This window comes from Lepidochelys olivacea (genome assembly GCF_965140295.1).
Source record: "Lepidochelys olivacea isolate rLepOli2 genome assembly, chromosome: 27".
NCBI lineage: Eukaryota > Metazoa > Chordata > Testudines > Cheloniidae > Lepidochelys > Lepidochelys olivacea.
In genome coordinates, this window is record NC_140437.1 from 12,376,952 (window position 1) to 12,496,450 (window position 119,499).

The 119,499-nt window shown below is 45.7% G+C and overlaps 3 protein-coding genes and 1 long non-coding RNA gene across 5 annotated transcripts; 3 read left to right on the forward strand and 1 right to left on the reverse strand.

Moving 5' to 3' along the window:
* Positions 1-20,660: 20,660 nt before the first annotated feature.
* Positions 20,661-37,681, reverse strand: KAT7 (lysine acetyltransferase 7; the record flags this gene model as incomplete). The annotated part of the gene is made up of 15 exons (XM_084615663.1): positions 20,661-22,507; positions 23,093-23,199; positions 24,102-24,248; positions 24,964-25,057; positions 26,323-26,463; positions 27,238-27,327; positions 27,701-27,892; positions 28,827-28,937; positions 29,113-29,211; positions 30,161-30,250; positions 30,484-30,566; positions 31,792-32,031; positions 32,249-32,425; positions 34,144-34,291; positions 37,292-37,681. 15 exons carry the CDS (start codon positions 37,679-37,681, stop codon positions 22,406-22,408), a joined length of 2,211 nt encoding a protein of 736 aa, XP_084471789.1. The 3' UTR covers positions 20,661-22,405.
* Positions 37,682-37,707: 26 nt separating this feature from the next.
* Positions 37,708-55,972, forward strand: LOC311513679. Its single transcript, XR_014709764.1, has 5 exons — positions 37,708-37,896; positions 44,140-44,227; positions 54,285-54,463; positions 55,429-55,566; positions 55,814-55,972. It is a non-coding gene; the product is annotated as an uncharacterized lncRNA (long non-coding RNA).
* Positions 55,973-60,107: 4,135 nt separating this feature from the next.
* On the forward strand, positions 60,108-92,099 carry FAM117A (family with sequence similarity 117 member A). Of its 2 annotated transcripts, XM_084615665.1 has the most exons (9): positions 60,108-60,267; positions 77,036-77,202; positions 81,563-81,658; positions 82,297-82,401; positions 82,784-82,918; positions 85,759-85,984; positions 86,368-86,521; positions 87,655-87,742; positions 88,558-92,099. In XM_084615665.1, exons 1-9 carry the CDS (start codon positions 60,138-60,140, stop codon positions 88,564-88,566), a joined length of 1,110 nt encoding a protein of 369 aa, XP_084471791.1. In that variant the 5' UTR covers positions 60,108-60,137; the 3' UTR covers positions 88,567-92,099. The 2 variants fall into 2 exon arrangements, with proteins under 2 accessions (XP_084471791.1, XP_084471790.1); XM_084615664.1 differs by having other exon boundaries at positions 87,655-91,788.
* Positions 92,100-96,126: 4,027 nt separating this feature from the next.
* On the forward strand, positions 96,127-107,560 carry SLC35B1 (solute carrier family 35 member B1). Its single transcript, XM_084615998.1, has 9 exons — positions 96,127-96,343; positions 100,178-100,281; positions 100,957-101,087; positions 101,846-101,876; positions 102,088-102,248; positions 103,673-103,799; positions 106,262-106,368; positions 106,686-106,839; positions 107,225-107,560. Exons 1-9 carry the CDS (start codon positions 96,135-96,137, stop codon positions 107,275-107,277), a joined length of 1,077 nt encoding a protein of 358 aa, XP_084472124.1. The 5' UTR covers positions 96,127-96,134; the 3' UTR covers positions 107,278-107,560.
* Positions 107,561-119,499: the final 11,939 nt, after the last annotated feature.

Genomic DNA, 119,499 nt, shown 5'->3' on the forward strand with positions numbered 1-119,499 from the left:
AGGTCCTCTGCTATCATCCCAGACTCGGGCTGGGTGTTTTCTTATGGTGCGTGGGCAGGAACGCAGGAGGGGGGTGGAAGGGGAAGCAGATTTAATTATAGGGGACGCTTTAATAAATAGAACTGAGTTTGCCCTCCCCTGTTTGAGCTGGTGGGAGATGCGGCTGTTCTTGTTCTTTCCATGGTATCGGAATAACACGGAGGAGGGATGGAGTCACTGGCAGATGGACTGTCCTATGTGGATTACAACTGAGCTCTGCCTTAAACTGCAATCACAATAGAAATGACCAAAATAATGTCACCTTCCTTCCTGCTTCTCTCTCCCTTTCTTTCTCCTCTCCCATGATTGATAGGAATATTAGCCACCTTGCAGAGCCTCACACGCGGATGCATCATTACCACATCCTGCCCCGGCCCCCCACGATTACATCCCAAAAGAAACGCCAGCAGGGATTTCAGTGCTCAGTGAGAGAAAAGAATCAGCAGCAGTCAAGGGCTGGATTCCTGGGGAGCTGCCTGCTGAGGAGTGTGTCATTGAAAAAAAAGGAACATAAGAACGGCCACACTGGGTCAGACCAATTGTCCGTCTAGCCCAGTGTCCTGTCTTCCGACAGTGGCCGGTGCCAGGTGCTTTAGAGAGAATGAACAGAACAGGAAATCATCAAGTGATCCATCCCATCACCCCTTCCCAGAGCAGAGGTGGGCAAACTACGGCCCGCGGGCCACATCCGGCCTGCGGGACCCTCCTGCCCGGCCCCTGAGCTCCTGGCCAGGGAGGCTAGCCGCCCGGCCCCTCCCCCACTGTCCCCCCTCCCCCACAGCCTCAGCTCACTGTGCCACCGGCACAATGCTCTGGGCAGCGGGGCTGCGAGCTCAGCCTCACCCAGTGCTCTGTGCTGCGCGGTGGCATGGCTGGCTCCAGCTGGGCCGCGTGGCTCTCGCTCAGCCAGCCACCGGTGCTCCAGGCAGCGCAGTAAGAGGGCAGGGAGCGGGGTGGGGGGTTGGATAGAGGGCAGGGGAGTTTGGGGGGGTGATCAGGGGGCAGGGGTGTGGATAGGGGTCAGAGCAGTCAGAGGGCGGGGAACAGGGGGGTTGAATGGGGGGCAGGGTTCCCAGCGGGGCAGTCAGAAAGGAGGGCGGTGGTTGGATGGGGCAGCCGGGGGCAGCTGGGGGCAGTCAGGGGCAGGGGTTCCAGGGGTGGTCAGGGGACAGGGAGGGGGGGTGGATGGGGCTGAGGTCCCAGGGGGGTTGTCAGGGAACAGGGCTGGATGGGGCAGGAATCATAGAATCATAGAATATCAGGGTTGGAAGGGACCCCAGGAGGTCATCTAGTCCAACCCCCTGCTCAAAGCAGGACCAATTCCCAGTTAAATCATCCCAGCCAGGGCTTTGTCAAGCCTGACCTTAAAAACCTCTAAGGAAGGAGATTCTACCACCTCCCTAGGTAACGCATTCCAGTGTTTCACCACCCTCTTAGTGAAAAAGTTTTTCCTAATATCCAATCTAAACCTCCCCCACTGCAACTTGAGACCATTACTCCTCGTTCTGTCATCTGCTACCATTGAGAACAGTCTAGAGCCATCCTCTTTGGAACCCCCTTTCAGGTAGTTGAAAGCAACTATCAAATCCCCCCTCATTCTTCTCTTCTGCAGGCTAAACAATCCCAGCTCCCTCAGCCTCTCCTCATAACTCATGTGTTCCAGTCCCCTAATCATTTTTGTTGCCCTTCGCTGGACTCTCTCCAATTTATCCACATCCTTCTTGAAGTGTGGGGCCCAAAACTGGACACAGTACTCCAGATGAGGCCTCACCAATGTCGAATAGAGGGGAACGATTACGTCCCTCGATCTGCTCGCTATGCCCCTACTTATACATCCCAAAATGCCATTGGCCTTCTTGGCAACAAGGGCACACTGCTGACTCATATCCAGCTTCTCGTCCACTGTCACCCCTAGGTCCTTTTCCGCAGAACTGCTGCCTAGCCATTCGGTCCCTAGTCTGTAGCTGTGCATTGGGTTCTTCCGTCCTAAGTGCAGGACCCTGCACTTATCCTTATTGAACCTCATCAGATTCCTTTTGGCCCAATCTTCCAATTGGTCTAGGTCCTTCTGTATCCTATCCCTCCCCTCCAGCGTATCTACCACTCCTCCCAGTTTAGTATCATCCGCAAATTTGCTGAGAGTGCAATCCACACCATCCTCCAGATCATTTATGAAGATATTGAATAAAACCGGCCCCAGGACCAACCCTTGGGGCACTCCACTTGATACCGGCTGCCAACTAGACATGGAGCCATTGATCCAGGAGTCCCAGGGGGAGGGCTGTCGGGGGGGGGGGGGCTGGGCCATACCTGGCTGTTTGGGGAGGCACAGCCTCCCCTAAACGGCCCTCCATACAATTTCCAAAACCCAATGCGGCCCTCGGGCCAAAAAGTTTACCCGCTCCTGCTTCAGAGTATGGTTTTGCATCCCTGCCCATCCTGGCTAATAGCTATTGATGGACCTATCCTCCATGAATTTATCTAGTTCTTTTTTGAACCCTGTTATAGTCTTGGCCTTCATAACATCCTCTGGCAAAGAGTTTCACAGGTTGACTGTGTGTTGTGTGAAGAAATACTCCGCCAGGCCCCACCGATCAGTGCCTTCCCCTCCCTCCCTGCGCCTTCCGCCTGACACGATCAGCTGTTTCACGGCGTGCAGGAGGTGCTAGGGGGGAGGGGGAGGAGCGAGGGAGCAGTACGCTCAGGGGAAGGGGTGGAGCAGGTTGACAAGAGGCAGGGTAGGTGTGGAGCAGGAGAGGTGGAGCCGGGTGGAAAGAAGTGGGGAAGGAGTGGGGCCTTTGGGGAAGGGGTGGAGTGGGGGGCAGGGCCTGGGGTAGAGCCGGGGATCAAGTACCCCCCAGGACCTTGGAAAGTCAACACCTGTGTACCAAACTGACTCACTTCTGGTGAGAAGCAAACTCTTGAGTGTGCAGCTAATCTAGGGGTCCAGAATAGATGAGAACCAGGGGACCTGAGGCAGTAGTGGTATTTCAAAATGATACTGAGAAAAGAAAGAAAGAAAGAAAAAGACAAGAACAACCTTAGACATGGTCCATTCTCTCCAGATCATGACAGCCCCAACGCTTTGTTTCTGACCTTAGGACCCAGCCTTTCAAGGTGCTCAGCGCTTCTCCATCCCTACTGGCTTCAGTGGGAGAGGAGGGTCCAGCACATTGCAGAATCAGGTCCTTACCTGGCTTGCTGCTGATCTACCCTTCACCCCCATATGCCCACTGCTATGGTCGTCAGCTGGAAGGGCTGCTCTCTGTCTGCTGCCCTTGCAAACCCCACGGTCATCCCCTAAAAAGCCCAGGGGCCTTATCATTACAAACAAAGTTATTGTTGTGGTGACGATGATGAAAATGCCAGTTGGAAGCTACAAAGGGAACAGTGCTTCCCCGCCTGTTTAGCTGCCCGTGTCAAGCTGAGCAGCCATCTGGCATGGAGCGTGCTTGTTACGCAGTATTTTGTCCCTTGGGTTCCCCACATATGCTCCCTCTGCCTCCTCATTAACCTTCCCTCAAGAGTCAAGAGTCTCCATTGTTTCTGGCCTGCTCCCCCTGAGAGCAAGCGGGGCTGGATTTGCATGACAAGGCTGAAGCACCCAGCTGTCCTGCGGGGTTTCATGATCACTGCGTCCAGCAGCACCTGCCATCTCATTACCACTACTTGCATCAGGGCTGTACACGTTTCACTGTGCTCTGGGAACGAGATAAGCTGTGTTTTGGAATGGCCATGGCTCTGAGCAGAGGATCTCTGGGGATCACTTCACTGCAGTTGGAAGTGTGATCTGCAGCTCAGGTAGGCATACTCACGTTTGCTTTAACCTAGCTAGCAGGGCTAAAAATAGCAGTAGAGACATGGTGGCCAAGACCCTGCTGCAGGCTAGCAACATGAACAAGTACAGTCCGCGCTGCTGCATCTTCTCTGCTATCTTTAGTTGCGCTAGCTAGATTAAAGCGAACGCCAGAGTGCCCACCTAAGCTGCAACCATACCTCCAAGTGCAGCGTAGACATACCGTCTAGGCTCAGGAAACCTTGCCAGGCCATTCCATCCCGCTCTAAAGCTTAGGCAATTTAAATGCACAGTCCATTCTCCAGTAACTGAACTACCCCTATATCCTCGCATTCAGTTGTCATTCTGTACCTGCCGAGCTGGTAGCTGAATCTTTCCTAGGTGCTGCTAAGGTGTCTAAAATACAGCTTCATGAGCCAGGGGAGCAAAGGGTAGGCGGGGTCCCCTAGGATCACCGTTGGCATGTTAATATTGCTGATGGTAATCTGCCGCTCGGGAAAGAAATTCCCTGCTCATAGCTTTCTGTACAGTCCTGTTTTCTTCTTGAGACGAGGGTCATGCATCTTCCCTGACCAGCCAACACTGATGTTGGTGAAGTGTCCCCAGTGATCGACCAACACTTGCATAGCCATAGAAAAGTAGCCCTTTCTGTTGATATGCTCTGTAGCAAGGTAGTCTGGTGCCAAAACAGGAATGTGTGCCATCTACCGCCCCACTGCCGTTCAGGAACCCCATTGCTGCAAATCCATCCAGTATGTCCTGCACATTGCTGAGAGTCACAGTCCTGCACAGCAAGAGACGATCAGTGGCCCTGCACACTTGTGTGACTTTGGTCTCTGCAATGGGGTTTCCAACCCCAAAATAATTTCCCACTGACCAGTAGCAATCTGGCGTTGCAAGTTTCCACAGCATGATTACCATTCACTTCTTCACTGTCGGTGCAGGTTTCATTTTGGTGTCCTTGCACTGGAGGGCTGGGGCAAGCTTGGCACACAGATCTAAAAATGTGGCCTTGCGCATCTGAAAGATCTGCAGCCACTGCTCATCATAAAGCTTGCATTACAATGCGATCCTACCTGTCAGTGCTCGTTTCTTGGGCCAGAAGTGGCGCTCCACCATCTGCAGCTGTTCTGCATACACCTTGAATTGGTTCTTGCTATGTCCCACAGCAATCTGACCTGAAGAAGAGCTCTGTGTAAGCTCAAAAGTTTCTCTCTCTCACCAACAGAAGTCAGTCCAATAAAATTATTATCTCACCCGCCTTGTCTCTCTAATATCCTGGGACCAACATGGCTTCAACAACACTGCATACTCCAAGAAATCATCATGTTCAGTGAGGACGGCCACTGAATTTTTCGGGTTCGTGGAATTTTTTTTTAAAGGTGCAAAAATTATGGGATACAGATGATAACATTATGGGATGGAGACAGTTGCACACTGGGCAGTTGACCCTTTGCTCCCAGTTAATTCTGCATGACTCATTTCTGCCCCACCATATATTACCAAAACTTCCCAAAAGATAGTGTGCTGGATGGTGGCAGGTTGAACACTGGGATACCAGTCTATGGTGCACCACACTGTGCATTGACACAAGCACTCCTGGTGAGTACATACAGCGCCAGTGCAAGGAACTGAGTATGCACGCACACATGCGATATATGAACTGCAGCGGCTTTACGCCTACATAAATTGTGTCTACAGAAGTTTGTAGTTTAGACGTGGCTTTGCTGTGAGTTTCCCCCCTCAGGAAGAAATCCCTGTATTCCAGGGATACAGACTTGGGAAAGATTCCAGAAATATCTTATTATTATTTATTATTTGTATTTCGGTAGTGCCTGGGTCTTCCAGTGCTGAACCAGGACACCCACTGGGCTAGATGCTGTGCAAGCTCAGAAGAAAAAGATGGTCCCTGTCCCAAAGAGGTTACAATGTAAGTATAAGAGAAAAGACAACTGAGAGATAGAGAGACATTTGGAGAAGAAAGAGTCCATACTTGTCACCATGATGGGCAGCAGTCACAGCACACCAGCTGCCTTTTGGTTATTAATTTTTTTGTAGGCATCATGGCAAAGGAGAGCTTTTAAAAAGGGATCCCTTCATCTCTCCCCAAAATGCCCTCTGTTCTGGGAGTTCCTTTTTCTAGGAGGACCTTAACTTTTCATTTCCTAATTTCTTTAGTGTTTAAATTCATAACCTTGATTTTGTATTATCTAATCTAATCTAACCTATTTTCACAATACACACTGCAATCTCTCTCCACACACATAGTATAATTTATCTCCACAAATAATTATCTGTTTATTTAATCTGCCTAGACACATCAGGCTAGATTCTTATCTCATTACACCAGTGTGATATCTGAGTAAGTGGGGTTACTTTTGGATTTGCACCGGGGTCATTAAGATCAGAGTCTGGACTAGTGCCACAAAAGTATTCATTGCAACAGAATGACTGGGAATAGAGTTACACGCTACCCTGTAACAGTGAGATTCCCCCTGCCACTAAGGGAACCTGAAACTGTGACTGGGGAATGTACGTTACATGATGATCTGTTAAGCACTATATAGCTATGCTAGGGGAAAACATAGACGGCTCCCCTAAGCGTTCCTGAGGGGACTAACTCCCAACCCTGCCTGTATGATGCCCAGATTTCTTTCTCCTTCTGGGGAATTAGTCTCAGTGGGGGGGTCCCCAACATTTTTTCCTTTGAGATTCCCAAATTACTAGTACTCAGATTTTCCCCAAACATCTTTGCATTCATATACCAGAATCCTTTGCAATTTATGCCACTACAATAATAATCATCAATCATCATCTCTTTCTCTAGAGGTTACAGCACAAGACTCGAAGCCAAGACTTCTGATGTCAATTGCTCGGCCACTGGGTTGCTATGTGAACTTGGGCAATTCACCTCATCTCTCTGTGCCTCAGTTTCCCCATCTGCAAAATGGAGATTAATAATATTTAACCTACGTACCTGTGAGATTTAATTCAAGCTGCTAGAGAAATACAAAGGATGTTACGCTGTGCAGCAGCATGGTGTCTTGATTCCAGTGACCTATGCAGAATTTAGCAGCCTTACTTCACAAATCCCCACCTGCACCAGGTCCCAGCAGAACTGACTCACTGAGGCATGATGATTCATTACGGAGCACTCTATGAGGATGAAGGATAAAGTCAGAGCTAAAAGCACAACATCCTATGTTAGGAAGGCTTCCTCCTCAGCTCCAAGCCCCTGTAGACCTGATAGAGTCTGGCATGAATAAATTAGGCTCTGGCTAGTCTGATCATTGACAGAGACTGGATCTCAGAGGCACAGACATGGAGGTAGTCATATGGAGCTGCTCTCTGTACAATGCTGGAGTTAACAGCCTGTCCTCATGTCTATTAGAAACCCCTTTTTTCAAAGTTTTCAGCTGTGAAAACTTGCCCTGGGCAGAAGCGCAGCCAGAATACTCTCTGTATAGGAACAGCATTTATTTCCTTCCATTTTTGACTAAATTCAGGGAGGAAATTAATTCAAGCATGTCCAAGTTCAAAGGGGAAAAATAATGAGCATTTGCCAGTCTGAGATTTGCTGTAAAAATCCCGGGTCTGATTTTTAGTTACACTCTGGCAAAAAGTGGCCTTAAAGTGGGTGGAAATTGCTCCTTGAGAATGCCCCCTCTACAGGGGATTCTCCGACCAAGATAAAATTACTGTAAAGTCTCTAGATCCACCCTGCTCCCAGCCTCTGGGGTTGGGAACATATTGGGGGTATGGTTGGAGTACTGCGTGCTATGACTGTCCTCTGTTTCCCTGGGCCAATGGAGGCCATGGGAAGCAGGGCATATGCTAGAGCAGCCACAAGGCTGCTACGACATACATGGGAGGGGGGGGGGGCGGCTAACAGGGTCCTGCACGGCTCCAGAATACAGTGAGCACAAACATGGCCTAAAGCCCTCTTTGCCCCCAAGTCCATTCCCATTGCTGCCCCAAACAGTATAAAAAAGCATTTCCTTTTATCAGTTTTGAATTTGCCACCTTTTAATTTAATCAAATGTCCTTTACTCTCATGTTATGAGACAGAGAGAACAGAAGTTCCAGTCTATCTTCTCTAGACCATTCATTATTTTACATAATTTTATCAGGTCTTATCTTATTCGTCTCCTTTCTAAAAGGTAAATTATCCCCATTTTTTCACTCTCTCTTCATATGAGTTTTTCCATGTCCCTCTGCCTGTGAGAAGATTAAATATCTAATGCAGGGCGGAATCTGTGTTGCCTTTAATAGCTAATACATGCTAGAGGCTGCAATTTCAATATTAATAATACTTTGAACTTCTCTAGCGTCTTTCATCTGAGGGCTTGTCTACATGGGAAAGTTTTACCAGTAATACTGGTATAATAATACTGGTACAGTTAAGCCAGTATAACTCCCCAGATGCACATTTTTATTGCAGGGACTTTTTTGGGTAAGTTTAAACGGCTTTCCCAGTGACATAAGATAAACTGAAAAAAGGCCCCGTTATACCAGCATATAGCTGCAGGGAGCTATACGGGTATAACTACACTGCTTTAAATTTGCCCCTTAGCTTATACTGGTAAAACATGCTCATGTAGACAAGCCCAGAGAAGCTCAAAGATCTCTGTAAGCAGTCATTAATGAAGCCTGTTTTACAGATGGGCAAACTGAGGCACCATGAATTGTCTACGGTTACACAGGAAAGTGATGAATCGAACCCAGGAGTCCTGACTTTCAGATCCCCAGCTAGACAGGCTCTTTTCTGCAGTAGAGAAGCTCTGCTAGAGTGTTTTATACAACAGATCACCAAGGGAAGTTGTAAGGAAGAAGAAATTTTCACTGAATATCAATCTAATTTTTCCTAATCTAAACTTCATTTCAAAGTGTCATTATTTCAAATGAGGGTTTAAAAAAATCCCTCCTACACAGTGTAAGCAGTCAGCCAAGGAGCATGCTGGGTAAAGGTCTGGCTTCTGCTGGCAAGGTATTTAGCGGCAGTGTCTATAAACAAAGCAGCAGTGAGAGCATACAGCTAGCAAAGCAGGATTGCAATGAGATTCCTGAAAACTAGAGTAAGATGGGGACGTTTTAATGAAGTCCTTGTTCCATTAGTAACTGTCCGTTCTAGGGTTTAACTATGCCAAGATGCTCTCAGAGTGGGTGCACAGAATGCACAGACTGAGTCAGACTCAGGTGAAATGTAGAAGCTATTCAATGGGTGAAAATGTACTGTTGATGTCATAGCCGTTAAATAAACTGATAAGGAAATACAGGATGAAAAGAAATGGATCAGAAAAGAGGTCCACCTTGCCCAGTACCCTGCTTTCAGCAGTGGCCAGTGCCTGATGCTTCAGAGGAAGGTGAAACCTTTCCCCCAGCATACACACATTTGCCTGGCCAGATATGTAATGCTGTATATGGGATGGATGAGTATTCCTTTTGGAGCCCTTCAGCTATCAGCTCATGTCTGCTTGGTTATCCCTGTATTTGTGAGCAGCTTTGAAAAAGCTTGTTGGGTTATGTTTTTAGAGGTGGTATAGCTGGAAGATCAATACTGTGTTATGGGGAGGGGAGTGGGGAGGAAATCACTGGCTGGAAACAATGTTTGACAGGTTTAATTGGATGCTTCTTTGTGGTTGAGCTGTGGAGTCAAATTGACTCTCTTAACACTGTGGCTGGTTGTGTTGTGTGTGATTTCAGAGTAGTGAGACTCAACATATCATTTCCTGGCTCAAAGGCGGGAGCTGTCTCTTCTGATGAGCATGAAATGGATGGCAGGAAGAGGGATAAAAAAAAAATGACACTTGGCAGTGGAAGATGAAGCCCTAAACTCCTGAATTCCTCAGGGTCAGAGGATCTGGCATCCCCCCTGAGCAGAGCACCCATTGGAATAAATTTCAGAGTGGCAGTCATGTTAGTCTGTATCAGCAAAAAGAACAAGGAGTACTTGTGGCACTTTCAAGACTAACAAATTTATTTGGGCATAAGCTTTTGTGGGCTAAAACCCACTTCATCGGATGCATGCAGTAGAAAATACAGTCGGAAGATATAGATACACAGAGACCATGAAAAAATGCGTGTTGCCATACCAACTCTAACGAGACTAATCAATTAAGGTGGGCTATTATCAGCAGGAGAAAAAAAACTTTTGTAATGGTAATCAGGATGGCCCATTTCAAACAGTTGCCAAGAAGGTGTGAGTAACAGTAGGGGGCAAAATTAGCATGGGGAAATAGTTTTTACTTTTTGTAATGACCCATCCACTCCCAGTCTTTATTCAAGCCTAATTTTATGGTGTCCAGTTTGCAAATTAATTCCAGTTCTGCAGTTTCTCGTTGGAGTCTGTTTTTGAAGTTTTTTTTGTTGAAGAATTGTGACTTTTAGGTCTGTAATTGAGTGACCAGGGAGGTTGAAGTGTTCTCCGTAGAGACAGGTTTCAGAGTAACAGCCGTGTTAGTCTGTATTCGCAAAAAGAAAAGGAGTACTTGTGGCACCTTACAGACTAACCAATTTATTTGAGCATAAGCTTTCGTGAGCTATAGCTCACTTCATCGGATGCATACTGTGGAAAGTTTAGAAGATCTTATTATATACACACAAAGCATGAAAAATAGCTCCTCCCACCCCACTCTCCTGCTGGTAATAGCTTATCTAAAGTGATCACTCTCCTTACAATATGTATGATAACCTGGATTTGTGCTGGAAATGGCCCAACTTGATTTTCTCCCCCCCCCCACACACAAACTCACTCTCCTGCTGGTAATAGCTTATTGTAAGATAAGCTATTACCAGCAGGAGAGTGAGTTTGTGGGGGGTGGTGGTGGTGAGAAAACCTGGATTTGTGCTGGAAATGGCCCAACTTGATTATCATACACATTGTAAGGAGAGTGATCACTTTAGATAAGCTATTACCAGCAGGAGAGTGGGGTGGGAGGAGGTATTGTTTCATGCTTTGTGTGTATATAATAAGATCTCCGTAGAGACAGTCCTGTTTGGCCAATGTGCATGGTAGAGTGAAGAAACAGATTGCCAGAGCCAGAAGAATACCCAGAAATCACCTACTCCAGGACAGGCCCAACAAAGAAAGTAACAGAACGCCACTAGCCGTCACCTTCAGCCCCCATCTAAAACCTCTCCAGCCCATCATCAAGGATCTACAACCTATCCTGAAGGACGACCCATCACTCTCACAAATCTTGGGAGACAGGCCAGTCCTTGCCTACAGACAGCCCCCCAACCTGAAGCAAATACTCACCAGCAACCACACACCACAGAACAAAAACACTAACCCAGGAACCTATCCTTGCAACAAAGCCCGATGCCAACTCTGTCCACATATTTATTCAAGGGGCACCATCATAGGACCTAATCACATTATCCATGCCATCAGGGGCTCGTTCACCTGCACATTTACCAATGTAATATATGCCATCATGTGCCAGCAATGCCCCTCTGCCATGTACATTGGCCAAACCGGACAGTCTCTACGCAAAAGAATAAATGGACACAAATCAGACATCAAGAATTATAACATTCAAAAACCAGTCGGAGAACACTTCAACCTCCCTGGTCACTCAATTACAGACCTAAAAGTCACAATTCTTCAACAAAAAAAACTTCAAAAACAGACTCCAACGAGAAACTGCAGAACTGGAATTAATTTGCAAACTGGACACCATAAAATTAGGCTTGAATAAAGACTGGGAGTGGATGGGTCATTACAAAAAGTAAAAACTATTTCCCCATGCTAATTTTGCCCCCTACTGTTACTCACACCTTCTTGGCAACTGTTTGAAATGGGCCATCCTGATTACCATTACAAAAGTTTTTTTTTCTCCTGCTGATAATAGCCCACCTTAATTGATTAGTCTCGTTAGAGTTGGTATGGCAACACGCATTTTTTCATGTTCTCTGTGTATATATATCTTCTGACTGTATTTTCCACTGCATGCATCTGATAAAGTGGGTTTTAGCCCAAGAAAGCTTATGCCCAAATAAATGTTAGTCTCGAAGGTGCCACAAGTACTCGTTCTTTTCATTGGAATGAATGTGTGTGTGTGTGTGCGCACACACAAAAGGAATGTTTCAAACATTAGGGAAAAGGAGAGCACCCATTGGAATAAGTGCGTGTGTGTCTGTTATCAGAAGCCTTTAGAAAGGCATAAGGATATAGCTTTGCCATGCAGCACAGTTAACCTGCCTTGAGGTTTGAGTGATGGAAAGAGGGAATCAATGACAGCAGGACAGGGGACCAGAGAGCATCCCTCCCTCTCCTGTACAAAGCCCTCCTCCTCAGAGATTTACCCTAGAATCATTGGGTACTTCGTTAGGTCATAGGTGTAGCTGCTCATTGATTGGACTGGGGAAGGTAAATCCCTTTGAGAAATCTGGATAAATAGAGGCAGCAGAGCTCAGATTTGCAGACTGGTAAAAGAAGAATCTAGGACTTTGACAAGACAGAGGAAGAACAGAAACAGGGGCTGAATTAGGGAATTGATGTCTTATGAAACTGATGTGCATAGCTCTTGCTCTTACCATCTTACAGTGCAGCTATAAGACAGAAACAAACAAAAAAGAGGGAGGAAAAAACCCAAGATCTCGCTTCTATACTCCCTCAGCAGAACACGAAAGAGCCCCGACTTTCTCACAGAGTTCTTTAAAACCCAACTATTTAAGCATTTGCCAGTAGAGGTTTAGACAAGGATCTTTGTCAAGAGCTATGGAAAGCTTTAGAGCTTTTTTCCTGCTGATTTTTCTGTGTTCACAGATTTTCTGTTTTGAGGAAGATATGCCCAGTTTGGAGGAAGACCCTTGGACAGCCCCGTCTCTGAAGGTAAATAGCTTATTCTTCCTTTCTTTGTCGATTTTTGAAGGCTGGGAGGGTGTTTGGAAGCCATTTATGGCATGGGGAATTCATTCTCTCAGTATCTTAGCACAGTCTGATTTAACTTTGTAGTCTCCTGCAAAGGAAGACCACTAAGGGCTAGTAGTGATGCTTTGCACTGAGGTAGGGACTTGATCTCTTCAAAGTCCTTTCCAAACAACAATACTCACAGCACCCCAGGAAGGTGTGGTGGGTAGGGAGGTATTTATTATCTTCACTTTACAAATCGGAAAACTGAGACCTAGACAGGTTAAGTGACGTCACCTCAAGCTTCTCTGGTTAAAAAGGAAAAGCGTGTAACATTTTTAAAGGAATGATTTCTAAGAAGTGAAAAAGATCCATCAGCAATCCCATTGGTGCTAGACACCACAGCAATGGGTCCATTAGAAATAAGGTACTTCGAAGCGTTACTACATAAGGCATGTTTCTAGTCAGCGTATCTGCTTTGAAGTGCAGTTGCATACAGACTAGGGGCTACGTTAAATATAGCACCTTCAAGTCCTATCTGCTCAGTTCTCTATCACTAGTAAGTGTTAGCCAAGGCAGCTAAGGGACAGCAAGTTAAAATATATTCTGCCCCATGTATCAGCAGCTAAATTGTCATGCAAGCTTCCACTAAGTAATATTTTCTACTGGTGAAAAAGGGAAAACACAACTATACTTACCTTGTACCCAGTGCTTTTCATTTGTAGTTCTCAAAGCACTGTACAGAAGAAGGTAATGATGTTCATCCCTACTTTACATATGGGGAAACTGAGTCACAGAGCGAGGCCATGATGTGCCCCAGATCATACAGCAAGTCAGTGGCAGAGCTGAAGCCAGAATACAGGAATCCTGACTCACAGTCTAGTGTCCTTGCCACTGAACCACACTACCATCCCAGTATGGCTTGGAGTTTCAGATCTCATGGTGAGTTGGCAGGCCTGGTAGTCTGAAAACTCCTCTTATGATTTGTAAACTACAAGCAAATTTGACTGGGAAATTGCTGAAAGCAAAAGGTGGAACCCTGTAATGTCTTAATGATACATAGGAAGTGCCAGACTGGATCAGATAAGTTCGCTGTCCTTTCCCTGACAGTGGCCAGTACCAGCTGCTTCAGAGGAAAATGCAAGAACCTAACAGCAGGTAGTTATGGGATAACCTGTCCATCAGGAAATTTTCCTTCTGACTCCCATCCATTAGAGGTTGGCTCGTGCCCTGAAGCAGGAAGGCTCATGGACCTTCAAAAATTCTGTGATTTTTTAATTTGAAACATTCTTTTTATTAACAGCACAGTATATTAAACAGGAACTAATTCCTACCCTCTATAAGAGTTCCAGGGCATGAGGAGGTTAGAGTTAAAAAAACCCACGTTCATGACATATATTAATGCATCTGAGAATCTTTACATTAAAAGTGGCAGAAACCACTTATATGCTAGATCTCAGTAAAGAGAGGAATTGTGAGTTTGTTTAAAACCAAACACTGAAACACACACGTCCCTGCAGTGCACACACTGAGCCTGATTCTCTATTGCAATGGAGAACGGGGCCCACACACACACACTGGAGTTTGTTTTACCTCTTCATTTGAAAAGTATATACAGCAAGGCTCCTGCTTTGCCTCCTGAGGATTAACAAGAGCCATGATCAAAATCACTCTTTGCCATTGCATGTTGTATTATCAATGTTCACAAGTGGTTAAAATTATCTGAGCTCTGAGCAGAAATTTCATAGCCTGGACTATCTAGCAACAGGGATTGGATCTCCTGGAGTCAGTTCAATGGAGGGATGAACTGAGGCAATGGCCTAAGCTAAGCAGTACTATGGCAATTAATGTCAAGCTGTGTTGAAATCCTATCAAATCTCTGTGGATATCAGTATCTGCATGTGTAGGAAGCTAACACATCTCTTAACTATTTCACCCTCAATGCTCCAAGCTGCTGCTTGAAGGGAAGTTTTCACTTCCAAACTCTCACCTCTTTGTTCATGACTAACAGTAGAGATGGGATTTCAGCTTCTGTCCTTGGCTCTCCCTTTTGCTTTCTAGGATGAGGGCTTGCAGAGCAGCTCACTCCAGCGCTTTGCACAGCTGGTGAAAAGGGAGAAATTCCAGCAGTTCTATGGCCTGATGGGAAAACGGGCTAGTGGTAAATTCAGTGCTTATCAGAAATTAAAACAGGCGTCCACCCTTGCTTAGCCCATCAGACCAATGCATGCAAACTGCCACTCAATGCAAGGACCTAGTACTTTCCCTCGTTCTACAAGAGAACGGTCAGGCTTTTCTTGTGGTGAAGGGGAGGTCAGTTGCTTTCATACTGCAGCCCTAATGGTCTTCTATTTTCCACTCACTTCTGTGATCCTTTGTGACAACCACTATTGTTCTGCCTGAAAGAGATTGAAGAGATTTCATTCAGAACGTATCAGTGGCACCCTGAAAGACAAAGGCAGGGCTGGCCTTACTATGAGGCGAACTGAGGCGACTGCCTCAGGTGCCAGACTGCGGGTGGGTGGGAAGGGGTGCCACTAGGTCCCAGAGTTTCTAAATTTTGGCCCAAGCGAAGGGGCATGGGAGTGTCATTTGAGCTCCCCGCCTCAGGTGCCAAAATGTTGTGGGCCAGCCCTGGACAAAGGGTCCATATTTTCACAATAAAACCACTTATCAGCGGAGCCAAAGGTTACCAACATTATCCCCATTTTAGAGATGGGGAAACTGAGGCTCAGAGAGGCAAAGTGACTTGACTCAGCTTACAGAGCGAGTTAGTAGCCGAGCTAGGAGCAGAACTTAGGTCTCCGTCCTCCCAATCCCTTGCTCAAATCACTAGACCAAATGGCCTCTCTGAGGAACAAGCCCTCCCTTGGCTCAGAGTGCTTCCTAAACAGAACAACTAGTCCCTGCTGGTCTCCACTCCACGAGGCTGAGACTACATCCGAGCACCGGGCAACACAGTATTAATCCATCGCCTCTTCCTCTCCTACATTAAATAATCACCCAAGAGGGAATCCCATTGCAATTATAGCATGTGACCTTGTACATCTCTCTTGAATGTGGGCAGAGTAATAAGCAAAATGCATCTCTGACTTTACACGGATCACTTTGGAGAGGTTCCGGGGAAAAGAACGAGGTGTTCACACCCAACCTTCATTTCTCTCTCTCTTTTTAAAAAGGGGTGCCACACATTTCACCAGCAGGGCATAAGAGCGTGTGTTTCTTTTACCCTGGTATTTCTGTTTGTAAAGCCTGTGATGCATGTTCACCCCTACCTACAGCCCAGAGAGGCAGCCACATTGATTTTGCTTAGAGTCACCTGCCTCTGTGTCCCTAAAAATGGTCGATGAGCTTTTTCACCACCCAGTCCTAACGGGAGTCTAAGCGGTACCTTGATCTGTTGCTAAGGGGAGGAGAAATGTTACTAATGAGATTGTTGTAACATGCTTCTGTATGAAAGGAAAGAGAGATGAGCACAAAACCCATCTTGAAACATACTCATGCTGCTTATCGCCCCCATAAAGGCAGATAAATACCAATCCTATTTTACAGATACAGAAACTAAGGCAGGAGGTGAAGTGACTTGTCCATGGCCACTGGAGGAGTCAGTGGGATTAGGAGTCAGGTGGCCCAGGGTCTCAGTCTCATAGTCACACCCTCAGGATACACCTTTCAAAACAATGAGGGGCAGGGGGAAGCTCCAATCCTCCATCCTGCCCTCAAAGGATTCTTATTTGCACAGGTCAACACAACACCTAGTTCCAGGCTTTCCTGGTCAGTCAGACAGACTAACTTTGTCCAAGCTTTTTTTTTTTTTTTCCCTCCTTCCTAGCTTTAAACCACAAAAAACTTTTGAAGCAAAGTCCCTTCTTAGTGACAATACTGTCCTCCTCGCTCAGCTCCAGAGTGGCTCTGGGCCTGCGGCAGAGGAAGAGACACAAGGCTCTTTGCACTTCTGGAGTATGGCCGTTCGGTGATGGACAGTGGCTCACAATACAGTAGTATAGGAGCAGGGGAATCTATGACAAACCCACAGAGTAAGGGCTTGTCTACACCCAGTCTGGTAGATATTGCTTTAGCTAGTATCTGTTTGAAATCCATATAGTTAAAGCTGTACAACCCTCCCCTAGTGTGGATGCAATAATGCCAGTATAAAGATGCCTTACATCAGTAAACTGCAGCCAGACGATGGGTTTTACTGCTTGAAACGATTTTGGTAGAAAAATAGTTTTACTGGTACAAAAACTGTGTGTAAACCAGGCCTAAAGGAAGCCGAAATGACCAATTCTCATTTCCACTGTAAATGTGCTATTGGTATGGGTCCCCGTCTACTTTTCCTGCCTGTAATAGGCTGCGTTTAACTTTTATAAAAGTCTCCTTGCCAACCTCTGCATCTCTTTGCCATGCTAGGGAACCAAGGAGAGACGTTCATGGGACGAAGATCCTCTAGTGGAGGTGGGTGAGCTCCCATGCCTGACGCTCCTTAGGAGATCAGTCTCTCTCCCCTGTCAGCTATTCTGACAGGGAGCTCTCAGCTCATTATTCACCTGTCCTCCTCCTCCGCCCACTTATTTATAGGAATCCTCTCTAGCTGCTGGAGTTTGCAAGAACCTTGCTTGATGCAGACAGACCCTCACTAGTTCAAGTCTCTCTGGTGGCATTTGCGCGTGCATAGTTGTGTCTTAGTCATGCAGCACAAGGGTTTTTTTTTACCCCCTCTCCCAATCCCTTTCACTAAGGAACTGCCCTCTTGCAATTTACCAGCATATAGACTGCATTCTGCTGATTTACTATTCCAGCTCCATCTCTTGAGAAGCAGCTGGCATTAACTAATTGGGAAATCTCATCCAACTTTCCTACCAAAATTAGTTTGTAGCACGTTTTTAAAAGAAAGATACTGATTCCCAAATACTGAGGTGTGGGGGTGGGGCATTTCCCACCTTTAAGTCCACACAAAACCACAGCCTAAAAGCTAGGAATAACTACTGCACATGATAGCATGACTTCATCCCCTCTCTGCAAAGTTATTCCAAGTCGCCATTTTTCTCTTCCATGAAATATTTTGTAGCTGCAGTTTATATGATTTTGAAGGAAGCTAAAACTTACTGGTCTCTTCTTACACCCACGCCCACTTGCATTTATTTTCTACTCCAGAATTATTATTTGTATTAGGGTAGCACTTAAGAGGCCCCAACCAAGATCTGGGCCCCAGTGTGCGAAGCTCTGTGCAGATACATAGTAAGAAAGAGTCCTTGACCGAAAGAGCTTACATTTTCAACAGACAAGATCAACAAGCAGTGGGAGAAATGATCCCCAGTTTGCAGATGGGAAACTGAGCCCCAGAGAGATTGAGTGACTTGCCCAAGGTCATACAGGAAGTCTGTGGCAGAGCCAAGAAAAGAAATCTGGGTTCAGGAGTCCCAGCCTTGTGCCTCAACCACAAGGCTACCCCTCCTATCAGGAATGAAGGTCTTCTCCCCTGCAGAAATTGGATTTCAGACCTGGTCCATACTAAAAAGTTAGGTGGACCCAGCTATGTGAAAAGTCCACCCCTGAGTGACATAGTTAAGCCAACCTAACACCTGGTGTAGACAGCGCTATGTTGACAGAAGAATTGTTCCGTCGACCCAGCTGCTGCCTCTGAGGGAGGTGGATTACCTACAGCGAGGGGAGAACCCCTCACTGGCACAGGTAGCATCTACATACACCGAAGTGCCTCAGTGGTATAACTGTGCTGCTATAGCACTTCAAGTGTAGACAAGCCCTCGCTACTCCAGAAACCAATGCAAACAGACTTCCCTCACGCAGGTATTTTTCTCTCCTCCTACAGATTCGACACAGGACTGGGACAACAGCCAGCCACTTCCTGCATGGCAGCCATAGCATGACACTCCATCAGTAACCAACAGCCGCTCCTTTCCTTCACAAGCACTAGATTAGGATAGCTACGCCGTCTGCTCACGTCTATTCACGCCCCAGGAACGGAGTAACACAGTGCTTTCTAGTACCGGATAAGCACGTTAGAGTCTTTTCTTTTGTCAAACTGCTGTGATGTATAAATGTATTGCTCTTGCTGGGAAGAGATGATGCTTTCTTTACATCACATTTGAGGAGCAGGGCACAGGGTTAGTACATCCCTTCCTTACTCCTGTAGACCGACAGATACACACTTTGATTTCCTTATTGCATTATTTCTGCTGAGGTGATAAAGCCTGAAATTCAAGTTCTTAAAAATCGAGAGAGGAAGAGAGCACTTATCTAGTATCCTTTCTTCAGTTTTTTAAAGTTAATAACCTGACTGCAGGGAGCTATTGGGAACATAAAAGTTGTGTAACTAAAGTACACAACTTATATGGCACGAAAGCTTTATTTTCTCTCCATCTCCCATTTCAATTCATTATCCAATAAGCACCCATTTTGGGGCAAGCACAAAAGTAGCACCTGAAAAGCTTCAGTCACCTCTTCTTGGGCAGGGATGGAGATATTTTTTGTTCTGTATTTGTACACAGAACAATTGCTCAGCAGTGTTATAATGGGGGTTAGGTGCATCACTCTGGTAGGTTAGGCCACAGTGTTCCGTAGTCTAAGGTGGAGAATGCAATTAGGTGGCTACTGCATTCAGCAAACTTTCAGCCATTAAGAGTATGAAGAATTTTCTAGTAATCAAGAGCAGCTTCAGCTCAAAGAGATTAGTGTGTCTCAGCACCATCTTCCTCTCAAGAGATACATACAGCTGCTGGTTGAGAGAGAAGAGACGCTCCCCTCTACACCCACACAAATATTGTGCAATCCATACAGAAGCCTTGAGCATCACATATTTCCTCCTGTCCCTGTAGTCTAATAAATGGGGCAGTGATCTATTGGTACAGCTACAAAGATCAATGGTTCTCTGCCAAATTCTCCACGATAGTCATTTTCTATGGCAAGAGTATCAGACAGGTGAGACATTCCCTTATTTCTAATCTCCAACCCTTCCACTATAGGAGAAGGGTGGGGAAATGATGCCAGCAGAGCTATTTGGCAATGCACTCATCATCATCATCAAGGTTTCATATATTCTCCTTGCTGATCAAAGGCTCTTCCTCTTCATGGAGTAACATAAGCAGATGGCAACACAGGGTAGGGTGCACAGATGCTCATCCCAACCAGAGTGTAAGAGAGGGAAGCAGAAAAAAGGGAAACCCAGGGTGATCTGCTTCCCACAGCAAACCTCTGGAGAGAGATGGGACCAGAGTGGTTTCATTAGCTTCCAATTTAAATCAGAAATTGTAGCAAAGGCTCAAAATCTTTGAGGTCTGCCTTGAACTTCAAACTTTTGATCTTCAAAAGACAGAGACTTAGCTCTTCAAAACTCTCCTGGGGGGAAGAAATAGGTCTGGTTTCAAAGTGTTTAAGGCCAGAAGGAACCATTAGATCACTGAATCTTACCTCCTCTATAGCACAGCCCATTAATTATCAACACCCAGATACCCCTATATTAAGCCTGAAGACTTCCCTTAGACTAAAGCATTTCAGTCCTCAGGAGGCTAAACTGTGTGCCACCAGCAGAGAACAGGAGACCAAAAGGTGCCATGGTCATGGAAGAACTGCTAGGGTAACCAACTAGGACCATCAGTCCTAGGAAGCTCCTCCCTTCTTACAACAACTTTGGGGGCCACTACAGTCAGACTTGGTATGAATGTTGGAAGTACGGTCTTAGAGCTATCGTACATTAGAGTTATACACTCCCAGCAGCACCATCCACCACAGAGAGGTATTTCTAAACAAAGCTAATACAGGATCTAGGACATTTTTAATGCAGCCAACCTGAAGTCTGCTTCAGTCACTATCCCCATTACAATGACAGCATAAAGGAAGGTTCAAAATTCAAGTATCTTACATGTTAGGAATGGAAAAAGCAGTCTCAACTCAACAGAAGAGCCACCTTAAATCCCCACTGCTCAGGAAAACTAAAAGGAAGGAATTGACGACTTGAGCAGAGAACATGCTTTATTGAGAAATAGATACAGGAATAGCACATTCTACCACATCAGGGGAACAGGGTTTAGCTTGTGTACATGACTGGCCTTCTTCCCCACTCCCCAGAGTTCCACCCTGCCAGATGGTTCCAAGAGTATGTCTTCAGCTAAAACGTAGGATCCAAGGGCACTTGACAGCAATCCTCAGTAATGCCCACAAGGATATAAATCCTGTGCCGAGATCTATTTATTTAGGGAGGCAAAGAAAAAGGCACAGCCCAACATGAAAGGGCCTGTAGAGAACTTATCCACACTGGGAACGGTCAGTGATTAACAAGAAATGGCCCTTACTTACCAGCACATGGTAAGTGCTTCATTTCAGACACCACAGAACAAGAGATCATAGGAAGGGTCTAAATGCAGCTATCACTCACCTCACACCTGTCCCCATGCAGGCAATAGATAGGAAACGCATGGAACAAGGACAGTGGTTATACTTGAAAGCCATTTTATGGAGGTTTCTTTTGGTGGTGCAGAGGGGTGTCTCTGTGTGTGTGTGTGTGTGTGGGGTTGTCACTGTTGTTCTACAAGAACAGACAGGATGTACTGTTAACAGAAAAGCAACCATCCATACAGATAGCCGGAGCCACTGTCGATGCACAGAATGTATGCTTTAGACAATCGAACAACTGATGATATTGCTTTATAGACTTGCTGTGGCTGTTTGGACAAGGTTATCAAAAATTCACCTGAAATTAATATTTTATTCCTTTAATATAGAGAGAGTCTTTTCAAAAAGCTACAATTCAAAGACTGTTTTAGGAGAACGACTAAGTTGAAATACACTAAACTTGTTTCTATACGTGTAAAGGAAACCACCAACTCCAGCAACAAGGAAACTAGTGATATCTGACCTCAGAGGCCTGTACTGCCATGATACTAAACTCAGGAGCGCCTGCCACACCCAAAAGGGCTACTCTCTAACAGTATGTCACATCACAGTGCTCTCACACTATTAATCTGGACTCTTCCAGTGTAACACCAATGATCACACCACTCAATGACAGGTGCAAGTTGTGCAAGCTTCAGAGTGTACAATATTAGCAGTCAGTTTTTGTTACATGAAGACCCGGTATATTATGTGGGGAAGCTCTCTTTAAAGAGGTGTCATGCTGTCTTACTGAAACTAATTGATACATGGGGTAAGGAAGTTCATCAGACAGGGTTGGTTATAACAATGCTAAAGTCAGTAAACTGGCAACATGTTGGGAACCTGCTCGGATGCAGATTTACAACCCTTTTCCCAAACAAAACTTTGATAGAATAATTTGGAGAACAGATTTGTAGACCTTGTTCAAAGGCCACAGAAGCTGTCCTGTCCGTTACTTAGAAAGCAGAGTGCCTGCAGGAAGGAACACAAACAGATTATAGGACACAACACAACCTCATTGGAATAAGAACATGAGGGCAGGACCAGTGACTGGACAGGTACAGTACCAGATATCAGAACTCCTTGGGCCAGTGCTTGGGTCCTATACAGATCCAATCCTTGCAACCTCATTGAGGCCGAAACATAAAGTTCCTCAGAACCAGCATCTGTGGTGTGCACAAAAGATCTGGGCCAGAACAGTACCAAGGGGAACTGATCTTCCTGGAGGGTACTGTACCAGCTAATCACAACAGCAACAGATACAACAGAGATCCCTAGGGTACTTCCTACTGCTGGGGTTCCTCACTGGCTTCTGGAGTGATGGCCAGTTAAGTTCCCTTGGGAGGGGTCCATTTCAAACAACTGGGATCCATTGTCTTATTGGTGTTTGATCTTTTTGCCTCTTTGGCTATCCATTCGTCAATCAGATCCTGAGAAAGAGAGCATGAAAGGGCAGGTTAAACAAAAGAGAATAACTGATGTGAATTATCCATTGGACAACCCACATGTGAGTCCAACACTTTGGAGATGACCTGCGCACCATCTGCTTGGTACCACAGAGATGACACATTGTGAATGGAGCAGCCCATATTACTCTCTAGCAACTCCACTGATAACATAGGTCGGGCTGTCTTCACCTGCAGGTGAGAGCCCCAGGAAGGGGAAATAAAAAAACAGTAAAGAAGGGAGCTGGGTTTGAGGATTTACTTGCTTAAGACTAGCAATGGAATTTCCCTATGTCAAAAACCACCACAGAAGGTGGTTAATAAGTAGAGGATTTCTACACTAGTCGGGGAGAGGAGGGAAAAATCAGACTGGGGACCCACCTGACACTTTATCAGATATTTTGTTTCGCTTTAAGATTAGAAAGTTCCCTCACCAGAATCAAAGTGCAAGAAAACCCAACACAATGCATAGGGAATGTAGACTAAGACAGGATATTATCCTATGGACCTAACACACAAAGCTGAACTGTAAGAAACTAAAAGTGCAGGTGCAGACACCAGAAGTCTTACCTGTCTCTTTAAGACCAGGTGTTTGCCCTTCCAGTACTTGAGCATCTGAAGTGCCTGCAGAGTACTAACGATGTCAACAGGGTTCACTGCAGTCTCCTGGCTGATTTCTAAAAAACAAGATCACAGTCCACAAGAGGATAGAAGGCAACAGGCCAGACCACCAAGGAATTCCCTCAAGACTGCAGCTGTCGTACTTGTTTAGTTCTCAAATACAACTTCATGTTATGCTGTCCCCACCCTTCATAATAATATCCACAAGATGCCTTGTGGATATTGAGATCTTTAACTTTAATGCCATTACTCATTCCTCTGCTTCAGCTTGCTCAATGATTAGGGAAGCAGTGTTATCTAGTGGTAAGAGCAGGTACTGGGAGCCCGGAGTCCATTCCCAGCTGTGTCACTGACTTGCCATGTGACCTTAGACAAGGCATCACCTCCGTGCTTCACTTTCCTCACCTGTGAAATGGGAATAATTGTTATCGCCCAAGGGGTGGCTGTGAGGGTTGATTTTTGAAAGCACAGACATGAGCTAAGCAGCAGTCCATGTGCCTACTGCATTCTTAATAACTAGATCTGCATAGCATCACAGGTGTAAAACATTACTCATTTGTACCTAGTTATTTACTTTTGCTTTTCTGGAGACTGAGCTGTGCAATGATGCTGACTTTCAAGCTGCTGTTTTGATCCCCATCACTCAGTGTTTTTCTTTTTATAAATAAAACATTTAATTAAGGGCATACAAGTGGGTGCGTTGTGTACCTTCAAAACCCAGCAACCTAGCTTAAATTTAAAAAATAGTGGTGTAAGACAGCAAGACAAAAACCCATCTAATTGCAGTCTAGAGGAGCCATGTCACTTCAAGACCCCAGTAAGAGAAAGCAACTCACCCATGAGGGTAAAATGGGCCAAACGTCAGTCACTACAGGTTTGGGGAAAGGGGTGACGAAAAAAGAGCACAGAAACATTCCTGAACAAATTCTCTACAAGCTCATTTAACACTAGAACACACCTTTGATAGAGATCTCTTTGCCTTGGAAATTATGCAGATAACGAAGAAGAACTTCCTTCCAGTAACTACGGTAGCTGATAAGGCCCAAGTCAGACAGCGGGCGTTCTGGAGAGCCAACCTTTTCTTCCACTTTGGAGAGTAAATAACCTGTGAGCAAGACAAGACATTTACTAACAGTATATCAGGCTCTCTCCTGACGGTCAGCTAACTACAGCTAACTGCAGAGACTTGTCATCATGGATGCCCAATGAGCAACATGTGTGTTGCACAAGTTCACCAAGAAACAGTTAATCGGGGGAAGTCAATGCCTCCTGGCTACCACCTTATGTATAGCACTGGAAATGCAGCTCAGAAGTCTTTTTCCATACAGACAGACCAACTATAGCCTGTTAAGTGGTGAGCGATTATAATTCAGTCCAGGAAATACTGCTGACTTGCATCAGTATGGTCTGAGACACATTTGGAAAGAACCACAAGAGACAACTGTGCAGGTTTTGTTAGCATAAGTTTCCCTAAAAGGGAGTAACAGTACCTGGATATGAACGATCTTAAAGCCTCTTCTTTTGATTGGCCACTTCTGCACCCACATATCTGTTACAATCCTGCCCTGAATGGCCCCACTGAAACACACATGCAAAAGCGTGTGCTCAACAGCTCTTCTGGGAGTCAAGGGCACTGATACAGTATGTACAAGCTTGGTTTGAAGGAACCTTATCTGACTCAGCTGTGCATTTCTCTGCTTCTCAAAGGTCAAGGAAGGAATACAGTATAGAGACAAAAGCTGAACTCTTGAAGATAGAGGGTTTGCCTCATTTCACAGACACTGCTGAAAGATTTTGCCATAACTTTTCCATATACTTACTGAAGTCGATGAGCATTTTGCCATAACCCTGCCTCATGTACTGAGGCATTGTCAGAATACAAGACACATTGTAGTTGAGAAAAGAATTCTTCTCCTGAAAGTGAGATGAGGGAGAAATGAGATCAGCAGGTCTCAATCTGCACAAACAGCAAGTACATCGCTATTGCGGTAGGCCAAACAAGGCAGCACAGCTGACGCAACAGAAGTTGAGTGAAACAGCAATGTAATAGCCAGCCTGACAATTAACTTTTGATATGAGCGTCCTCCACCCACCAAGCTGGCTTAGAGTTTATTACTGTATTAACCATTAAACTGGACCCCCACTCTCATGATTGCTGGGAGTAGGATGGAAGGCACACAGAGCCTTGTCATAAGAGATTGTTGATTTAAAACAACTGCCAGGTCATTAGCTGGCACAGCAATCTCTGTTCTGAATCCAACAACCTTCTTAATTGCACATGCAACATAAAGTTAACACTGCACAAGAATGATATACACTCTGCACTAGCAAAAAGTTTGATGAGGGAAGAGACCCATTAGGACAACGTAATCCGCAGGCCAACACAGGATATTTCTTTATGTTTCTTCAGTGCTTTATCCAGTCATAACTTAGGTGGTTTAAGAGATGGAGCTTCCAACACTCTCCTTGGGAGACTATTCTACTGTCTAATGGTTTTCATTTGCTGCAAATTTTTACTCTCTCAGGACAATTGCACCACAGAAACTGCATTTAAGTAAAGACCGCTAGGAAGTGTGCTTCATGAAGATGTAACAGGCATTAAGTAAAAAGCCTAGAGACACTTCTGTCTATTAAGGAGGCAACATGGGTGAGCAGACAAGACACAGGACTATGAGACAGGAGACCTGACTTTTACCCCAAGTTCTGCCACTGACATGTGGTGTGGCCGTGGGCAATTCACTTCACTTTATTCCTCAGTTCCCCATCTATAAAATGGATATATTTCCCCATCTCAAAGTGCTTTATAAAGCTCTAGGGATAAAAAGCATTAGAAGTGCTAACTACTATTAGAAAATGAATCTAAATTTATCACAAAGGAATTCATCTCCATTTGAGACAATAAGATCCTAGCTAACTTGTATACAAGTGGTTATGAATTACAGTTTAATATAACAATGTCTCTTTGCAAAAGTTTGATTTTGCTAGCAATTAGGAAAGCTAAACAGCAAAGCTTCTGAAAAAGCTTTTGTAGTTTAGCTTTGAAATTTTAGCTCTTCCTGGACACTTGGATGTTGGGACTTGTAGAAAACCAAGGAGTGACGGCCTACACAGATGACCTCTGTCTTAAGCTATGGCATTAATACAGGATTTACATATATTGGTGGTTGATTTCTACTGACCTTGGAGAAATACCCTATCAGGTGGCAGCCAGTGTTGTCAGCTTCTGTCATGACATAGAAGAGGAAGGGTTCAACATCATAATACAGAGTTTTATGATCCAAGAAAAGCTTCGCCAGCAGGCACAGGTTTTGGCAGTAGATCTGGAAGCAGAAGGAGAATCTGACACACCTGTTTGTCATGGTGTAGCATCTCTGAAAGAGAACCCCTTCCACTTTTGAAAGGATGGGAACTGTAACAAAATACAGATTAGAGTAGATCTATTCTTCCACCAAATGAGGGTCTTCTCAAAACAGCTTCATTCCTAGCCATGGCAACAAAACCCCTCAATATCCAGTTTCTAGCAGGGCTCAGAAGGGTTTTCCCACTTTAGCAATGGCTCTAGCCATTTGGAGGCAACTATACCACTTCACTAGACTAAGCCCTCAGTTGTACCTGCCAGTACACACTAGTCAACTGTGAATGCTCTAACCAGCAATGGAGCTGGGTTGCTCCACTGCAGTTTATAACATTCGTAACTGTATGGGAGACAGGTAGTGGTGGCAGGAGTCCAGGAACTGAGGGGCCTCATTAAGGTTCAGAAGGGGAACTGAACATACAGCTGACAGCGGCTACTGTACTTGTATGTAAACAAGTTGATGGAACCATGGATCTGCAGGAGGGCCAAATAACAGCCACAAGGAAGATGCAGAGAGACATTATTCAGGGGCACTGTTGCAAGAACCATCCAGCGCACTGACATAACGGCTAGCATTGCGAGAAGGGGCAGTGTAGGCACTAAAACCCCTTCTGGAATCAGAGGGAAAGAGGCCATCCCATCTCCTGCTTCTCTACAGCGTGAGGCAGGCGACATATAAAGTGCATTAGAAATGTGAACGTCAGAAGCAAGACTGTGCCGCCACTGCAATTCCAGTTACCTTGTTCTTTTTCCCATCCACTTCGAACACCGAAATCGAGCCTTTGCGGTAAATTTCATCCCCAGGTGGATGTTTCCAGACACATTTTGCCTGCAAGAAAAGGACAGTCAAAGTTAGGGTAACAATACTGATCTAGCAGCTGCTTTGAAAGCAGAAAGAGCCTCTTGGATATAAAATAAGTGTTCCTAACAGGGAAACGTTCATTCCTGTTGAGCTACAATGAGAAACTGGATTCCCAGCTCCGACTCCTACTCCACTGCGGTCCATCCAGCTGGCCCAGGGATTAAGGCAATCTGAGAAAACCTGTCTTCCTTTCAAAGCTGTGCAGAGCACTTAGCATTCTGGCAGGCAGGCTCCAAAATGGACTACTAGAGCCCAAAACAGCTCCTTTGTTTTGAGGTGTTTTCATTATACTTCCAATCTCTAAACCTAAGGAACTGGGCAACGACTACCAAGGATTTACCATGTGTCTGCGTAGTATTGTCTGACTCTTCATGTATTTGAGACAGAACTCGCACATGTAGAGGCGTCCCAACCGAGCATATTCTTCTGGATAGGGAGAATGATACCAGGTGTCCAGCTCATAGCGGCCAAAGGCGATTGTTTTAATCATGTTGCTGCCTTCTGTGATCTGGCCTTGAAGCCGCAACTTCTCCTATCAGCGGAAGGAATAGCGGAAATGTAATAAAAAAGGAAAGGGAAAAACAAACATTTATTTCCCTTCTGTGAGCTTCTTCCAGAACCATCTTACAAAATGCAAATCCCCAAGGAGCCCTTCCATGCTTCCCCTCTAGCCTGACACATAATAACAAGTTTCTTGTCATGCTGGTATGGCCTGTGATCTCCAGGACCTCACATCACTCAACCTTACCTTGTATTGTTAACTTGAAAGCAAATTTACCCTCCATGCCACTTTGTATTTTCTCCCTCCCACAAGGGAAAAAGGGCAATTGACCATTCTGGTCAAGGTGGCCCCAAGGTACCGCCAGAGACCATCAAAATTGTTTCTGGATCAGCTTTAAGGGGTGGGAAGTGGCATCTCAAGAAACCCTTATCAGTCTAGCTTAAGACACAGTTCTGAACTCCAGGATGGCAGCGGGCTGATAGGCTGGCCTCTTGCACAGCATTTTAAACTCTCAACTCAATCAATACTCAGCTATTGTTTCAATGTGTGAAGCTGTTGCCCATTCTGCCCAGGAACACATTGGTCTTCTCTCACAGGAGGAAAGCTGCAAATGAGCACTTGATAAATGGGACCGAATCACTCTCTTGCCATGTCCAAGACTGGAAATGCACAGCTCCAGCTCTGCCGTGGACAAATTCATGGCTGTCAGACACCTCTAGGCTCGTTATATTTTTAAGACCTAAATACAGGAAGACAGTCAGCCCTGGTGTAACTCCACTGACTTGGCTCTTATTTTGAAGATGTTTCACTCTGCATTCTATTGCCATTTACACTTTGCATGGTTCAGAGGCTCTTGTCACACACACTCACTTATCAGCATAAACACTGCAGATTCTGGGGACGTTCAGCTCTTGGAAAAGCAAAGGCTGCTGCTATCAGACATGATAAGGATTAGGAGTCTCACCAGGTCTTCAGACGCCCGTGCTTGTGCTCTTCGGAAAAGCTCCAGGTCATACTCGCTAGTCAGGTTTTCCAAGAGGGGTTCTCTGGTGTTGCCATAGGTTTGTCTGTGTTCCTGAAACAATTAAATATTAGGAGCTTTAAACCTCTGAATGATTTATGCCAACCCTGGGCTGCTGATCGCCACAGCCTTGTTAGCCCAGCATTTTGTAGAATGAGTGGAAAGCCAAGTCTCCATATGCTTGTGGCATACTATAGAAAGGAACTAAAGAAAAATATTACTGTCATACCATGTACTTTTCTTTTTGCTCCTTGGTTAGTCCCGCATTCCTTTTCTTCCTCAGCTCTGCTACTTTCTCTTTGTACCGCAGCTGTCTCTCTGTTGGTGCCTGAAAGAGAGAGACTAGGAATAGTCAATGCACTTAGCTAACTTCAGACGTTGCCCATATCCTTTCAGTTCTAAAGGACTCAACATTCCATGTGTTCCCCCTTTCATCAAGTCTTTCTCCCCTGAAGGGTAGGCTCAGTTGACTGCTTGCCACCAGTAGCTAGGAAGGGCAACATGAAATCACAAGGCAACATAAAAGAATATAGAGTATGTTACGTGAGCAATGGGTTGATAATGTGTGCTAGCTGCATCTTCCATAAAAAAATGTTTAAATGAGTTTTATGAATTTCAAAGCTCATGAGAGAACACAGATTAGAGTCAGGCAGAGCGCAGGCATGGAAAGGACAGAGTCCTCTTTTTTCCCCAGGCCCTGCACTTCTCTGCTAGTATGTCTCAATCCCAATGCACAGAACCATACTGTCTATGTGGGATTTTATCATGTGGACAAGTAATCCTTAGAAACAGACTCAGTTCAAACTTGTTACAAAGATAAACTCATCTGGATTTGAACCCACGTGTCCAAAATTTGAGAAGCACAAACCACTGAAGGCTTTCTCTTTGGTTTAGCAGAAGGTATACTGTCCAATGCGTTTCTGTAGAAACACATTTGCTCTGCATTTCAAAAAGCGCTAACGGAGAATAATCCCTCAGAACAGCCACAGCCTATTTCGTGCAACTATAATAGATTGCTGGATTATGATGTTTCCTATAGCAATCAGGGCCAGCCACATCCCATGCTCTCACCAGCAACCAGGGTTTGGGCTGCTCCAAACCCTCATCTCATGATTACAATAGAGAGGATAATGGTGCATGAGAGCCCAGGACAAAAGCCCATCTCAAAGATGAATCAGGGAGAGGAATGCAAGAGTTCTAGTCACAAAAGCCTGAAGGCCCGAATTGAGGTTTTGCACCTAGAATTGGGAAACACTGCTTATGCAGAGAATGCATACCTGATGTCTGGTGGCATGCCTGTTGTTGTCATCCTGTCTGTGGGACAGCATCCTCTCCTCGATCTGTTTATCTCGGCTCTGCGCTCTCACCTGGAAATCAGAACAAAGTCCTCAAAGCATGTTAGGAGTCTTTTCTAGTTCCCCTTTGAATTCCAGTATACAGAATGCATACTGTGACACAAATATGCATGGCTGTTTCATGCCTGAAGTGAGACTACACTTGGAGCATAACAACCATCAGTTTAACCCTAGGGTATTAATGACAGGCCTTGACATCTCATACTGTAAAAGCAGAATGAAAACAGAAGAGGAGAGAAAGTTACCTTGCACTCATCTGCTGAGAGGTTATGATACAGTGGGCATCCTGATATGGAAAAGTGTCTCTCATGCTTCCCTGTTAGGTGTCCTGTGGAGAACCAGAGAAAAAACACCTTACAGTCAGTAAGTAAAAAAGCCAATAATTAAAGCAACTTTAGATCAGGTAGTTAGACATGGTGGCCGGGTTTCAAAGAGGGGCCAAATAAGTTTATTCCCGTAAAACAGGACGAACAAATCTCATGATTCAAGAGATAAGCTGTAGGGGCCAAAAAGGAAACCCAAATATACACACTACCACCACATTATTATCAGGTTAGATCATCTTCCTTCCAAGTACCCCGCTTCTGGCAGTAACAAGGGTCTTACCTCCAGGAGCCTATATTTTCCCCAAGCCTTTATGTTGAAGACCCATCTTCTTTCTGACAGATCACTTTCCCTTCACATCACATCCATTCCCCTCCACTCTCACCCCTCCACTGCAGGATGCAAGAATTCCAAAAGGTTTACTAGGATTGGAACCAACAAATTTCACTGATGTTCCATCCAGAATACCGCAAGATATCAATATAAAACAAGGTTTTTCATTTTGCTTCAAAGTGAATTTAGTGCAGATTGCATTTGTTCACAGAACAGACAACGTTCAGACAGCAGCAGGGCAAGCTTCCTCTGCACTATCCTGTCACAGCACTGACATGCATTGACCACCTCAAGTGAGAAAGGGTATTTCAAACTCCATAGCCCATCCAGTTGCTCTCTTTGCTGAGAAACTATTAAAAAGGGGGCAACTGAAGTTTGTGTAGGAGGAAACTGAAACAAGATCAAAACTATTTCCACGTATGCCAAAGAGCCAACAGGTGGCATGGCAACTAGTCACTACTAACAGACGGACCTCAACTGCTGACCTAGAAGAATATTCCATTGACCTTCCAGGCCCAACTCTGCAGAGAATTTTGCAGTAAACGCAGAGCTTTTTGTACAAGTGATAGTGCATCATGAGAACGCCACTGATCTGGGTGCAGATAGAGAAACTTGAAAAGTCTGAGAATGGATGGTTAGAGTGCCAATTTTTTCCTTCTCCACACCACCCTCAACCATTTCTGGCCAAAAGACACCCTTGAAAAGTATGTACTGCTGGCATGTTCCATTCCCCCCAAGTGGTTTTCTATTTCAACAAATATCCTGATCCCAATAAAGTACATGCAGCGGAGACATGCAACTCCACCCAGTGGGGTTCTCAACTCTGTGAAATGTGGGCTACTGAGCCCAATGTCAGAAATGGAAGGGAGAGGAACTAATCTTGGAGCTGGCTTTACCTAGGGAGTTGCAACCAGGTGTGGGACACTTCATGTTGAAGTTGTAGCTTTCATGGAAGCGGCGGCGCTTGGGGCGGTGAGACAGGTCACTTCCAGAATCCTTCATGGACATGTCCTTGGCAATGCTCTCATCATGGGACACGTTTGGACTGGATATATCTATGTCAGACTCTGAAGAGGGGGCATTCCCAGTTGGGGTGCGCGGTGGAGACTCGTCATGATCCACTGCATTTTTGGTATCTGAATAAGAGTTGAGACGTTATAGATTTGCATGAAGGGAAGCTTACAAAGAAATGAATTACATGACTTCATACAACACACAGCCACCTGCTGCAAACCCTTATCCTTAGGGCCCTGTGTTAAACCCTCAGTCTCATCGGGCTCGTCTCTGAGGGAAAGCACACCACTCAGGTGACATCGTCCTGCAAGCATTCAAAGCCACACCTCGCTCCCGTACCTCTATCGGAGAAGTCGACCACTTGCTCTGTTTCCGATCCAGATGAGCGGGTCTGTCGGAGTGGGTATTTTTTTGGAGTCACAGGGGTGGGTTGTTGTTGACTGCGGGTCACCCTCCTAGTAGAATAGGCAGGCTCCTCTGCGCCAAAGGATGGCGGATTACGAACCGGGCTAGAATCTAGTTTAATAAAAAAAAACCCAAAAAAACCCCCAAATTTAATTGAGGGCAACTGCCTCCCCTCCTGACCCCCAAAGCCAGGGTCAAATTACCTCTGGTTCTGCTCCTATCAACAATCTAAACTACAGGTTCAACATCATCTGACAGCTTGACCCCAACAGCAAGGTCTCTCTTCCAACACCATTGATACATCTACTGGCATCGAGATCTGTTCTGTTTGTCTAAGCTGCCCTCTTTCCCAGTTTTAGAGACACTATGAGCCACCAACAATCTGAGGAATCAGGCACAAAGTCAACTTGCTCTGTATTCCATCATTTAGCCAATGGTTACAAACCACCTCCCACTGAGAAAGAGAAAAAGCTGCCTGTGAAGATGAGACTTATTACTAGTTAGATCAGCCCTCTGTATACCACAGCTGCTTTTGGTGCAAGGCAGTAGAATTGGGACCCTGCATGTAACCTTCCAGCGTTACCACCTTCTCATGCAGCAAATTCTCCGGCAAAAAAAATGTTTTTTTCCTTTTAATTACTGTCAGCCAAGAACAGCAGTCCTTAAATCAACTATGAGAAATTGGAAAAGTAAAACATACCCTCAGTCTAGATGCCAAAATGTAGAAACATGCAAAATATATCCCACTGACACAATATATTGATTACACTCCATTATACAAAAGGTTTTCAACTAATCAGAAAATAGACTCCTCCTCACAGCACTGAGCCTCAACTTCCATTTCTGAGCACCTCCAAGCAGCCTGAAGTCTCCAAATACCAACTTCCCTCTTTCTGTCTAGTTATTTATATGCTGTTCTCATCACCATGGTATCCAAGAGCTTAGTGATATTACTAAGCTAAAATTCAGGAGAAAAAGCCCTGAGGTCCAGTTTCAGGGATATGGTTACTATGAAGCCTTAACAGAACAGCGAATTCCAGGTGTGCCAGGCCTTTTTATGCAAAGGCATGTTTTGAACATTTCTTTTGATTACAATACAAACAACTGTTCCTTAAAATAACTCAAGCGACTTTGAAAGTTCCCAAGATTTCTTTCATGTGAATGATACTTAGCACTTTTATATAACTACATGCTTAAGAATCTTTAAGTGCACCAAAACCACTAAACTGAGCAACACAAACGTTTGTATTAGGTAGGTAGCATCCATTATACACATAAGAAAACTGAGTTAGAGAGGTCAAGTGACTTTCTAAAGGTCTCAGAAAATCAGTGGCAAAGCTAAGAATAGAACCTAAGGATTCCAACTGCCAGTGCCTTGAACTACTAGACAACACTACCTCTCAGATCAGGGAATAGACAGGAGGTCAGACTTCCAACCCCCTGGTTAATCATTAGATTGAACAGCCTCATTTAGAATAATTGAATATCAGGGTTGGAAGGGACCTCAGGAGGTCATCTAGTTCAACCCCTGTTCAAAGCAGGGCCAATCCCCAGTTTTTGCCCCAGATCCCTAAATGGCCCACTCAAGGATTGAACTCACAACCCTGGGTTTAGCAGGCCAATGCTCAAACCACGGAGCTATCCCTCCCCCTTGCAATGCCTTTGTTCCTTTCCCTGGCACACCTGTATTCAATGAGAAAAAATAATGAATGGGATTAACTAATGTGAAGGTACAGATTCACTAAAATTCCTTTAAGTAATACCAAGCCAAGAATACTGTGACTGCCCAGCCAGCTGCTTCTGGTGGGGCTCGGAAGAAAGGAATTTACCTTGAGAGCTCTGACTGAGCCTGGCTGAGGAGCGGGTCACACGGGCGGATCTTCGCGACGTGCCATCACTTTCAGAGCTGTCCGTGTGCTCAGGATCTGTAGAGAAATCGGAGTCTTCGGTTCCATCTGAACTACTGCCTGCATTCCTCTGTAACACCACAGACCCAGACATTAGCACAGGAGCACTTCTACTTGCATTAATACTAGAAATAAGATAATTTCAATACACAACAAAAACAAACTAATGGCATTCAGGTAGTTTGCTCTGGAGGAAAAGCATGCTTTAGTACTATAAACATGAGATATCAGACAGTACCATCCATAATACAAGATTTTTTGCAAACAGATCAGGTCCATAAAGCTACAGATGGCACCAATTTCATTTAAGAACATACTTGAAGTAGAGCCAAGGCCCAGTGCATCCTAGTGATGTGCAAGCACTGGCAAAGTTAGCAGTGGGGAAGACGGGACCCAAGACTACCTGTTCTGACCAAATGACCATTCACTTGCCCCACTGGAGCAGGGTTTGGGGTCCAGAGCGGGAGTGATGTGGAAGAAAGCCCAGGACTGAGTGAACATGCAGGGTTTCATGCCATGGCAGGTTGATGAATGCAGGTGCATCACCTTGAGTCTTCTAGATGCTCCTATATACAGGGAGTCCCAGCTACACAACCCTGGGATTTGGGAAGGAGCCCAGGAGAATCTGAGGGGGTAAAGAGGGGAGCATACGGGGTAGCTGATGAAGTCCATCAAGGGTGAGCTTTGGCAGTGCACAATGGCATAGTGTAGAGGGAGGTATGGGGGAGGGGTGAGATAAAAGCAGTCCTGTGGGAGTGGTACAGTATAGCAGGAATATCTAAAGCAGCACACATTGTGGGTGCATATATGACATACAGTGAAATATGGGGGAAGAAATAAGGCCAATTGTAGGAGGGTGGCATAGACACAAGAATGGGGAGAGCTAAGGCAATCGGCGTGGTACAGGAAAGTGCCTGGGGAGGGGAATTAATGCAGCCCAATGCAAAGGGATACTATAGAGGAGCGTATGGGGGAAGAGCAAGGCAGTACTGTGTGGGATGGTATAGAGGAGAGTATGGGGGAAGAGTAAGGCAATCCTGCGACGGGGGGTGCTCTAGAGCAGTGGTTCTCAACCAGGGGTACTGTACCCTTGAGAGGGAACAAAGAGGTCTTCCAAGGGGTACATCAACTCAGCCAGATATTTGCCTAGTTTTACAACAGGCTACATAAAAAGCACTAGCGAAGCCAGTACAAACTAACATTTCATACAATGACTTGTTTATACTGCTCTATAGACTATACATGGAAATGTAAGGACACTAGTTATATTCCAATTGATTTATATAATAATTATATGGTAAAAATGAAAGGCAGCAACTTTCCAGTACTAGTGGGGCTGTGACACTTTTGTGGTTTTAGGTCTGACTTTGTAAGCAAGTCGTTTTTAAGTGAGGCAAAACTTGGGGGTGCGCAAGACCAATCAGACTCCTGAAAGGGGGGGTCCAGTAGTCTGGAACGATGGAGAGCCACTGCTCTAGAGGACAGTAAGGCAACCCTAGGGTGGGGATGCTCTAGTGGGGAGTAAGGCAATCCTGGCCTGGGGGTGCCCTAGAGGAGCCTATGGCGGGGGGGGGGGGGGTGCGCAAGGCAATCCTGGCCTGGGAGTGCCCTAGAGGAGCCTATGGCGAGGGGGGGTGCGCAAGGCAATCCTGGCCTGGGGGTGCCCTAGAGGAGCCTATGGCGGGGGGGGGGCACGGCAATCCTGGCCTGGGGGTGCCCTAGAGGAGCCTATGGCGGGGGGGGGGGGCGCAAGGCAATCCTGGCCTGGGGGTGCCCTAGAGGAGCCCACGGGGGGGGGCGCAAGGCAATCCTGGCCTGGGGGTGCCCTAGAGGAGCCCACGGGGGGGGGGCGCAAGGCAATCCTGGCCTGGGGGTGCCCTAGAGGAGCCCACGGGGGGGGGCGCGCAAGGCAATCCTGGCCTGGGGGTGCCCTAGAGGAGCCTATGGCGGGGGGGGGGCGCAAGGCAATCCTGGCCTGGGGGTGCCCTAGAGGAGCCCACGGGGGGGGCGCAAGGCAATCCTGGCCTGGGGGTGCCCTAGAGGAGCCCACGGGGGGGGGCGCAAGGCAATCCTGGCCTGGGGGTGCCCTAGAGGAGCCCACGGGGGGGGGGCGCAAGGCAATCCTGGCCTGGGGGTGCCCTAGAGGAGCCCACGGGGGGGGGCGCAAGGCAATCCTGGCCTGGGGGTGCCCTAGAGGAGCCCACGGGGGGGGGGCGCAAGGCAATCCTGGCCTGGGGGTGCCCTAGAGGAGCCCACGGGGGGGGGCGCAAGGCAATCCTGGCCTGGGGGTGCCCTAGAGGAGCCCACGGGGGGGGGCGCAAGGCAGTCGGGGGGAGTAACGGAGACGGAATCCAGCGCTGCGCCCCTGTGCCTGGCTTGCGGGTGGGGTGCCCCTACCTACCCCTGCCGCAGCCGCTTTGTTTTGCCCCCGCTGCGTTACCGCTCGCTCGGGTGCGCTCCCCCGCCTCGTCCAACCAATCACGGCGGAAGAGGGGAGGGGCGGAGAGGAATCCTCTCCAATAGAAACATGAGTGAGAAAGCGGCGCGGCCCCCGGGCGTGACGGACGGGAAATTCCGGCCTATCCGCGTGCACCTCGCTGCCACAGACCCAGCCACTTAGGGAGGGCGGACTGAATGGGAGGGAAGGGAAAGCGAACGGGAGAAACAAGGCACGCGTGGGGAGAGGACGGTGGGAGGGAGAGACGGCCAGCAATGTCGTCCAATCAGCGTCCAGCAGTGCCGTAAGGCGGAGCCAATCAAGGACCAGGTCTCCAAGTAGGTGTCCAATCAGAAAGGCAAAAAGGCGGAATGTTCCCCAAGAGGGGGAAGGGGAAAAGATGACCGTTGGGGCGATGAGTGATAGCAGCGATGACCAATCAGTGCTCAGCAGGCCCTACTGGGGAGCCATTCAGGTTGCAAGAGGGGCGGGTGCCAGGGGCTGAAGGCCGCTATTTTCGCTCGGTTTTCATGCCTGTAGGGGGCTTTTCGTTGGGGGGCAAACGGGAGCAAACACGGTCTAACCCCTTTTCCCTCCCCAGGGCCTTTCCAGCCTGCCCGGCCCTGTACTCACCTTCCTGCGCGGCATCCTTGGTGGGGGCGGGGGCAGCGAAGGCGGTTGCTCTCCGGTGCCCCCGGCCCGGGAAGCGGCGGTAGCCGCCGCGTTAGCACCGGTGGGCTCCGTGGTGACAGCCGTGTCTCTCGTTCTATCCCGCTGACGGTCACTCCGCGCCAGGCCGCTCCTCCACCGCCAACAGTCCCCGTTTCCAGCTAGGTCCCTCACGCTTCCGCCGGGACACGGTCCACACCCCCCGTCACGTGACTCGCATCTAGCCTCACGCCAGCGGCCGCCGCCATCTTGGATTCGGACAGGTAGCGTCAGGCTCTGTTGACGATGACGCTGGTGGCAGCCATTTTGGATGTGGGCACTGATATTTCCAGGTTGGGGGGGGCAGCCCGCCATCTTGGTTTAGGGCATTAAGAAGGATTCGACCCCCTGTTGGCGCTCAAAGTTTGAAGGGACGCTGCGGACTCGGACACGATGTATTCCAAGGAGCCTGATGTCTGGGATGGATTGGGGCAGGCCCCGACTGCCTCTGAGGCCATGACCGGCTATCTTGGATGCTGTCACTAGAGCCCCTTGCTGGTTTCATTGATCGATTCGGTGGGAGTAGGTCGGTGAGTATCGACGATTTCCCTTTGGGAGGTGGGAGAGTGAGGTATTGTGGTCTCGGTACTGCACCTTGCCTTCCTCTCTTTCTGAACACTGGGGGCTTATGGGACTTCATCCCTGGGCTCTGTCTCCTCCAGACTGAGTCGGGTATCTGCTGCTGAGGCGGGGTAGGACAGGGGCTGTCAGGGGGAACTGGGAAACTGGCCTCCTGAGTTCTTTTTTACCCAGCTTGGGGTGGCACCGTGAGTTGGTGGATGGAGCACGTCACTAGGAGACCAGTGCTTATTGTAGGTTTGGGGCCTTAGGGTACTTTTCACATGAGAACTCACAAATTATAGCTCTTTCCTATTTCAGTGAGCCAACACAAAAAAGTCAAATTTCAGGGGCTTAAAAAAATGGCCCACGATTATATAGGCTACTATAGAAAGTCACTTACAGACATGAAAGTTGCTGTTTTACAACAAAGAAACTTCAAATCCAGACTCCAGGGAGAAACTGCTGAATTGGAATTCATTTGCAAATTGGATACAATTAACTTAGGCTTGAATAGAGACTGGGAGTGGCTTAGTCATTATGCAAGGTAGCCTATTTCCCCTTGTTTTTTCCTACCCCCCCCCCCCACATTCTTGTTAAACCCTGGATTTGTGCTGGAAATGGCCCACCTTGATTATGATACGCAATGTAAGGAGAGTGGTCACTTTGGATAAGCTATTACCAGCAGGAGAGTGAGTTTTGGGGGGGGGGGGGGTGAGAAAACCTGGATTTGTGCTGTAAATGGCCCACCTTGATTATCATACACAATGTAAGGAAAGTGGTCACTTTGGATAAGCTATTACCAGCATCCAATGAAGTGAGCTGTAGCTCACGAAAGCTCATGCTCAAATAAATTGGTTAGTCTCTAAGGTGCCACAAGTCCTCCTTTTCTTTCTACCAGCAGGAGAGTTAGTTTGTGTGTGTGGGGCGGGGGGGGGGGGTGAGAGAACCTGGATTTGTGCTGGAAATGGCCCAACTTGATTATCATACATATTGTAAGGAGAGTGATCACTTTAGATAAGCTATTACCAGCAGGAGAGTGGGGTGGGAGGAGGTATTTTTTCATGCTTTGTGTGTATATAATAAGATCTTCTAAACTTTCCAAAGTATGCATCCGATGAAGTGAGCTGTAGCTCACAAAAGCTTATGCTCAAATAAATTGGTTAGTCTCTAAGGTGCCACAAGTACTCCTTTTCTTCTTGCGAATACAGACTAACACGGCTGTTACTCTGAAACCTATAGAAAGTCACTTAGGCACTTTTGAAAATTTTGCCCATAGTGATGATTAGGGTGAAATTTTGCAAAAATAAACAAAAAAAACTCGGAACCCCAGTTCCCCCTTTACTATTTTCACACTTTGCTGTTCCTTAATCTGGCATTGAGATGCTGTGTGATAAAGTCACTTTACCTTTCCATGTCTCACTTTTCCCACCTTTCAAATAAGGATAATAATACTTCCTATAATGGATTGTAGGAATAACCCATTAATTTTTGCAATATGCCTAATAGATTAAGTAAAATCTACATTAATAATTATTTATTTATTATTTTGTTATGTTCTGCTGTTACAACCCTGAGAAGGAGAGAACTCTGTCAAATGGAACGTTTGTGTGCCAGTGACAAATAATGAAAAAGATTAAAAGAAATGGGGGAAATGTTATTAGATTTTTAAAATGGCAATTCCCACTAAATTATTATTGGTATGGGTAAACAGTTAATGAGCTAAAAGGTCATTGTGAGGTTTGTTTATCACTAAAATAATACTTGATGTTGTTTCTATTTCATTAGCACCATATGGCAGTAGGAAGATCTCTGAGTACTTTTTCAAAGAAACAAGCAAAAAAACCCCTCTCAACAGTCTTATGGGGTATTCTAGTTAAGGCCAGACCCACCCTAGAAACTTCTGCCATTATAGCATTTTTATACCAGCAAAAAGCCTTAGTGTAGACACAGTTATGTTGGCAAAAAAATCATATTTTTGGGGGGAAGCTGGGTAGGAGCTATCCATTGCACTTCTACTGCAGGGAGATGGGGCCTTGCTGGTATAGTTATACTAGAAAATCCTTTCTAGCATAGACAATGCTTAAATGTTATCCCTATTTCTAGAAATATAACAGAACGCCACTAGCTGTCACCTTCAGCCTCCAACTAAAATCTCTCCAGCGCATCATCAAAGATTTACAACCTATCCTGAAAAATGATCCCTCTCTCTCACAGATCTTGGGAGACAGACCAGTCCTCGCTTACAGACAGCCCCCTAACCTGAAGCAAATACTCACCAGCAACCACACACCACAGAACAAAAACACTAACCCAGGAACCTATCCTTGCAACAAAGCCCGATGCCAACTCTGTCCACATATTTATTCAAGGGGCACCATCATAGGACCTAATCACATTATCCATGCCATCAGGGGCTCGTTCACCTGCACATTTACCAATGTAATATATGCCATCATGTGCCAGCAATGCCCCTCTGCCATGTACATTGGCCAAACCGGACAGTCTCTATGCAAAAGAATAAATGGACACAAATCTGACATCAGGAATCATAACATTCAAAAACCGGTAGGAGAACACTTCAACCTCTGTGGCCACTCAGTAAAAGATTTAAGGGTGGCAATTTTGTAACAGAAAAGCTTCAAAAACGGACTCCAACAAGAAACTGCTGAGCTTGAATTAATATGCAAACTAGATACCATTAACTTGGGTTTGAATAGAGACTGGGAGTGGCTGGGTCACACACATTGAATGTATTTCCTTAAGTTAAGTATCCTCACACCTTCTTGTCAACTGTCTAAATGGGCCATCTTGATTATCACTGAAAGTTTTTTTTTTTCCTCCTGCTGATAATAGCTCATCTTAACTAATTAGCCTCTCATAGTTTGTATGGTAACTTCCAACTCGTCTGTGTGTGTGTATCTTACTATATGTTCCATTCTGTGCATCCGATGAAGTGAGCTGTAGCTCACGAAAGCTTATGCTCTAATAAATTTGTTAGTCTCTAAGGTGCCACAAGTACTCCTGTTCTATTTCTGCTGATGATGAGTGACCTATCTCCTCCAAATCCTAAACCTTACAAAAACAGGTTGTTTCCTTCCAACCCAAACAAATCATGATGTTTGGAGGACTTAAAAATTCTAAAAAGAACGGGAGCTGGATGTTCTTCTGTAATCTTGATATTTGATGCATTTGAAGACAGGTTATGGGATCTAAAAGAAAGGTCTTGATCATTTGTGGTCACCTTTTCATTTTTGCCAAAGTGTGAACTCTGGTGTTTTGGCCCAATTCTAATGTGGGCAGTTATATTCTGCCTCACTTAAATCCTCTTTCAGGTTCAATTGGATAAAGAAGCCTTTGCTAAACTGTTGTATAGTGTTCCTGCACATTACTAAACACTGCCACATCCCACTCCAGCAGTTGCTGTATTTCAGTGTTGGGTGAATGATTTCTCTGTACAGCTTGTACATCAGTTATAGTTTGTAAAGTGTTTTGAGATCAGTCTGGCTGAAAACTTCTGTAGAACTGAAGCTCTGTTAAATGTGCATCTGACACCTGTGACTTATGATTTTTGTGGAATGTTGCTTAAGTTAACTTCTTGCAAATGTGCACATCCTGTCACGTTACATACTTCTCTGGAAGTGTCTGTGCTGACAGGAAACTATTGGCTAAATGGGACAGACAATCCTGCTGTGACAAGACTAGATTCAAGTTTCTTTGCAGAAATTAATAACCAGTGAAGCTAAACAGCATTTTGCAAATTGCTTAGAAAATTGCTGTATGATCCTGATATTATAATTGTCTGTCTGCTCCCAAGGGACAAGAAATGTAGAATTGAGAACAAAGGTCATTTTGTGGCCAAAGAGACATTAATTTCCATATTTAACATGGCCAGGGCTTTATTATAGTTATAGTTGCATCTTGTTGTTATGGCAGCAGAGCTCTCTAAGCAACATACAGTGTATATAACCATGATTAGAGTTGGTTTATTAGGCTGTTCCTGCTCTGTATCTCCAGAGTCAATATTCACTTAGAAGTAAGAGTCAGGATCCTGTGACTGGCTGTGCTCTAAGTGAATGGAAAGTCTATTTCTGAGAGTCTTTATTTGCAGTTCTCCAATGTGTAATATTCTGCACTTAGCCATAATGTTTCAGTTGGGAATCTCAAAGCATTTCACAAAAGGGGGTAGGTATTTGACTACATTATAGAGATGGTGAAACTGAGACGCTGAAGTTCAGCAATTTGCTCAGATACTACAGAACTTGGAATCTAGGCCTCCAATCTCCTAACAGCAACACTGGCTCACTTCAATAGTTCTTAAAATAATTAGTCCTGGGGGAATTCTGTGCCAAAAAATTCTGTGCATGATATTTTCAAATTCTGCATATTTTATTTGTCAAAATAACACAAATATAATCATGCCAGTTTCAATTATTTTGATAATTTATTTCAAAATACCTGTCTATAACAGTACAGACAACGAAAAAGATTCAGGAAATGTTTTTTGACAAATAGATTCCTTACTAGGCATATTAATACAGAACTTTGAGTAATAATTTATTTAAAATACAATACAGAAAAGTATTTCCTGCACCCCTCAGAAGCCGTGCAAAGGCTTGGGGGAATCAGGGGTAATGGGGGAGATGAGGGAGAGGGAAGTAATTGCTGGGAAGGAGCCTGGGAGTGAAATTGAAGGGTTGTTTGGATTTGGATGGGAGAAGTTTTTTGGGAGGGGGATTGTTAGAGGGTTGGGGAGCCTCCCCCTTACAGACCCTGTCTGACCTCTAGCCTCTCCCATAGGGGCAGATGTGCCTGAATCAATTCCTGTGTGTCCCACCACCCTTCCTCCCCCATCCCTCAAGGAATCAGTTCTGAAGCACTTAGAGGAGAGGAATGTGATCAGGAACAGTCAGCATGGATTCACCAAGGGCAAGTCATGCCTGACTAATCTAATTGCCTTCTATGACGGGATAACTGGCTCTGTGGATGAGGGGAAAGCAGTGGACGTGTTGTTCCTTGACTTTAGCAAAGTTTTTGACATGGTCTCCCACAGTATTCTTGCCAGCAAGTTAGAGAACTATGGGCTGGATGAATGGACTATAAGGTGGATAGAAAGTTGGCTAGATTGTCGGGCTCAACGGGTAGTCATCAACGGCTCCATGTCTAGTTGGCAGCCGGTATCAAGTGGAGTGCCCCAAGGGTCAGTCCTCGGGCCAGTTTTGTTCAATATCTTCATAAATGATCTGGAGGATGGTGTGGATTGCACCCTCCGCAAATTTGCGGATGACACTAAACTGGGAGGCGAGGTAGATGCACTGGAGGGTAGGGATAGGATACAGAGGGCCCTAGACAAATTAGAGGATTGGGCCAAAAGAAATCTGCTGAGGTTCAACAAGGACAAGTGCAGAGTCCTGCACTTAGGATGGAAGAAACCCATACACCGTTACAGACTAGGGCTTGGCAGCAGTTCTGCACAAAAGGACCTAGGGGTTACAGTGGACGAGAAGCTGGATATGAGTCAACAGTGTGCCCTTGTTGCCAAGAAGGCCAATGGCATTTTGGGATGTATAAGTAGGGGCATTGCCAGCAGATCGAGGGACGTGATCGTTCCCCTCTATTCGACATTGGTGAGGCCTCATCTGGAGTACTGTGTCCAGTTTTGGGCCCCACACTACAAGAAGGATGTGGAAAAATTGGAAAGAGTCCAGTAGAGGGCAACAAAAATGATTAGGGGTCTGGAACACATGACTTATGAGGAGAGGCGGAGGGAACTGGATTGTTTAGTCTGCGGAAGAGAAGAATGAGGGGGGATTTGATAGCTGCTTTCAACTACCTGAAAGGGGGTTCCAAAGAGGATGGATCTAGACTGTTCTCGGTGGTAGCAGATGACAGAACAAGGAGTAATGGTCTCAAGTTGACCTCCTAAGGTCCCTTTCAACCCTGATATTCTATGATCCCCATGTTTCCTTGCATCCCCTGCCCATCATGTGTCAATGCATCCCACAGCCACCCCTCCCCTCCTTCCTTCTGTCCCCATGTGTCTCTGTACCTCCACTCATCCACCCCTCCTCCCTCATTCCCATGTGTCCCTGCACCTCCTATTCCCCCTCCCCGCCCCCAGTAGCAAATAGTATGAGGATGATTGACAATACCCCTATTTTTACAAAGTATGTGTGAATGGAAAAAACACATTTTCTTTCTGTAAATTGTTATAGGTTATGTTCAGGTGCCTGATGAGAAAGGAAGATAGAGGCCTTCATTGCTGAGTTTTTCCATCCTCTGTTGGAAGGAGGAAGGGACCAGGTAATGATTGTTATGCTGCAGCTTACCAGAACTTTTCTCACACAGATAAATCTATGATGGAGCTAATTTTAGGGACTGGGTGGCTCAGGGGATTGGTAATGGGATACAGAGGCTTTTGCTGTCTGCCTGCTAGTTCAAAATCCAGTTCAAGTTGGGAATGTCTGGAAAATGTAAAATCTGATGGCTATTCAGTGACTTGTGTGTGGAGCATGTTCAAGGTCCCTGTCCCACTCCTCTCAAAAAATCAACTATCACTAGTTCTGATTAGTAAAGTGGTATGTATTGGGGTGAGGTGCATGATCCAGGGAGCTGTAGATCAGTACTGAGGTGAATTGACAGAGCTATATAGTAAAAGTTCGTTTTGCCTGCCCAGGATATGCTTGATTCAAACCTTAGTACAATCAGTCTCTTTAACTAGCACAGATTGATTGACCTTTTAAAGGTGTATTAGGGAGAGGCTTTGTGGAGGACATTCGTCTATTTCTTTTTTGGCCATTTTGTTTAAATAAATTCCCTTGCATGCAGAGCAGTGGGCTGTGTCAGGAACAAGGATCCTTCTTTCTGTCTGGGTTTTCAAGAGTTACCTTCATCACCTCAGTTTGGAATAAGGCATTTACAGAAGTGTCATTTCTACACTGACTTACCATTACCACTAGGTGTCACTGTATGAAGTGACTTATTCACCCTTCTAAAACAGGGTAGCAAGCTCTTAAATTAAAGGGCTGGATCTGAATTTACTACATGCAATAATCAGATTAACTTTTATCTATTAAGAAAAAACATCTCTGGCTGAGGTTCTGGGGACAGATCCCTGTGGTCCCTTAACCAGGACTGAAAATCTTCCAAGGAAGACCCAGTTTCTGGAGTCACTTTGGGTTAAATTTTCAAAAGCACCTAAATAGTTTAAGAGCCTAAATTCCATTTTCAGGAGTGATGGGGGAACCTAAGTCTCACTGAAAGTAATTGAGATGCATTGTCCAAATCTTAGTAGTACAGCAACTGTCGGAGGTGAAAGGAAAAGCATTCCTGAAAAATGGTGTGACTCTTGAGAAGAAAAAGCAGCCTTCCTAATAACTAGAGAGGCAATGGTATGCAGTGGTTAGGACAGAAGATTGAGACACTGGAGTTCTGCACCTGGCTCTGTCACAGACTTGCCAAATCACTTAACTCTGTCCTAGGTTACCCACCCATAAAATGGGGATAATACAAACCTACCTTAGCAGGGGAGTCATGAGGCTTAGTACATGTTTGTAAAGTACTTCACGATCTTCAGTTGAAAAGTGCTGTACAAGAAATGTTATATTCTACATTATTCGTTGCCAGGGTGGGGGGGTTATTTTTAGTGAGACATTAAGAGCTCACTTTACCTGCAGCAGCACATTTCGGTGAAGAACATAAGGAAAATCTCTTGGTACCGATGATGCCAGAGTACTTGTGTAGCAGCACAAGACCTACTTTGCCTTTCAGTGACATACTCTCTTATTGTCCAGGGGACAAATTGGCTGGTAACGGTGGATCCTCCGGCCCCAGCCATGGACTTAGCTCTGAGTCATGATCAGCCCTTGGTAGCGTAGGGAGGCTAGATTTTCAGAGCATCCAGAACTTTCTCTACTGGTGCAGTCAAAGGATAAACCCAGCATGTTTTTTCTGGTTTTGCTATCTCTGGAAAGATGCTCCTTGACCTCGGCACCATCTAGCATAGTGGTTAGGCAACTCAGGGTCTCTTATGCCCCTTAATCCCAGGGTAGACAATGGCACTTCCCTTTTCCTTCATCAAGGGAATTTTGTTAATGGTAGCTTCCAGATGTCCAGAGACAGGGACCCGTGGGTCCTATCCTGTACTGATCGCCTTATGAGAACCTAATCTGTTTACCCCCTTTTCCAGATCATTTATGAATGTTGAATAGGACTGGTCCCAGAACAGACCCCTTGGGGACACCACTATTTACCTCTTTCCGTTCTGAGAACTGACCATTATTCCTACCCTTTGTTTCCTATCTTTTAACCAGTTACCAATCCATGAGAGCACCTTCCCTCTTATCCTGTGGCAGCTTACTTTGCGTAAAAGCCTTTGGTGAGGGACCTTGTCAAAGGCTTTCTGAAAATCTAAGTACACTATATCCACTGGATCCCCTTGGTCCACATGCTTGTTAACCTCCTCAAAGAAAATTCTCACAGATTGAGGCATGATTTCCCTTTACTAAAACCATGTTGACTCTTCCTCAACAAATTATGTTCATCTATGTCTGACAATATTGTTCTTTATTATAGTTTCAATCAGTTTGCCCGGTACTGAAGTCAGGCTTACAGGCCTGTAATTGCTAGGATCACTGCTGGAGCCCTTTTAAAAATTAGCCTCACATTAGCTATCTTCCAGTCATCTAGTACAGAAGCTGATTTAAATTATAGTAGTTTTGCAGTTTCACATTTGAGTTCCTTCAGAACTCTTTGGTGAATACCATCTGGTCCTGGTGACTTATTGCTGTTTAATTTATCAATTTGTTCCAAAACCACCTCTAATGATACCTCAATCTGGGACAGTTTCCCAAACCTGAGCCATTCTTTTTAGGTGACAGATCTGAGGATCTCCCTCACATCCTCAGCCATGAAGACGGATGCAAAGAATTCATTTAGTTTCTCCGCAATGGCCTTATCGTTCTTGAGTGCTCCTTTAGCATCTCAATCATCCAGTGGCCCCACTGGTTGTTTAGCAGGCTTCCTGAATCTGATGTACTTAACAATCTATTACTTTTTGAGTCTTCGGCTAACTGTTCCTCAAATTGTTTTTTAGCCTTCCTAATTGTATTTTTACACTTAATTTGCCAGTGTTTATGCTCCTTTCTATTTTCCTCACTAGGATTTTACTTCCACTTTTTAAAGGATGCCTTTTTGCCTCTCACTGCTTCTTTTACTTTGTTGTTTAGCCACAGTGGCTCTTTTTTGGTTCTCTTACTATGTTTTTTTTAATTTGGGGTATACATTTAAGTTGAGCCTCTATTATGGTGTCTTTAAAAAGTTTCCACGCAACTTGCAGAGATTTCACTTTTGGCACTGTACCCTTTAATTTCTATTTAACTAACCTCATTTTTGTGTAAAAAGAAAAGGAGTACTTGTGGCACCTTAGAGACTAACACATTTATTTAAGCATAAGCTTTCGTGAGCTACAGCTCACTTCAGTTCCCCTTTTTAAAATTAAATGCTACAGTGTTGGGCCACTGTGGTGTTTTTCCTGCCACAGGGATATTAAATTTAATTATATTATGGTCTCTATTACCAAGTGGTCCAGTCATATTCACCTCTTGGACCTGTGCTCCACTTAGGAGTAAATCAAGAATTGCCTCTTCTCTGGTGGGTTCCAGGACCAGCTGCTCCAAGAAGCAGTCATTTAAGGTGTCAATAGAGCTACATCAGAAAAGCTGCTCATGTCCTAGCATTATATGCTTGGGAAATTCCCATGCTCACCTATACTGTCCTTGGAGAGATCTTCAAGTTGTACATGACAAATAGTCATTGTCTTTCACAGAAACATCTCTGCTTCAGGGCTGATGGTGTCTACGTGCTGCCAACTGGATGGCTCTGGCTAGGAATCTTGGGCCTGATTCTTTACTGTCTTGAACCTTGTGTAGTTCTATATACCTGTGCAAATAAGGTGTAAAATGCCAGTGTTCTGATTTGGTAGTTCTTACACCTTCTTCACATGTGTACATAGATGATACAAGGTGCAAAGCAGTAGTGAATCTAATCTGGACTAAAGAGAGTGTATGCAATTTCACAGCAGTAGGCCTGGCTCTTCAAGCTGTTGAGCCTCCACTTCAGTTGGAGTTGAGGGTGTCCAGCACTTCTCAAGGGGCCCTTCGCACGTTTCAGGGTTAGGCCCAGTGTGAGTGAACTTGTGTATATCCCGGACTGTAGCAGTCATGAAGATAGTCTAGGATGTTGGATTCATTTCTATGTTGGCACAGTGTACTTATTCATGGATTTAGTCATGAAAATATTCATCAGCTGTTGCATGCAAAGGAGACTCTAGTTTTGAGAGTATGTGCCTACAGTCCCTTCAGCAAACAGCTGGCTGAGATGGACAGATGCCTCTTCTTTCCCTTTCTGCTCTGATTTCCCATGAAGCAGAGGGCAGCTCAGAATCCTTTTGTCTGGCAACCTCAAGTTCCTTTTCCAAGCCAGTTTGAATGTAGTAAGGATATGGATTGTAGTGAAAACAATAGCTACAAAAATCTTCAATATCAAGAGACAGTCTTGGCCACCTACCACTTATTAAGTTGGAAGTTTGCAGGGCACAGCTAGCTTAGGTAGACAAAGGTACTGCAGGAAACTCCAACAGAACCCTTGCAATTACTTTTTCTGCTGTGGCTCTGGCATGCAGGCAGTTCTCCAGAGCCAGCATTTTCTGGCATCCAGGAACAAGGTCCAGGCCAGTTTGGCCCAGCTGACTTTCAGTGTAACGGAAAGCAATCCAGTCTGAGCTTTGCTGAAAGCGGAAAAGTTTTCACTCCGTTATAGAGCCAGATTTCCTGGTTCTTCCCCTGGCTCCAATGTTATAATTGAATTTATTGAATAAGCCTATAATAAATGTAATTTTTGCTAAGCAGGGTCAGAACACCTCATGATGGGCCAAATTTTTTATGCCTTCCCTGCCCAGCGCGCCTCCCCCCTCGCTTGGGTGTGTTTTATCCTCTTGGCTGCTTTTGAATTCATGACCTGCTCCTTTAATACATTCCTTCCAGTCTAAGCAGTGCTCTCCAACTGCCTGGCACTGATGTTAATGTCTTGCTTCCTGATCAATCAAGTCCTTTGCACACTTCCTTAAAGGAAAACTCTGCTCATTTTATTCAGTCCAATGGCGCAAACATTCACATGGGTAAGGAACATTTATCACTAGGAATAAAACTTTGACACACGTGGGAAGGGAAATTAAGATGTTTATCCCACTTGGCATTTCTGACTCTGTCCTGTGGGCAGTCATTTTCCCCTAAAATTGACCCAGGCAATGTGGATAATGAGTAGCAGAGACTGTGTAATTTCCTACCAATCTGAATAATGGTTTGACTTTAATAAAGAGAGGAGGGAAGGGGGAAAAAGGGGGAAAAAAAAAAGTTTTTAAGATAGTCAATTTCCCCGGAGTCAGTGGGTGTCGTGGGGACAGAATCTGGGTTGCAGTGTTTCAATATTAAAACAGTGGCCCCAATTCCTCATTGTCCTATGCCTTTTGTAGTCACACCAACATGTATAAAATGTTATCAGATCAGACTGCTTGCATTTTATACCCACTTTACCTTGGATTACATGAGTGCAGTGGTGAGTTGGGCCAGTAACGTCCTTTTTCTAATGAGTGTCAAACTGTTATCAAAGCATGTGGCGAAACAAGATGATAGTTCCTTCCAGTAGGCTTGCACTCTTCAACAAGATGGCCGCCATAGGAGAAGGTTCAGAAATGCCAGCTGGAATTGAAAGTTTATTTGAAAACTCCTGTTTTCGGTTTATTCATGGTTAAACAAAAAAACCCAAATCTTCTTTCCATTGGAACTTCTAGACTGTTATGCTGAGCCAAATGTGGTGTTTTCCTGCAGTATCTGCTCTTCCTATATTCTGCCAGTTACTAAACAATTCATGGGGTCTTAAGCTTTTTCAAAATGAGAAACCCATTTTAATAGAAAAATTGTCATTGGAATCACCTTGCCTCTGTGATAGAATAACATTCCTGTGCCAAATATAGCAGTTTACATGGAAAAGTAACATCAGGAAAATATTTAATGCATGTTTAACTTATTCTAATGCAATTTAGTAGCTAGAAACAAAGCAATCCAACACCAACTGACCAGCCAGCTGCTTGCAGGCCACCAGCTAATGCTCTTTGGATCACAACTGGTCCATAGATAAGCATTTTAATTACAGAGGGTCTCATATACTAGTTCAGAAGCCATGTTTCCCCCCACCCCAGGAATGCAATGCTTCCTCCTGCTGGTTTTTAATTCATTCTCCTAAGCAAGCCATTATTCTGTGACTATTAACACTTTGCATTTAACGTAGCCCCTCTTCTCAAGGGGATCTCAAAGCATTTTAACAAACATTAGTTAAGCCTCTGAGGTAGGGTAACCTTTTATACTCATTTTATTGTGGTGCAGTGATTTTTTTTTTTTTTTCCCTTTCCCTCAGTGTGAGTCAACGGCAGAGTTGGGAACAGAACACGTAAGTGGGGATTTGTCTCATTCTATCCACGGGACAGCATTCCCACACTGTTTCCCTAACAAGACCCTTTATCTTCTGAATCCATGAATTATCTGGCATTGATTCCTCAGTGCTTGACTGGCTTCCTCTCACTGGTGTTATTCTTTATTCATTTACATGCTCCCTTACTGAACTGGCAATGTTTGACATCAGTGATTCCTCTTAAGTGAACTTATTACTTTCTGCTGTATGATAATACATAACTTAGTGCAAATTGTCTGTTTCATAATACATCGTCTTACGTTTATTAGGAGTTAATGGCAAAGGTCCCACTGAATTCAGTGTGAGCCGGATCAGACTCTGAAGTGGCTTAGATGTGTGGTGAATAATCTGTCAAAGCCTCTAATTTAAAAAAATAAAATCAGTTATGCTGTTTTACATTCTATAGAGCCTTTCACCTCAAACCATGTGAATGTATGAACTGCCCACTAGTGAAAAGCAGCCATCTTTGGGGGATGGGGATAGTAGGCAAGTAGCCATTTTATGTAACAATTTAGAGTGAGAAGAATTTTGTTCAAGGACACTGAGGGAAAGCCTGGTTCATACAAAAACATACCCTTTGAAGTTTCACTTAAAGATCAAGACCTTAAAACTAAGCTTTGTCTCCCTCCCACCCATAGCAAACAGCAAGGAATTTACTTTATCTTATTCGGGGCTTGTGTGATAGACCAGAATGGTGATACTGTAGCTGGATCTGTTCATTCTGAGAGATTTCCAGTTTGCTTGTCAGTCCCTCCAGTGAAGCTGACAGACTCAGAGCCAAGGAGTGGGAGATGGAATAGTTGTTGTTGTTGTGTGGTTTTTTTGTTTTTTTAAGGTGTGACTCAGGGCAATGAGAGGAGGAAAACCTGTTACACACAAATAGACGCTCTTACACATACAGTCTATAAATACTGAGCATAGTGTTGAACAGACTGTGCTTTTTAAAAAGGCTACTCTTTGGGAAAGTATTGACTAGATCAGCACTTTGCTTCAGATACCATGGGACAGATTTGATAGATTCTGAAGCTCTGATGTAGCCTTTGCTCTTCCTTATGAGGTAGCTGGGGTTCTGCAAACAGAGAGATGGGTGAGAATGGTGGCTGGCTGGCTGCAGTAGATTAGTTCTGCTTCTTGACCGTTCAGGATTGGAAGGTTACAGAAATTACAACAGCAGGATTAATAGAAACCAGCAGATCTATTACAATAAACTAAATTTGGGTTCTTAACCTATGGCCCTTTAGCACTCACAATAAGACTACATCACTACTTCTGCTGTTTTACAGCACAGCATTCAGGAACCTCTGTTATGAGGAGATGACTGCATTGTTCAGCTATATTTGAGTGTAGCATCCAGGATCCAGCACATCAGAAACCTTATTGCTAAGGTGCCCCAAGGACTCCTCGTTGTTTTTGCTGACACAGACTAACATGGCTACCCCTCTGAAACCTGCTTTACCTCTGCCATTCTCAAAGCTGTGACAGTGACTTCTGGAAGTGCAGCAGCTCTTGAAGAGGTCCAGAATGCACAGCATTTAGACGTTTGCTTCTGTCACAATAGACCCAAACCTTCCATCCTGGGCTAATTTGATGAGATTGAGGTGAGATTTTAAAATAGCTGCAGCCCTCTTGATGGATGAAAATTAGTTGTTTTCCCATTGTGGGGTAAATTAAAACCAACTATTTTTAGCAGGATGCCAAATACTGCAGCTGTCCACCTTGTTAATGATCAACTCAATCCCACTCCTAACCATCTTCCTTCCTTACAGTTCTTTTCTCCTCTTCTTGGGGATCTCTGCCTAAAAGTCTTACAGGCAGTAGAGGTAGTAAGCTTAGAAGCATTGGCAGAACGAAGTAAAACATGGTCCCAGGAGACCCTATAGGTAAGGCACTGTAGCTATGTCACTGTATTCTCATAGTGTAGATGCTTTCTACAGTGACGGAACATTTTTTTTTTCTTTCCCCATTGCTGTCGGAACTCCATCTCCCTGACTGACAGTAGCTAGGTCAAAAGAAACAGTCTTCCGTCAACCTAGCTGCATCTACACTACGGATCAGCTCATCGTAGCTACAGCATTCAAGGGTGTGGATTTTTCACATCCCTGAGGGCTGTAGCAGTGTCAACATAACTTTTGAGTGAAGACCAGGCCTAAGGATCTAGAGGAGGAAGAAACAACTTGGTGGGGAAGACTGGATCAAATTGGGAAGATGATCTGAGGCAGTGCTTCTCCTCAAAGTAGCAAAGCTAAGCTGCATCCCATTGCAGCCTGCAAACACCCCGGCAGTATTTATAACACACGATATGGTTAACTCTGGCACTGTGACACATTTGTATTACCTCTGTTATGCCAGAGTGAAACAGCATGGAAACACCAGTGCTGAGGTGGCATGAGGTGTGATAGTTTTTGATTTGTGTCCAGGTGTAGAAATTGTTTAAAGGGTGAGTTTGAACGTTCACAAGGTGTGGACTGATTAAATGATCAGGGATTAATAGAAGGGTGAAGCTACCAGTCAAAAGCTGTGACGAGGAATGCAGTCACAGTTGCCTCTAGTCAGCATTCCTAATTCCATTCTTCACTGTTTTCTTATGATGGAGCTGTTCTCTTACCCACGTGCCCTCGTCAGTTCCTACTCCATTCTTCTTTCTTATATCTTGGCACTCCCAGCTGACATACATGCATCTCCTGTTCCTTTGACACTATTCCATGTGGACCTTGATAGTTAAGTGTTGTTGTTTCCAGGGCCAGTGGTTTGCTATTGAGAAGGTTTTGTGTACAGAAAGGCAGAAACAGCCTAGAAGAGACTGTCTTTAACAGATTTTACTCCTAATTTCATACACACATTTTGAAGGGGTGGGGGGATTCTGTGTAGTCTACCAGGAGAACAAGCTCAAGGGATCTCTAATTAACAGGAAGTTAAGGTACTGGTATGAGGTCTTAGGTGAATTGAGGAGAACCTGTAGAAACAGCATCTAGCAGAAGAGAGCCATCTGGGAATATGTAGCATAATTTTTCCCCTGCCTTCAAGAGAGTGGTGCTGTGAGTAAGGTCACTAGTGTGTCCTTCTGGGAGAGGCTGGGACTAAAGTATTATTATTAATTAATTTTTATTTATTATCATTATCGTCTCTATGAATTATTTGTATTACTGTAGCACCTAGGGACCCCAGTCATGGACCAGAACCCCATGGTATTACTGTAGGCGTTTTACAAAAAGATGGCAGGTTTGAGAAAATGCAAATGGAGATCCTAAATCATTCCTGCCCATGAAGGGGTAGGATTGGAGTAGATGTGAGCTCACAGTACCATGTGCTAGGAGAGGGTAGGCCAGTGGTATCTGTGAGCTCCCATACAGGGACTGATTCTACAGTACCAGTAGTTAGGAGTGATTGGACTAGGAAATTTTATGGGGGATGGCGGTGGGTGGCTGTGTATATATATATTTTTTTCTTTTAAAATTGTTAGTAACAAAATTGTAGCTTATATTTCATCTGTGCTTCATTTACAAAATTCATTCTATGTGTCTGTCATTCCTTCATTAACTGAAGTATTGCAACATACACATGCACACCCTTAGTAAGAGGACGACTTCTTGAAATAAGAAGACGATTGCGTTCAATGCAAGAGTTATGTCCTGAGTGTTCCCTATGCAAATTGAAGCAGCAGGCCTTGTGAGAAGGGAGATACAGGAAGACAATGAAGAACACTGTTCTGCTGTGATATCCACTAAAGGAGGTCAGCTGCTCACTCCTGTCACATAACATTTTCTTGTCTCCAGAAAGGTTGGAGTAGAGCTAGGCTGCTTTGCCACCTCACTCCTTTCCCCTCTCTCTTATCTAGTTAAGCCACAGCTTCCCAGGCTCTGCTGGTCTGCATGAGATATGCATACCACACCCGTCTCTCAGCACACCAACCATCCCCTCCTGAAGGCATCCATGGGAAATCAGAAAAATGATGTCTGAAACCATTAGACAGAATCTGATCCTAGGGTGGGCCAGGACAGGATTACAAGAGCCACTGTAAGTTTTTTTTTTTTTTTTTTTTTTTTTTTTTTATAACAAAATGTCTCTTGGCTTGAAGTTTGATCACATACCTTTCCGTTCGGACTAGGACATAAAACTATATGTTGCGTAATAGCTTTCATACAAAATGTGTGAAATATAACTACAAAGTTCAAATGAAAGCAAGAGCAGGAAAGATGATCCCAAACGATATTTGAGAATTGAGCAGGTGAGTGGGGTGGTGGAATAAGAGATAAAGAGGTGAAAGGCTCTTCCAGGCAGTGGGAGATGCAAGGGAGAAGGTCCTTGCACCTGAAGGGGTGAAAGAATGGAGAAGTAGATTAGTTCTAGGAATCACGTTTTCAAAGTAGCTCAGGACCAGATGTGTCTCAAATAATTCCAGATGTTCAGCCCCTACAGTTGGAGGACCAGATTTTCAGCACCCAGCAGCTCACATTGTGGCACTTTTGTGAACAGCTTTGCAAAAGAACTCTGTATCCAAAATCCAGAGTAATGGTGAAAATTTGGCTCTGACTGTGGGTGCTGAGCTCTCTTTAAAACTCTGGCCTACTATAGTGGAAGGGGTAGGGAGGGGAATAGAAGTGGATAAATCCTGTGTGGAAATAAAATACAATTCTAAATATCAGTTCTGCAGTCAGACTTGTGCAAGCAGACTCTTGCACCCATGCAGAGCCTTTGAGTTTACATGTGAGTGTAGGAGGTCTGCCTGCCTGCATGGATCTGATTTGCAGGATTGGATCTTATTTTTGTACGGAGTAGAGTTATTTTCAAAGAAAATGAGTTAGCTAATTCCAGCTATCAGACAGTAAATGGTGTAAATTGCAGAAAACTGGTGCGAAGGCGTTGTATAGTGAATAAGTTTAAAACAATAAGTGAGGCCAATAGAGGAACAAGCTATTCGATATGATAAATAAGAAGTTTGCGCTGATGTGCTATGTGTCTCAAATAATTCCTTATTTTAGAACATTCAGGGTCCCACTTAAACTCTCCAAATCCAGGAGAAACCACGCTGCAGCTGCCATGCCATCACTTAAACCCTGTGTACTGCTAGCCACCATCACGGCAGAGAAGATGCACCAGGCACAAGACCAAGAATACATGTGAGTCTTGCATACCTGGCCTGTGACTGTATGGAGTAGCTACCCTGCTTTGTTGTCCCTCTGTTGTGGTACCCATGATGTATTGGTTTTTCCACTGCCTAGAGTCTCTGGCAGTACCCCAGTACAAGATAGTTAAAGGGGGGGTGTCTGCATTTTCTGGCTTTTTTTGAGGTTCATTAATGCTGTTTGAACATATTTAAAATGTAGCTTAATTTCCTGTGTGTATTTGTTTCTATCTTTTCCTTAGAACATCCAAAGAGAGTAAGCTGGGAGTATAAAGCAGAATGGAACCAAATTCATCCACTGCAGTTGACGGTTACACTAGGGTCTGAATTTGGCTCAGTGTATTTAACCACATTCACCATGTTCCTGTGATACAGCTTTTAAATATATTATATGATTTGGATCTTGTGTGATTTCTTTTAAACTTGTAGATTTAGAGGTGCCTGGAATGCTGTGGCAGGTAGGTGATATCAAAATAAAATATATTTGTAATATGGGGCCTAACTTTGAGATCTGTCTGTTCATTCCATAGGCTTTGACCTATGTGTATTATCACCGTGTATTCACATGATGGACTAACAAACTGGATCATCTTGGATTTTCTCTTATTCTCTACAGGCGGCCCAATGGTCCTGTTTTTCCCCCAACGTTTAACCCTTCCATTATTATTAAAGCCCTACACTACAGCGATCTCCCTTCAGGCAGGGGGTGGGGCATTGGATGGGACAATCTTTGGAAGCTACAAGTGCTGCTCCTTCATTTAAGTAGAGCCACTTCCAGAATCTGTACTCCTAGGGGCTTGATCCTGAAGTAGCACAGTATCTCCTGGAGATACTGAATGTAGTCAGCCCATTAAAGTCCATTTGAGTTGAGGGCACTCTGCAGATTGGAGGATTTGCATCTAAAGAGAGAGGGTCTGATCCCTTTGGCAACAGGAGCTGGATTAGACCCTAAAACCTGGACTGGGAGTCAATTCTGGAGGTACAGAACATCCTCACTAATGGCTTGTGTACTTGGCATCAGCATGAGTTACTCTGGTTTGAAAGCAGCATAAGTTGCTCTAGTGCAAACCCTCCCATATGCTGGTGTAGCACATCTACCTTGAGACTTTGCATCAGTGCACCTCTACTGGTTCAAAAATTGCTAATGTAGACAAACCCTAACCTATCCCTTAAGCCCACAAGGCTTTGCCTTCCTTGCCTATACCTGTTTCTAACTTATCTGTGTGGCATCTGAATAAATCCACAGTAGCTTCTTAGAGAAAGAACTCTCTTCTTAGAGAGAGAACTCTTGGATTTCACCTGAAGGAAGGAAGAAGCTATGGTCCATCTAGTAGTAAATAATACTAGTGAAACAGCTGTTAGGAGAAAACTCTTATTAACAATTATTTCTAGTTTAAAGACAAACAATGAACATTTCACTGACTTCAATGGGGAAAGAGTTAGGCTAAAACTGTGTCCTTTTGCAAATCTTAGCCTTACATTGAATGAAAGGCACTAAGGGGCCATGGACCAAACATGAGGTCAGACATCAGGAATCCTGAGTTCTAATCCTGCCTGCTAATTTGCTGCATGGCCATAAGCAGGTTTAAAACTCTTCCTGTCTCAAATTTCCCCAACTGCAAAAGAGGCCTAATACTTAAAAGCCTCTCTCACAGGGATATTGGAAGGATAAATATTTGTACAAGACTTTGAAAATATAATTGCTAAGTATTTTCGTTAGTGACTTTTTCATAAACACGCTTTGCAGTCACAGAGGATCCAGCATTCTTCACGCAAATTATATCACCTTAAAGAAAGTACTGTAAGCACTTCAGGCAATTGTTGTTAGAAACGGCTAAGTTATAGGAGGTGGATGATGGCAGAAGTGTGTTATTAATGGACTGTTCAGTCAAAAACTATAATATTACCCTAAGTGGATACAAATATACCATCTTCTAAAGAAAAGGATTTCATGCAGTTATGAAATGTGGCAGCAGTATTTTTGTCTTCTCCAATCATTCTATCTCTTCTCCAATCATTATTAGGGCAATCAGAATTCCTTGTGAAAAAAGACTGAAAGGGTGTCCTTTGATTTCTGTTCTTGCATAATATATTTTCCATAGGTAATATCTTTTAAATTGAGCCACCCATGTCCTACAGCCTAAACATTTAAAATATTTTCCTTAGTCCAGAAAATTAAGCTATATGAGCAAATATTCTCTCTCTCTCTCTCTCTCTCCCCTCCCTCCCCCTATCCCCTCTGTGATAGCTTTTATTCTAAAATTTCAGAGGTTGGGACAACTTTCTTCTTCTTTTGTTTGATGCTTATCAACTAGCAGTACACTTTCTCTCTTTAGACACATACGATAATGCTCTTCTAGCTATATCACGGTACTGGCAGTAAGAAAACATGCTCTCAAAGAAACATGCCCTCTGTGAAGTATAAAGTGGATGATGCTGTAAATGCATCATATGGTATGTTGTGTCAAGAGAAATGGATTGTTACTTCTAATTGTCCTGTAAAATTATTTTTTTAAAAAGGTTTCTAAGAATAAGAGTGCTAAAAACTGAACTTGTTAAGCTACCTTATTTTCTTCTCTCCCCCCCCCCCCCCCTTTTGCATGTAGATAAATCAGTAGCAGGGGCTCTAAATTATTTGGAGGATTCCTGGAAGAGGTGAAACTTGGTACCTTCTGACAGCTAGTCAATAAGGCTCGTGAATGGGGAATGCTTGCTGTAACTTTAGTGTGAATAAAGGACTTCAGTCTCCTGATCTGACATCTCTTGGGAACACTCAAATTGATAAAGATGAAATTAAGTACACTTGTGTGAACACTTACTTCTTATGGTCTCATTGCTGTCATTTATCTTGTCATCCTCAAGCTTCTCATTGACATCAACCCGAGTAGTGCAACACAACTATTATTCCTTGCAACAATAACAATCAAATTCAAGCTTTTTAGTTCTGGGATCTAGTGGTGTATTTCAGCTAAAATTGTTTATCATAGTTTATTTCATAGGGTATTAGGAAGCGGTTGGTATACTCCCTTCCTTTAAATGATCAGGCACCTATTATAGATTAATTCCTGAAGCCAGAGGAGTCTTAACTATTTTTCTATGCTCCTTTCATTCCAATATTAAACAATTATGTAACTGCAAAACAGTGGGACCCTATTATAATGAAATGTTTTCCTCATAAAAGAGGTACAAAGTAAGTAAAGGCTTTGCTGTGCTAGACATAGATGCCCAGTACACCCAAGTTCCTAATACAATGGTATTTCTCTTCAATATTTGGAGAAGATAATCATGTTGGCTTTGCTTATATGTCATCAAGTGAGCTCAAACCCTTTATCAATAAATCATTTTGGAGACAGAGCAAAGAGACCAAGTTTCTTGTTAGGTGTGCAGTTTGCCAGAACTATTGCTTTGTCCTGCTAGTAAAGTAGTAGTGAACTAAACCTCCACTGTCCCTAGTCTAAGAAGCTCCTACAGTAGTGAGCTTGATGTTCAGTTTTTGAAGGTGGTGATGCCTCAGCCAAGGAGATTTAGTAACTCCTGGTATACAATATTTGCACTCTAGAGACAGGCACAAGCCAGGAGTCCTGACTCCCAACCCCTCCTAACCACCTTTTGGTGAAGAACTGAGAAAACATGGTGTATATATGCCATCGTGTACTAAATGATTTGTGTTGGCAACTACATCCTGTGTGTGGCCAGCGCAGGCAGGCCCTCATAGAATCATAGAATATCAGAGTTGGAAGGGACCTCAGGAGATCATCTTGTCCAACCCCCTGCTCAAAGCAGGCCCAATCCTCAATTTTTGCCCCAGATGCCTAAATGGCCCCCTCAAGGATTGAACTCACAACCCTGGGTTTAGGAGGCCAATGCTCAAACCACTGAGCTATCCCTCCCCCTACCACAGCGACCTTCCCCACGTGGTCCTGGTGTAGGCCTCACCCTCTTGCCCTGCAGGAGCTGGCTCTAAAAGTGAAAAAGAAACTCGGTCTCTCCGCTGAGATGCGAACCAGCCGGCAGGCACTAAACGACAGCGCTCCCCTGGTCTATCTCGGGGTGGGGGCAGGACCCTAGTACGGCCTGGTTTCCTGATTGGGCACGGGGGCGGGGATTGAGGCACAAACATGTCCTGCGTTTCTGATTGGTGCTTGGAGTGAGGGGGGGTAATTGGAATTCCGATTGGATGCGGAAGAAAGGCAGGGTCTACGTACGCTGCTCCTTTTCTGATTGGTCTTTGGGAAGGGTGGGTTGCCCATCTGGTGCTCCTCTGATTGCTCTCTGGTCGGGATAGGAGGGGAGTGGGATGTTATCATTTCTGGCTCTTCTGATTGGACCCCGCGTAAGGGGCGGGACCATTGCAGGCCTCCTCCCTCCCAGGCAAGGCTCGGGGCGTGGCGGCGGCCCCCCATTGGCCGGTGGGCGGAGCTGGCAGCCGCCGGGGCCCAATGGGCGGCGGGGTGCGTTGGTCAGCTCGGCCCCCGAAGAGCTGATAAGTGGCAGCGCGAGGGGGGGTTCGCTGGTTACTGTTGGGGCTCGCGGGAGGAGGCGGGCGAGGCTGGGTCCGAGCTGGGGATGGCGGGGGCTGCCGGGGCCTCCTGCTGCCGCGGCGGAGTGGGAGTGGGGGGGCTGCAGCCGCTGAGGGCCACCATCCCTTTCCAGCTGCAGCAGCGGCGCGGGGCAGGCGGAGACGGCGGCCGGGCAGGTAACGGGGGCCTGAGGGGGGCAGCAAACTGGGGGGGCGAGCCCTGGTGCTAGTGGGGGAATGGGAGGGAGAGGGCTGGGCTGTCGGGCGCGGAGCGAGGGGTTGGGGGGCCGTTGGGGCAGGGCGGGGGGGGCGCGGAGCGAGGGGTTGGGGGGCCGTTGGGGCAGGGCGGGGGGCGGCGCGGAGCGAGGGGTTGGGGGGCCGTTGGGGCAGGGCGGGGGGCGGCGCGGAGCGAGGGGTTGGGGGGCCGTTGGGGCAGGGCGGGGGGGGCGGCGCGGAGCGAGGGGTTGGGGGGCCGTTGGGGCAGGGCGGGGGGGGCGGCGCGGAGCGAGGGGTTGGGGGGCCGTTGGGGCAGGGCGGGGGGGCGGCGCGGAGCGAGGGGTTGGGGGGCCGTTGGGGCAGGGCGGGGGGGGGCGCGGAGCGAGGGGTTGGGGCAGGGCGGGGGGGGGCGCGGAGCGAGGGGCCGTTGGGGCGGGAGAGCTCCCCCCGCCTACGAGTTCTCTTCTCTGCGCCCCCCCGTGTCAGTTGGGGGCCCCTCTAGCCCGCGTGCGCCCCCACCTGCCACGTGCTTCAGGACCCAGCTGTGCGACCAGCCCTCCGACGCAGCACCCCCCTCCCGCAGCAGCGCCGCCGGGGCTGGTCGGGCCCTGGGGTGCACCCCCTGCAGCAGACCCCCACCTCTTTTATCTGCGGCTGTTCAGCTTCCTGCTGGGCTGCCCGGCTCACCCCGGCTCTCCCTGTGGACGGTTCCCAGCTGACAACTGGCCAGGAGAGTTTGTCCACCTATTGCCATTTAGGGGCCCCTTTCTGTCTCTGTTGCCAGCCCAAGTTCTTTCTTCTCTTGCATGTGCAGTAAACAGATGTGTGGGCCTGCAGGGGTAATTATTATGTAGCACCGCAAGCAGACTGGGGTGGATAAGAGTTGAACAGATCAAGATTGAAGGAAAAGGAGAGGCCTAGGCAAGAAGTGGTGGGATCTCATAAAAGAAGACCTTTATTTTGGCATGCGGGGCTATACAGGATATGGCACTAAATAGATTAATTTGGAGAGAGATGACTTGTAGAGCAGACTCCATTTGATGGGATTTACACAAGGAAGAAGACCAAAAAAAGACGACCAAAAGCTGCTATTGAACAAAGCCAGGCCCTTTTCCCACCCAGTAAAGCATCCTCAGTTATACTCCTGCAGAGCCTAATTTAGCCATTGGGGCATATGGCAAAGCACCTTGGCTGGCTCTTGCCTGAGGGTTGTGATGGAGAGGCTTATACTTGGTTGCTTAGGTAAGGTTCAGTTTTGCATAATGTGTGCCTGAGTTGTAGGTGAGCCTGGAATCTTTGTGGTGACTGGCTTTTAATGGTGGGAAAATAGCTTACTTGTAGTGGCTAATTAACATGGTGAGTGTGTGATAAAATGCTTAATGTCCACCTGTGGTGACATAACTCTACAAGTGCATCCAGCTCTTTGCCTTCCATTTCCCATCTTTAAAAAGGAAATAAGGTATTTTCCCTCACAGGGATGGTTAGGAGGATTACTTAATGTTTGTAAAGAGAAGATGAAAAGCTTTATTAAGTGTGCCATTATCAACTTGGCAAGATGGAGGACAAACTGACCAATGATCCCACTCAGCATAGGGATCAAAACTTGTTAGCTACACAATCTTTGATGGAAGGATCTGTATGCTGAGAAAGGGAGGAGGGAACAGCAACTTTGGTGATCTTGGCTTTCTAGAACCTCCATTCTTGGCTTCAAAGTTAGTTTTGAGTTTAAATCTGAACTGTAGTCGCTGCTTTCCTGAAGGGTGTGGGTGGAAAGCCCCTGCATCTTAGTCTAAACATGCTCTCTGGTTGATGAAACTTACAGGTTTCAGAGTAGCAGCTGTGTTAGTCTGTATCTGCAAAAAGAAAAGGAGTACTTGTGGCACCTTAGAGACTAACAAATTTATTTGAGCATAAGGTATTTTCCACTGCATGCATCTGATGAAGTGAGCTGCAGCTCACGAAAGCTTATGCTCAAATAAATTTGTTAGTCTCTAAGGTGCCACAAGTACTCCTGTTTTTACAGCTTACAGTCTTTCTATTCTAACCATATCCTTAGTCTGAGCAGAGTGACTTTGGCCCAAGCTATGAGTACATAGAGTTCAAATGGCTGATGCTGCGACTCAGGTTTAAACTGAAATTATATAGTGGTGCACGTTATTTTTTTAGAGGAAGGTAATTTGAATCCTTATTAAGTACTGTGTGAAGGGAAATAGTATTGGCCAGAGCTCTGGGGCTTGTTTTCTGTTTCCACCTCTGAAACTGACTTTGAGAAAATCACACTGCTGGTTCCTACATCTGTAAAATGGGGATATTTACCAACCTTTGTAAAGCACTTTTAGATTCCATGAGGGAAGTCTCTTTTCAGAGTATCAATGTAAGAAAAGTACATAAAATGAGTATGTAATTGTGAGTGCTTTTTAAATATAAGTTGAGTGGGTGGAAATGAGAGTAACGAGAACCTGGAATGGGTGAGATATGGGAGAAAAAATACGGAGGGGGGTGGATTTGGGATGAGAAGCAAAGATATAGTAGAAGGAGGAAGGTGAACAAGAGCTAAACTAATGAAGATATTTTTGACTGCATTAAAACCATTCCAGTAGATGCAGTAAGTTTAAAATTCCATGTGGGCATTCTAATTACATGCACAAATAAGGAGCTTTCATCTTTGGGCTCTTGTGGTCCCTTCTGCACATTTGCCTGTTTGAGGCAGGGGAAATTTGTTCTTTGCTTTTGCATTATAACAAGTTGCCTTATTTTAAGATGGCTTTAGGTCACAATTAAAAGAAGCTAAACTGAAAGTTATATCTGGAGTTGAACAGCACATCCTATTACTGAGGTCACTTGACTTGATACAGAAGCAATCATTTAAATTCATATGTACTGTAAACCATAATGGATCCCAAAACTGCATTGCCGAGGTATCTCTAAAGTTTTTTTTAAAAAATCACGAAGTATAACCTTTTTGGAGGGTTTATATGAGCTTGTGGAAATGCTTTTCCTTCATGTGTGATTGCTGCTTTATTTTTAGGGTTGCTCATGAGTGCTGGGCTGCTGCTGAAATCTTCCTTACTATATGAAACACTGAAAGAGCAGTGTAACACTTTTTTTGGACTAAACACAGGATTACATAGGCTTTTCAAATAGTAGAGAACATTGATCAAATTTTGGCCTACCAACCTTGACAGCATCCGTTTGAAATGCTTTTATATCTGGTTTCATGCACCAGTTCTTAAATCTACTTTAGGGTGGGTTAGAGCAATCACTTTTGTAAAGAGGAACAGCCATTAATTCTCACAAGTGTTGTGCATTTCATTATATGAGGCTTATAGTACTAGTTGTTTTTCCTGCCACTGTGAGGATTAGTATTGATCAGAGAAGCCATTAGAGTATTATGCCCAATTTACACTTGAAATGAGTTCATTAAATAAACAGCACATTTCTTTGAGCACTAATCCCCCCCTCTATGCCACCTCTACACTGAAACTGACATGAAACTGCTGTGAATATGGCAATTTATCATATGACAGTCTGAAAACATATAAAATTAAAGCAAAACATTATTGAGAAATTAGGACATATGTAGGCTAGCTTTTTCTGCTGGCTGCATTGTGGAGTCTCATTGTGGCTCTGTACTGCCCTGTGCCATGGCATTGGATGCTTGTAGGTTTTCTGAGAGTTAGAAGGCTGAAAATCCACTGACAGTCTATTCAAAAACAGGAATTGCTGGTCTTCGTTTCTTCCTGGCTTTGTGCCCTCACTGCTCATGCTCTGGCAGCTTGAATTTTTCCTCTTGATCTCTTTCATGTACAGTTTGAGATGTATTTAAAGTTCCATAGCTGTGCCCCAGTCACTGTTCATACAATAAGCTTCAATTTGCCATTTGTATGTGTGGAAGCTACTGCAGTAAATTGGCTGTGGTTTAACTAAAAACTATATCAGTGTTTCCTAACTCTAAAACTTTCACTGCAGTCTTGGAATCTCAGTGCTGAAATCTGTTGCTATCAATTTTTTTCCTCGTTCCTGTGCCCTGGCTTATTGGATGGCTTGTGAGTGGCTTGACTGCTGGCCTTCTGAGATGGGTGACTTTTAAAAAGCTGAAGCCGTTTCTCCAGTACTAGCTGTGTCTTTCCATGGCTTCGACTGACACATGGAAAGACGGTCTGTGAGCCAGTCTGATTCTGCAGCTGCTCCGTTCACAGAAAATCCTGCTGAAATAAAATAGGGAGCAGCTGTTGAATCTGCCCCTTAAAGAGCTTCTGCTAAACTGCGTAGCTATTCTGCAGTGGAGAAGCCAGGCAAACAATTCTGCGGAGACTAGGGTTTGTTGTCTTGGTGTTTAGAAGTCTTCATGCTTTGAAGTTTATAGTGTGTGGCAGTGAAGGTAACCATGATGGTTTCAGTCATCCCTTATCTCTTCAGTGGTGTAGTTTATGCTGGTAAGGTAGGTAAATTACTACCCTGTCTTGAAGATCCCATTCAGATACGGGCCACACTCACCTCTGTCTCCTTTTACACTGATTCATTGGCTTTGAGACTGCTATCAAAAATTCCGTAGGTGCAATAACAGTCGACCCTATGTTCTCACAAAGGTGGAATCAGCTCCTTGGAAATTTTTAGGTTTATTTTAGTTCACTATAAACAAAGCTGTGCTGTGTGAAGCTCCAGTTTCCCCCAAAGTATATTCTGAGCTCCACATTAACTGGAAAATTTCCCTTCTTAGTATCCAGACTCTAATCTCCACAGGGACTTATGAATACATTTCTACATGCTTCATGCCCTTGAATCTACTGGGATGAGAACCAAGCAGTCTTGGCTTTCTGGAGATCTTGCACCAGATGGCTTAAACGTGGCTTTCTAATTGTCTAAAGTAAATTGTTGAGATCCTCTGAGCTTTCTCCTTGCCAGACTGACCATTGGAAACGGCAGCTGCTTAAGAAAACTTGGAACTTAATCTATGTGGCAGCGTTGGTGTACATGGTGCTTTATAAATGTAAGTGGATAAACTACCTGCCCTGCTGAGCTTGCAGTCTGAGACAACGCATAGAAAAAAGGAGGGGATGGAGCAGTGCACCATAAAAACAAAGCGACTTCATATTTGTTTTCTTAGTAGTTCCAATGATCTTTAGTTCCAATAGTTCCAGTGATGATGATAAAAATAACAAACTTTTGTTTATACGATAATGTAAGCTGTGTTAAAGGGTCATGTGGTGAGTCAGGGATGATGGGTTAGCAGCGCAAGCTGATGGTCACAAACCACGTTTTAAGGGGAGTCTTGGAGGAAAGGGAGGACGTTTCTTGGTCCACTGGAGGAGAGACACTATCATATAGGGAGTGGCGTGAAAAAAGTGCATAGTGGGTGGAGGGCATAAAAGTCAATTATTGGTGGCAGAGCGTAGTCTGAGAGGAAATCGTATGAGATGAGTAGAGCTGCAGGCAGAGTGCTTCACCTGTGCATGCATGTAGCTGTGCTTGGGGGACAGCCTTGATTAGGGATGACTTTTTGCCAATTTCCATACCTCCTGTCAGCTTAATAGAGGCTATATTGGTAAAGAAAAGAATTATGGACATGATCACTTATTGGTAACTATTCCCTTTTCACCAGGACAAAGTTTCCTCTGTCCTGTAGCTTATAGAATTATATAGTGTTCTTTAACTTTTCAGGAAGTTGCTATTAACTGAGGTGACTCATCTAGCTGGGATTCTGTAGTTTGCTGTCTGAATTTGCCTGCTTCTGAGATGCCAAATCCTTTTCTTGCTGCGTAGATCCTGCTAAACCAGTGAAGAAATGAGAAAATTACCAAATCAAGATTTATCATGGCATGAGTGTGAAACCAAGTCTGGTGAATATTGTAGATTTAAACTGGTTGGGACATGGTTTCATAAGCAGTTTATTCTGCCAAGCATACACAGACTTAAAACATTTAGGAGGAAAAATGTCTGTTTACCACTTGAAAGCATTGTGAATGGACTTTGTCTACATGGTATAGATAAAGCAGAGCCTGATAAATTAATATTTCTCCTCCTCCTTACCTCTGCCATAGAAGATCTAAAATTAACTTGAAGGCCTCTGTTTCTGGATTTACTAACTGGACATTTGCTGCAGGGTTTGTGTTCACCCGGAGGACATACATGAAGGCTTTCACTACCAAAATAGTGGCCCAGGTGTTTGTGGTTTTGCTGTTCTTGGGTTTTCCTTTGTGCTGTTGAGTAACACCTGTAACTTCCCTAGGTGCATTTATGCAGGGATGGTCAGAGTGGGGCCCACAGCCTACCCCTCATCTTTAATATGCATCTGTCCTCTGGTAAGGAATTGCTTTGTGAGAGTGATTACTTAGATCCAGTAAAACATTTCATGCTGGCACCTGTAGTCTGCATATGCTGCAGCTATTCTTTACTTTAAATAAAGAATTGTGGAAATTAACTGATCAGTTTAATATAGGTTGGCTAAAAGCTAGATGTCCTTACAGTAATGGCTCACCTGCTAACTCTGATATTCCCTCCCAGGGATTTCTGGACTTCTGGAAGATATGTGCATGTGATGTTGATACCATGGTGAGCATGGCTGAGGATCTTGTTGCTAGTAATGATGGGAGTAACTTTAGTGGCCTTCAGTATTCAATTTCTCACATTGTTGGTCTGATATTTTCCTCAGGTGGAACATGTGCCTGTTGGCTGGTTATATAATAAAGCTTCACATGCATGTGTTTATAGTAGGTATGGAATGAATCATTCCCTGTGATGGGAATAAGTTGACTGGTTTCATTCAGCAGATCTTGGATTCCTGGGTGGGTCTATGGTTGTCTAATTGGCAGTCTACCTGTAACCCTGTGTATTGGATGAGGGATGTCTCAGGCAGGATTAACAAGTCAGGTTGTGTCAACCATACAAAAATAGGAGTATTGATCCACTTTCACTCCAAGTGAGAAAACAGTAATTGTAGGAGGTGTAACTCAAGACACTATGAACTCATGGGATGAACTTCAGTAATAACAGAGCATAACTTGGATGATACTGTGCTATGTCACACAGCAAAGACACTTGCACACAAACTCTGCTCAGCTAAATTGAAGGAATAAAGCTGAACTATTGCAAAAGTCATGGGACATCCTGCTGCTTTTCCCTCTTTCTTAAGGGCTTTTTCAAGTATGTGTGTGGATTGACGGGATTTGAGGGATTAGGGACAGGGAGGAAGTTGTCCAGAAAGTGAACATCCTTGGGGACTGGACTGAAGATGGGAAGATCTTGAAGTTAATATTCTTGCTGCTGCTCTAGCCAAAAGCAGTTCACCTTTGCCCTATGCAATCAAGTCAGTTCTCTTTATCTTCTATGAAGTATGGCTATATACAGTATAAGGCTCTGACTTGAGGCCAGATGCAAAACACAGGTGGTGTAATGTTAAGTGTAGAACAAGTTTGTCATGAGCTGTGTAATTAGAGCCACTTTAGAGTGTTGGTGTCTTCAGTTGATATGGATCATACATTCACTGTAAACTTGCTGCTCTCAGCTTGCTGGCTGGCCTCTTTACAAGTCTGGAAACAGGGAAATAAGGATGTGATCCCACCTGTCATTAATTTTGACTTGTATTGACAGTTCTGTATCAAACAAGCTGCTCCCTGCTTTAAAAATTCAGGATAGTCTTTAAAATTCTGCTTCTATAGGGTAAATTTGAGATTAGTGTGTGCCCTGAAGGAATGAAATGGCTTTTATGGGATATCTGAATTGCTCTCTTGAGATGGACTTCTGGGTTTGTGTCTCTGGATCCTTTCTTTTCCATCAGAATGTAAACAGTAGAGTTTCCAATGGTCTACCAACACATTTCAATAACATTGCTTTTAATATGATACAGAGCCAGAAGCACTGGAGACAGTAATCTGTTAGGGACCGGGACTGTAAACTCTTAAATCCAAGGACTGTTTTACTTGTATTTGTAAGGCGTCTAGTATGTTGGTGTTCTGATCTTAGCTGAGGCCTCTAGACTCTACTGTAATGCATTATAATACATAATAAAAATAACTTTTCCTGTGGCAAGTAGTTGGGTACAAAAATAAATAATCCCAGTTTAAACTAGTTATGTTTAAAACAGGAGTGGGCAAACTTTTTAGCCTGAGGGCCACATCTGGGTATGGAAATTGTATGGCGGGCCATGAATGCTCACAAAATCAGGGGTTGGGGCATGGGAGGGGGTGAGGGCTCTGGGGTGGGGCCAGAAATGAGGAGTTCAGGATGTGGGAGGGGGCTCTGGGCTGGGGCCAGGGTGTTGAAGTGCAGGGGAGGGGTGAGGACTCTGGGCTGGGGCTGGAGGTGAGGGGGTGGGGGTACAGGAGGGAGTTCAGAAGGTGGGAGGGGGATCAGGGCAGGGGTTTGGGGTGCAGGAGGGGGTCAGGGGTGTAGGCTCCAGGTGGCATTTACCTCAAGCGGCTCCCGGAAGCTGCGGCATATCCCTCCTCTGGCTCCTATGCGGAGGCACAGCCAAGCAGCTTGGCATGCTGCCCTGTCCACAGACACCTCCCCTGCAGCTCCCATTGGCCATGGCTCCTGGCCAGTGGGAGCTGTGGGGGCGGCCCTTGGGGCAGGGACAGCATGTGGAGGCCCCTGGCTACGCTTATGCATAGGAGATGGACGGGGGAACATGCTGCTGCTTCCGGGAGCCATGCAGAGCAGGGCAAGCCCCGGAACCCACTCCCTGGCAGGAGCTCAAGGGCCAGATTAAAATGTCTGAAGGGCCGGATGCAGCCCTTGGCCGTAGTTTGCCCACCCTTGATTTAAAAGCAAGCTGACCTCATTTGCCGCACTTCCCTTTTCCTCAAATTAGCAAAGCCATAAGAGAGATTTTGGTAACATATTGTGTGTTGTAATTCTTTGCTTTTTTTACTTGTGCGCTGGAGTCATGCTATAACTTGTAAACTTCTGCTGTGCTTCCTACTCTGCAAAATTTACTTACTGTCTTCGTGTTGGACACCAAAAGCTGGTGGCAAGGCCTGGAAGGGTTCTTGCATGTTTTTTCTGTTTGTTTTTAACTGTAGAAATATCAGCAGTATCAAATCTGGTCTGTATTTACTAGGATATTTCCAAGGACCCAGAGGATTGAATGGGTGTTTCCTCATCCTTTAGTTGAGGACAAAGTTGAATCTTAGTGATCTCTACTCCTGTTTATCAGGTGTTTTATTTTAAATAGGTTTAACAAAAACAAACCAGTCTTTAACAAGGACTAGAAATTGGTTCCTCTCAGTTGCTCAGGGTTTCACTTCCTGTATTTGACATAATCCTACTAGTTCTCCAGTCATCTGTAATCTACTAGGTAAAAGAATAAATAATACCTAAATTTCAAATGTTAAAAACAAGTAAAAACCTGTTTCTGAAGCAACCTTTATTTGGTCCATATCGGGGCAGAAACCCACCTGTTCTTTGCCAGCTCACCCTTAACCTTGCAGAGCATAAAAGCCAGTCCAGAAGTGCTGCATATGTGCATCAGAATAAGGTGACCCACTTGCTTGAAGCCCCCATTGAAGAGTGCCTTCACACCAGACCAGGTCTAAGAATGTCCTTTGGAGCCAAAGATTTCAAGTTTGGCTGTTTTTTCTAATGCTAAAATAAGCTTTAGAGAATTAAGATAAAAGGTGAAAAGTTCAGCTCATTTCCTCCAGTAACTGGGTGTTTAGCTGCAGCCTTGGACCCTAAGTAACTTGTGTTTGTGTTCAGTGGAGCTGCTCCTTAATGCATGCATTGTCTTTCGATTTGATTGAATGCCACAGAAAAGCCTGAACTTCTAGTATTCCTTATTGAATAATTTCCTTAAATTACATCTGCAGATGGCTTTTTTCCTTGGACAGCTTTGCCCAGCTGCATTCGAATACAGCCTGTAACCAGGGAAATGGTTACAAAGACTGCAATTTCTTCCGTTTTGCTTGCAGGCCAGATCTTAAAACTCCAGCCCAGTTTAGCAGTGCTACAGAAGTTGATTTGGGTCATAACTAATGTCAGTCTAGCTCTCTAATCTGGTAACTCCTCTTGTCATACACTGCTCCTTATCCTTGGCTATGAAGTGAATGAAAATTCTTTTCCATAAGATCATGGAGGGACTGCCTCTTTCAATGCAAAATGGTAGCTTAACCACCTGATTCAGCCTATAAGCTAGATGACTGGGAAGGCTCTTGCATGTTTTTCAGAGGGTTGCATTTTGGAGTTGGCGGTCTTGAAACCATGTTGAAGTTTGGAGTCTGGGTATTTTGGAACTGTGGGCACAGATCTTTTGCAAGAGTCGGAGGGGTACTGTGGTTTAACCTCAGCTTCTGCCTAATTACCGGAAGATGCAGTGGATTTCAGTGCTCCCAAGGCTGTGCAGTTTGTATATGTTTGTTGAAATGGAACAAAGGGATGTGAAATGTGTAACTGTGTATGTGAATTTACCCTGTTGGTTGTAAATATTTTACAAGTAAAAGGATTATTATTCTAAAGGTGGAGGAGGAAAAACAGGTAGAGATGTAGAACATTTACTTTGTGCAGAGACTTCATCTTAAAATAGAATGTATGCCAAGAGTTGTGGAAGTTTTCAGCTAATTGTGCTACAGAGAAATGTTAATGCTAATGGGTGGGGGTGGGCATTTTTGTCCTCTCCCTAAATCCCCCTGTAACCTGGTGGTTTTTAATCTTTCACTACCATGAACAAGCCCCCTAGCAGAACCTTCTTCCAGTTCAAATTATTCTCTTGTCTGCCTACTCATGTTTGTTGTATGGTTTACATAAGTTATCAATGGATGTCTCACTTGACTTTACCCCCCTCCCCCCAATATTTATTAGTGAATATAGTCTTCCTTTTCTACACCTATGTTCTGGATAAAGCGGGCTTCCCTCCCTAGAATCAGCACTACCTTACTGTTTTCAGCTCTCAGAACAAGGAGATGCCTCAGTAGCTAATCTGCTCCTTATCTTGCATCATGGATCCCTTTCTTCATACCCAGTTCAGTGTTTATTTCTATTTTCCTGTACTTGGGAGTTCCTCCAATACTATGGTGATTAGGGGCTTATTAGTATGTAAATAGCTCTGCCCTTCAGTGACTTGAACAAGAAGCCAGCATCTTCAGCATGTTCTCTTCTGGGGTCCCTTACAAATGCTCCTTTCATTTCTGGTACAGACTTTAGATCTGCCCTTTGTCCCTTCTGCTTCAGAAGGCCTGTCTATCGTCCTCTTCCATAGAGACAGCGCTATCTTTTCTGTGACATCCATGTGAGCTTTAATCCTGAACACTACCAACCTCCACATCTCACCTTGATCCCAGTCTTGACTATCAGCTCCTGACTATGCCCCAAATTCCTATTAATTCCTTCAGACTAAAATCTTAGGCCTCTCTGTAGAGTTCACTGTGAGCTAAGCACAGGAGTATGGATCAAGGATTTTAAACTTCATCATAACTGTGACATGTGAAGTTACTAATACACTGCTTTGCAGAACTCCCAGATAAAGACCTATATATTGCATAATACTAAATTGCTCTCAAACCTTTTGATGTCATCAAGGTGTGCTCTGGCAGCAGTTTGAAGAGGAGGGAGCACCTAATGATATATTTTGTTTTAGCAGCATATGGAATATTCTTATTGAGAGGCATTAAGGGAGAGAGTAGCTTCTTGTAGATTTGGTTATCACTTGCAGAATATGAAAGATAAGAGCCACATCTGGGAAATAAATGTTTGTTTTAGTCTTTGTTCTGATGATAGATGATGCTAGCAGGATTAATGGATGCTGCAATTTGCCAGCACTGCCGTGTAACTTGAAATGTAGTTACAAATCTCTCTTGCACCTGCCCAGTCTGCAAAATATAAACGCCAAGTTTTAAATGAAAACTGAGAATAAATCTATAGAATCTGATCAGTTATTAAATGTTCTAGCCTTGTTCGTGGCAAAGACCTCTGTCAATTTAAGCTATGATGCACTATTGTCTTGAGTCTGCCAAAAAACTGAAATAACTTAATGATGCCAATATCTCGTTCCTTAATAGGATGCAACACTGAAGCTTCAGCTTTGATCACCTTTGTCAGTATTAATGCTTTCACTGCTGATCATTGCACTAGAAACATCTAGATAGTGCTTTTATGGCACATCTTGACTTTCTGTAGGACTAAGGTAGCAAATATCTGTTGGTATCTGGAGGTCTGATGCCTGCAATTAAAGTGATGTCAGATGAAGTGTCTCCCTGAATGTGGTTTGTGGACTCCTGAGTTTTCTCTAAAATGTGGTCCATTAGACTAGAGCAGCATTTCCCAAACTTTTTTGGCCACGGAACACTTTTTAGCCTGGTGTATATATGGCAGTCTAGTTAAAGCAATGCAGCTTTCCAGTGTGGACGTGACCCCTTAGAAAGGAGAACATCAAAGAACATCCAGATGGAGACACTGTTGTTGCTAATTCAGGAGGGGGGCACACTTTTTAGGGACTCAGCCAATGGCCTATCTTGATGTTAGGTTTCACTGTGCTGTGGGAGGTTTTTTAGATGACTTGAAATCAAAGTACCTGTTGTAGTTTGCAAGAACTATGATAGAATGCAAGCACCCCGCTGGAATTTTATGTGCCTAAAATTCCTCCTGTAGTTTCAGTTGGATATAAAGTATTTACAGTATGCTTTGAAAAATTTCTGCCCAAGTGAAGTGAACTGTTCGTATGTAGCTTGTAAAGCTTGTTGCATGCTTTGGGATACTTGGCTGGAAGGCACTGCATAAATCAGTTATTGACCCTAGTAATCCTCACATGAATGGGAGTGGCTTTGGCTGTATCTCTACTGGAGTCTCACTTTCATGAGAGCTTCTAAAAAGGTAGACCTCTTGCATTAAATGTTTAGATTCTTTGAGCTAATGAGCTCAGAATTGTAACAAACTCCTTGATGTGCCCACATATCACAGCATACACAAGTAAAATTTCTCCACTGTATACCTGTAACAGCCAGGCACAGTGAGATAAGTGTAGCATCAGTTCAGCCTTAACTTTGACTTTTATCTAAGCTCTGTCCATTTGTTAGATCCTTAAAGGGACACAATTAATCTTAAGAGTTGACATGTTTCAAAAGACTTCAGTGTCTGATTAAACTGCATGTCCTTGAACTTTTTAGAACATTGTTCTGCTCCCCTTTTTGAAAAGGTTTAGCTCTGCAAGGGAGAAACTATAAGGGGGATTGTGAAATGAACTATATACAAATGCAAAACTACTGGAAATATTTTTGCTAACTTCTGTTTGTATATTAGGTGTTGCCTCTAACTGTATTGGGTACAAAATTTCCAGCTAGAAATGTCTTGCTGATGTCCCTTTAATGATTTTTAGTAAGTTTGTCCAGGGATCTGATGTGTCCTCCTGCAGATGATAAAGATGAGATGGGCACTTTTTCTTCCTACAACTCTCTGGAAAGCTATATTTGCTGAGAGCCCAGTGCATGATAGTCCAGAGTTCTAGTATAAAAAAACAAACTGAAAATGCAGCCACCTTAACGATGAGGTCACACTTGACCTGAGTGAGTAAAAGGGACTATGCAAAAGTTATTAGGGCAGCAGTGAGAGACAACCAAGTGGGTCTCTGAGATATAGCGATGGTTCTGTTATCTTGAGTGGCTTTGCTGTCGCATGAAAATCGAAAGCCCTCAAACTTGACTCTTGTCGGCTGTGTAGTTAGCGTTGGACCAAATCCAGAGCCTACAGCCAGGTGGCAGGGCTGTTTGGACTTAGTGCAATAGGATGATAATAGAACTGCTGTAAACAGGACACTCCACCCTGCCTCGACTTCTCTCATGCACCCTCTTTGTCATGCTGGAAATGTTGTTTTACTGTCTCCGATGCTTTTTTTAGGCCTATTCACTTTGACTTGGGAGGGGCGGGGGGGGGCACCCCTCATCCAACACAAGCCCTGCCATCTGACTGCCTCTATTCCCACACCCTTCCCCCATCTTAGATTGCTGCTGCCTTTAAGGGAACGACACTGTCCACTTGCAGAATTGACCTCCTGCGTGGCAGGATGCTCCATCTGAGAGAAGGAATCGAGGTATGGCCACTTACATATTGAGTAGACATTCCCTTCTCAGGACTTTAATCTGTGCGTTTGAGATTCCTCTGTGCAACAGGCATAGCTGTCTTAAGAGACCATGTTCATGCCCACACTCATTTCTCATGTATGCTGTAGAAGCCATTTTAGAATGGAGCGGAGCTGACATTTGCCAGACCATCCCCACAATCCAGTTGAGTGTTTGCAAATGGAAAGGCATCCATCCTCATGTATCAGCAGGTGATGGCTATAGCAACACAGAGGACCTTCAGTGGTGGTGTAAAGGGAGTTTCTGGGATTCATAGGCGCCGACTCAGTGGGTGCTCCGGGGCTGGAGCACCCATGGGGGGGGCACCCATATCAGCTCTCCGTCTCCATGCCTCCCACCTGCCATGATCAGCTGTTTCACAGTGTGCAGGAGGCTCTGGGGGGAGGAACGAGGATGTGCTGTGCTCAGGGAAGGGAGTGGGGAGAGGTGGGAAGGGGATGTGGACTTGGGGAGGAAGGGGTGGATTGGGGGGCAGAGCGGGGGGGCGAGTACCCGCTGGCACACTGGAAAGTCAGCACCTGTGCTGGGATCTCTGGGATATAGTGGACTCTGGGGTGTTGGCGGTGAGGGGTTGTTCAATTATGGTAGCATGTTCAACTCCTCTTCTGCCAGAAACCTATTCTTGGGGACCAGCATGAGTTGAGGAGACAGCTGATGCCATATATAATTGAGATGCAAGTGATGCAGCCTGTGGGGCAGTGACTCACTGAAAGGAACTGCTAACACTTGAGCAGGTTTTTAAACTAGAATTAGGGTGGTGGTTTTTCTCAGACTGAGAGTTGTTTGAGGCAGGGACCATGTCTTCATATTTCTATGGGGCCGTTCAAAATCCCATTTGAGAGCTAGTCCTATTGCAGTACAAATATTAAATCTTTTCCAGCCCTACCGCAGGCCTCTCTGGCAAGTTGCTTTTTGTTTCTGTTCCGCCTCACCTGGAACTCAATTTCCATTACTTAAGTCATTTTTAGATGATACAGATTAAGTTGATAGAGAATCTCACCAGAAACACAAAGGTTAGTAAACAGATGGCAGCCATTTCTGAGCACTTAGAATGCCATGTGGCAAGGACTGCAAGCCTTTGTATATTGAATCATTTGGTTACTAGAATATTAGTACTGGAATTATTACAAATATTAATACTGGAATACAGGCTTAATTTACACTTTAAAACTAAGTGCTAAATTGTTTTTACCCACTGGGCTCTGAATTTGGGGGGTATATATAAAACACCTGAACCAGGGCTGTCCAAGGCCTCATTGACTCTTTGCCAAGAGGCCAATGCGCTGATTCTAATTTGCATATTAATTTACATCTTTAATCAAACTAAATGCAAACAATCCCTAGTGTTGGCTTCAGCTTGCATGTTTCTTTATAGAATAGAAAATGCTCATTTGACTTCATCAGTAATAAAAACCCTGCTGTTCTCTGTCCCTGCACTGCAGTTCCAGGGAGAAGGGGACTACACTGTTCTGTCAGGCCACACATGGAGTGCACACCTACTTTAGAGCTGACTAGGAATGTAATATGCTGGGGGGTGAGGTTGTATGTAACATCTTCCCTCTTTCAGTGTGTCTGCCAAGAGAGAAGTTTGGCATTCTGTACTCTTAGCTGTTGGCATGAAATGGAAGCACGTCTGTGCACACAGTTACTGACATGGGAACTTACACTGGTGGTGTTTACAGAAGCTTTTCTGTTTGTCATAAAGCTGCAGTTGTGAAAATATTGCTCTCTGAATAGGCAACATAGTCATCCAGTGGACTGAGCATGAAACAGAGAGCCAGGACTCTTCTGAATTTTAGTTCTGGCTGTGACACTGACCAAGTCACTTACCCTTCTGCTTCATATTTACTCTGTAAAATGGGGATATGTATTTACTCACCTCACTTAACGCTTGCATAGCACCTTTCATTGGAGGATCCCGAAGTGCCTCAAGTAAATTTTTCTTTTGTTACAGATAAGGAAAATGAGGCACACAGGCTCCAGCTTGCATGCAGTGTCATTGTTTTAGATTAGAAGCTAGGTTTTCTGACTCAGTAGTGTACTTTGGGCCACTAGGCAACATTGCCATGAGGGCTTAATAGATGTTTGCACAGTACAGCATTAATGCAAAAATATTGTAGATGTGCCAAATATTTCAGTATGCCATTGAGCTGTGACTACCTTCAATTCTTAAGTTAGATTGGAATTTCTGATCAACAGTGTCAAGCAGCTACTTCAGCACTGAAATAAAAGTTCCTGCACTAAATAAGAAAAGAATCTTACTTTGATAAACATTAGCATAGATCTCTGTAGTGGGGGCATTTAAGCAGATTTCCCTTCCCTGACCCAACTAACCAACAATCATGGTGACTTCTGACAGTTGATCATGAGTAACAAGACTTTCATTGTTGTCTAGATTCAGGCTGGGAGATGGCAAGTGAGAGCATACAAGCTTCTGCTACTATAATGGCGTGAGTGCAGTGGATTAATTAGGAATAATAGGACTTCTCTTGTTGCTTCCAGTAACTGAACTAATTTCTCTATCCCTGTCTGTCATTCTGGTTGCTCTCATCATCCCTGAAACGGCTTTTCACTTGGTTGCACTGTATCAAATGGAAGACATTTAAAGCACTAAGTGTTAGTTATGGGCAGAGACTTAATATTTTTCTGCTTTTTCCTTCTAGCTAGTGTTCCATGTGCTACTGCTGTTGAAAAGACATGCCGGACCAGAGCGCCCAGAGTGAGGCGCACCTCTTCGCTAGATACCATCCTTGGATCGTACCTCCTAGGACAGTGGCCACGGGATGCTGATGGAGCTTTTGCTTCATGCATGAATGACAAAGCTACCCAGGTATGGAAGGTACCTTTGCAAGGTCTGAGGTATGGGGAGGGTTACAGAATGCTGGACTGGGGCTGCATAAACTGATTGTTAAAGAAGGCATCAAGCTTTCTTCTGTTCCGCTGCAACTTTCTAGGAAGACCTTCCCCTCCTACTACTTAGCCTCAGTTCACTCTGGTTTGGTGTGGAGTTAGAATTCTCTTGGCCTTGGTTGGAGGCAGATGGCCTCTGGTGCTTTGCTTCAATACTGGCTCAGTGTTAGGGGTGTTTTTTTTTTGGTGGCTTGCAGCTCTGGGCCAAATCCTTATATAACACTCATGGGCTCTGTGCCACAGCAAGAAGTCAAGGGTGCTCCCACAGAGGACTTGCTCAGTGCGAGCCATACAACACTCTGCTGTAGCATGGAAAGGCTCCAGACTTTGAGGAACTCTTAGCAACCCGTAAATATTACTATATGGCAACAGATACTGGTTCTGCATGTGGAGATGTGGAAGAATTTAGAAGGATAAGAGCATCTCTTCACTTAACCAGCCATTTATTTAGCACATTAAAACTGTTAATGGAGTGTTCGTTCTCCAGCAGTTTATTACTTACTGGGCTGTTTGCAGGAAATTCTCAATTGGTTTCCAAGTTCCGTTGTCCTGTTTAAATATATTCTTGTCTGTTCTGGTCTCTGCTGCAACAAGCAGTTCAGGGGTTGGAGTGCATTCTGAACAGAAAGGGAAGGAATTCCTTTGCCTTGTACCTTTGGGGTGGGAGATAGTCTCTTAAAGCATATTGGCACCAGTAAGGAAATGTAACCCTAGTGTTTAGGATCTGCAACTAAAAGGTTAATTTTTTAGGCATTTGATCTGCTTTCTGGCCAGTCTTCTCCACAGTATGTTAAATGCTGATATGTTCATTTGACCCTTACTTTCAATGTGGATTTAACCAGTGTGGTGCCTAAAGCAAGTTATGCCAATGAGGTAACAGTACCTTCCATCTGACTCTTTGCAAACAAGAGTAAAGGATGCCTCCCAGCACATCTGTGAAATAAGTAATTATCACCACTATTTGTAGATGGGGAAACTGACAGGGTTAGCAATTCCCTGGGGAAAACTAGTTTAGGCCAGGGCACTGGTAAAATATTGGCTGAAGCCTGATTTAAACTGGGGAAAAGAATTGCATCAGTATCCAGCAAGATCAGCAAGGATAGAATGAATCTCTTCAAATTTGGGATACATCCATTCAAAACTGCAATAGGAATAGGCTCAGTCTCTCCAGTGCATCAGAGTTGATTGTCTGCTACAGAATGTGACATGGCCAAATGGACCTGGACTGCTAGGCTGCAACTCTCTGTGCACCTGATTGCTTAATACTTCAAGCCTACCACTCTGCATTACTGTTTTCATATAATCGAATGTTTTCAACTTTTGTTTATACAATATTGAAAACTGAAATGAGTCACGACCTGTAGAACTTCCTTGAGAAATTACTGAACCAAAATGTATAGGCATTCCAGTGTTCAGTATTATAATTACATACATTAGTAATATGCCCACTGCAATTTTACTTTTGTACAGCTCTAAATTAATCTACTGCCCTATGTAGCCACAATTTGAATATATAACTAAAACTAAATGTAATGTGGTGTGAATTAATGAATCTGTTTTTAAAGTAGAAAATGCCTTAAACAGGGACTAACTTGTTTTTCCTAGGGTGGTAAAAACCATGATTTTACCTGCTAAAAAACACCTCTGGTAAATACCATGCCATCCCTGGAAACTGAGACACATAGGTTGTGACTTGCCTAGGTCACACACTAAACTTGTGGCAGAGCTGAGAATAGAGCCCAAGCTTCGTAGCTGCCAGTCCTGTGCCTTATCCATATCATGTTCTTCCACCTGTCATCCCAGTCTAACTTTTACTGAGATGCAGGATCATCTGTGTTGCTGTTCTGCAGTTTGACAGACTGAATTTTTCAGTATCTTCAGGCACAATGAAACAGGCTCTCTGGAACTTCTGGTGGCCAGTGCATGTTTATACCTTTCTTTAAATAGCTACTGATCAGCTGTTTTGAAAAACTCTGTAGATCTGCTAGCTTAAGGTGGTTAAGTGAGATGCAGCTGCAGGTGCTGAGTGTGGGGGCGAGGATGGCAGCAATCTACATGATTGGAGCTTGTGGTTTCATCTTTCTTGCTGCACAAAGCATTTTGTCCCTTCTCACTGTGAGGGGAAGTGGTTTTTGCCACAGTTAGTACAACAGGTTCTGTAATTTCCTTCTCTGCTGATAGACTTGGCCCTAGAGAGGTAGGAGGCACATGCATGCTCAGTCTTCAGACGTTCTCACTCCTGCAGGGTTCTTTCTTCCTTTTTAGGCTCTGACGTGAGCTTTTAAGCAGTGCTAAGTGCTCTGGTGTTAAGGTTCTCTAGCCCTTGGAGTGCAGAGCCCAGTGTAGATATCTGGAGCCCACTCAAGTGGTGACGGATCCTGAGGGTAGTCCAGTGACTGGAAGAAAAAGGGGACCAAATGCAGCTTTGGACTAGAACACCCCCACACCTACTATGAGGGTCGAATAGCATTTTACAGACAACTTGGACTAAATTGTCTTGAATATCCTTCTTAGCTTTGGTTCATAAGTACATGAGGTGTCCAGCTTTTTAAGAGGCTGAATTACTTTAACCCCAGAGCAGTAGCAGCTCCTGTCACCCATCAGTGTCCCTGCTGCTCTGACCTGGGTGGCGAATGTGGAGTTGGGTCAGTCCCATGCCCATTCAGTCTTTGATCTGGCAGACCCGAGTTTGTTTCATGGAAACCACTAAGTAGCAACAAATTTCAGGTGTTGCAGGAAACAGAATTCTTTGCTTATTTGAAGTGGGCCACTGGATCCAATCTGCCAGTACAAGAGGACTTCACGTAAGTTTTTGGTCTAGTGACCACCCTTCCGATCTGCATGCCACATCAGGCTGCTGCTGCAATCCCAAAGAGGAACCCCTGTGTAAAATCAAAAGTTTGTTGGTGGAAAAGCAACATGCTAAACTACCAGTGGTATGGGTCCTAAGGAGTCCAGTTCAGCCTCCGCTATTCAGTGAAAGCTGGAGCAGTACCTGTAAATCAACTGTATCCAGCTATAAAGCTTAATCTGTCAGCAGAAACCTTGTACCTTTCTGGATAGCTTGTCTTGTTCCTCTGGCTTGGACTGTAACCTTTTAAGCAACTTTCTGCAGAGAGGATTCTGTAGCCGTAGTGACTCAACAGGGCTGTTTTTAACAGCTGCTGTTTTTGCAATGACCTCTCCAGGGAGGTCAGTTGCATTGCTTGGAGAGGAACTGTTCTCAGGCCTTTGCACCTTCTGGCAGCTTGTCCAGGGAGGGCTGAGGAGGAAATTATCAATCCCTCCCACAGAAATGGCAGGGAGGGGAATGACTTGGGATGAGTGGTTTATGGTGAGTTTAAAAATGTGGTGGTGGGGATGTATTTGAAAGTGAGGTACCTTGGGACTCGTTTCTGATCCTAATATCTCATCCATGAGAATTTAAGTTCACTGTACTTCCAGTGCAAGGAAATTCACACGCTTCACCTAGCCAGAGTTTGGCAGACCATTTCTTTTGATGATTGAAATAGAGTTGTCTCTTGAAAACCAGTTCTGTAAAATGGTGCTGAGGTCCTGTTTCCCCGACAAGTTCAAATTTGCTCAGTTTCCGGTCAGTCCTGCAGACTCAAATGGGATCCGAGTCAAGCCAGATTCTTGCATTGCTCATGCATCAGAACCAATACAAGACTCTGGTAGCCAACTTCTGCTTTTGGTTACACGTACGAACTTCCACACAATCATTATTGAGGCTGGACAGGTGTAATGGGGAAGAGAAATCTGGCCTAGCAATCAGAACATAACAATTTGCTCTGAGCGGTGCTAACTGCTAGGCTAACATGAGTGAAAAGGAAAATACATACATCGCTCCTGTCACCAGATCTGACTGGGTACATGTGGGAGGCAGGAAATGTCATTTGTACACGCCTGCTTTTTTCTCAGGGTATGCATAGCAATATTATTCATCACGGATATCTGAGCAGCTGACAAAAAGATAAAGCCAGTGTCTTGAGTGGTTCTCTCCTTGCCTATCCCAGTACAGGAAGAAGTAGATTCAAAGAACCACAAGTTCAAACAAACATTGCTTGATCTCAGAGTATTAACATGCAACGATTTTCTGATCTGTTTTACTGTGCATAGCACTGTGACCCGAAACTCTTAATCCAGAGCTGAAGGAAAGACTGAAATATAAGTGTGAATGCACAGGACTTGTTCACTTTTCTTCCTAGGAGGCCTTGTCCCCTGCCTAGAAGACGATAAAGTTGGTGGGTGCAGGCCTAAATAATCTCTCTTCCCTTCAGACGCCAACATCCTGGCATGAAGTGGAAGTCGGGAAGGCTGGTGCCAGTACTCACAAGCGTTCTGCATCTTGGGGTAGCATGGATCACCGCAGAGAGGTAAACAGACCCCTTCTACAACTTAGCAATCCATACAAGTCTTACTCCTTATGGACCATACCTTGCCCATAAAGTGGGGAAAGAGTGTAACTGAAGCTGAGATATTAAACTCCCATGTGCACTCGTTAGCCCTTAGTTTGAGGGCTGCATGGCCTAAGTCAATATTCTAATTGTGTCCATAAATCTTACACGGCAGGTCAGCATGCTCTTCCCACCCCACCCACCCTCTATTTGATAAACTGCAAGTCCCTCCTCTAGCCAGCTTCCCTTGTAAGGGGGTTGACTATAGCTTAGTGCATCACTTGCAGAGGGGCCATGCCCATAACACCAACCCTTGGGGTGAGCTCCATTGAGTCCTGGTTCAAAGCTGATGCTGTAAATGAAAGACTAATACTCCAGGACTTCTGGAAAGGGAAAGCTGTCTACACCTTTGTAAAATAGGGGAGTTCACTATTAAACCTTTGGAATAACTTCCTCCCCACCCTCTGAGAAATGTCCAAGGTTTGTTCTAGCTTGACTGAATGTGTCCTTCTGTCTTGTAACTGCCTGTGGGGGAAACAATGGGGAGGGGATGGTGAATTTTGGTTGTAAGCCCTGTTTCCTTGTCCAGTTCTATATACGCTGAATTTGTTTGCTAGATTGCTAAACTGAAGCAGCAGCTCCAGCGAACTAAGCTAAGTGGCAAGGAGAAGGACCGGAGCTCCCCACTCCAGGGGGACCATGCTGTCCTTGGATCAGTCAGGGTATGTTTCATGTTTCCTCTTCTTCCCCATCTGTTTTGCAGTGTACCCTAATGAGGCTGGGGAGCACAGTCCAGTTCTGCTGCCAGATTACAAATCCAGTTTCTAAGTGATTCTTAGTTTTGTTTAAATTCTAATATCCAGTGTGGTTTAAAAAACAAAACAAAACCTTCCCCATGTACCCCCAAAGGCTTTGGACTGCAGGCAATGGGTTTAATATACACACTTTCCTATCAAGGCTTTCCCCAATCAGCTGGCTTCCTAGAACATCTTGGCTGAAAATTCAGAGCTGTGGGAGATAGACACAGCTGTGCTGGGAGATCTGTATGAGTTTGTGTGGCTGCAGTGTACCCCTGCACCTCAGTCTGACTCTGTGTTGTCACAGGACTCCCCTCCTGGACTCCCTCCTGCATCTCCTGTTTTGAGGCTCAGCCCCTGCTTACATAGGAGCCTGGAAGGACTAAACCAGGAGCTGGAGGAGGTTTTTGTGAAGGAACAAGGAGATGAGGAGCTTCTCAGGGTGAGTTATGTCCCTTTGGGTAGAATCATAAGTATCAGGCTGGAAGGGACCTCAAAGTCATAAAGTGCAGTCCCCTGCACTAAGGCAGGACCAAGTAAACCTACACCATCCCTGACGGGTTTGTCCAAGCTGTTCCTCCAACAATGGAGATTCCACAGCCTCCTTGGAAGCCTATTCCAGAGTTTAACTACCCATATAGTTAGAATGTTTTTCCTAATATCTAACCTAAGTCTCCCTTGCTGGACATTAAGCCCATTTACTACTTGTTCTGTATTCAGTGGACATGGAGAACAATGGACCAGTCTTCTTTTCTCAATACTAAACAAGCCCAGGTTTTTAACTTTTCCTAATAGATCGGGTTTTCTAAACCTTGGATCATTTTTGTTGCTCTCCTCCGGACTTGCTCCAGTTTGTCCACATCTTTCCTAATGTATGGTACCCGGAATTGGACACCGTACTGCAGCTGAGGCCTCACCAGTGCTGAGCAGAGCAGGACAATTACCTCTTATATATGACACTCCTGTTACTATACCCCAGAATATTATTAGCCTTTTTCACAACTGTCACATTGTTGACTTGTATTCAGTGTGATCCACTGTAGCACCCCCTCCCCTGCTGCCCCCCCAGTTTTTCAGCATTACTACCACCTAGCCCGTAAGTCCCTATTTTGTAATTGTGCATTGGACTTTTCCTTCCTAAGTGAGTTATTTTGCACTTATCTTTGTTGAATTTCATCTTGTTAAATTCAACTTGTTAAATTCTCCAATTTGTCAAGGTGATTTTAAATTCTAAGCCTGTCCTCCAAAGTGTTTGCAACTCTTCCAAGTTTGTCACCTGCAGATTTTATAAGCATACTCTCCACTTTATTATCGAAGTCATTAATGAAAATATTTAGTACCAGATGAAGGACTGACCCCTGTGAGACCTCACTAAATATACCCTTCCAGTTTGACAGCAAACCACTGATAACTACTCTTTGAGTTTGGTCTTTCAATCAGTTGTGCGCCCATCTTTTAGTAAGTTCATCTAGAGCACATTTCCCTAGTTCACTTATGAGAGAGTCATGTGGGACTATATCAACTAACATTAAGATATATCATGTCTACAGCTTCTCCCTCATCCACTGGGCCAGTAACCCTGTCAAAGAAGGAAATTAGGTTGGTTTGGCATGATTGATCTGTTGACCTGAATGCACCTAACTTACCTTAACATTCTTTAACATGTTCATTCTCTATCTTAACTTGTTCTTTCCCCCTTGTTGTTAATTGTGTTGAGTATCTGGCCACCTTTTTCGTGAAGACTGAAGGAAAACAGGCCTTAAATATCTCTGCCTTCTTGATGCCATCAGTTAATAGCTCTTTCCTGCTAAGTAGAGGATTTACACTTTCCTTCATCTTTCTCTTGCCCTTAATGTATTTAAAGAACCTCCTCTTGTTGCCTTTCATGTCCTTTGGTAGGTGTAACTCACTTTGTGCCTTAGTTTTTTCTGATTTTGCCCATACATGCTTGTGCTATTCTTTTGTACTCCTCAGTAATTTCTCCATGTTTCCACTTTATATAGGATTCCTGCTTGATTTTCAGAAAGAGCTCCTGATAGAGCCATATTGGCCACTTGCTATTCTCCCTGTCTTTCCTTTGCATCAGGGTAGTTTGCAGTTGTGCCTTTAATACTGTCTCCTTGGGAAACTGCTAACTCTACTGAACTCCTTTCTCCCTTCATTTTCTTCCCATGGGACTTTACCTACCAGTTTCCTCAGTTTGTCTGCTTTTGTGTGTGTGTAAGTCCATTGTCTTTATTCTGCTGCTCTCACTCCTGTCCTTTCCTGGGGATCATGAAATCTATCATTCTGCAATTATAGATTTGTAAAGATTTAGGCACCTAACTCCCATTTGGTTTCAGTAGGAGTCAGGTGCCTAAATACATTAAAATCCAACCCTAAGTGACTTTCACATGGTCACACACTCTGTGGCAGAGCAGAGAACTGAACCAAGGTCTGTTGAGTCCCAAACCAGTGCTCTAACCACTTGTTTGTGGGTTTGTGCTTGTCATTAAAACTAGAGGAAGCAACCGAGGAAGTTCTCTGAGACTCTTAACTGCTTTGATTAGCTGCTCATTTGTCAGCTCTCCACCTTGGGCCCTTTGGGTACGGAACTCCAACCCAAAGCTGAGCCTTAAGGCTGCCCCCTGCTCCACATTCCTCTTCAAACCCACTGCTGCTGTGATATTTAAGAAATCAGCCAGTTAACTACAGTGTTGAGAATATGCTGCATCATTTTAAAAAGCGTATTAAATTATGGTAGTGGCCAAAGGTCTCGGTCAGAATCAGGGCCTCCTTGTGCATATGCAGAAGAGTCCCTAGACAGAGCTTTTAATCTAAAGGATTTGTGCCTATACCAGTTCTGCATCGTTGCCTGTCCCTCCCCATTTGTATGTTGCTTGTCTCTTGTCTAAGATTACATAAACTCTTCAGCGCAAGGGTTGTGTCTTTGTATTGGGCCAGGCTGTCAGTGTCCAGCAAGGCCCCCAGCCTGCCTAAGTATCTTGACATTGCTGCAGCATAAATATTGAATTGTTGTCTAAGGTGCATGGCATTAAACTGGCAGGGAGAGGGAATTAGTCTGAAGGCTAGTAGAGAAATGGCTCTGTAATTCAGCACCTCTGTGTGTTCTGGATGGGTATATGATCTGTCCCTGCCTGTATAAATCCCAAAGCACGTGGTCTGGAGCAGTAGGATTGCTTCAGTCAGCGGAGATCTAAATGCCACTTGTAAGTTCTACCTGTCTGTGTGAAAGGGGGCTGAGGTTGGGGGTTGCTGTTCAATACGCTTTCCTCCCTCTAGATTCTGGATGTTCCAGATGGCCACAGGGCACCTGCCCCTCCCCAGAGAGGCTCTGAGGATCTTTCGCTGCTGACTCTGGAACCCAGCAGTAGCAGCTGCAGCAGCCTTTCTCTTTCCCCATCCCCTTCTGTGCCTCTCCGATCTTCTCCGCACACCCCTGCGAGAGCAGCTACGGAGGAGCTTTCTTCTACACTGGAAGAGCCACTGCGGGACCCCAAGGAGAAAGGTAAATGGCAATAGTTAGGCTCAGCAGTGGCCTTCTCCCAGCATAGAGAGATGTGAATGCAGTAACCCTTTCGGTGCAGCGACCCAGTTCTCTCCACCTCCAGTGTGTGTTGAATTGGGATTGTGGGAGCCCAGAAGTTAAGTAGGAGACGGGGAGTGTGGGGCGGGGTGTCATTGAGTAGGTGCTGGAACAAATTGGAGTTACAAGGACTCTTCTGTGCAGGGTTTTTTTCCTCAGGCACTTGAGAATTCTCAGCACCAGGCTGACTGAGGATACAAGTTAGTAACTGAATGCAGTTCTCATGCCAGGACTTTTGGACACTACTGTGATTTTGGGGAGCTTATCCTGTGTTGATTTAAAAGGGCTCTGTTGAATTCTTCTAGAGTCTTCTCAAAAAAGTCTTCCTTCCCTGCTAGAGGATGGTAGCCCCTCTCCAGTCCTGGCCTTTGCCTCGTCTCCGCGACCTAACCACAGCTACATGTTTAAACGGGAGCCTCCTGAGGGATGTGAAAAAGTCCGGGCCTTTGAAGAGGCGTCGTAAGTATCAGAAGGGATGATGTCTTGAGGGAGAGTTTAAATGAGATGGTGCCAATGCTTATGTGGTTTCTCTTGCCTACATTGTACTGCGTAACTGTCACTCCCCCCTCCTTGGCCTGACTCCAAGGAAATAAACCTCTAAAACAGATTGGAATTGGGGAGCAGCTTCTCTTGGGAAGTATGCAGACATTAGATGTGCTGCCCCTTTGTTGGGTGCAGAAGCAATGAACCAGAGGGCTTCTGACACACTGGAGGACTCTTCTGTGTAGATGACCAGTGGCGCCTGCCTTCCCACCACACACACAAGCACTTTGCTTACCTAACCAACATGCCCACTTGGCCACAAGGGTTGGCCCTCAAATAAACCAGCTCTGCTTTCCCCAACCCTCAGCAGGATGGGGCTGTTGACCTTGCCTGTGCTACTGGCCACCCTTCCTGCTCAGCCTGCTTGTTGGCTCCCATAACCACCCACAGTTCCCTTTGTTTGCTTCCAGTCAGCCTGTTTCCCTTCTACTGGTCTCCAGCCCAATGGTTGAGTTGAGAACTGTAGGGAGGGCAAGCAAGAAGAGGTCAATGAGGGATCCTACCGTTATCAAGGGTGACTTGCGTCTCCTTCCATCTCCAGGCAGGTCTACACTTAAAACGGTGTACCACTGTAGCGCTTCAGTGAAGATGCTACTACACAGAGAGCTTCTCCTGTCGTCATAGCTACTGCCTCTTGTGGAGGTGGATTAACTATGTCAATGGGAGAGCCCTTTGAGGTAGCGCTGTCTACTCCAGGGGTTAGGTCAGTATAAGTGTGTTGGTCAGGAGTGTGGATTTCACACCCCTGAGCAGTATAGTTATACCAATGTACATTTATAGTGTAGACCTGTCCCTAGAGTCTTGGTCTGCCCAGCTGCTCAGAGCCCTCACTCGTTGCTGGCCAAGTGCTTCCTTTGTGTTTCTGAAAGAACTAACAGACTACTCCCTGCCTGGAAAATGGCCAGCTTGCAAAGGGTTAAGACAGTAGGCAGTCTATGCCCTCCACACAACAAGCGTATACTATCAAAGCTGCAATTGCTTGAACAGCTGTATGCTCTCTGAGGGCTCCATTCCTAACCCATTTCCTTTTGTTTCTCTCCCTCCTTCAGATCCCCCAGCCCTGATCAGAATTTTCTGCCCTCCTGTCCCGATAAGAACAAAGTCCACTTCAACCCAACTGGCTCTGCCTTTTGTCCGGTCAGTCTGGTAAAGCCTCTCTTTCCAAATATGGGTTTCCTGTTCAGAAGCTTCCCTACTACCCCCAGCCCCGTGCCATCAGGCACGTTCACCTCCTGCCAGTCCACTGCCCCAGGCCCATTCCTTGGGTCGCGGAAAGACTCCGCAGCAGATGGCTTTAGCGAGGTCTCTAAATCACCTCCACTGAACTTTGAACACTGGAAGCGCACCCAGACAGAAGAGAGTGTCCTCTTTCATAGCTCTCTTGTGGTCTGAGGCCTTTGGGAGACCTGGCACAGCAAAGCATCTGTGGTTCTTCGGTGCATCTTAAACAGCCTGTGGTGCCTTGAAGTTGGGACTTGAGGGTTAGATGGGCAGCCCTGGGACTGAAAACCACAGCAAGTTTCCTCCAGAGCGATGGTGAAAACTGTTAAGTACAATGTGCCACAGGACTCTCTGCTGCTGGAGTGGTTCCTTTCTTCGAGCCCCCCCAGTACTTAAAGCACTTTCTTCTCCTGTGTTGAAATGTCATTTTTTTTCCTGTATGATTGTTTTGCTGTCAAAGAGCAGCTGGGACTCTGCTGCTGGTGAGCAGCATGGAAATGCAAGCTACCTGGCTCTTTAAATGAAATTCCTTGCTGCAGGTATTCAGGGGACATGGGAGATTCCTAGCACTTCTCATCCCCACAGTTGTCATATGGACTTCCTGCACCCAGGGGGAGGGAGGCCAGTAGCTTGGCTGCCTCCTGGAGAAGCTGGTAGAACCTGGCTTAGCTGATTCCAGCTACCTGAATGTCTTGGGCAGAATTTGACAATGCATTTGCTCTCTATCAAAGGCAGCTTGAGCCACTTAAAGCACCCAAAATACAGAAGAGAAAGACGTGAGGGGCTTGGAAGTGAACTGTAGACAGCTCCACTACTGGATATCTGAACCCTTTGAAATAGCCACCTAGAGCTTTCAGGAGCCTCTTGGAATGCCTTGCTGTACAAAGATAGAGAATGCAGATCAGATACCTGCCAGTGCACCTTTGGGAACCTCTGTTTGCAGAGGACCTGTACTCTGGGAAGCATCTTACACGACAGAGGATGAATAAGTAGAGATGTGGAACTGTCTGCATGGCTTGGTAGGTAGTGGAGGGCCTCTCAGACCCCCACAGCCTTTTGTCAGGGGAAGAAGATGGAAATCTGAGTCCAAGCAGCATACAAAAGGTTTCCATGGACTTGTGGAAGGTTGCTGCTAGTAGAGATGTTACATGCTGCTTTCCAACCAAATGCCGTGGACATCCTGACTGGTTCTGGTATCGTTTGCGTGTGCAGAGGTGGAGTTGGGGATCAGAACCATTTTGTCTCACTGCAGAAAAACATTATGCACAGACATAAGATCATCCTAACTGGGCTGGAGTCTGAGATCCTGCTAGACCCAGAGATGCTTATCCCAGCACAAAGCCTTATAAGGTGAAACTATAACATGAGGAATTCTGATTGTAATGCCTCTTGAAAATGAAAGTATTTGATTTGTGTTCTGTTGCTAAGGCTCTGGGCTGTACTGAACCCTATTTTCTTGTATCTGATGTAGAAACTCTATTTTCTTCCAAAGACACTATTTTTGCAGCTGTTTGAAGTTTGTATTTTATGTATGTATTGCAAAGCTTAAAGGAGGAATGTTAGCCTTGGAGTTTTTCTTGTCTTGTGTTCAGAGTTTTTTTGCAGATCTTGGTGTTGCCAGTAAAAAAAAAAAAAAAATTACAGGCATCCAAAGCTCCTTTTCTTTCTTTGGGGTTTGAGTGTATTTAGTCTAAACTGGAATCTTTGGGTAGTTCAATCGATGGCCGCTGAAACGACAAACAGGCTGGATAGACTGCATTTTCTGCTGCAATGGCCTCTAGCTGTTGACACGGTACCTTCAGCTTAGAATGTGTGCCTGCCAGCCCATTGCTGGTACACAGCAAAGGGAGGGGTTCAGTGCTATTTGCTACTATCTGCTAGACATGCAATAGCTCCAGAGCACATGCTGCACAAGAGACTGGCTAGTGTGCTATATGTCAGGTGGCCCTTGTCCTGTTTTTAGGCTTAGGAATAACTTTCTAAACTGTAGCCACATAAGTTCAGTAATGCTAAACAGCAGCTAGTGTTAAAATTGCTTCTCTGTAATGTATTAAAGATGTGCGCTCATCTTAGCAGTATGAATACAGCTTCTAAATTAGGCTGTGGAGAGGAAATGCAGCCGGCTTGGAGGAAAACGCCTACGTACATAAACTCTGCTTCATCCTACTGCATGAACTGCAAAACAATCTCCTTTGCTTTAACTCCCTGATGTTGGTCATAGCATTTTAGTGCTGCACTGGGGGAGCTCTGCAGCTGTTGGTAGCAAAGGCTTATTGAAAATGTGAGAGGAACCTCACTAGGCCAGGTAACCATTCACCCAGTGAGCTGGGTATGCAGAACCGGGGAAAGCTGCAGGCCTCAGCTCAGAACATGTCAGATTTATTAGGGGAAAGTGCAATGAACAAGGTTCCACCTTTTATTTTTATTTGGAAACCTTGAGTCCCTCTGTTCAGCTGTTCTTAAATCAGAATTTGATCTTGCAGTGGGGGAACGCTCTGCTACCAAGAGGAGTTCCAAACTGCTCCCAGCTCTCCAGCTGTTGCCACCTTCTGATGAAGCACCACTGTCATGAGTTTGTGTTTTTGGCAGGGAGAGAGATGGGAAGATTCTTTAAGTAACAAGCCAAGTAGCCTTAAAAACTTTTGATTGCTTATAAACGTGAATTCCAACAACCTCTTCCTGACACGGCAAGTCATTCTACCTGCAGTTCTGCCAGCACCAGAATCTCTGACCTACACCTGCCATACTGCAGACTCTGGGGGAAAGGTTGTCAACCAGGCTAAACTGTATGGAGAACAGAGATAGCAACTAGGCACCAGGAAACACAACTGTACATGTGCTGCCCCAGGAATAGCGTTCTTTGCTGTGTTAATCTGTAAATCCATCATTTAACTCCAAATGGAGTGGGTAATAGAGGTTGCTGTGCTCTGAACAAGCCCCACCATCACTCAGTGCTCTGGTTTGAGACATGTCATGGCTGCTGGTATGTGCTATGCACGGATTACAAGCTTCCTGTATGATTCAGGGAAGTAAGATGGAAAACTGGCCTTCTCATGGAACACTAAGCTTCTCATAAATGGCTAGGGCATTCATTTCTCTGCACCCCCTGCCTGCAGACTGAATGACATACTTCACCCCTCTCCTCCGGTGTGCAATTAAATCTTGATGCTAGTGCCCTGCTGGAGGACTCCTTTCACTGGTCTGCATTCCAGTCAAGTCTGGAATTATTTGAATAAAGAATTACTACTGAAAGGAGAGAGAAGCAGTGAGGGGAAAAAATGACTATAGAAAGGGGAAGCCAGCATTGAAAACCATGGGGCCTTGTGTTTAGTTCTAGCTAGAGCTGGCCTGGTTCATGCAATATGCTCCTCAGCCATAAACTCCACAGCCAGCTAGACTGATCATCCCTCCTCCTGTAGCCAGAGTTAGGACTGGATGCATGGTGTACTTGTTCTGTATACAAAAATGCCCAAAGCTTTCTGAGGGCTCTGGGCTATCTGGTTACTGTGTTGATGATGGTGAAATGTTTGGATTTGTGCACACAGAAAGCAGAAGATACCCAATTCAGTTAAGATTCTGAATGACAGGAAGCTGTATGTAGACCAGAGCTAGCAGGTTCTGCCTGGCTAAGTAATGCAAGTTTGGATAACCAGAGGAAAAATACAACCCCATGCTTCCATCAGCAATATTTCATTTCTTGTCTAACCTGTAGTTGTTCATATAGAACTTCTGTTTTTGTTGCCAGTCTATGGACAATGTGGAGACACTAAATTACATAAGAGCTCTTTATTCACAATCTAATTAGTCCCTGAACCTGGACTTCTGGAACTGAGTGGACAAAGATCATTTTTACAATTTGCAATATCAATATATAGCAATATAAAGCCTGCTGCAGTTTCCACGATATGCATCTGAGGAAGTGAGCTGTAGCTCACGAAAGCTTATGCTCTAATAAATTGGTTAGTCTCTAAGGTGCCACAAGTCCTCCTTTTCTTTTTGCGAATACAGACTAACACGGCTGCTACTCTGAAAAATATCACGTGGGTAAATTTAGCAGAGTTCATTGAGGGAGGGGCTTGGAGATTGCAGGCCAGGTTGATCTTTCCAGTTGTAGGGAGGCATTATGACAACTTAAAAAGCATTCACTGCCTCCATATATTTTTCTCCTCCAGAACCCCACTAGTATAGTTAATCCTCCATTGTGTTCTTTAATATTGGAGGGGTGGGTCTGGTAACTAAAAGCCCTGACTCAAATGTAAAGGATGTAATTGGGTTCTAAAATCACAAAGCAGTTTCTGTAGCACTGTTAACATTAAGTTGTAATAAATATACCTTCCCTATCATCTTAGAGTGTGCCCATACACAGTTCAGTTGGACTTGCTGGTTCTTGCATCGTAGCACAGTGCTGCACTCTTTAGGTTACAGACAAGCATGTTTAAATAGAAGCTTTTTATTGGGATTCAACTTCATGAAGCCACTTCTGACGCTTCTAAATTTGGGAAAATACTGTGCCTCTTTAAACAACATGACCATGCTGCCAATCAGTGTACAACCTCTTCCAAACCCTGTACGTGTCAGCTAGAGGCTGTGTCACTTCCACACTCCTGTGAAGGTGGTGGACCTAGTGGGGAAGTCAAACCTGTTCTCAGCTGCAGGCTGTGTGTTTAAAAATAAAGGGTTTTGCAGCTGTGGGGGGAATCAGCCTAGCAGGAGGTAACCATTCTTGCTAGATGGTAAGAACAGCTTCAGATTAGGAGTTTCTAAAGGGTAATTACAGCAAATCAAGTAGTTTGAATGTGCAAGATGGCAAAATACTAATCTCAACACTGATACGGTTTCTAAAAATCTATCTTCATGGTGAATCTCGGCAGAACAACCCCAACCCCATCCTGCTTTCTACAGGTGTATTAAGATTCTGCATTGGTATTTCCCAAACCTCTGGCTTTAGTCTGAAGAAAAGCAAATTGAACATCCCATGCTGCTAAATGCAGGATGTGGTCCCTACACAAATCCCCAAGCAGAAGGCAGAGCTATGGAAAAGGGCCTGTTGGAGTTAAGAGTTTCTTTTTAAAAGGGGGAGGGAAAAGAACATTCCTTGTGCTGGTGCATGTTAATGGAAACACAGCAGATGCTCCTTTTTAAAAACACAAGGAATGAGAACCTGCAATGCAGTGTAATTGTAGTATTTGTAGATTTGGGGGGCAGGGGGGGTGATTCATCAGTGGGCATGTGATAAGCCCTATGTGAGGGTGGGGAAGGTGGCTATGCTTCAGGGTAGGATGTACCCATCGCTGAAGGTTAAGAGAACTGTCAGAACTGATCCCACTTGCACCCCACCTACAATAGCCCCTATGCACTGCTGGCGAACGGCTCTGTCATGAAAACCTCTCCTGTGAGGTGTCTCTTGCAGGGGGGGTAGAACAGGCCCTATGCCTCCCTTATGAGGGCAATGTCCTAGGGCTGTCTTATGCCTGTTCTGTGACCCCAAAATGAACATCATGTAAGCAGGAAATCCCTTCTGCTTCATACCTATTTTCAATTGTGTAGGGGTTTAAAGCCCAGAGTTAGGATTTGCCTCTGTTCATTTGCTTTCTGGACAAGACTTGATGCTATACCTGAATAGGGTAATATGTACCACTCCTAGATGTACTGGACTAGACTCCTTACACAGGTAATGATGCTTTGTCTTGAGTGCCAGTAGCCTCTGCTTTTGGAACAGGAGAAACTAGGTTCTGACCCCAGCAAGACAAGAAGTGAGTAGTGGACTGAACTTCAAGTGACCTAGGTTCAATTCCTATCTCCGCGAGACTTACTGTGTGAGGTAGACAGGTTACTTGATTCTGCACCGATTCTTATCGCCAGGGGAGAACTATGTGCAACAGAGGACTTTGTTTTGGGTTGTTTTCTAAATGTCCCCCGTGCTCTGGCTGTAGTAGAGATGGCAGCCTGCAGAAGTGCACCTGGCAGTTGGGGTGGAAGATGGTGGGGGTTGGGAAAGTCCCTCCTTCCTCAGGCAGTTCACACTACAGGCTCAGAGCTGGTGCTGGGAAAGCTCTTGTTTTCTACATCAACAAGCTTACTGTGCTGGCTGGAAAACTTCCATGGAGCTGCCGACCACGGGCCTCAGCCTGCTGCTTTAGATGAGCTGGGCTTAGTCCACGGGCGGGGCTTGAAGGTGACTTGCTCTTCTGTGGGGAAACTACTGCAGGGGGCAGAGCCCAAGTTGCTGAAGTCACAGGCTGCAGGATCCTGTACTACTGTACCCTGCCCCCCCCAGCTGTAGCCCAGGGGCTAGTGCTTCACTCCTTCACAGGGGTGCAGGGGAGGCTGAAGTTGTGGCCCAAAGGGCGGTACGGTGGATGTGGGGGCTGGTTCTATTGGAAAAGGATGCGAGGTCATCCCTGCACATGCTGGCCAGGGCATCTCACGTTGGCAGGGGGTGGGGTGGGGTGGGGGTGGTGTCGGCACGTGGTTCTACCACTAAAAAAAAAAACACACCCAGGACATGTACATTGAGGTGACTGGCCCATGCACTAAATGGATTGTGGCCCAGGCCACAGGGGCCTTCTACAAGATCTACCGCCCCCCCCCCGCCTGCCTCTCTCCCCCCCCCGCTTTCTACTGGCCCCCCCGCCGCCTGCCTCTTCCTCCTCCGCCCCCCCGCTTTCTACCGCCCCCCCCCCGTCTGCCTCTTCCTCCTCCCCCCCACCTGCCTCTTCTTCCGCCCCCCCCGCCTGCCTCTTCCTCCTCTCCCCCCCGCCCCCGCACTAAATGGATTGTGGCCCAGGCCACAGGGGCCCTCTACAAGATCTACCGCCCCCCCCGCCTGCCTCTCTCCCCCCCCGCTTTCTACTGGCCCCCCCGCCGCCTGCCTCTTCCTCCTCTGCCCCCCGCTTTCTACCGCCCCCCCGTCTGCCTCTTCCTCCGCCCCCCCCGCCGCCTGCCTCTTCCTCCTCTGCCCCCCGCTTTCTACCGCCCCCCCGTCTGCCTCTTCCTCCGCCCCCCCCCCGCCGCCTGTCTCTTCCTCCGCCCCCCCCCGCCCCCGCTTCCGCACTAAATGGATTGTGGCCCAGGCCACAGGGGCCCTCTACAAGATCTACCGCCCCCCCCGCCTGCCTCTCTCCCCCCCCCCGCTTTCTACCAGCCCCTCCCCTGCCTGCCTCTTCCTCCTCCTCCCCCCCGCTTTCTACCGGCCCCCCCCGCCTGCCTCTTCCCCCTCCCCCCCCGCTTTCTACCGGCCCCCCCCGCCTGCCTCTTCTCCCTCCCCCCCCGCTTTCTACCGCCCCCCCGCCGCCTGCCTCTTCCTCCTCCTCCCCCCCGCTTTCTACCGGCTCCCCCGCCGCCTGCATCTTCCCCCTCCCCCCCGCTTTCTACCGCCCCCCCCGCCTGCATCTTCCCCCTCCCCCTCCGCTTTCTACCGCCCCCCCCCGCCTGCCTCTTCCCCCTCCCCCTCCGCTTTCTACCGCCCCCCCCCGCCTGCCTCTTCCCCCTCCCCTCCCCTCCCCGCTTTCTACTGGCCCCCCCGCCGCCTGCCTCTTCCTCCTCCGCCCCCCCGCTTTCTACCGCCCCCCCGTCTGCCTCTTCTTCCTCCCCCCCACCTGCCTCTTCCTCCTCTCCCCCCCGCTTCCGCACTAAATGGATTGTGGCCCAGGCCACAGGGGCCCTCTACAAGATCCACCGCCCCCCCCGCTTTCTACCGGCCCCTCCCCTGCCTGCCTCTTCCTCCTCCTCCTCCTCCCCCCCCCGCTTTCTACCGCCCCCCCCCCGCCTGCCTCTTCCTCCCCCCCCTCCCCTTTCTACCGCCCCCCCGCCGCCTGCCTCTTCCTCCCCCTCACAGGCTCCCAGGGCTGAGGCTTCCCCGGTAGCATCACTTGTAGTAGCTGCTGCGGCGCATGCGCCCGGGCGGGGTCAGAGAGGCTCCGGCAGCCTTTGCGTCCGACTGACGCTAAAACCGAGCCAGGAACCGATCTCCTGGTTCCGCCTTCGAGCCGGGGGGGGCCAATCCGTGAGCTCCACATGCGAATACGTCACCACAGCGCCCCCGAGCTATGGAAGGGCCCCCGGGCTTTAGGGAACCTAGGCGCTGCCTGATCAAAAAGCTGCTGTACGGGGGCTCGGCTGCGGGGAACAGCAGGCAGCGACGGGCGGATTAGCCCCGTGTGGGCCAGCAGCGCCCTCTCGGCCCGGCAGCCGGGACCACCGCCCCTTCCCCTCCCGCTCTCCCTGCCTCTCCTGGCCGGCAACGCCGCGGGCAGCCCCAGCCGGCCGCGGGCGGGTCCCAGCAGACTGGCTGTCCCGAGCAGCTTTTATGAGGCCCCCTGCGCCGCCGCCCCGCCCGGCTCCGCTCCGCGATGTGCGGCTGGAGGTGCCGCCTGCCCTGAGCGGGCCCCGCGCCGCCGCCATGGGAGCTAGCGGGAGCGGCCCCGGCCCCCTGCTGCCCGAGCGGCTCCGCCTGCCGGTCTGCTTCCTGGGCGTCTTCGTCTGCTACTTCTACTACGGCCTCCTGCAGGAGAGCATGTGAGTGACCCCCCCGGCTCCCCCCCCCCCCGGCCTCCTGCAGGAGAGCATGTGAGTGACCCCCCCGGCTCCCCCCCCCCCGGCCTCCTGCAGGAGAGCATGTGAGTGACCCCCCCGGCCTCCTGCAGGAGAGGATGTGAGTGACCCCCACCTCCCCCGGCTCCCTGCAGGAGAATCATAGAATATCAGGGTTGGAAGGGACCCCAGAAGGTCATCTAGTCCAACCCCCTGCTCGAAGCAGGACCAATTCCCAGTTAAATCATCCCAGCCAGGGCTTTGTCAAGCCTGACCTTAAAAACCTCTAAGGAAGGAGATTCTACCACCTCCCTAGGTAACGCATTCCAGTGTTTCACCACCCTCCTAGTGAAAAAATTTTTCCTAATATCCAACCTGACCCTCCCCCACTGCAACTTGAGACCATTACTCCTTTTCCTGTCATCCGCTACCACTGAGAATAGTCTAGAACCATCCTCTCTGGAACCACCTCTCAGGTAGTTGAAAGCAGCTATCAAATCCCCCCTCATTCTTCTCTTCTGCAGACTAAACATCCCCAGTTCCCTCAGCCTCTCCTGATAAGTCATGTGTTCCAGTCCCCTAATCATTTTTGTTGCCCTTCGCTGGACTCTTTCCAATTTATCCACATCCTTCTTGTAGTGTGGGGCCCAACACTGGACACAGTACTCCAGATGAGGCCTCACCAATGTCGAATAGAGGGGGACGATCACATCCCTCGATCTGCTCGCTATGCCCCTACTTATACATCCCAAAATGCCATTGGCCTTCTTGGCAACAAGGGCACACTGCTGACTCATATCCAGCTTCTCGTCCACTGTCACCCCTAGGTCCTTTTCCGCAGAACTGCTGCCTAGCCATTCGGTCCCTAGTCTGTAGCTGCGCATTGGGTTCTTCCGTCCTAAGTGCAGGACCCTGCACTTATCCTTATTGAACCTCATCAGATTTCTTTTGGCCCAATCCTCCAATTTGTCTAGGTCCCTCTGTATCCTATCCCTCCCCTCCAGCGTATCTACCACTCCTCCCAGTTTAGTATCATCTGCAAATTTGCTGAGAGTGCAATCCACACCATCCTCCAGATCATTTATGAAGATATTGAACAAAACCGGCCCCAGGAGAGCATGTGAGTGACCCCCCCGGCCCCCCCCTCCCCGGCTCCCTGCAGGAGAGCATGTGAGTGACCCCCCCGGCTCCCCCCCAGCATCCTGCAGGAGAGCATGTGAGTGACCCCCCCCCAGTTCACACACCCCCCCCAGCTCCCTGCAGGAGAGCATGTGAGTGACACCCCCCGGCTCCCCCCCCCTGGCATCCTGTAGGAGAGCATGTGAGTGACCCCCCCAGACCCCCCTGGCTCACCCCCCCCCCCCCGGCATCCTGCAGGAGAGCATGAGTGTGACCCCCCCGGGCCTCCCTGGCATCCTGCAGGAGAGCATGAGAGTGACCCCCCGGCATCCTGCAGGAGAGCATGAGTGGCTCCCCCGGCTCCCCCCCCCCAGCATGCTGCAGGAGAGCATGTGAGTGACCCCCTCCTGACCCCCCCGGTTTCCCCCCAGCATCCTGCAGGAGAGCTTGTGAGTGACCCCCCCCAGACCCCCGCGGCTACCCCCCCGGCATCCTGCAGGAGAGCATATGAGTGACCCCTCCGGCATCCTGCAGGAGAGCATGTGAGTGACCCCTCCCAGGCTCCCCCCCCCCCCCGGCATCCTGCAGGAGAGCATGTGAGTGACCCCCCCCAGACCCCCCTGGCTCACCCCCCCCCCGGCATCCTGCAGGAGAGCATGTGAGTGACCCCCCCCGGCTCCCCCCCTGGAATCCTGCAGGAGAGCATGTGAGTGACCCCCCTGGCTCACCCCCCCCCGGCATCCTGCAGGAGAGCATGTGAGTGACCCCCCCGGCTCCCCCCCCGGAATCCTGCAGGAAAGCATGTGAGTGACCCCCCCCCGGACCCCCCCGGCATCCTGCAGGAGAGCATGTGAGTGACCCCTCCCCCGGCTCCCCCCCCCCGGCATCATGCAGGAGAGCATGTGAGTGACCCCCCGGGCCCCCCCGGCTCACCCCCCCCCGGCATCCTGCAGGAGAGCATGAGTGACCCCCTCCCGACCCCCCCGGTTCCCCCCCCCGGCATCCTGCAGGAGAGCATGTGAGTGACCCCCCTGGCATCCTGCAGGAGAGCATGTGAGTGACCCCCTCCCCCCCCCCCCGGCTCCCTGCAGGAGAATCATAGAATATCAGTGTTGGAAGGGACCTCAGGAGGCCATCTAGTCCAACCCCCTGCTCAAAGCAGGACCCATCCCCAATTAAATCATCCCAGCCAGGGCTTTGTCAAGCCTGACCTTAAAAACTTCTAAGGAAGGAGATTCCACCACCTCCCTCGGTAACGCATTCCAGTGTTTCATCACCCTCCTAGTGAAAAAGTTTTTCCTATTATCCAACCTAAACCTCCCCCACTGCAACTTGAGACCATTACTCCTTGTCCTGTCCTCTTCTACCACTGAGAATAGTCTAGAACCATCCTCTCTGGAACCACCTTTCAGGTAGTTGAAAGCAGCTATCAAATCCCCCCTCATTCTTCTCTTCTGCAGGCTAAACAATCCCAGTTCCCTCAGCCTCTCCTCATAAGTCATGTGTTCCAGACCCCTAATCATTTTTGTTGCCCTTCGCTGGACTCTTTCCAATTTATCCACATCCTTCTTGTAGTGTGGGGCCCAAAACTGGACACAGTACTCCAGATGAGGCCTCACCAATGTCATATAGAGGGGAACGATCACGTCCCTCGATCTGCTGGCAATGACCCTACTTATACATCCTAAAATGCCATTGGCCTTCTCATTGTTGACTCATATCCAGCTTCTCATCCACTGTAACCCCTAGGTCCTTTTCCGCAGAACTGCTGCCGAGCCATTCGGTCCCTAGTCTGTAGCGGTGCATTGGGTTCTTCCGTCCTAAGTGCAGGACCCTGCACTTATCCTTATTGAACCTCATCAGATTTCTTTTGGCCCAATCCTCCAATTTGTCTAGGTCCCTCTGTATCCTATCCCTGCCCTCCAGCGTATCTACCACTCCTCCCAGTTTAGTATCATCCGCAAATCTGCTGAGAGTGCAATCCACACCATCCTCCAGATCATTTATGAAGATATTGAACAAAACCGGCCGCAGGAGAGTATGTGAGGGCTCCCCCCGCCGGCATCCTGCAGGAGAGCATGTGAGTGACCCCCCCTCCCCGGCATCCTGCAGGAGGGCATGTGAGTGACCCCTGCCTAGTGCCTCTTCTGCCCAGGCACCGGGGAGCCCCTCGGCCTGCATCTTGCAACAGAGCATGTAAGAGCCCCTCCCAGCCTGGACTGTTTACAGCAGAGCACGTAAGTGATTCCTATTCCAAGGTATTTGGGTCTTACATGAGGACATGTAAGTTGCACCCTTCCATTGGGAAGTCTCCTCTCCTAGTCTGGGGACCTCCCCCGCTTTCTCCACAATGGCAGAACCTGGACATTTCTTGCTTTCTGGTAGGATGCCCAGAAGAGAGGACATCTTAGGATCTGATGTTGGGCTGGAGTTTCTTTCCCAGCTGTGTGACTAGGGTTTGGAGAAGCCTCAGTCCACTGCAGGCTGAGAGCAAGCACAGCTGAGTGGAAGGTGGGGGGACTGGCAGGTAAAACTGAGGGCACCGTTTGCTACACCTTTGTGTAAAAAGGTTGGTAGCTGTTGGGCTAAGTCACCTGGGAAGAAAGCCTGAGTAAATGTGTGCCATGCCTTATGCTGTAGTCTCACTCGCTGTATCTCTCACCCTCCTCAATCTCCTGCTTCGTTTGTTTGTTCCCACAGAACTAGAGGTAAATATGGAGAAGGTGCCAAGCAGGAAAAGTTCAGATACGCTTTGTCCTTGGTCTTCATTCAATGCGTGATCAATGCTGTCTTTGCGAGGTTAGGTAAGTGTTCCAGAACAACCGGTATGTCACCCCTTGCTTTTCCGCACTGGGACTTCTTTGACCCTGACTCCCGTCCCACTTCCTTCTCCTCTGGGCTGGGAAAGGACTCTCTTCCAGAGTCAGGGGGCCCACCTAGTGGTTACCTGTAGTCCAGGTCACACTCCCAATATCAACGGTTGCCGAAGTCACAACTTCCAAGGGACTGTGAGCTTTTGCTGAGCACACAGTGGCTTTTCCATTTGTTTGCAGAAACATTGCACTAGTACTGGCTAACTTGATTTAATAAAGAATTTTATAAATGAAAGACACTGCATAAAACCAGATTCTAAATTTTTTTTCATTCAGTGTGGTTTTATTGTTGGGAAGGGTCAGAGTAGACCACTAGGATGTCCAAGCTTTTGTCTCCTGTAAGAGATTCTATACATATTCCCTTGGTTTTTTCCATCTTCCTTCTGCCCCAGTGGGTTTCAGGAATTCAATATACCTCCTTTGCCTCAGAGAGCATATGAGCGGAAAAGATGGAGTGGTCTTAAACGCTCCAGATCTCCGTCTCCCCTCTGCTGTAGATACTTTGTGGCTTTTGTATCTCGATGGCATTATAAAATAACCTTATGATGCCAATGTCCAGTCACATCAGGTTGTGTGTGTTTCTAGTACATTTTGTCTTCTCCACAGTGATCCAGTTTTTTGACGCCGTCAGGGTTGATCGGACCCAGAACTGGTTGTATGCAGCTTGCTCACTCTCCTATCTGGGTGCTATGGTTTCCAGCAACTCAGCTCTGCAGTTCGTCAACTATCCAACCCAGGTGAAGAAAGGCAGGAGGACGAGCGTTAGGGAAAAGGTTGCGTTGTAAAAATTCCCTTTTACAGATTTGCCCTTTCCCTGTTGAGGACTATTCCAAATTCTAATTCTGCACTCTTGGTATGGAGGATGCTTACATGATCCATCAATGCACTGTGATAGGAAATCGTTCTAATTAAAGAGTAAGTCACTAAAAAACATTGACCGTGGAGGATGCTGCAGTTTTAACTCTTGTTGCCCTGCAAGAGTGGCAATGAGGAGGACGGTGTTCTATTGCTTTTCTTTTTACTCTATCCCTACAAGGCCAAGTGGTGGTGGAGTTAGTGATTCCAATGAAGTGAGCTGTAGCTCACGAAAGCTCATGCTCAAATAAATTGGTTAGTCTCTAAGGTGCCACAAGTCCTCCTTTTCTTTTTGTGAATACAGACTAACACGGCTGTTACTCTGAAACCAGTGATTCCAAGAGGGACTAGCCATCCACATGGATAACAGGAAATGCTTAAAAAACAATCTGGGAGAAGGGAAAATCCTCATGTTTCAGGGTTTAAGCCAGTGTCAGAAACCTGCACTGGGGAGGGGGTAGCTGATCCCCCATCTGCCTACTGCGAGGTTTCTGATGCTGACCACCATCAGAAACCGGATACTGAACTAGATGGACCCTGGGTCTGATCCAACATGGCAGTTCCTGTGTTTCTGTAGCCGTCTTGCCTGGTGTGGGGGAGGCTGTAGCATGCAGCTATTAAGATACTCTTTCTCTTACAGGTCCTTGGGAAGTCCTGTAAGCCCATTCCAGGTGAGCGGTGTGTTTTTCTCATGCCATGAGCAGTCTGTGGATTGCATTCCCAGAAACAGTCCAGCTGCTCACACAATAGCTCCACGCCAAGTAGCGCGGATAACAAACTATCTGTGCACATCCCCGTTAGATCCAGAACTGGACACAGAGTCATTAGATTCCTAGCAGAGGGTTTTTGGGAGCACTTTACCATATCCTCTTTTCTTTTCAGTCATGCTCTTAGGGGTGACGGTGCTGAGGAAGAAATACCCACTAGCCAAATACCTGTGTGTCCTGCTGATAGTAACAGGCGTGGCTCTGTTCATGTACAAACCTAAAAGGGGAGGTGACGGTGAGGACGGCCACATCTTTGGCTATGGAGAACTCCTCCTGGTAAGTACTGAGCTGTTGAAGCATAAGTAGTTCCAAGGTTTTGTCTTGGTGAAAGGTACAAGAGGAGAAAACAATTACAAACAAACAAGGTACAGGCTTCTGCCTGGATCTACCCACCATGAGGGATTGGCAAAGCCAGCGTTGGAATGCTTGGGTACCCTCTGGTGCAAAGAGGGACATCCTTGCACACTATCATATTGTGATGTGGGGTGAAACACTGGCGCCTCCTCAGAATGCCCTCTGAACTGTTTTTAAATAAGCAGGTGGAAGCAAGAAACCTATAGAATTTAAATGCTACTCCTGGGGGGATTCTGCACCACTGTACATATGCAGAATTTATGTCCGTCGTAGATTTCTTTGCTTCCCCACAGAAAAATGACTTTCTGGCAGGGAAGTAAAGGGAAGCCACAAGAGCAGTCATACAACCCTCCCCATCAGTATGTTTTGGGTGCCCAGGGCATCCAGCAGAGAGGTAAATCACTGTGAGGCAGGGGGCGGGAGTGGGAAAAGATCTGGCTGGTGGCTCCTACCCTGCACCAGGCTCAGCTGCTAGTCAAGGCTGGGCTGGGGAGGATGGGACTTCCTCTTCCCCTGCATGGCATCTGGGGCTAGGTCAGATCCACTCCCAGATTTCTCCCCCAGCTGCAGGAAGCTCTTGTGTGTCTAGACTCTCCTGCTGAGCCTCAACACCTCCCCCACTCCCCCTGCACCTGGACCACCCCAATGAGCCAGCCAGCTCCCCACCCTAATGAGCCCCAACCAGTTGCACCTGGACCCCCCAGCATCTGGACCCCCCCCCGACTGAGCTCCCCACTTCCAGACCCCCCTGCTGAGCTCTCTCCCACCCAGACCCCCCGCTGAGCCCCAACCACCTTCACCTGGACCCCCCTGCAGAGTCCCATTACCGTTGCACCCAGAACCCCCCTGTGCATCCTGATTTCTCCCCACCACACACACACACCCAGATTCCCCACAGAGCCAACTGCACCCAGATCGCCCCAAACAGAACCCTCAACCCACACCTGGATCCCCCCATACTAAGCCTTCCCCCTCCCCCTCCACTTGGATCCTGCTTTGCTGAGCCTGCCTGCACCTGGCACGGAGGGGCAGGGCTGGTCCTTGTGCTGTGTCAGGGTTGGATGCAGCCTCAATGCTGAGTCCATGTCCTGGGGGGGGGAACTGCAAAGTGATCTCCCACCTCAGTGTAGCCAGTGGCCCGTGCTCCCCAGTGCCATGCTGGAGCCTCCTCATTTATTTGACAAATAAAATATGCAGAATTTTGCAAAATTTTAAAATACCATGCACATAATTTTTAGGCACAGAATGCCCTGAGGAGTAATTAAATGCATGTGCCAGGAAGGGAGTAGGTGGCAGAGAGTTCTCTTCTGGTTTTCAATCTTTTTTTTTTCCCCCCCTCCTCTTAGCTGCTGTCACTGACATTGGATGGACTGACAGGCGTGTCTCAGGACCATATGAGAGCTCATTACCAAACTGGTTCCAATCACATGATGCTAAATGTTAATCTATGGTCCACCTTGTTCCTGGGGGCTGGTAAGGAACATCTGAGGAAGCCCTAGCGACCTGGCCTGAAGACTGATTTGTAAGATCCTCTAGGCAGGACCCTCATCTCTTGTTCTAAAAAGGGCCTAGTATGTCTTGCAGAGCTGCTTTTTGTTTGTTTTAAACCTAATCTGTGGAGATTTTATTGTAGTTTCTTAAATTGCCACCAGGGGGACACTGCTTCTCCTAAAGCGCTATTACCAAAACTGCATTCACTTCTGAAATGTTCCTGCTTTCAGGCTGGCTCAGTAGCATAGATTGTAGCTTCCTAGGATACAATTTGGTGGCTCTCTTGTTTTGGCAAAGACTGGGATCACATCTATTTCTATTTAAGGGGTGTGTGTGTGTGTGTGTGTGTGTGTGTGTGTGTGTGAGTGAGTGAGATTGTTGGTGGCTGTCTTGAGAATCGGGATGCACAGTGCAAGGTACAGTCGTCTTGTCATGAGAGTAACACTGACTGTGATGTTTGTTTCATCTGTTCCATTAATAGCTGAGGCCAAGTTTAAAAGTGTAGATGACATCTGGAATGTGAAGGACATGTTCCTTGCTAAGATGACATTCTTACATCCTGCTGTAGCATCTGATTCCTCTCACTGATCTCCAGGCACCCCTTATGCTGGCTGCAAATGCAATGAGTTTAGGCTAAGTGGGTACAGGAAGACAGCAATTGTGCATAGAGCTGCAAAACTGAGGCAGCAAAGTGAACTTAACTCCTGGATGTTACTTGTTTAAATCCTGAGGGGGTAGCCAACTTGCTGTTTTCTCTTCCAAAACAAGTTATCTGGTATGGTGCAATGACTGAAAGTTCTTTGCCACTTTTCAGAGTAGCAGCCGTGTTAGTCTGTATTCGCAAAAAGAAAAGGAGGACTTGTGGCACCTTAGAGACTAACCAATTTATTTGAGCATAAGCTTTCGTGAGCTACAGCTCACTTCATCGGATGCATACCGTGGAAACTGCAGCAGACTTTATATATACACAGAGAATATGAAACAATACATCCTCCCACCCCACTGTCCTGCTGGTAATAGCTTATCTAAAGTGATCATCAGGTGGGCCATTTCCAGCACAAATCCAGGTTTTCTCACCCTCCACCCCCCCACACAAATTCATTCTCCTGCTGGTGATAGCCCATCCAAAGTGACAACACTTTACACAATGTGCATGACAATCAAGTTGGGCTATTTCCTGCACAAATCCAGGTTTTCTCACATCCCCCCACCCCCATACACACACAAACTCACTCTCCTGCTGGTAATAGCTCATCCAAACTGACCACTCTCCAAGTTTAAATCCAAGTTAAACCAGAACATCTGGGGGGGGGGGGGTAGGAAAAAACAAGAGGACACAGGCTACCTTGCATAATGACTTAGCCACTCCCAGTCTTGGGAGTCTTGCAACAAAGCCCGTTGCCGACTGTGTCCACATATCTATTCAGGGGACACCATCACAGGGCCTAATAACATCAGCCACACTATCAGAGGCTCGTTCACCTGCACATCTACCAGTGTGATATATGCCATCATGTGCCCCTCTGCCATGTACATTGGTCAAACTGGACAGTCTCTACGTAAAAGAATAAATGGACACAATCAGATGTCAAGAATTATAACATTCATAAACCAGTCGGAGAACACTTCAATCTCTCTGGTCACGCAATCACAGACATGAAGGTCGCTATCTTAAAACAAAAAAAGTCAAATCCAGACTCCAGCGAGAAACTGCTGAATTGGAATTCATTTGCAAATTGGATATTAATTTAGGCTTAAATAGCGACTGGGAGTGGCTAAGTCATTATGCAAGGTAGCCTGTGTCCTCTTGTTTTTTCCTACCCCCCCCCCAGATATTCTGGTTTAACTTGGATTTAAACTTGGAGAGTGGTCAGTTTGGATGAGCTATTACCAGCAGGAGAGTGAGCTTGTGTGTGTATGGGGGTGGGGGGGGATGTGAGAGAACCTGGATTTGTGCAGGAAATAGCCCAACTTGATTGTCATGCACATTGTGTAAAGAGTTGTCACTTTGGATGGGCTATCACCAGCAGGAGAGTGAATTTGTGTGGGGGGGTGGAGGGTGAGAGAACCTGGATTTGTGCTGGAAATGGCCCACCTGATGATCACTTTAGATAAGCTATTACCAGCAGGACAGTGGGGTGGGAGGATGTATTGTTTCATATTCTCTGTGTATATATAAAGTCTGCTGCAGTTTCCACGGCATGCATCTGATGAAGTGAGCTGTAGCTCACAAAAGCTTATGCTCAAATAAATTGGTTAGTCTCTAAGGTGCCACAAGTACTCCTTTTCTTTGCCACTGGTATTCTCTGGGTGGAGATAAGTCTTTGCTGTCTGTATCTGTTGTCTGATCAGTGAATGTGAGCTAGGAGTATGAATGCTCCGGCCCTGTCTGCCCAGGATGTCTCTGGCTTGAGTTCATCCTGCTCTCTTAAAACTTTCTGCAGGTATCTTGTTCACTGGAGAGCTCTGGGAATTCCTGAGTTTTGCTGAACGCTACCCCAGCATCCTCTACAACATCCTGCTGTTTGGTCTGACAAGTGCACTGGGTCAGGTAAGTAACTTTCTGGTTCCCTTACCCTGGGCACTTGATGACCAAAGAACATAGAATGTCCCAGATATTGTTTACTTGTGGGACAGAAATATGAAGTTGTCTAGTCTTCCTGCCATATCTGATTGTTCCTAGCTCACTGTTCAACCAGCATTTTCAGATCAAGAATGTCTAGGTTGTGTACAAATTCTTGTAAGTCGTCTTCGGGTTGTGGTTGGGATTTGTTCTTTGCCAAAAGATTCCCTTAAAATGTTTAAGATGGATCTTCATGTTGGAGATCTTGCCTTCTCAGACAGACTGAATCTCTCTCTCTCTCTCAGAGTTTCATCTTCATGACTGTGGTATACTTTGGACCCTTAACTTGTTCAATCATCACCACAACCCGCAAATTCTTCACCATTTTAGCATCCGTCATTCTATTTGCCAACCCAATCAGCATGATGCAGTGGGTGGGGACTATCCTGGTATTCATGGGTAAGTCCTGGAAGCCTGGCTTTTTTTTTTTTTTAAAGTCTTTTCCTTATCCATTAGAGTGATGGAGTATAGACTGGGGGGATGGGTTGACAGGATTTTGGACAATGGATTTTCTTGGACAAGCTTGCTGACAAAAGCACGATCTGTGTTTTGGGGCGGGGAAGTGGGAGGGATGGGGATATCTTTGAGGCCGTTGCTATGGTCACAGATCCAACTGATTTGGGAGACCTTTTTTGGACTCTTTAAAAAAAAAATGTCACAGGTACCCACTGTCTCTCAAGTAATTCGGCATCAGTTAGATCTGGAGCTATAGAGAGGTCTGATTGTACTTATTTAAGGAAGGCCTTGGGCTTTCCCTTACAATTTTTTTCTCATTTATCTGCAGGTCTTGGACTTGATGCCAAATTTGGGAAGGGATCAAAGACGACAACACATTAGGAAGACTTTTGAACTCTGCAAAATTGGAATGAACTCTTTAACTTATTGTCTTGTACCCCAGCATCTATTATGAAACTGGACTCAGGATGGGTGCCTGGGGAAAGAAATGGGTATTGTTTTTTTAATTTTGAAGTGTTTTTAAATATGTTAATTTTAATCAAGAGTTTAGCACTCTTTTTTTCTGTAATCAAAATTGCATTAATGGATCCCAGTAGCAGGGAGAAATTCAAGTCTTAATGGGAGAAACACTTCATACCTTTATTAAAGAAAAGGAGACAAGTCACTTTTTTGACCTTTATTTAAAAGCAGTCATCTGATTGTTCTTGGAAAGCCTTGTTCTCTGCAACCTTGCAGCCTTCTCAGTGTTTAGAAATATTACAATTAGCATTCCTCCTCCACCATACTCCAAAGGAAAGTGCCAGTCTTTGTTTCCTCGGTCTGAGTTTGGTGCAGTGTAGCAAAAGCACAGGATTGACTGACAACATTGAAAAGAGAAATCCCCACCTCCCCCTAGGAGAATGGGTCTCCAGAACATGGTTGGTGAAGCAATGACAGAGGTTCTAGTTTTCATTAATGTACCCAACTTGTACAGCCTGTAATCTTCTCTCCATCAGCACTATTTAAAATAGAAAGAGCAAATTTAGGTATATGTAACAAAGTCCTGGGCTCTGCAGTTTTCATCCCATCTGCTTAACCACTTGGGGCCAAATTAATTCTCTTTCATCCCACCCCCTCTGCTGTTGAAGAAACAAGAGCCTCTGCTGCTAAAACCATGCCAAGGTTTTGTGACAGCAGCTTCTAAATGTCGAAAGTGCGCTTGTTAATTAACCAGCATCACTGAGAGCTGTGGAACGCCTGCTCCTGAGTGCACAGGCTCTCTCTCAAGTGTTGTAGGGGGAGGAGCTATTAGCATAATGATGCCCTCAAAGTTGGAGAGCAAAATTCTCCGAAGAGCAAACTTTACACATGAAAGCGGGTTTCCACCAGCTGTTGCTTTGTTTCCATCTGTTCTGTGACTTGGCCTCTTGCCCCTCCAGATGGGATCTTGATCGGCTTCCTGAGTGACTGCTGCAAGACTGTTCTTCCCCACACCCCCTGCAACCTTTCTGGCCACAGCTTGGCTTTCATTAATCTTTTTAATGTCCCATGGCTCTTCCCAAAGGACAGGTTTCTTTCAAAACTGAACTTTTTAGGAAAAGATATTAAAATTCATCTGGAAGATTTTTCCTCAGTCATCCACTCCTCCTCAGTAGCTTCCTATGTCCTTAAAGATCGACTGATGAATAGCAAACGTTCTCTGTAGTGGAGGATCCCTGATCCAACTCTCCTGCCATTTAACTGCGTGAGTCCTGTTTTCACCGTGAAACGTAGCTTGCTGAACTTGATATGCTGGCGTCTGGTCCTACGTATATAGCTGTTCTTAGGCCCTGTGTAGACTTTGACATCTCCCATGTTGGTACAGCTTTATCCTCTTAACACCCCATTTCCACTACAGTTCAAGAAGTGAGCCATAAACTTACTCAGTTCATTTAGGGAGCCTCTAGCAGAGCTAGAAATTGGACTTAATTCTCCTGATTTTCAGTCCAGTGCCTTAATTACAAGGCCATCCTTCCTCCTTTTAAAGAGGAAGACTACCATGAGTGGTGGGAGATGGATATGGCCTATGGACCTTGAAGAAACCTGTAGCTAAAACTCCTTACATTTATGCTGGAGGAAACTGGACCAGCAGCAGAATTGTTCTGTGTTGGCTTCATGTTCTGATAAAACAGTTTCTTGCACTTGCCCCTTTAAAATTACTGTTTAAATTGGTGCCTGAACTCCTTGTGCAAACAATGCCTTATTCCCACATAGCTCAGGCACACTGTAGCTGTAGGGGTTTGTACTACTAACATAAACAGGGTTTAGTATCATATTGCTCGCTCAACCACTGAGCTCAGTCTAGCCAGGGCTGACGTTCCATCAGACAAACCCAGCCCATTTTTAGAATATACAAGAATCAATCTTAGTAACAGTGAATTTATGCCTGGCGTACACTGTAATTTAAAGGAAAACAAGTCAGTTTTTACCATACCTTAGCTAGACACCAATTTGTTGTCAGGACAATGGAACATCTTTCAAAAAACAAACCTCTTCTGCAAGGCTGTAAGCATTACTCTCCACTGCTGAACGCTGCAGATAGTTTGATCGCTGGTGTAAAGAAATCTATTTACCTGTTGGCTGACTTGTCAGAGTTTACTGAAGGAGAGTCACAGAAGGAAGACCTGTGCCTAAACTCAGCCTCCTTCAATGTATTTGATTGTCCTGCTATACAGCTGGATGAGGTTGGAAATGGAAATAGTTTTTAATAAAAGGGTGATTTTGCAAAAAGGTGCTGATAAATGCATGATTTAGACTAGAAACAAAACAGCAAGTGCAAAACACAGTGAGAGCATCTGGTATCAAGATGACAAGTTAGCAAAGGCCACATTATCTTCTTCCTCCTCCCTTGTCTGCCTGTTCTGAGATTCATGTACTAGAGAATCATAGAATATCAGGGTTGGAAGGGACCTCAGGAGCTCATCTAGTCCAACCCCCTGCTCAAAAGCAGGACCAATCCCCAATTAAATTATCCCAGCCAGGGCTTTGTCAAGCCTGACCTTAAAAACTTCTAAGGAAGGAGATTCTACCACCTCCCTAGGTAATGCATTCCAGTGTTTCACCACCCTTCTAGTGAAAAAGTTTTTCCTAATATGCAACCTAAACCTCCCCCACTGCAACTTGAGACCATTACTCCTTGTCCTGTCCTCTTCTATCACTGAGAATAATCTAGAACCATCCTCTCTGGAACCACCTCTCAGGTAGTTGAAAGCAGCTATCAAATCCCCCCTCATTCTTCTCTTCTGCAGACTAAACAGTCCCAGTTCCCTCAGCCTCTCCTCAAAGTCATGTGTTCCAGACCCCTAATCATTTTTGTTGCCCTTCGCTGGACTCTCTCCAATTTATCCACATCCTTCTTGTAGTGTGGGGCCCAAAACTGGACACACTACTCCAGATGAGGCCTCACCAATGTCAAATAGAGGGGGACAATCATATCCCTCAATCTGCTCGCTATGCCCCTACTTATACAAGGAGAAGAAAAGGAGTACTTGTGGCACCTTAGAGACTAACCAATTTATCTGAGCATAAGCTTTCGTGAGCTACAGCTCACTTCATCGGATGCATACTGTGGAAGCTAACATGGCTGTTACTCTGAAACATGTACTAGAGAAAGTAAAAAAAAAAAAATATTTTGAGAACCAGCAGTCGCCACTAGGAGGCACTCATTTCAAGCATGTTAATATTATATATGAATAAAACAGCCCTTTTGGTTAATATACTTTTATTTCTAAAGTCTGTGGGCTCACAGCAGAAATAAAATTTGAGAATCAAGATCTTCCTTCATTATTATTCTGTTTGTAGAGTCTCTGACCAACCCCATCCCCCGCTTGAGATGCAACAGTGAAATGTGTTAAGACCAAATACTGATTCTTCACTACATTTCCAGATGAGAGCCATTCTGGGGGTGTGTATGTACACTTGCATGTTGTCTTATTGTATAAGACAAACAGGTGGTTTCATTCACAACAGCAGCCACAGGCATTGTTTTTAAAAGCACTTCTAGCAGAATCCTCTTAGGAACCTTATCAGTTCTTGGCAGTTCCTGGGAGATGAGAAGAGTCATGCACATACACAGAATAAACAGCAGGTTACATTGCTGCAATGTTTGTGTGCAAGGTCCCTCTAGGAGCAACTGGTTGATGCAGCTAAGAAAGGTGAAGTTTTATTTTACAGCTGCCTGAAACACAGCATCCCCAAGGGGAACAGCTTGGCAGCTTTCCTTTTCATCCTTCCCTGCTCTGCTAGTGCCCCCTGCAACTCCATCAGCCTTTTGTTTAAATAATTACCGCTGTAACCTCTCTCCAAACAATGTGGTGGTATACAAATATACAATTCATTAAGGGTACATCTGGCTGTATAGAGTAGATACTTTTCCAGGCACAATGCAGTACATCATTAAATAGTCTGACAACTGTTTAAGGGATAATGAAGAGATGATTACCTCTGTTTATTAATTGCTATCTGATGGTTGCCATTTTTCAAAAGTGCTTAGTGATTTGGGGATTTATGCACTTATGTTTGGCATCACATTCAACTAAACAGGAGGCTAAATATTTTTTAAAGGGAATAGTGATTTTGAGTTCCCAACTTACATGTACCTGATTTTCAGAAAGTACTGAGCACCTGAATTCTGAAAATCAAGCCCCTTTTAAAGTGTCTCAAGTTGAGCACCCAAACTCACTCGTCACATAAAAAAAAATAACCTTACCCTTACATTTATAGCTGAGATGGGGCCAAGACTAGTAGTGACCAAGAGGCCCAACACAGAGAAGGTGATCCTTTCAGGGGCTCTGCCGTAGGTGAAAGAATGCTAGTCAGTCCTTGAAGATAGATGTTATAAGTGTAAACATATTTCCTTTTGTTAGCCATTTAGTGGTCAGACAACATAGTTTTAGATAATTGGCAGAGTTCCTTCTCTGCACCCCATCTCCTTCATCATGTGTGTACACAGATTACAGCAGCTGGGACTAAAAGGCCATTTGTGGTCCATAGGAGCCATTTCAACCCACTGAGGCTCACATTGGTTAGATCCATGCTCAGCTTATTCTCTGCTAAAATTGTTCTTTCCATGGTAAAACTCTCATCCTGTCCCCCCTCCATTAATCTTTTACTCCCAAGGAGCTGATCCTTTAACCCTTTCTCTTTTAAGTGACTTGTGGTGTTTACAGCCCCAGTTGTGGACTAGAACCCTGTTGTGCTAGGCCATAAACAAATACAACAAAAAGGAAGTCCTTGCCCCAAAAAGCTTACAATTTGCTGCTGTGCCATCTGTAAACAGGGTCTATGTGAGGTATTTAGGACGAGGGACTGGTGTTGTCATCAGCTACCTAACCCTCTAGTAATAGTGGAGCGTCCACTGACTGCTTCCATTCCTGACAGTTCCAATATATCATACTCATTCCAGTTTTATTTTCTGAATTTCACTGGTTCTTATTTCAGAACCCTTCACACCTCCAAAGCTGGCAAAATTCTATACCTTGAAGAGGAGCAGCAGAGAGAGAGAGAATCAAAAAACTGACACCCAGGACAGAGAGTGCAGAGAATGGAATTGTCTCTAATTTACCAAATTTCTCTTGCATATAATTCAGCCGTTTTGCTTTGCAGTGAGTGGTTGTGAGATGCCTAAAAAAATCTGGTTTAACTTTTTAATGGAAGTTTTTCCTATCTGAAGGTCAGGTTAGCTTTTCAGTGGCTCAAGAGTTAAACAAATGAAGTTATGTATTGGTTCCCATTGTTCTATCAAACAGCTTCCTCACCACCATGCTACTGGGAGATGGTATGGAACTCCCTTTGGACTCTGTGTTGACACTTAAGAGTGATGTGATGCAGAGTACTTCCTCCTCAGAAGGTGTAAATGAATTGCTGATCCAAGAAATGAGAGATTGGGAACAGCTACCAAATGTAGCTATCCCATATGGCTCTGCAGAACAGTAGCTTATTTTTTAAGAATTCCTATTTATTTCCACAAAATAAAGGATGCAGATGAGATCTTCAAAACAGCATGCAAAGGAAAGATATAAAGCAAAAGCCCCAACAGTTCCCAGAGAAGGCAAGATTGAGAGTCCAATTTCAAACTGGAATCAGTATTCCTGGTGATAGGGAGTACTGAGCATCTCACAGCAGCAACTGGGATGAGGATATATGCTTGAAACAGGTACACTCAAATGGAGCAGTTTTGTGCCTGGATTTATAGTATGCAAACTAATAAATATATGATTCAAACAAGAAATAATGAGCCAAGGGATGCATTTAAAATAGGCATGACAAAGATAATACCACATACCTAACATCATACTGAGGTTGTGACAGCTGGATGTCAGAGATGAGATATTAAAGGTTATAAATATTTTAAAGAAAAGTGAAATCAATCTATATTAAACCTCTCATAATTAAGAAAAGGAGTACTTGTGGCACCTTAGAGACTAACCAATTTATTTGAGCATAAGCTTTCATGAGCTACAGCTCACTTCATCGGATGCATACTGTGGAAACTGCAGAAGACATTACTCTGAAACCTATATACACACAGACCATGAAACAATACCTCCTCCCACCCCACTCTCCTGCTGGTAATAGCTTATCTAAAGTGATCACTCTCCTTACAATGTGTATGATAATCAAGTTGGACCCACATATCTATTCAGGGGACACCATCACAGGGCCTAATAACATCAGCCACACTATCAGAGGCTCGTTCACCTGCACATCCACCAATGTGATATATGCCATCATGTGCCAGCAATGCCCTTCTGCCATGTACATTGGTCAAACTGGACAGTCTCTATGTAAAAGAATAAATGGACACAAATCAGATGTCAAGAATTATAACATTCATAAACCAGTCGGAGAACACTTCAATCTCTCTGGTCACGCAATTACAGACATGAAGGTCGCTATCTTAAAACAAAAAAACTTCAAATCCAGACTCCAGCGAGAAACTGCTGAATTGGAATTCATTTGCAAATTGGATACTATTAATTTAGGCTTAAATAGCGACTGGGAGTGGCTAAGTCATTATGCAAGGTAGCCTATTTCCCTTTGTTTTTTCCTCCCCCCTCCCCCCTGCCCGCCCAGATGTTCTGGTTAAACTTGGATTTATGCTGGAAATGGCCCAGCTTGATTATCATACACATTGTAAGGAGAGCAGTCAGTTTGGATGAGCTATTACCAGCAGGAGAGTGAGTTTGTGTGTGTGGTTTTTGGAAAAAAAAGGGGGGGGGGGTGAGAAAACCTGGATTTGTGCTGGAAATGGCCCACCTTGATTATCATACACATTGTAAAGAGAGTGGTCACTTTGGATGGGCTATTACCAGCAGGAGAGTGAGTTTGTGTGTGTGTGGGGGGAGGGGGTGAGAAAACCTGGATTTGTGCTGGAAATGGCCCAAGTTGATTATCATACACATTGTAAGGAGAGTGATCACTTTAGATAAGCTATTACCAGCAGGAGAGTGGGGTGGGAGAAGTTATTGTTTCATGGTCTCTCTGTGTATATAATGTCTTCTGCAGTTTCCACAGTATGCATCCGATGAAGTGAGCTGTAGCTCACGAAAGCTTATGCTCAAATAAATTGGTTAGTCTCTAAGGTGCCACAAGTCCTCCTTTTCTTTTTGCGAATACAGACTAACACGGCTGTTACTCTGAAACCTGTCATAATTAAGAAACATCCTTTTCCTGTTTTCTCCACAATGTCCTGTGGTGTTTGTGTCTTCACTTTAAGAGTACACCTGCATGTATGCAACCCTTTAGTCTTTTTATTCTTCTCATTCTATTTTAGGTATTTATACATTAATAATGTGTTTCCATAGAAATTTGCCAGGCATCGTACTTGGTTCAGAGTGGTCATTTAAAAAACAAACTCAGAGTGTGTTTTCCACATACAGTGTAAATAAATATACATAATTTAATATCAACTCACCTTTACCAGCAAAAAGGTAGAAGATATTCTGCTGGGGAAAACATATATATTATTATTTCTTACTTGTTTTCCCTTAGTGCCTAGGAGTCTTAGTCATAGACCAGAACCCAATTGTGCTAAGCACTGTACAAAACAGTGTCTCACATTAGATACATCACAGGGACAGTTCTGCCAGTATGATAATAATGAGCTCTATCCCACCACATCTTAGTGGGAGGAATTCCATCACTGCAGAGTGGTGACTAGAGAAATGTGTTGGTTAGCCAAAGGGGCAAGATTTCGATATGTGTACTGATGAGTTTATATAAACAGTCACAGTAAAAAGTTTTGGGGACGACAAAGGTTTTTGTCTGGAGACAAGGTGTCCTCATAGAATGTGAAGTCTTCCTAGAAACCCCAACTGCAACCATCATTTTGTGTTTTCTCCTTTAAACCATCCCCATGGAGGAGCAGGACTCTCGGATGGAGGCTTGCTTCAGCCTTGGAGTAGGGGCCAAACTGTGGCAGCATCAGTTGACAGCAGAAAGCAATCCTATGAAGGACTAACTTCCATCAAAGTTAGCCATTTGGCAGCAATGCACTTCTGCTTTCTCCTCTCATCTGCACTCCCAATAGCTGAGTTCATTACCTCCACCTACTATTCCAGAAATGGGAAAGACAGAATGGGAATTGAACTTGTATGATTTTACAGGCTTATCACCTAATCCTAATCTGCTAAGAATTTTTAAAGCTTTTCTTAAATCTCTACTGAAGACAATGTATTGCTTCCCAGGTAATGCCCTGTCTTCCTTGCTTCTTATTAGCTGTGAGGATTTCTGCAACTTGTTGCCATTTTAAAAAGAATCTGCTGGTTCCTGCTCAGGTTGATAGTGACTGGTGCTGTTTAATTGCTCTTTGACAGCCTATGTGAATCGAGTTGTCAAGTTTCTCTTCAGTTGCTAGTGGACAAATAGCCACATATACAAGGATCCTAATAGGCTGTAAGCTCTCATTTACTGAATGTATTATAAGCTGTCATTTACTGTATATTTGTACAGTGCCTGCTACAATAGGGCTCAACCCTGGTTGAGGCCTCTAGGTTCTACCACAAAATAAATGTAAAATAATAATTGGCACTAATTAACCCTTCCTGTCCATCTCAGAAGAATTATTATCCCGAGAGGCTGTCTCCTTAGGACAGGAATGAAACATATAGGCAGGGCATTATGGGCATCCTTGCACTATTGCCTTCTCAGCTGAACCTGCTTAGAGGGTTTTATTCTCAAAGACTATCACGAGGTAAATCTTACATGCCAACCAGAGACTGCATGGGCCATCCCTGTAGAGCAACTGAACATGCTTCATCCTGGGCCTGCAGGGTCTGAGCGAGACTTTCCTTGCAATTGCATCTTCCAATGGCTGAGGGCCCACTGCAGTGCCAAACACTGGAATTGACAGCCATGCTCCTGTTCTCTGTGTTCTCCTGTGCTGGTAACCAGGACGTGTGGAGGAGGTGGTGACAACTACCCTGGAATGCAGAGAAGCAAGGAAGGAGGGAAGAGGTGGAATGCCACAGTATGGGTAGAAGGACAGGGGGAGGAAGGAGAAGCCAGTGGGGGCTGGAGTTTGGCTAGGAGCAGAGAGAGACACGTTGCACAAGAGCTTTTAATCACTAAAGCATGCTTCCCCTACAGAACCTGGAATTGAGCATGGGGGTCCTTAGTCTCTACATTCCTCTGCTGTCAGCAAATACTGCAAAGCCCACTGGCAAAGTATGTGTCTCATCTTCTTCTAATGACTATTCCATCTGATCTGGGAGATAAAAAAGAAGCTTACAAGAAGTGGAAGGTTGGACATATGACCAGGGAGGAGTATAAAAATATTGCTCGGGCATGTAGGAATGAAATTAGGAGGGCCAAATCGCACCTGGAGCTGCAGCTAGCAAGAGATGTTAAGAGTAACAAGAAGGGTTTCTTCAGGTATGTTGGCAACAAGAAGAAACCCAAGGAAAGTGTGGGCCCCTTAATGAATGAGGGAGGCAACCTAGTGACAGAGGATGTGGAAAAAGCTAATGTACTCAATGCTTTTTTTGCCTCTGTCTTCACGAACAAGGTCAGCTCCCAGACTGCTGCGCTGGGCATCACAACATGGGGAATAGATGGCCAGCCCTCTGTGGAGAAAGAGGTGGTTAGGGACTATTTAGAAAAGCTGGACGTGCACAAGTCCATGGGGCCGGACGAGTTGCATCCGAGAGTGCTAAAGGAACTGGTGGCTGTGATTGCAGAGCCATTGGCCATTATCTTTGAAAACTCGTGGCGAACGGAGGAAGTCCCGGATGACTGGAAAAAGGCTAATGTAGTGCCAATCTTTAAAAAAGGGAAGGAGGAGGATCCTCGGAACTACAGGCCAGTCAGTCTCACCTCAGTCCCCGGAAAAATCATGGAGCAGGTCCTCAAAGAATCAATCCTGAAGCACTTACATGAGAGGAAAGTGATCAGGAACAGTCAGCATGGATTCACCAAGGGAAGGTCATGCCTGACTAATCTAATTGCCTTCTATGATGAGATTACTGGTTCTGTGGATGAAGGGAAAGCAGTGGATGTATTGTATCTTGACTTTAGCAAAGCTTTTGACACTGTCTCCCACAGTATTCTTGTCAGCAAATTAAAGAAGTACGGGCTGGATGAATGCACTATAAGGTGGGTAGAAAGTTGGCTAGATTGTCGGGCTCAACGGGTAGTGATCAATGGCTCCATGTCTAGTTGGCAGCCGGTGTCAAGTGGAGAGCCCCAGATGTCGGTCCTGGGGCTGGTTTTGTTCAATATCTTCATAAATGATCTGGAGGATGGTGTGGATTGCACTCTCAGCAAATTTGCGGATGATACTAAACTGGGAGGAGTGGTAGATACGCTGGAGGGGAGGGATAGGATACAGAGGGACCTAGACAAATTGGAGGATTGGGCCAAAAGAAATCTGATGAGGTTCAATAAGGATAAGTGCAGGGTCCTGCACTTAGGACGGAAGAACCCAATGCACAGCTACAGACTAGGGACCGAATGGCTCGGCAGCAGTTCTGCGGAAAAGGACCTAGGGGTGACAGTGGACGAGAAGCTGGATATGAGTCAGCCGTGTGCCCTTGTTGCCAAGAAGGCCAATGGCATTTTGGGATGTATAAGTAGGGGCATAGCGAGCAGATCGAGGGACGTGATCGTTCCCCTCTATTCGACATTGGTGAGGCCTCATCTGGAGTACTGTGTCCAGTTTTGGGCCCCACACTACAAGAAGGATGTGGATAAATTGGAAAGAGTCCAGCGAAGGGCAACAAAAATGATTAGGGGTCTGGAACACATGACTTATGAGGAGAGGCTGAGGGAACTGGGGATGTTTAGTCTGCGGAAGAGAAGAATGAGGGGGGATTTGATAGCTGCTTTCAACTACCTGAGAGGTGGTTCCAGAGAGGATGGTTCTAGACTATTCTCAGTGGTAGAAGAGGACAGGACAAGGAGTAATGGTCTCAAGTTGCAGTGGGGGAGGTTTAGGTTGGATATTAGGAAAAACTTTTTCACTAGGAGGGTGGTGAAACACTGGAATGCGTTGCCTAGGGAGGTGGTGGAATCTCCTTCCTTAGAAGTTTTTAAGGTCAGGCTTGACAAAGCCCTGGCTGGGATGATTTAATTGGGGATGGGTCCTGCTTTTGAGCAGGGGGTTGGACTAGATGACCTCCTGAGGTCCCTTCCAACCCTGATATTCTATGATTACAGCCTAATACAGCTACCATTTAGTCCATGAGCACAAACAGCAGAAGTCCGAGCTGTGAATCTAAAGGTCCAAACCCTACTGATGACCCAAGCTGGTGAATATAGTTTCACGTGATGGAATTTCTGTTATTGGGTTTTTTCAGTTTGTTTGGTTTTTTAAATTAGGAAACTACATTAGAAACAGAACATTAAAAGAACATTAAGGTTGTGAAGTCATCTGCTCAAATGTTATGAAATTTCAGAAATAAGGTTCCCTGTGAAAACTTAATTCAGCCTCCTGATATATTATATATATATGTGCATGATGATAATCTTTAATTACATGACTCCCTACTACTTTTTCCATAAGACCCCTTCCTCATTTAGTTCACAGGATGGAAGTTCATCTCAGCATGAATCAGGATTGTGTAGTCAGTGAGGCTGTTGTATGCATAAGGCAGGGAAGAGAGAGAGGACAGTCTCATAGTTAAGGAACTCAAATGTCACCCTAGAGTACTGTATTCTATCCCTGCCTGTGCCAGTGTTCCTATGAGATGCTGGGCAAATCACTTAAACCAAAATTTTCACAGGTGACCACTAACTGTATGTCCTTCATTTTACGGGTGCTCAATGTGAGACCCCTGGTCTAGAGTTGCAAAAAAATTCTGAATGCTCACAACTGCAACTGGAATCAACTGGAGCCATGTTTTGAACAAAAAGTACTATGGAAATATTATGTACTCTGGAAAATAAGGCCCTAGGTGTTTCAGGCTGGCTACCCAAAATTCATGTACACGTTTAACGGTTTTTGACTTTAATCTCTCTCTGTGCTTCAGTTTCCCAGCAGTCAATTGGGAATAGTACTATTACCTAATCTCACACAGGTACTGTGAAGATAAACTCATTAATGTTTGTGAAGCACTCAGCTGATATGGCCTGAGCACCAAACAAAGG

Bases quoted from the DNA above. Each gene is read 5' to 3' on its own strand.
- FAM117A (XM_084615664.1), top strand. From the start codon at position 60,138: ATGGCGGGGGCTGCCGGGGCCTCCTGCTGCCGCGGCGGAGTGGGAGTG. The intron at 77,203-81,562 runs GTATGGAAGGTA...TCTTCCCTTCAG, and splicing joins TGAATGACAAAGCTACCCAG to ACGCCAACATCCTGGCATGA. The intron at 85,985-86,367 runs GTAAATGGCAAT...GAATTCTTCTAG, and splicing joins GCGGGACCCCAAGGAGAAAG to AGTCTTCTCAAAAAAGTCTT.
- SLC35B1 (XM_084615998.1), top strand. From the start codon at position 96,135: ATGAGGCCCCCTGCGCCGCCGCCCCGCCCGGCTCCGCTCCGCGATGTG. The intron at 106,369-106,685 runs GTAAGTAACTTT...TCTCTCTCTCAG, and splicing joins TGACAAGTGCACTGGGTCAG to AGTTTCATCTTCATGACTGT. The intron at 106,840-107,224 runs GTAAGTCCTGGA...ATTTATCTGCAG, and splicing joins GACTATCCTGGTATTCATGG to GTCTTGGACTTGATGCCAAA.